The sequence below is a fragment of the Enhydra lutris genome, unplaced genomic scaffold (genome assembly GCF_002288905.1).
Source record: "Enhydra lutris kenyoni isolate GAN:26980312 unplaced genomic scaffold, ASM228890v2 scaffoldscaffold8, whole genome shotgun sequence".
NCBI lineage: Eukaryota > Metazoa > Chordata > Mammalia > Carnivora > Mustelidae > Enhydra > Enhydra lutris.
The window spans coordinates 5,462,245-5,585,224 of NW_019154092.1; the positions used below are offsets into that span (position 1 = coordinate 5,462,245).

Genomic DNA, 122,980 nt, shown 5'->3' on the forward strand with positions numbered 1-122,980 from the left:
ACAGGAAGTTGGATTTATTGGTGGGCATGAATATGACGGGAAGGGATAGTGCCAAGGTTCTCATGAGTGCAGAGCCCTCCATTTGTCCAAGGGACCACGGTTAGGGATGTATTTGACCCCACAGCCATCTGGGATAAGCTGCTTTTCAGCCACCATGTCTTCAAATTCATCTGCATTGAACTTAGTAAAGCCCCACTTCTTGGAGATGTGGATCTTCTGGCGGCCAGGGAACTTGAACTTGGTCCTGCGTAGGGCCTCAATCACATGCTCCTTGTTCTGCAGCTTGGTACGGATGGACATGATGACTTGGCCAATGTGGACCCTGGCTACTGTGCCCTGGGGCTTTCCAAAGGCACCCCGCATACCTGTCTGCAGCCTAAATTGGAGATAGCCATGAGGTCAGACCCCAGCATCCACCAAAAGGGCTGTCTCCAAGGTCCCTTAGGGCAACCCGTACAATCAACAGGCTGCATACACTACCGAGGAGCCTACTGTTTGCAGCCATGGCACACTGGGCCCCCATAGACAAAGAGCACAGTTGGCTTAATTGGCTGCAGAGGCTCTGTCCTTTCTAGGGGCATTTAGGTAGAGAGCCCACAGAGCAATGCTGTCTGTTTGATGGAGGGGCTGCCCAGCTGATGAGACCCGTGGTGGAACCGCTGAAGCAGGCGGCCAGGGGCAGGTTTTCCTCTGGGGCTTCATGGAGGGCTGAGCTGCCAACAGACCTCAGGTAGCCATATAGGACCGGACAGTGGGGTTTGCAGGATTCCCACTCACACCTGTGCTACATAATTACAATTATGATCAGGCCCATTGTGGAATACTTCCTATGTGCTCAGCACTAGGAATCTAGGTGCTGTTATTTTGGTTTTTAAAAAGCGTCATCATTTACAATCAGCATTTTCCACAAATGCATACGGACCGTGAGGCTTAAGGAATGGGGCCAGATGGTGAATTAGAACACATTGTAGGGGAGACAGCTCCTGCAGGTTGTTCCAGGTCTGAGAGGGATGAACTGCTGAGTTTGCATCTCACTGTGTGAGAAAGCTAAAACCCTAACCAGGTGAAACGTTGGTACAGAGACCTGCTGTGTAGTGATGAAGCTGGGTAACTGAGAAGAGGGGAGAAATGAGGACCACCTTCCATCCGGGACAGCGCTGCACAGCCTCACAGTCACCTGCCACGGCCCCGCCCTCAGGTCTCTGGGGGACGCACAGCTGTGGGTTCTCAGGCGGCCACGCCCAGCTCGGGTGATATCCCGTCTGTGCAGCTCCCTTCTTCTGATTACATCACAGCCTACGCACACCTCCCTCTGAGACTCACCATCACGTATAATGATCCTCTGTGGTTTACTGCCTCTCCCGCCAGGTCAAAAAACCTTTTGAGATCAGATATTAAGTTATCCTTATCCTTGGTATTTCCAGAGTCAGAAACATAGTAGGTACACAATGAATCAATAATTGTTGAGCAACCAACGAAAGTCACATCCCTGCTTGAAGCCCTATCCTGGTACCTCCCTTTTTGGTCAAGGACTACACTTTCCTTCCCTCTGTGAGCCGCAACTACAGGACCTGGGAGCCTCTTAGAGATGGAGACCCCGGGCCCCACCCTCAGCCCCACCATACCATAGCCGGGGGCCAATGGGGACAGGCATTTGCAGTTTAGCAAGTTCTCCCAGGGATTCTGACGCCAACGGAGACCAACAGCCTCAGAGCCTCCTTGCCCAATCTGCCAGCAGGATTGGGCAAAGTGCTTCCTTGTCATCACCAGACCTTCACTCATACTTTTTCTTCCAGCCAGAATGTGCCCCTCCATGCTTGTCCTGGAAGCATCTTCCAGATGAAGAGAGAAATAGATGCAAAAATCCAGAAGCCCGAGGGCGTACCACGCTCTTAGGAGGCTGCAAATTGCCTATAAGGCTGGATTGCAAGGTCCCTGGGGGAAGTGCAAGGGTTGAAGTTAGAAAGGTAGACAAGGAGCCTTATCACGAAGGCTGCATTTCTCTTATATTTCATTCCAAGACGCTGAGATTTTATTTTGAAGTTCTGACAGATTTTAGAGTTTGAGATTGCTGAGGCAAAACAGTTCAAAATATAAACAAGATCTAGGAAGTACACTTGGCTGGCTATGGTGGGGGCGTGCTTTCAGTGAAATGGAGATGAAGACGCTACATTTCGTCTTCCCCCAAGAGCCTCGCCTGTCCCAAGTCTGCATGCAGAGTCGCCCTGACGCTGGGGAGCCTGCCGGCCAGGAGGCTCCCACAAGTCTCTACCGTAGCAGTGTGTGTGCTCATATCCCCCGGTGGGCGTCTGGGGGAGAGGCAACCACGTGCTTCTCCTTTTTCTACTCCCAGTGCCTGGAGCATAGGGGCTTAATACATTCGTTCCACTGAGTGATTAGGAGGGCTCTGCTCCAACTGCCCTTTGAGATGATAAGGAGTCACAGTGTGAGAGGTAGAGTGGGGTCCCAACCACGGCTGTGTGTTGGAGGAATCTGAGAAGCTCTGAAAAGGACCAACACCTGGAACCCACCCACGGGCTTTTATTTCACTGGTCTATCATGTGGCCGGTCTAGAAGCTTCTGCCCCAACAGAGCGCTTGGGCCAGCTCAGCGGGGATCAGACTTGAAAACCCTTAAAGACCTTATATGCAGTTGGGTTTAGTGGAGAAGGAAAGGAAGGACGGCCCATCCTCCTTCCCTCTTGTCCCTCATCCTTGTCATTTATTGAGGAGCTGGCAGTTTGACTTGCGGGGGTCCCTCTCTCTACCCCCACTGCCTCACCCTCACCATCTATCACCTTAATTCTTTTTTTCCCCCAAATTTTATTATATTTTTAAGTAGGCTCCATGCCCAACATGGGGCTCGAACCCACGACCCTGAGATCAAAAGTCACCTGCTCTACTGAATGAGCCAGCCGGGCATCACTATTGCCTTCATTCTTGGCACCGTCAACATCAGTGTGTGTGATCCATGCAGACATCCCAGCTTCCGATTCCTTGACCTTCCTAACTTTAGACACCTCCATCCCTGCTAGATTTCAGCCACCCACTCCCCATCCGGCCTGCTGCCTGGATCTTGCTTATGTTTTGATTCCACCTTAAACATCCCAAGCTCCAATACCTGCCTATGAGGGACTCTGCCTCCCTAACAGGGCAAGGACGGGTTAGGGGGCACATGTCTCACATCTGCAAGTGTTCAGCGGAGGCAGATCCCACCCCACCTGCTTCAGGGCTGAGCCGAGATCTGAGGGTCTGAGAGCTGGCTCAGGAGCCCACCTGTGACCCAATGCTGGCCACGGAGCATGAGGGGGCCCCCTGCAATGTTGTGGGAGAAGGTTCCTTGCTCCAAAGAGCAAGTCATCAGAATCCATCACTTCCATTGCTTAACTCCTGGAACTCGTGGGACCCCATTGCTTCGAGCAGGAGGATGAAATCAGCCCCGAGAATGGAAATTGGTAGGAAAAAGACAGTCGTGAACACTTTCTCAGCCAGCCTGAAATGCCCTTAACTAGGAACTCACAACCATGCCACAATAAATGTTCTATTGTTTCATATCATTTGAATTCACATTTTAGCCTGAAGCTCCCAACTGATACACCCACCTTCTGAGCACAACCTGCAGTCCTTCTTACCCATGCAACAGTCCCTTCCCTCCCCTTCTGCCAGGGTCTCCTGACCTTCCTGCCTTAAGTACTCATCCTAGGCCACAGTTCACAGAGAACTGACCCCAGTTTCTCTCCCCTCCATGCTGGACAGGTGCTACAATCTGCCCTCTCTGGTCAGGGCCCAAAGGACTCTGTGCTACCAGTAAGAAGTCACAATCTTACAGATAATTGCATAGGAAACAACAGGTGCCCTGTTTCATCCAGGCCCTCTTAGGACATTTCTCCTTGTCTTTGGATAACATCATGCCCCAAGGGATTGCCAGCCATTACCCCTGTCTCCATACCTCCCCTTCTGTTGCTGTCCCTCTCACTCTGGGCAGATGACTTTACTTCTTGCTAAAGGGAGACGATGAAGCCAAGATCTCTTTCAACTTCAGGCCATTTGCTTAAAACCTGTTGGGCCATATAATGTATGGTGCTGCTAAGGGCACCATCCCCAGAGGGAGGCTGCCTGGATTCAACACGGGATAACCAATTACTAATCGTATGACCTTGAACAAGTTGCTTAACTTGTCTGAGCCCCATTCTCTTTGCCTGTAAAATGTCTGAATGGGCCCAATGGTTGTCAGTGCCCAGCAGTGTCAGATACGTAGCAAGTGCCCAGTATGTTGTGGTTCTTGTCATGATCTAGACCCAGGCCAAGCTCCCCTCCTGCCCTCCAGTCTCAGTGCCCCGCTCTTCTCCTGGGTCCCCTGTCCCCTAGGCACCTACTCCGCTAGTCATCGCTTCTGTGGCTCCCATTTCTTCCCCACACGGGACAATTCACTCCACATCCTCCCTGGATTATACATATGGTCAACTTTAAACTTGAACCACCCGCGCCCCCCAAAACCCTCCAAATCTCCCCCCTTGACTATGCACCTGTCTGTGGATTCTTAGAGGAGCCCAGGACCTGAGCTCTTTTACTTACCTGTACCCCTGCCCATCCCATACAAACCAGGTGGGTTGATTTTTCCTTGCTCGGTAAGCATCTGCCTTCAGCTCAGGTCATGATCATAGGGTCCTGGGATCCAAGCACTGTGTGGAGCTCCCTGGTTAGCGGGGAGTCTCCTTCTCTCTCTCCTTCTGCCCCTCCCCCACCTCACCCAGCTTGTGCGTGCTCTCTCTCTCTCAAATAAATAGAAACTTTAAAAAAATAAATAAATAAATGTGGAATGAAACAATGTTTTTGTTCCATAGGAATATTCGAGCAGAGATGGAGGCTAGCTTAGGAGGGTGCTGGGCAGACCCACTACGTCCCGAGGCAGTTCCTGGACACTTAGCAGGAGGAGGCCGGGAGCTCTATGAAGCAGCTAGGACAGACGCCGGCAGGTGTGGCGGGTGTGATCACACGGCCAGGTGACACATGAGTCTGATCCAGGGCCACCCAACAGCTCCTTGTTGTCCTTTTAGTTTTATGAGTTCTGTAGAACTGGAAAGATGCCAGTGAAAAGAGCGACTTGGCATGTGTTAGTGGGTTAAGCCAAGCACCAGTTGTTTCCCCAGGAATCATCAGGCAAAGATGGGATGACAGATTCCGCTGTTGACTGACCTCCCACAGCAACGCAAACCTGGATTGCTTGCTCTCACGGCAGCCGTGGGAACGCAGGAGAGATTCCCAAGGAATGGGGGATTTAGGGGCAAACGTCACCCCTCACCTTTATCTTTGGTTGAAATGTCTCTTCCACATTTTTTTGGCTTGGAAGCCAAGGTCACTTGTGTGTTTACTGAAGCAACAAGGGAAAGGATAAAGGACACGTGCCATCCTATAAGTTGATGGTGGTAAATGCCCAAGCTGCATGTGTAAAGCCCTTGAAACTTATCCTCCAGCTGCCACACTCCCCTGTAAGTAGCAGGAAATTGTTCTCCCCACTTCTCCTCTCAGTCTTTAAGATTCACGTTTGCTCTTTCTGCTTCGTAAGTGCTCATTATAATCCACATGCTGTGACGGGCTTTTCTCCTTAGGGTCACCAGAAGCCATCACATTTTCCAATGCACTGGCCATTGGTCAGCCCCCATCCTAGACCTGCCTAGTGCACTTGAACTATTGAGCAGTTTTCTCCTTGAAACTCTGCTACCCTGACTCCAGTGACATCTCATTGCTATGTCAAATTCCTTCTCAGTCTTTTTTTGCAGATTCCTCCTCCCCCTCTGGGTTCTTCTATTCTTCTCACTCTACACTTACTCCCTGAGTGTACTCACTGAGTTTCATGGTTTCTACTCACTCCCAAACCTGTATCTCGATCTCATTTCAACCCCAAGCCTCACGCCCATCTATCCAGTCACCCAGGCAATATTCTCTAGGTCCGTAGCTCAAACTCATCATAGCCCAAGCATCTTCCAACCATAGGCAAATTCCTTTCCAGAATTCACTGTCCTGGGTCATGGTGTCACCCGGGTGCCGCAAGCTAGAGTCATCCCTTACCCCCTACCTCCAACCAATCATCAGGTCCTTTAGAACTTTCCTCTTACAGATTGTGTTAATCCATTCATTATTCTATATGCTTTAAGAGCCAATGTGATTTAATAGTTGTAGTTGAAGGCATAGGTTTGCAGAGGAAGAAACCTAGGTGCCTGTTCTGGTGAATTGTATGACTTTTCCAAATGTCCATGTCGTGATCTATGAAATAGGGTTACTCGCAGTAGCTACACTGTAGGATTTGTGAGAATTAAATCAAACTATAGGGCAAGTCCTTTAGCACAGTGACTGGTGGGCGGTAACAAGTATCTGCTGTTCCAATTGCTGGTATTGGATTACCACCTGCCACCGCGGACCCAGCCCAGCCCTCATCACCTCTCTTCTGGATTATTCTACCGGCCCCCTGGCTGGTCTTACAGCTGCTCAGCCAGCCCCCTCAGAATGGTGCCATCCCCAAGCCCAAACGTCACTCTCATCACTCTTGTGTCGGGAGTCTATGTTGCACCCCCTCCAAAGCTATGTTTGATCTCCTCTCCCTCTGGGGCTCTCTGCACTCCCAAGCCCTCCCGTGACTGCCCCTGCACGCCTCCGCCATCACTCTCAACTCGCTGTTCCACGATGACTCTCCCTGTTTGTGTTTCTGCCTCTCCCACTGGATTGATGCTTATTAAGCTGGAAGATTTCTGGGCTCCACCTCTTACCTTTTCAATTGACATTTCCTGGGGGGAGACCTAGAAATAGGCATTTTTTGATGAGCAGCCCAGGCAGATATAAGGCTCCCCAAAGTGTGGAAAGGAGTCCTCCACGTGACTGTGAGCTCTTCAAGGATGAGGACGCAGCCTTACTCATTTCTGTGTATCCAAGATCTGTCCCAGGACCTGGCAAACAGTAAGCACTGGATAATTGCTTGTTCAGTGAGTCAGGGCAACTCAGAGGCAGTCATGAACCTGGGAGTGGCCTGGCCACGGGACGGGGCGGTGGCGGGGGGCCCACCTGCAGGAAGCACTGGAGGAGCCACGCAGTCCAGTGTTCCCAGAAGCCCTCCCGGCCCCTTTCTGAGAGGTTTTCAACTGCGAGACCTACCTTCCATTTCATCAGTTTGGATTCTATATATTGAGATCTTGTGTCAAAATTTCATTTTTACAAGAGTCTGAGGCTAAAAATAAGTAAGTTTGAAAACTCCTGTGGCAGAACAGTTTTTTAATGTGGAAAGAAAATCAATCTACCAGTAGCTAGGAAGTTTTGAAGAACTTTTGGAGCTGTTTCTCTTCCGTTTGCCATGGATATGGCTTCCTGATCCCAGGATAACAACAAAACCTAGGCTGTGATTTTTTTTTTTGTAAGTTTGTACCTTAATGACAGTTAGTTAACATATGGAGTTATATTAGTTTCAGGAGTATGATACGGTGAGTGGTTTAGCAGTTCCATACATCACCCACTGCTCATTAGGCTTGAATGTTTAATTGACACTCAAATACAGTGACAGTAAAGACTGGCTTTACAGAGATGTCACACTGCTATGTTGTCAGAACAAGATGGCAGAGGGCCAAGCCTCTAGATCTTCTAAGATCCTACGTATAGAATATTACTGGGATCCAAAGACATGTTCTCTAACTAAATTGAGAACTATCCCGAACCTCAACACAGTCGAGATATTCTAGCACATTCCTAACACAGAGTATATATCCATGACCTTTAAATTTCTATGGTATGTGCTTCTATTATATAATTAATTCCTCTTCCCAAAGCCCACATACAATTTCCGAAGTAAGTCCCTCCAATATATAGCTTAAATTGTGTTCCTTTTTCCTGCTCCTGGGCCCTTTATCCCACACAGCTTCCATGGTTTTTCACTAGAAACAGAAGATACTATTTCCTTCCCAGCATGCAAACTCCCTTCCCATTAAGCCTGCTGGCATTGCAAAAGATGGCTTATGACTAAGGGGGCAGTGTGCAAAACAGTTATCAGTTTTCTCACAAGAAGACATGACTGGGAAAATTCTGGGAACTTTAGATTTGCATATACTATAGTGGCCAACAGTTTTGGAAAAATACTTCATCATTATTGGGGCAACTGGCTGAATCAGTCCGTGGAACATGTGACTCTTGATCTCAGGGTGGTGAGTTCAAGCTCCACTTTGTTTTTGTTGTTGTTGTGTATTTGTTTGTTTTTTAAAGATTTTATGTATTTATTCGGCAGAGAGAGACACAGCGAGAGAAGGAACATAAGCAGGACAAGTGGGAGAGGGAGAAGCAGGCTTCCTGCCTAGCAAGGAGCCCGATGCGGGGTTCGATCTGAGAACCCTGGGATCATGACCAGAACTGAAGGCAGACGCTTAACGACTGAGCCACCCAGGAGTCGCTCAAGCCCCACTTTGGGCATGGAGTCTACTTTAAAAAAGAAAAACAAATCGGGGCGCCTGGGTGGCTCAGTGGGTTAAAGCCTCTGCCTTCGGCTCAGGTCATGATCCCAGGGTCCTGGGATTGAGCCCCACATCGGGCTCTCTGCTCAGCAGGGAGCCTGCTTCCTCCTTTCTCTCTCTTTGCCTGCCTCTCTGCCTACTTGTGATCTCTGTCTGTCAAATAAATAAATAAAATCTTAAAAAAAAAACAAAAAAGGAAAAATATTTCATCATTATCAAGTAAAGTGGTGATTAGAAAGATTCTAAATGTCCTGCTGTTATCATTCATGAAACTTGCACTGGTATAACTTAAGTAGAGGTCATGATTCCTTCTTTTATTCATTATCATCTAGGAGATATTATTATGTCTCTTAGGTTGTTTTACCAAGTTTTTGAAATGCACACTGCGCCCTCTTCTCAGAGATTAATAGACCTCTCCTGCCACTTAGTGGTAAAATATGCATACTGCTCTGCATGAACGGTCTCCAGGTCCTCGTCCCAAAACACTTGTAAATGATTTTTTAAAAAATAGTATTTACCAGGCAATCTCTCTGCTAGGAAATGATCTTCTGAATAGATACTGGCATATAGCTATATAGATATGGATATGGATTATAGATACATCAATAAGAATGTTCACTGTAGCATCTGCAGTACAAAATAATTGAGAGGAGTCTGAACAACTCTGTTAAAACCAGTTCTCCATTTACCACAGAATACAATGGAACTGATCCAAGAATGGGGTGGAACTGTATGTTATTAACATACAAAATACATGTTAAAAAACCAAGGTGCATAAAGTATGATCTTATTCATGTAAAAGAACATTTTATATGCTTGTAAATACATATAAAATATGTAGACAAATACACACAGGAAAAGAACTTTTAGAGAGTTAGCTTTAAGCAGTAAGAATAAGAAGTTCAGAGACATTTTATGGTTCATTTCGTGACTTTATATACTGATTGAAAAAAATTTTATCCTGAACTTTCTATATTTATGAGTTTTATTTGTTCTTTTTTTAAGATTTTATCTATTTATTTGACAGACAGAGATCACAAGTAGGCAGAGAGGCAGGCAGAGAGAGAGACGGAAGCAGGCTCCCCGCTGAGCAGAGAACCCGATGCGGGGCTCGATGCAGGCCTCGATCCCAGGACCCTGAGACCATGACCTGAGCCAAAGGCAGAGGCTTAACCCACTGAGCCACCCAGGTGCCCCTATCCGTTCATAAGTTGATGGACATTTAGGTTGCTTTCATTTTTGTCTACTATAAATAATGCAACTATGAACCAATGTCTATATGTTTTCATATAGACATATGTTTTCATTTCTCAAATGACATATGTTTTCATTTCTCTTGGGTTTACCCTTAAGTGTGGACATGCTGGGTTACATGGTAATTGTATGTTTAACCTTTTGAGAAACGAGCTTCCAAAGCAATTGTACACTTCTACTATCTCACCAGGATGAGGGCTCTGATTTCTCCATCCACTTATCAACACCCACTATCTCTTTTTATTGCAGACATCCTACAAGTGAATCGAAATCTCAGCTTGGTTCCGTTTTTACTTTCTCCAATGGCTAATGACGTTAAGCATTTTTTACAGTGCTTTTTGGCCATCCATCTATCTTCTTTGGAGGCATGTCTATCTAAATCGCTTGCCCAGTAAAAAGCTTTAACGAGATTTAATTAACATAACATATAATTCACTCATTTAAAGTGTATAAATCAATGGTTTCAGTCCATTTGCTGGGTGGTGACGCAAACATCACAACCATCTTAGGACATTTTTGTCACCCCAAAAAGAAACACATACCCTTGAGCTATCGCCCCCCATCTCTCTCCCTCCCCTCATCAGTCTTAGGTAACCACTAATCTGCTTCTGTTATTATAGATTTGCCCAGTCTGAACATTTCATATAAGTGGGTTCGTATACTATATGGTTTTCGGCGTCTGCCTTCTTTCACTTGGCATGATGTTTTCAAAGTTCATCCATGTTGGGGTATATATCAGAATTCTGTTACTGTTTATGGCTGAATAGGATTTCATCATCTGTATATTACCACATGTTGTTTATCCATAACACTTGGGTTATTTTCGCTTTGGGGCTATTGTGATAATGTTGCAATGAACATTGCTATACAAGTATGTTTGAATCCTTGTTTCAGTTCTGTTGGGTATATACCTAGGAAGGGAACTGCTGGGTTGTCTGGTAATTCTATGTTTAGCTTTTTGAGCAAATGCCAAACTTATCCACAACAAATGCACCATTTTACTTTCCTAGCAGCAATATACAAGGGTTCTGGTTTCTCCACATTCTCACTTTTTAAAAAAATTATTATAGCCATTCTAGTAGGAGTGAAGTAGTATTTCACTGTAGTTTTAATTTGCATTTTCCCAGTGACTAATGATGTTGAGCATCTTTTTGTGAGCTTAGTGGCTATTTGTGTATCTTCTTTCCAGGAGTATCTATTCAAATCCTTTGCCCAATTTTAAACTAGGTTATTTGTCTTTTTGCTACTGAGTTGTAAGAATTACCTATATATTCTGGATATTAAACCCTTATCAGATACATGATTTACAAATATTTTCTCCCATTCTGTAGGCTATACTTTCACTTTCTTGTTAATGACCTTTGATATACAGAAGTTTTTAGTGTTGATAAAGTTCAACTTATTTTGTCCTTGCTTGTGCTTTTGGTGTCATACCTAAGAATCCATTCCAAGTCAAAGGTAATAAGGATTTAATTTTATGTTTTCTTCTCAAAGGTTTATGGTTCTATTTGTCATCCTTAGGTCAGTGATCCATTTGAGTTAATTTCTGTAGATGGTGTGAGGTAGGGTTCCAACTCATTCTTTTGCCTGTGGATATCCAGTTGTCCCAGATTTGTTGAAGAGATTATTCTTTCTTTAATTGAATGGACTTGTCACCTTTGCCAAAATCAGCTGGCCATAGATGTGTAAGTTTATTTCTGGATTCTCAATTCTATCCCATGAGTCGATCTTTATGCTAGTTCCAAACGGTCCTTTTTTTTTTTAAGATTTTATTTATTTAGGGGTGCCTGGGTGGCTCAGTGGGTTAAGCCTCTGCCTTCGGCTTAGGTCATGATCCCAGGGTCCTGGGATCGAGCCCCACATTGGGCTCTCTCCTCAGCAGGGAGCCTGCTTCCCCCTCACTCTCTGCCTACTTGTGATCTCTCCCTCTCTCTGTCAAATAAATAAATAAAATCTTTAAAAAATACAATGATATTCGCTTTTACATTTTTCTATTTATTTACCTATATTAGAGATCTTCATTTCTTCATATAGTTTGAGTTTCTGTTTGGTGTCCTTTCATCTTAACCTGAAAGATTTCCTTTAGCAATTTTTGTAGGGTAGGTCTAGTGGAAATGAGCTCCCACAGATTTTGTTTTTCTGGAATGACTTAATTTTGCCTACATTTCTGAAGTTTTACTAGATATAGAATTCTTGGTTGACATAGTCATTTTTCTTCCAGTATTTCAAATATATTATTCCCCTGCCTTCTAGCCTCCATGGTTTCTGATGAGAAATTGACTGCTTATCTTATTGATGAGCTCTTGTATGGGATGAGTTGCTTCTCCCTTGTTGCTTTCAAGATTATCTTTTTGTTTTTGGTTTCAGTGGTTTGATTATAATGTATCTCATTATACACTAGAGTCTCTTAAAGTCTACTTGGAGTTTGTTGAGTTTTTGAATTTGTAGATTCATGACTTTCACCACATTTGGAAGTTTTTGGCTCTTGTTTCTTCAAATATTCTTCCTGTCCCTTTCTTTTTTCTCCTTCTGTGGCTCCAGTAATGCATTTTATCCACTTATGGTGTCGCACAGGTCCAGTAGACTCTATTCATTTTTCTCCATTCTTTTTCCTGTGGGTTCCTCAGATTGCAGAATTTCAATTGTCCTATATTCAAGTTCACAGATTCTTCCTTCTACTCAAATGTGATGTTGAACCACCCTAGTGAAAATTTCATTTCAGTTATTGTACTATTTATCTCCACAATTTCTATATAGTTACTTTTTATAATCTGTCTCTTTACTGATATACTACATTTGTTCATACACTGTTTGTCTGATTTTTTTCAATTCTTAGTACATGCTTTCCTTTAGCTCTTCAAGAGTATTTTGGTTTAGAGTCTTTGTCTGGGGAGGAGTTAAGATGGCAGAGGTGTAGGGGGGACCCTAAGCTTGTCTCATCCCTCAAACCCAGCTAGACAGTTATCAAATCATTCTGAACAGCCAAGATTTCAACCGGAGGTCTGAGAGAACAAAAACTACAAGTCTACAAGTTAGAAAAGTGATCACCTTTTGGAAGGTAGGAGGTGTGGAGGGTTGACTTGGAGGAGATAGAGCTGTGGATATGGCAGCAGGGAGAGAGCTTGCTTATGGAAGTTACCGCAAAGTATTATAAACAGCAGAGCACAAAATCTGAACTTTTAGAAATCCACTGTCATCAGGGTTTGCTTGGCTTAAAGGTGCTCAGGTGGCAAAGCAGGGTAGAATCCCCGGAGTCACAGCATGGTCTGAGGATTGCCTGGGTGGCAAGAAGAGTGGGTGGTGCCACCCTAGTGTGCTGTTTCCAGGCGTAGTAGTGGGGAAGCTGGCTGAAAGCATTGGGTCTTCATGCCAGCTTTCTGTTCTATTTTGCCCTAAACTGCCAACTGCTGTGCAGTCATGCAATTGCTTTCCTGTGGCTGGTCAGCAAATCACAGAAGTGTGGCCAGACGCTCCCACAGAACAGCATGGGTTTGTGCTGCAGGTGTCTCTAAAATTTGGAGTTTTGAAGTATGCCTGAGATTAAAAAAGCTTGAACACAGACTGGGTGAACACAGGGTTCAGATGAAAACTGGGGACACAAGGGGGGTGATTGATTGCTCTTCTGTGAGGGGTCACTGAAGAGTGGGGGCCACGAGCTTCCAACTGCCAGGCTAGAGAGTGTGTCACTGCCATATTCATCCTACCCATCAGCACTGAAAGCCTTCAGGGAGCCAAACATCATCACCTAGTGGAGGCCACAGTCAATTACACAAAGCCCCACCCCACCCCCCACCCCCCACCCCCCACCCCCCACCCTGGAGGTGTATTTCCACTGAAACAAGTCAGCCTGAGAATCAACACAGCAGGCCCCTCCCCTAGAAAATGAGCAGAAACACTTTGCTTATACCAAGTCTACTAATCATAGAGTGCAGCAAAGCTTCAGGTTTAGGCGAAATAGGATCTAGCTTCCTTTTTAGTTTTATTCTTTCTTTATTATTATTATGTTTTCATGTATTTTCTCATTTTTGTCAATTTCTTTAAAAAATTTTTATAATTTTTAAAAAAAATTTTAGTTTTATAAACATACTTTTAAAAAAAGATTTTATTTATTTATTTGACAGAGAGAGAGAGAACACAAGCAGGGGGAGCAGTGGAGGGAGAGGGAGAAGCAGGCTTCCCGCTGAACAGGGAAGCCCAATGCAGGGCTCAATCACAGGACCTTGGGATCTTGACCTGAGCCAAAGGCAGACGTTTAACCAATTAAGCCATTTAGGTGCCCCTATATAAATACTTTGTATATATATTTTTTGTTTATTTTCAGGTTTTTTCTTTTTTTTTTCTTTCTTTCTTTTAAATAATTTTGGGATATAGGTTCGTTGAATAAGCAGGTCAGTACACACCCATGAGCTAGTTTTTTTGTTTTGTTTTCCTTATTTTATGCGTTTTTTTCTTTCTTTCTTTCTTCTATTCTTTTCTGGACAAAATGATGAGATGGAGAAATTCACCCCAAAAGAAAGAACAGGAAGTAGAACTCATGGCCAGAGATTTAATCGATACAGATAGAAGTAAGATGTCTGAACTAGAATTTAAAAAAACAATTATAAGGATTCTAGCTAGGCTTGAAAAAAGCATAGAAGACATTGGAGAATCTGCTACTGTGGATATCAAAGAACTAAAATTTAGTGAGGTCAAAAATAAAAATGCTACAAACTGTGATGTAATCCCAAACTGAGGCCATAAAAATGAGGCTGGATGAAGCAGAATGGCAAATCAGTGATACAGAAGACAAAATTATGGAAAATAATACAGCTGGAAAGCAGAGGGAAAGAAAGGTAATGGGCCACGGAGGTAGACTTAGGGAACTCAGCAACTTATTAAAACATAATAACGTGGGGCGCCTGGGTGGCTCAGTGGGTTAAGCCTCTGCCTTCAGCTCAGGTCATGATCTCGGGGTCCTGGGATTGAGCCCTGCATAGGGCTCTCTGCTAGGCAAGGAGCCTGCTTCTCCCCCCCCCCCCGCCCGCCTCTCTGCCCACTTGTGATCTATCTCTGTAAAAAAAAAAAAAAAAAACTTTAAAAAAAAAACATAATAACGTTCATATCATAGGAGTCCCAAAAGATGAAGAGAGCAAAAAAGGGGCAGGTTTTTTGAACAAATTATAGCTGAAAACTTTCCTAATCTGGGAAAGGACATAGACATCAAAATACAAGAAGCACAGAGAACTCCATTTAATTCAACAAAAGCCAACCATTGCCAAAGCATATCAGAGTCAAATTTATAAAATACAGACAAGGAAAGAATCCTGGAATCAGCAAGGGAAAAAGTCCTTAACCTATAAGGGAAGACAGATCAGGTTCACAGCAGATCTGTCCACAAAAACATAGCAGGCTAGAAGAAAATGGCAAGAAATATTCAATGTGTTGAATAGGAAAACATATACAGCAAGAAGATTTTATCCAGTGAGGCTGACATTCAGAATAGGAGCAATAAAGAGTTTTCCAGACAAACAAAAACTAAAGAAGTCTGGGAGCACTAAACCAACCCCATAAGAAATATTTAGGGGGACTCTCTGAGTAGAGCAAAAAAGACCAAAATCAACAAAGTCTGGAAAGGAACACAGAAAATCTCCAGAAACAGTGACTTTACAAACAATACAATGGCACTACATTCTTAGCTATAAATAATTATTATGAATGTAAATGGACTAAGTGTCCCAATCAAAAGACATAAGGTATTAGAATGGATTAAAAAAAAAAAAAAGACCCATCTATATGCTGCTTACAAGAGACTCACTTTAGACCTAAAGACACCTGCAGATTTAAAGTGAGAGGATAGATAATGCTCTATCATGCTAATGGAAATCAAAAGAAAGCCAGGGTAGTCGTACTTAGACAAATCAGACAAATCAGATTTTTTAGAAAAGATTTTTATTTGTTTATTTGACAGACAGAGATCACAAGTAGGTGGGGGGGGGGGGGGGAAGCAGGCTCCCTGCCAAGCAGAGAGCCCAATGCGGGGCTCTATCCCAAGACCCTGGGATCATGACCAGAGCCAAAGGCAGAGACTTTAACCCACTGAGCCACCCAGATGCCCCCAGACAAGCCAGATTTTTTTTTAAAAAGACTATAATGAGAGATGAAGAAGGGCATCATATCATAATTAAGGGGTCTAGCCATCAAGAAGATCTAACAATTGTAAATATTTATGCCCCCAACTTGAAAGCCCAAATATATAAATCAATTAACAATAAACATAAAGAAATGCATTTATAATAATGCAATAATAGTAGGGGATTTGTACACCCCCCTTACAGCAATGGACAGATCACCTAAGCAGAAAATCAACATGGAAACAATGGCTTTGAATGACATACTTACTAGATATACTCAGAACTTTTCATCCTAAAGCAGCAGAATACACATTCTTTTCAAGTGCACATGGAACATTCTCCAGAATAGGTTACATACTGGGTCACAGGTCAGGCCTCAATAAGTACAAAAAGGTTGAAATCATACCATGCATATTTTCAGACCACAATACTATGAAACTTGAAGTCAACCACAAGAAAAAATTTGGAAAGACTTCAAATATATGCAGTTAAAGAACATAAAGAGCCCTACTAGGGGCGCCTGTGTGGCTCAGTTGGTTAAGCATCTGCCTTTGGCTCAAGTCATGATCCCAGAGTCCTGGGATGGAGCCCCACATCAGGCTCCCTGCTCAGTGGGAAGCCTGCTTTTCCCTCTCCCTCTGCCTGCTGCCCCCCATGCTTGTGCTCACTCTCTCTCTGTCAAATAAATAATTAAAATCTTCATATGATCTCCCTGATATGAGGAATTTGAGAGGTAGGGTAGGAGGTTTGGGTGGTAGGGTAGGGAAAAATGAAACAAGATGGGATCAGGAGGGAGAAAAACCATAAGAAACTCTTAATCTCACAAAACAAACTGAGAGTTGCTGGGGGTGGGGTAGGTATGGAGAAGATGGTTGGGTTATGGACATTGGGGAGGGTATGTGCTATGGTGAGTGCTGTGAAATGTGTAAGCCTAACGATTCACAGACCTATCCCCCTGGGGCAAATAATACAGTATAGGTTAATAAAAATAATTTTTTAAAAATCTTAAAAAAAAGAACATCCTACTCACGAATGAGTGGATTGGGGCGCCTGGGTGGCTCAGTGGGTTAAAGCCTCTGCCTTCGGCTCAGGTTGTGATCCCAGGGTTCTGGGATCGAGCCCCGCATCGGGCTCTCTGCTCAGCAGGGAGCCTGCTTCCTCCTCTCTCTCTCTGCCTGCTTCTCTGCCTACTTGTGATCTCTGTCTGTCGAATAAATAAATAAATAAATAAAATCTTAAAAAAAAAAGAATGAATGGATTAACCAGGAAATCAAAGAAGAAATTAAAAATCACATGGAAGCAAATGAAAATGAAAACATGACAGTTCAGGGACCCTGGGTGGCTCAGTCAGCTAAGCATCTGCTTTTGGCTCAGGTCGTGATCTCGGTGTCCTGGGATTGAATCCCACATCAGGCTCCTTGCTCAGCAGGGAGCCTGGTTCTCCTTCTGCCTGGTTCTGCCTCTGCCTGCCACTACCCCTGCTTGTGCACGCTCTCTCTCTGACAAATGAATAAAATCTTTAAAAAAAAACAAATAAAAATAAAAAATAGAAATACCATATGATCCAGCAATTCTACTTCTAGGTATTATCAAAAGAAAACAAAATACCAATTGGAAGAGATATACGCACCCATATATTCATTGCAGCATTATTTATAATAGTTAAGATATAGAAGCAAATTAAGTGTGCATTGATAGATGAATGGATAAAGATGTGCCAGATGTGTATTTATATATATAAATATATGTATTTTATATATAACATAAATATATATACATATATGCAAATATATGTATATATGTATATATACATATATTTTATGTATGTATACGCACATACATACATATATGTATGTGTATATATATACCTATGTATGTGTGTGTGTGTGTATATATATATATATATATATATATATATAAACCATTTGCAACAACATGGATGAACTTAGAGGGTATTATGCCAAGTAAAATAAGGCAGAGAAGATTTCACTTCTACGTGGAATCAAAAAAACAAACAAACAAAACAAAGCAGACAGAGACTCATAGGTGTAGGAAGCAAACTATTGGTTACCAGAGAGGGAAGGGTTGGGAGGGGTGGGTGAAATAGGTGAAGGGAATTAAGAGGTAAAAACTTCCAGTTATGAAATAAATAAGTCATGGAAACATAACGTACCGTATAGAGCATATAGTCAGTAATATTGTAATAACTTTTGTATGGTGATAGATGGTTATGAGATTAATGGGGATCATTTCATGATGTATAAAAATATCAATTCACTATCATGTACATTTGAAACTAATAGGATATTGTATGTTAATAACATTCAATAAAAAATTTTAATAATGGTATGAATTTACCATTGTTTTAAACAGTCCCCTATAGATGAATATTCTAGTTATTTCCAATAAATTGTGACTACAAACCATGCTGTAATTATTAACCTTGTGCTCACAGCATTTTATACGTGTGCAAGCTGTCTTTAGGGTTCATTTCTATAAATGGAATATCCGGGTTAAGGAACACATGCATTTGACATTTAGGCAGACATTGCCAAATTCCCTTCCACACGCTGTCATCATTCTTTGTGCCCACCAGTTATTTCTGAGAACGCCTGCCAGTAGAGTGAGTTGTCAATATATTGGATTTTGCCACTGTGATAGGTAAGAAATTTCATTACCATTTCAGTGTCGGTTCTTCCAGATTTTTCCTATGTGCATACGTTAATAAATTTCTGAGGCCACCTTCGTACTCCTCCTCAGCCTCATCTCCTGCCTTTCCTTTTCCTCCCCATAGGCAACATCATCTACCATTTATATCATACATACTACTGGCCGAGCTAATAGAAAACAGTGACATGTAAAACTTGGCTCCAAAGTCTTCTCTCTCCTCCACAGTCACGGTGTGTGAAACAGCGTGCAGTTCCATTGAGTTCATCTGAGAATCATTTCTCTTTCAAACGGTTCCCAATGGATCCAAGCCAGATGTCAGTCTCAACACTTTCATGATTGCATTTAGCTCACCGATTTGTGATTATTTGCATTGCTCTCCTAGGGTTAGGGATGTGTGTTAGCATCTCCAGACACTTGGGCGATGCCGCCACTGATTAGGAGCTCAATAAAATATTTCGCGAGTGACACACCGAGTGTGAATGCCCAAAATGTCGACAATGGCCTCGCGCCCAAACAGGGAAAGATCCGTTCGTCTTGGGCCGCAGCAGCCTTCGCGGCTCTCTCCTGACAGGTCCGAGCTGGCCCCGCCCCCCAGCCCTCGCCTCCGCTCTCTCTTCTGCCCTACGGCCACGCCTCCAGCCCCGCCTCCATCGTACCGCCCTCCGCCCCCGCCCACCATCCCTACGCTCCTCCCTCTAGGCCCACTTCCACGCCCGCCCTCCCCTCCACCCCGCCCACTGCCCGCTGTCGCCCTCCATGCTCTTCCTTCTTCGACCGCTCGGCTCGGGGAGCGAGGACGCTCCGGCGCCGAAGGAACGGCCCTAGACCTCTGCGCCCGCTTGCGGCTGACGTCAGTACGCCGAGAGGGGTGGAGCTGGGAGAAGACGCGCGCGTTGAGAGCGTGGGCTCGCCTGTGAGCCGGGGACCCGCAGCGCGGTTCGCTGGCTGTTCCGACCCGGTTCCCGCGACCCGAGTCCGTCCGTCGCCGCCTGTCTGGCCGCAGAGCCGCGCCTGCGCAGCGCCCCCGGCCCGAGCAGGCGGCGCCGGCGGCCATGGCGCACCGCTGCCTGCGGCTGTGGGGCCGGGGAGGCTGCTGGCCCCGCGGCCTGCCCCCACTGTTCGTGCCTGGAGGCCGCCTGGATCCCACCGAGCGGTCCTGCCTCCGAATGGTGAGTCCCGGGGGCCCAGCGCCCTCCGCCCCAGGCCCGGCTCGACCCTCGGGCCTGCTTCCGGCCCTGGAGAGCAGGGCGTCAAGGTCACCGGCCCCAGGGCGCGCTCGCGCCTGTCCGGGCGTCTGGGGCGGGTTCCTCGCGTGAATGAGGCCTCGTGCGCTGCGTGTTCCGTGCCAGGACGCCCAGCGTTTCAGATCGATTTTATCCCGTGGTTCCCGTAAGCACGCTGTGCGTCTCAAAGCCTGGGTATAGAATTGGATTTTTGAAAATAGAATCAAATACTTGTGCGTCAGGGAGCTTCGAAAAGATCATCCGGGAGGGTCCTCTTGACTTCATTCAGGACGAACCCATTTTACAGATAGAGCAAATGAGATCTGAAAACGTTAAGGCACTTGTCTGTCGTATCTCCAGTATAGGTTCCCTTTCTTTCACCTGCTCTCATGGTATTGGAAAGTAGCAGCTGTTGTGCGTGTGTTTAAGCGTTGGCAACGTGAGCATGATCTGAAAGCACAGGTTTTGGAGGTGAGCTACTCGGCCTCTCTCAGCCTCCATTTCTCCATCTGTAGAATGGGACTATTGCTGCCATTCTGGGTCTGGCACATAGTAGATAATACATATTAACTATGATTATTAATAACATCACCTCCTCAGAATAGAGAATGTGCTTTTTGTTGTATAAGAAGGCCTGTCTTCAGTTGGAGGCTGTTTTTCTGTTGGTTAGGAGCAGATAACAGGGCTCCCACGTGTGGGCTGCGGTAGTACGTTTTTCTGAAGTGATGATGGCCTGTTCTCACGGAACAGCGGCACAGCGGCAGTAATCTGTCAAGTAAAGGTTCATGTAATGGGTGGGTAGTCAGTATCATCTATTTCAGCCACGTGGTCTCTTGCTGTCTGCCGGTTTTCTAGAGACCAGCCTTGGCATTGGTTTACTTAGGGCCAAGGGGCAAATGAACACGGTGGTTAAGGCCCAGAGTCAGTCACAGGAACCTGTCACTTACTAGCCAGATGCCTTTGAGGAAATTATTTCAGCCTCTCCACTTAAAATGGAGCCTTCATGATTTTCTTTGAAAATCTTGCCAGTCTTGGAGTATCTTCATCTCTGTCTTACACGACTGCCCTGTGCTAGGCCTAACGTTTGCTTCACATCGTGTTGCCATCTTACCATGCCCTCTCCTTTTGTCCCTAGTGAATATTGGACTCGGACAAGTAAGAAGCAGATAGGGATCTGCCCTTTGATTTTGCAGTTATGATGTCAGGAATCTTACCTGAACACCCTTTCTCTTTTGAGTGGCACTGTTGTCCTGTGAGTCTTGGATGCTTAGGTCTAAGGAAGTCCCCTGTGCTGACAGCAGTAGCTGATTGATCAGAGGTCTGTGACACATCCCTGGTGTTGCTTAGAAGATCTCTATGGGGACATTAGGGCATTGCTAGGGAGTCTGAAAGAACAGATTTGCCTTTAGGTTTGTGCCACTGTTAAAGGTCAGACACAGAAGAAGTACGATTCTCACAATTTTTCCGGGGAAAAGATTTTGGTATGAGATGTCCATTCTCAGATTTTATGCTCAGAGGAATAAGGACTGATGAAAAAGTTGCTAAACGGTGCTCATATTGGCAAACCTAAAAGCTAATCCTCTAATATGAGGTGCTCTAAACTTAAATTTTGTGAGTTGATATTTTTTATCTTATCCTTTGAATGGGCTTGGGTTAGATAAGCAGAGAAAAGTTTCAGTGATGGTGCCCTTAGAGAAAATAGCCTCAGCGTTAAAAGCAGGTTCAGGATTATTGCTAGAGGTATTCCAGCTCAACACAATTTGAAAATAGAAGGGAGTTTATTGGTCAGTAAATGTTTATGGAGTATATGCCTTATGCCCGATTCTGTACTTTACAGTGACATAAAGACTTACTTTATATGGTGGTGGAAAGAACCCTTACTCTCCAGGGGCTTTCAAAATAATTGGAAATGGTAATTTAAATCGAGGTATCACCATACGATTTTAACAGTGCTATTACATACATAACTACATTTGATCCTCATGGTGGTATCCCTGGGAATTAGCTGTTTTCTCCCATTACAGATGTGTAGCTGAAGTTCTTAATAAGAGATGTGTTAAAGATGTCATTAAAAAATTGAGATTTCTGGCTTTAACAAAATTAAAAGTTCTGACACCGTCTGCCTGGTGATTACAGGTTCTTTGAATCCCAGGCCTAGATGTCGCTTTTCTTATGACATCCTTAGGTCCCTTGAACATGTAATCCCTTCCTCCTGTGCTACCTCCGTACTTGCATGTACTTGGAGGTTTTGTAGTGCTTGTGTATTATACCATCCTGTAATAGATCTGTCCCAGGACTCTCTCCCTTAAACTTCTGAGTTTCTTGGAGGTAGGGATCGGTTCTGACTTCCAGACCCCCAGCACTTAGCAGCGCGTGGCCTGGAATAGATGGTTCTGTGGATCAGTGCGACTTACTGTTGCCTTATCCACCTTGCCTAACAGGTCATCTTAATCTTAATGGATTTGGTATTGGAAAAGCTTTATTTACTTTCGATACATTCTTACTTATTGTTAGTGGTATTTTCTTAGGCCAAGTGCTCTCAGGGGTCAGGGAGGGCCTAACACAACAGAAGCTCCAAATTCTGTCAGACCAGCATTGCTGTCAACCAAGATCAGTGTCAGTGTTTCTGTCCTATTTTGCTGTGTAGAATTGTGTATTAATTTGAAGTTAAATCAGCTCATTCTTTATTTCTTACTGACTTTTTTATTCACACCCTATAAAACTAATCATTTTAAAGTGTACAATTCAGTGGTTTTTAGTATACTCACATGGTTATACAACCATACTACTATCTAATTCCAGAACATTTCATCACCCCCAGAAAGAAGCCTTGTAACCAAATTAGAGTCACTCCCCATTTGTCTGCAACCAGTCCTCTAGTCCTAGGCGACTGCCAGTCTACTGTCTTTGGATTTGTCTATTTTGGACATTTCATATGGGTGAAATTACATAATATGTGGCTTTTGTGTCTTGTTTCTTAAAGTTAACATAATGAGCATAATGTTTTTAAGGTTTATCCATGTGGTAGCGTGTATCAGTGCTTCGTTCATTTTTATGGCTGAGTAACATTCCATTGTTTAGTATACCACATATCAGCACTTGATGGACATTTGGGTTGTTTCCACTTTTTGGCTCTTGTGGATAATGCTGTTATGAGCATTCACGTACAAGGTTCTGTGTGGACATGTTTTCCATTTTCTTGGGTTGGAGTGGACTGACCGGATCACATCGTGACTCTGCATGTAACATTGAGAATGCTGAACTTTTTCAAAGTGGCTACACTGCTTCCCATTGTCACCAGTTCCCAGTGGCTCTGCTTTTCCACTTTCTCTACGTTCTCACCAGCACTTTTAATTGTCTTTTTGATTATAGTCACCCTGGCAGATGTGGTTTTGTGTTGTTCTGTTCCCCCCATCAGACCACAAATGAGGCAATGCTGGTGGAGACTAATACAGATGAACTTCTCTGTAAACATTCTATCTGTATTTAAAAGTTTGTTCTCCTCAAAAATGGTGATGAATTTTCACTTTGCCAGGGGATAGGATTTCTTGAAAATTTTCCACTGCCACATTTGGATGTATCCCCTCAATGCACCTTGCTTTTAATTGTGAACCTAAAAATTTAACAGGGAGTTTGTTCAGCTTGATTATGTTATACTTCCAACTTACCTAGACAGTATTTAAAAAATAACTTTATAGCCACGTATGTTATTTAAAGCAGAGATGTGTCTGTGACGGGACTTGCATAACCTGCATTCTCTCCAGGATGACAATGTATCAGGTATCTTTAGCAACTGTTAACTAGTGTAAGGATTATCAGTAATGTGGACCGTAACTTCCTCATCCTGGAATGAAGATGAATTTACAAGCAGTGCTGTCATGATTTCAGGTGAATAGTCTTGGTTTCAGGTGAATAGTCTTGCCGTTTTATAGACCCTGCAAGTGAGACAGCATGAAGGAGCAGATTTTCTGTATCAGTTTGTCTTTTGAGTGCTACAAATTGCATAAACAATGCCAAGGTGAATGTGCTGGTGAAGAATAGTAATTGGGCCACAGTTCTAACTCAGGCAGGATTTTGAAGTGTTCTTGTCTTCCGGATCATAACTTGCGTGTCCTGGTTCTGGTGGTGGAATAGAGAGGCACAGTCCCAGGCAACCAAAGTCCTCCCCTTCAAGGGGCGGAGTCCCCTATGCTAGTGTGTAAGCTAGTGTTTAACTTGCTGAAAAAAGCAAGTTTCTCCCCTGTTGAGGGGAGAAACATTTCATTCACTTTGAGATACTAGGAAAAGAAGTCCTTTCAAATGTTTTATCTTGATATAACTTTTATACTTTTATGTATATGTTATGTTGCAGCTTTATCGATATGCTACAACTCAAGCAACAACCAGCAGAAATTCTCTTTTGACAGATGTAATTGCTACTTATCAAAGATTCTGTTCTCGACCTCCAAAAGGTAAACACACACAGGTGTGATCATAATGTTCTATAGTCTGTTAAAAATGTGCCCAGGAGTGGGGTGCCTGGGTGGCTCAGTTGGTTGAGCATCTCACTTGGGCTCAGGTCATGGTCCTGGGGTCCTGGGATTGAGCCCCCATATCAGGTGTCAGGCTCCCTGCTCAGTGGGGAGTCTGCTTCTCCCTCTCTCCCTTTCTGCCTCTCCCCCCTACTAGTGCTCTCTCGCTCTCAAATAAATAAAATCTTAAAAAAAAAAAAAAAAAAGTGCCAGGAGCAGGTGTTTACTAATAGATGCATAGCTGTTTCAGGTTGACTCTTAGCTTCTGTCTCCTGTAAACCACCCCCTACCTACTTCTGTCTGATTGCAGTGATGAAAATGTATCCCATTCAATTATAACACTTTTGTAGGTAATGAAATTGGCATGCAAATGAGGCTTTTTTTCTTTATCACCTCAGGTTATTTAAGCATTGAATTACCTCTACACATGAAATGCTGTATTTTGAGCTTTAGCGTTTTAATGGTATATCAGCTTTAAAAATGAACAGGCATACATAAAACCTAATGAATTTCGTCTAAGGGTGTGTTTTGTTTTGTTTTTCTAACAGGGTTTGAGAAATACTTTCCTAATGGAAAAAATGGGAAAAAAGCTAGTGAATCTAAAGAAGTTACAGGAGAAAAAAAAGGTACCTTTTAAAAAGATTATGTTTAAACTTACTACTTTCCTCTAGTATATAATGTTGCCGATCATTTTCCCTGAAAAAAGGAAGTGTTCTCCTAAGGCAGTTGTGAAGTGGAAGGTTACAATACATGCAAAATTCTACAGACACTGTGTTTCATTTCACCTTACTTTTCTGTTCATTCTTGTCATTTTCAAATTGAATTAATTTAAGTTTACCTTAGAGATATTGATCAGTCAGTATCAGTCATATTTATTCCTTTTATTTTTAATGTTATGTTAGTCACCATACAGTATGTCATTCATTTTTCATGTAGTGTTCCAAGATTCATTGTTTACATATAACAACCAGTGCTCCATGCAGTACATGCCTTCCTTAATACCCATCACTGGGCCAACCCATCCTCCCACCCCCCTTCCCTCTAAAACTCTCAGTTTGTTTCTCAGAGTCCACGGTCTCTCATGATCCGTCTCCCACTCTGGTTCTCCCCGCTTAATTTTTCCCTACCTTCTCCCAATGTCCTCCATGCTATTCCTTATGCTCCACAGGTAAGTGAAACCATATGATAATTGACTCTCTCTGCTTGACTTCTTTCACTCAGCATAATCTCCTCCAGTCCCATCCATGTTCATGCAAAAGTTGGGTATTCATCCTTTCTGATGGAGGCATAATACTCCATAGTGTAAATGGACCACATCATTCTCATCCATTCATCTGTTGAAGGGCATCTTGGCTCTTTCCACAGTTTGGCTATTGTGGACATTGCTGCTATGAACATTGGGGTGCCTATGGCCCTTCTTTTCACTACATTGTATCTTTGGAGTAAATACCCAGTGGTGTAATTGCCAGGTAATAAGGTCGCTCTGTTTTTAACTTTGTGAGGAACCTCCACACTGTTTTTCAAAGTGGCTGTATCAAGTTGCATTCCCACCAACAGTGTAAAAGGGTTCTTCTTTCTCCACATCCTCTCCAACACTTGTTGTTTCTTGTCTTGTTATTTTTGCCATTCTCACTGGTGTTAGGTGGTATCTCAGTGTGGTTTTGATTTGAATTTCTCTGATGGCTAATGATGATGTGCACTTTTTCATGTGTCTTGTTAGCCATTTGTATGTCTTCTTTGGAGAAGTATCTGCTCATGTTGTCTGCCCATTTTTTTTTTTTTTTACTTGATTATTTGGTTTTTGGGTGTTGAGTTTGAGAAGTTCTTTATACCTCTTGAATATCAGCCCTTTGTCTGTAGTGTCATTTGCAAATATCTTCTCCCATTCCATGGGTTCTCTTTGTTTTGTTGGCTATTTCCTTTGCTGTGCAGAAGCTCTTTATCTTGATGAAGTCCTCAAAGTTCATTTTCGCTTTTGTTTCCTTTGCCTTTGGAGAAGTATCTTAAAAGAAGTTGCTGTGGCCGATGTCGAAGTATCAGTTGAATTTAACTGCAAATTTCGTCAATATATTTTACACATCTAAATCATTTTTTAAAAATTTAGAAACCCAGGGCGCCTGGGTGGCTCAGTGGATTAAAGCCTTTGCCTTCAGCTCAGGTCATGATCCCAGGGAGCCTGCTTACCTTTCTCTCTCTCTGCCTGCTTCTCTGCCTAATTGTGATCTCTGCCTGTCAAATAAATAAAATCTTTAAAAAAAAATTTTTTTCATTAAAAATTTAGAAACCTAATACATGCATATGAATCTGGCACATATTTTGATATAGTGTGGTGTTTTTCAGAGTTCCTCAGAATCTGTATGAGCTTGGGTTTCAGATAGGATTTCTTAGAGCTTGGTGGCTGGGAGAACTGTGTAGGCCCTGAGTCTCCTGTCCCCATTTCACATGTGTGATAACATTTAGCACAATGCCTGTCACATTTCAGTTGGCATCTTTGTTTTTAGGGAAATGTAAGGAAAATTACAATACAGTCTTTATTTTTTTGGGTCAGCCAATGGAAAAGTTTTATTTTAACAACCACATACAGAAGGTGGGTCTTATTTATTTATTTTTATTTTTTTATTAACATATAATGTATTATTTGTCTCAGGGGTACAGGTCTGTGATTGATCAGTCTTACACAATTCACAGCACTCACCATAGCACATACCCTCCCCAGTGTCCATCAGCCAGCCACCACATTCCTCCCACACCCCCCTCCGCTCCAGCAACCTCCAGTTTGTTTCCTGAGATTAAGAGTCTTTTATAGTTTGTCTCCCTCTGTGGTTTTGTCCCATTTCATTTTTTTTCCTCTTTTCCCCCATGATCTTCTGCCTTGTTTCTCAGATTCCAAATAACAGCAAGATCATATAATTGTCTTTCACTGATTGACTTATTTCGCTTAGTATAATATCCTCTAGTTCCATCCGTGTCATTATAAATGGCAAGATTTCGTTTTTGGAGGGGGGGGTTGGATGGCTGTATAGTATTCCATTGTATATTGTTCCATCAATATACATCTTTATCCATTTATCTGTTGATGGACATCTAGGCCCTTTCCATAGTTTGGCTATTGTGGACATTGCTGCTATAAACATTCGGGTGCATGTGCCCCTTTGGATCACTACGTTTGTATCTTTGGGGTAAATACCCAGTAGTGCAATTGCTGGGTTATAGGGTAGCTCTATTTTCAACTTTTTGAGGAACCTCAGTACTGTTTTCCAGAGTACAGCCCTTGTTTTTAAGTGAACTTGGTTCTAGTTCTAGTCGGAGAGACAAATAGATGCTCAGAGAATGCAGGGAGTGAAAACAAGGCCAGAGGCTAAGAGAAGGGAGCAGCGCTAGTGTGGCCTGACTGGAGACATGGGCAGTTTGTATGTATAGTGTTTCCTAGGGCCATGGTGGCTCGTCTTTTTATCTTGGTTTGGGGGTAGATTAAGGATAATAGGTCTGTTTTTAAAATAAAGCCTGTCGTGTTACATTTTCATGTTACACTCCTGTCCCAGTAGTAGGGAGTCTTGTCAAACAACTTTAGAAACGCACTGTACTCTTTCCCAGCCCTGTGCCTCATTACAGGTAGGGCCTGCCTCTCTCAGACCCTGCCTCACCTAAGACAGATGTGCAGAAGCCCCTTGTGTGCATGACGGTGGAGTGATCAGGTCAGGAACTCTGTGCTAGGTAGCTGCAGCCTCCCATCCTGCATAGTAGAGGAGTCACTGCATGGTAGTTGAAGATGTTAGAGTAGTATTTGTGATTCTATGAGAAGATAGAAAGTAGGGTGGGGGGATGTTAATTGGTATTGGTTTCCCAGGGCTGCTGTAACAAAGCTGCACAGCTGGGCATCCTGAGCAGCTCAAGTATGTGTCTCCCAGTTCTGGAGGCCGGAGGTCCAAGATCAGTATGTTAGCATGGCTGGTTTCATCTGAAGGTTATGGGGGAAGGATCTGTTTCAAACCTTTCTCCTTGGCTTATAGGTGACTGTCTTCTCCCTTGCTGCCTTCTCTCTGTGCATTTCTGTGTTTTTTTTTTAATAAGAATGACCACTATATTGGACTATGATCTACCCATATGACCTCATCTTAAACTTGATTATTTTTCTCTGAAGACCCTATTTCCAAATAAGACCACAGTGGGCTAAGACTCTCAACACATGAGTTTGGGAGAGGACACATTTTCATCCCGTAACAGAGACAAATTTCAAATTCTTGCAAACTAATTTTAGTGGGTAAGGTTTTTTGTTTGTTTGGGTAGTTATCAGAATCATGCCTCGCTTACAGAAGAAACTGTGACAGTATTCAGTTCATGGGAGTGGGAAAGGGGAGCACCTCCTTTCTACCTACAAGTGGGAATTCAGAAATTCGTTTACGTTCACCTCAAACACAACTCTGTCACTCTCTCAATGTCACTTAACACTACAACCAGTTATTTACCAAGTTTCTTAAGCTACACCTTTTTTATCTGCAAAATGGGTATAGTAGCATATTCCCCTGGTTGTTGGTGTATTGTGCAGGTGTCACGGGATAGTGTGTGTAAAGCGCTGGCAAGCTTCCTCAAATGCTAACACTCTGTCAGTCTCCTTTCTTACTTCAGACTCATCAGTTGCCATAAGCTATTTCACAGGAAGTCCTTTTTTTGGATTTGTATAAGGTTTTGATTTTTTTCAAAGACTGGAACTTCCCTCTCTTTTTTGATACTACCCTATAAAATAGGGATGACATTATTCACGTTACTGTTCCTATTTGACAGGAGCACGAAGAGATTAAGTAAAATCTCAAGGTGTCAAAGTGATTTGAAAACAAAACTGGATTCTAATCCCAGATATGCTTCTGATTCCTCAGTCAAGGTCAAAACGTGTTCTAAAGCCACAGTAACAACAGAATTAATGGTTCTGTCTCCCAGGAGTATAGCTCTTCGGTGCTCAATGATTTTTATACTTGGTTTAAATCTAGTTGAGGTATAGGATTGGATTGCCTTACAGAACTTTGATGTAACTATCAAGTAACGAAGCTAACATTTAGTGTGGCCTGATGAAACTCTGCCTCCTGTGTATCTGAGTTGCACAGAGTGAAACAGTATTTCCTTCACACTCATTCAGACTTTGAATACCAAGTGTTGTCACAACACCGTAACACACAGGCCGATTCCAGAAGTTGCTGGTTGATGAGTACCTAAGACAAGGGGTGCTGAAGGGTTTTCTATTCCTGATTCCCAGAAATAAAAGGCCTGCGTGTATTTCTAAGCATACAGTACAACACAGAGGTCACAGCTATTAATAGTTGGCTCTGGGTATATCTTAATGAAAAAAGATCAACAAGTTATTGTAAGAACTTTTGTAGTAAGTCTTTTATTAAACCATATTAATGGAAACTTTGTTGAGAGATATAAAATCTGCTGTGCTGGTATATGTGCTCTCTGTTCATGAACAGAATCAAAGCCAGCTGCTACCTCACGCCCTTCTGGAGGAGGAGTTGGTGGCGGTGGAAAACGAGGTGGCAAGAAAGACGATTCTCACTGGTGGTCCAGATTCCAGAAGGTGTGATTCCAAACTGGGTATTAATTTGGAGGGTCTGGGGTGGGTGCAGGAGAGGTTGGGAGGGATTTGCGGCCAGTATAGCCTAGATCATGTTGTGACATTTCAGTCTTGACAGAGATTGTCTCCTTCTTTGCCCAGGGTGACTTTCCATGGGATGACAAGGAATTCAGGATGTACTTTCTCTGGACTGCACTATTTTGGGGTGGAGTCATGTTTTACTTCCTGTTCAGGAGCTCCGGGAGAGAAATCACGTGGAAGGACTTTGTCAATAACTATCTTTCCAAAGGAGTAGTAAGTATTTTATGGGAGTGGTGGTTTTTAGTGATTTCAAAGGTGGATTCAGTAGATTGCACCAGTAAAGTAACAGTCGGCTAGTTATGCAGCTTGTCCATTGTAAAGTTGCTATTTTCATCTTGACTTCTTTCTTTCTTTCTTTTTTTTTTTTTTTTAATTCTGGAAAAAGTACTTGCAACCAAGAACCCTGTTTGTTTTGGCCCAGTAATCCCCACATATATCACAAAATCCTTTTCTTTTGCTTCTGCTAGAACCTAGCTTTTGTCTTGCTCCTGCAATCCTCCATCTACTTTTCCTGTGTGCTCCTCGGTCACCTCTTCCCCCTGCTATAGTGTGCCAGCCTCTCCTGGCTCCTTTATGCCTCCAGGGCTCTTAATCTCCTGTGGCTTTGGCATTGGGTAAATAAGGGGCAGCGGGTGTTAAAAGTGAGAACAGCTGGGCTCTAAGTCCAGGCAGGGCTGCTCAGGAGCCTTTGTCATACCAGCAGGTCTTTACCCAGTGAGACTATATTCCAGTATCTTTGAGATGCTGTGGACTGTAAGACATGTTATTTTATGTATTCCTGCGAAAAATTCAGTAAGCTGCCAATGAAACTATAAAATAATACGTGTCAAACATACCCTAATTTCTCAAGTTAAAATATGAAAAATGTCCACCTTAGAATTGATTAAATGAAGTGATAGTGAGAGAATCAGGCTGCTGTGTCACTGGGGAAATTTAACCTCTTGGTATTGGGCTTTTCATCAAGGAACATGGATAAAAATAAAGGTGAGATAGTGATACTGGTAGCATAAAGAATCAAAAGTTGTTTTTATTTTTTTAAAAGGTATTATTTATTTGAGAGAGAGAGAAAGTGTGCAGGGGGAGGAGCAGAGGGAGAGGGACAAGCAGACTCAGCACCGAGCACAGAGCCCAACTCAGGGCTGGATCCCAGGACCCTGAGATCACGACCTGAGCCTAAATCAAAAGTCAGAGAGGTTCAACTGACTAAGCCATCCAGGTGCCCCTCAAAAGTTATTTTTTCTTTAAGATTTTATTTATTTGACAGAGAGAGATCACGAGTAGGCAGAGAGGCAGGCGGGGGGCGGGGGCGGGGGGAAGCAGGCTCCCCGCCGAGCAGGGAGCCCGATGATGCGGGGCTCGATCCCAGGACCCTGAGATCATGACCTGAGCCAAAGGCAGAGGCTTAACCCACTGAGCCACCTAGGCACCCCTCAAGTTCTTTTTAAAGGTTGTACAGTAAGGTGAGTATGGAAAAAATGGAAACGATTATTTACTCAGATCTTTGAGGCAAATGTTTCTCGTGGAAGCCAAGATATTTATGTATATATCCCAGATGTTGGGAGAGCCTGCTTTCTAAGAAGTGAGTGAGTGAGTGAGTGTGTGTGTGTGTGTGTGTGTGTGTGTGTGTGTGTAGGGGGCTGTAGCCATCCTTCCGAGTGTGGTGACAGGGCTTTGGGGGAGATTGTCCAGAGAGGCATCTCCTTTTGACCCCCTGGTTCTTTGAAATCTGTCTGCTATTGTCCCAGAAGTAGTCACTCCTTTCCAGATGGCGTGCCTTTAGGAACAGATAGTCCCCTGTCCCAGCTCCTCCTGGAATTACCCAGGGCTCCCTCACTTTCCATTTTTGACTTGTACGTTTCAGACTTCTGCCAAAGTATGCTTAATGACAGCAGGAAGCAAGCCTCTTCCAGAGGGCTCATGCTCCAAGTCAACTCCGAACTTCAGAGTGAGGTTTTTAGTGTTCTTAAGGACCCTGTATAGTTAGGATGTTAGAGAAAAAAAAAGCTTATTTCATTTTATACCCATAGAATGGCAAAATGAAAGTCTTCTAATAGCAAGTGAGACTGAAGACCAATAGGAATATTTTGTTGTGCGTTGTGAACTGGAGAGCGGGTTCACAGTGTCTAGTAAAGTACATATATCACGTAGCCCAGCCTTACTGTATCCAGCTACAGGTACACGTCCAGAGATATTTTTGAAGATGTGCCCAAGAGTGTATATGCAGGACTGTTCGTAACAGTATTGTTAGTGGTAACAAATGTTTTGAGACAGCCTAAATGTCTATTAACAGGAGAATGGATAAATAACTTGGGGTGTGCACATAAAATGGAATACCGTGCCAAACTGACTGGTCAGCAAGGGTGATGAGAAGAAGGGGAAATAAAAATACGAGAAGAAGGGGGAAAAAAGGTTGCAGAAGAATATATATACCAAGCAGGACTGTTTTTAAAGTCCTAAAGACAGGCAACAGCAAGTGTATATTTAGGGTTACATCAATGCGTGGCACAAGTACCAGGACGTGCTTTGGGACAGTCAGCACCTAACGCGGAGAATGGCCACCTCTGGGAAGGGGACATGAAATGGGGGCTTCAACAGTGTTTGTGACATTTTTATTTTTCAGCTTGGAAGGGGAGCATGGGTCCTCCCTGTGTTTTTTGTCATGCTGCTTTGTGTGTCTAAAATAACTACCATGCGCGGTTTTAATGTGCTTGAGAGACCACCTCAAGTCTCTTCTGTAAATTTATGTCTGAATATTTAACTTTTTAAAATTCCAGGTAGACAGACTGGAAGTCGTCAACAAGCGTTTTGTTCGAGTGACTTTTACTCCAGGAAAAACTCCCGTTGATGGGGTAAATGATTTTATTAATTGATGTGGATTAGCTATAAATTAACTTCTCAGACCTAGAGTTGAAAAGCGAGCATTCTTCACATTGCAATAGTTCTGTGCACTGGAGATACCAGAATTAGGCAGCACAGCGCTTGCAAATTTCACTACCGTGGGTGAGGATGTGAACGCTGTGTATGTAGCTGGGTTACAAAAACTGGGTCAGTTTGGGTTTGGTTTTGGTAATTGTTAGGCTGTACATTTAGGAAACAGTGAAATCCCAGTTTTCAGTGTTCTGATATCATCTATGATTTTTCAAGACTGAGAAAACAATTGTTTGGTTAGGGAAAAACTGTTAAATCTGAATTGCTTATGTTTTGAGGTAGGTTTTTTCAGGTTGGTTTAAGAAGCATTCTGATCATATCTCTCCCAACTTTTATGTGATATTGGATTATTTTGACTTAAATTTTTTTCTGATTTCAAAAAGAATTTGTATATCTGGTCCAACCAGTTTGAACTCTACTCTAGACACCCTAGACCAGGTCGAGGGAATTGTGGGGGAGGGCAGCAGAGGGGCAAATGAGGTTCCCAGGGGTCCCCAGCCTTCCATGGCCTGCCTTCGAGGGCTGTCCCTAGTCCCTTGGTGTCCTGCTGTCTTACCACCCTCCCCCAGGACCGGATCTCTTTACCAGGTTGCATCCCTCCTTCCAGGTGATTTTGCTTGACCGTTCCCTAGTCATCCTGCTGGGTGGGGAGACACTTAAGGAAAACTAGAACTGATGGTGACCCTCTCTTTCTGAAGCACATCAGTAAATAGAGGAGTATTTGTAAAGCTGTATGGCTCTGGTATTTCGGTCACCTGTAGGAGTACTTTTAACTGCCTTCATTTCTGCCCCCCTCCCCATTCTCTTTCCCTTATGATGAAATGTGCATTAATAACCACCACTACTTTTTTTTTCCCCAGAACTATTCCTCAGAATTTTAGTCCTGGAAATTAAATTGGCACTCCCTTTCAAGAGGACAATTTGGCAGTGTATTTATCAGCGGTTTTGAAAGTACGCACACACTCAGTCATGTTGCTTCTAGGACTGTATCCTAGGGAAGTAAGGATGCATGTAAAGATGTTTATGCAAGGATGTCCTCCAGAACGTTGTTTCTAGAGCGGAAAATTGGAAATCGATAAATGTCCACAGTAGGCCCCTGGTTATTGTTAGGGGCTCCTCATTTCTCTTCAGTCTTGCCGCTAGAGCAGTGGCTATAAATATTTGTGTATTGAAATTCATACTATTTTATTATAAATTGCTTCCTTTTTGTCTCTCCTTTATATTGCAGTTAAGATTTTATATGAATTTCAGAATTGTGCATGTTTTAAGATCATAAAGGGGATATTATGAAATCTTGAAGGAATGGCATCAGAATTGCTAATAGTGTTTGTCTCTGAGTGTTGAGGTTACAGATGCTTCTTATTTTCTTGGTATTTCCTTAGTTTTCTACAGAGGGCATGTATTACCTGTTTTAGTTATTTATTTATTTATAAGATTTTATTTATTTATTTGACAGACAGAGAGAGATCACAAGTAGGCAGAGAGGCAGGCAGAGAGAGAGGGGGAAGCAGGCTCCCTGCTGAGCAGAGAGCCCAATGCGGGACTCGATCCCAGGACCCTGAGATCATGACCTGAGCTGAAGGCAAAGGCTTTAACCCACTGAGCCACCCACGTGCCCTTACCTGTTTTATTTAATAAAAGACTTTATTTTGAGCTTTCAGAGACAGAAGATTTTCAGTGTCCTGCTTCTAGAGTAGCAAAATCAGTTGCTCTGTTGTATAAGCACAGGCTTTGGAGTCTGACAAACCCAGCTGCACATTAGCTCTCCTCTTGACTAGCTCTCTGACCTAAGTCCCCTAAGCCTGGGTTTCTTTACTGCTAAGATCAGAACTGCAATAACAACTCTTTAGGGTTTAGTGCTAAATGAGATCATGGGCATCAGTGGCTTTTCGAACTTCAGTATCTGAAGAATCACGTGGAGGGCTAGGAGCCACCCTCAGAGTCCCTTAACTAGATCTGGTCTCCAGATCTGCTGCTGGTCTTTTATCTGCCCTGATTCTCTAATAGGAGTCATGTGTCTAGCACAGTGTCCAACTGGAAACAGGTGCTAAGTAAGGGAATGCTCAGTCACACGTGCTTAACCAGTTATGGGCTTGTTGGGGGCTTGTAACCACAGGAATTTTGTAGCTTTGAAGTGAACAGCTTAGCAAGGACCGTTGTTGTTTAATATAAAACTTAAGAAAGAAATATATGTATTACAAAACTTACTCTCCATCTTTTGTTCTTAGATACTTGGAGAGAAATACCAGAGTGATATCCTCCACTCAGTAGCACTGGTTGGTGGGAGGAATATGGGATGACATGTTACTCTCTTCTGTGAATTGTCTGAGTTTTATATCCTAGATTTATTATTTTGATGAACAAAAAAAACCACTCTTTAAAGTGATTATACGTTTAAGGAGGACCAGAGTCTTTTTGTGGTATAAAATGCAACTACTACTTGCTGAGTGCTTAGAGTGGGTTCTGGTGTATTAGAAACTCCGTAAGTGTGAGTTGTTGTGGTAAGTAGGTGTGTGGTTGTGGAAGGGGGCAGTGTGATGTGCCAGTTAGGGTCCGTGGCTCAGGAGCCAGACTGCTTGGGTTCGGATCCAGCCTCTTACTAGATTTGTAACAATGAGCAAGTGAAGTCACCCCTGTGTAGTTTTGTCATCTGTAAAATGGGGACAGGAAGAGGGCTGATCGTCATCCAGTAAACATTGAGCACAGCGGGGAATACTTATGTGCTGGTGCTGGTGGGTAAGTAGCTATTGCCTCAAAGCCTTTGGCTGTTCCTCCCTAGGGCCTCAGTAACTCGCCAGATCAGGTGAATAGGAGAGTAACATCTGGCACAGTGAGGTACACCTCTGTTGTCATAGGCTGGTGGGGGTGCCTCCTAATGTTCAGATTTTGAATGTGACTCCTGACGATAGAACCTACTTCTTAGGGGATTTCTGAAGATGGGAGGAGTTCATGTATCTAAGGGACTGAAAGGGATGCCTGACATTTAGTAAGTGCTCAGTAAACTTTAGCTGTTGTTACTATGTCCCATCAGTTCTTAGTTTGGAAATAGGCAGCCGAGAAATGTGTGGGAAATGAAGAAGAGGAAAAGAATACATATTTATGAAAAGGCTTGTCTTTTTTAAATAGATTTTTCATTCGTTTGAGTTTATAGTTGTAGAACCACTAAGGAATATTGCTTAAGAAATGCTTATTGGCAAGGATTGCCAAGTGTTCTCACTGAGTGAAACTTAATTGCTGCATCATTAAAACCAGTCTTTTATTATCGCTGGCTTTGTTTTTTTCAGTTTCTAAATTTTCAGTATTTCTGAGAAATCCTTTAAAAGTTGAACCTTCCAGTAAATTAAACTTTGCTTCCCTTTTGTTCTTAGGATATTTTGTTTTTGTGTTTTTATAGCAATACGTCTGGTTTAATATTGGCAGTGTGGACACCTTTGAGCGGAATCTGGAAACCTTACAGCAGGAATTGGGCATAGAAGGGGAGAATCGGGTTCCTGTAGTCTACATTGCCGAAAGTGATGGGTAAGAAGACTGTTGACCGGGCCTTGTGCAGCTCACTGTGTGTGTTCTCTTACCAGGCGGCAGGGTACAGACAGCATTCTGTCTGTACAACAGGCCTTTCTCAGTGTAGCCAGACTTCTTGTAAATCATTGGTAATTTACAGGTTTTTGCTCATGACTGATTTTCTACCCATTCATATTTATCTTTGATTAAGCAATAGATTGGGGTATGACCATCCTTTAGTAGGATTTTAGCATAAAAAGTCCTTTTGTGTGAAAGAGTGGCATCGCCATCTTTTAACCTTCATTTACATTTATGTTTCAGAGTTTCCCAAGAATTTTAAGTAACTTTTATTCCTTTCTTGTCAGAACTTGCTCCTTCTCTTAGGGGTTGTCTTTAATATAACCACTTACGAGTCTGAGTCTTTCAGGAAGGGCCCATTGATTTTAAGAGTCACTTGTCTTTCAGTTCTTTGGGGATTATATTGTCTTTGGGTACTCAGCCACATACTACACTGGGTAGATTTCCTCACGGTTGCTTCATTCGCGTTGAGGTGTACCTCATTATGGAGTTACCAGTTCAAGAGCAAAAGTAGAAATCTTAAATTTTCTGAATATGTAAAAGAGCAGAAAAACAAATTGCTAGTGTGCTAATGTTTACTCTGTTTTAGAGACTTTCTTACGTCTCAGTTTCTGTAGACCTAGTTTCCTTCCATTATTTAGATCCACATTGCTATTGGGGTGGTTTCACCAAGGCTGTGTCCCTCAGCCCCCAGGGCTGTCATATAATCAATTAACTTTGCTGCTGAAATGTTATGGAAGGTTTTTTTGCACCATTTTTTAAACTTTTACTGTCAGTGTGTATTTTTTTGCCCTCCAGAAATAAACCAAAGGTAAAGTTTTCACGGTTCTTACTGCCTGCTGTAGGGGCATTTAAACTAGTGTAAAAAATGAAAACTTAGAAAGGAGATCCTGGTTTTGGTTTTTGTTTTGTTTTTGAGCTAACTGGTCTACAAGGTTTTGACCCAAATTTCATTGGGTAAGTTCAGCTACATTGCTTATATTAACCGATACGAGTACATATCCTTACCCATGACTGTTTTGAAATTTACTAAGGCAAAAGGCATCCCTAAGCTTTACGTCCTCTCTGAGCAGAGTCATCCAGAGAAGGACAAATGATTGCTCCCCCAGGAGTTAGGCTATTAAGTCTGAACAAGCTGCACAGCACTCAGCAAGCGATAGCTGTCACCATTGTACACGGGACTTTGGAAGCTGCTCTGCTGTTAACTTGGCAAGGATTTGATGTTTGGAAGACATCTCTTTAGAATAAGTCAGTGTATTCCAATAAGAGAACTGGAATTTCTGCCCAAGCTAACACCAGATCATATTAAAAATGTTTAAAAAAATTTTTTTAAGATTTTATTTATTTATTTGACTGACAGAGATCACAAGTAGGCAGAGAGGCAGGCAGAGAGAGGAAGAAGCAGGCTCCCCGCGGAGCAGAGAGCCTGGGATCATGACCCGAGCCAAAGGCAGAGGTTTTAACCCACTGAGCCACCCAGGCACCCCTTAAAAATGTTAAAATTTTTAAGTAATTCAAAGAAGTGTCTTTGAGCTGTAGATATGATGAGAATACATTACAGTTAGGTCTGTATTATGTATAAATGGTGATTTTCAGGGTACAAAGAAAATCTCAGTAGACATCACATAAAGAACAGCTTTATCTTTGGTCTCATCTTCTGCAATTCTACGTCAGTGATACCAAGGCACTAAGGTTCTCTTCGTGCCTCAGACAAAATCTTAGAATATTCAGTTTTTCTAAAAATAGAAAATCTATACAGTTAATAATCCTAAGCAGTTATCAAAAAGTATATCTTGCAAAACATTTACAAAGCCAAAGGTTGACAGACTTAAAAACATGTCAGTGTTGTGTATGGTTTCCTTCAGCTCGTTTCTCCTGAGCATGTTGCCTACAGTGCTCATCATCGCTTTCTTACTCTACACCATCCGAAGAGGGCCTGCCGGGATTGGCCGGACAGGCCGGGGGATGGGTGGACTCTTCAGTGTTGGAGAAACCACTGCCAAAGTCTTGAAGGATGAAATAGATGTGAAGTTTAAAGATGTGGCTGGCTGCGAGGAGGCCAAGCTAGAGATAATGGAATTTGTGAATTTCTTGAAAAACCCAAAGCAATATCAAGATCTAGGAGCAAAAATCCCAAAGGTAAAGTGAACTTTCAGAAGATTATTTTCAACTGATTAACCCAAAAATCTTTTGAATTACTTCTTGATCTCTAAAGTTACAATTTTATGAAGTTTGATGACTTAGGATAAAGTGTCTGTTATTCTCCTTCTATCTTACCAGCCTTTGCTTGTTATTCCAGGCTTTTTTCAGGTCATTTATTCTGTGGAAATGTTTCTGTTTGCAATACAGTGTGTATATTCCTGGAAAGATTTGTGTTCTCTCCCCTTGGAAGCCTTCCCTGATTTGCCTTTTTTGTCCCTCCAGTCAGATGTAGATAACCCATCTCTTAGCGAGTGTGCATGAAAGCATATTGTCCCCTGCTGTCACCCAGTTATCTCTCTCTGAGCAACTCTGAGCACACTCTGCCTGTGCGTGGCACCTAGACTCAGACTCACACAGGATTTGATGGAGAAGAGATAGGCAACACTAATTCAAGTCTTCCCCCGGATCCGAGGACTGCTGACGATGGGCTGGGCTTACTGACCTTTTTACTCCAAGGGCGAGGCTCAGTCTTGAAGTAAAAGAATCCAAAATGCTTCATTATTTAAAAAAATCCATTAATAAAGTTTCCTTTAAGGAATCCTTTGTAAAGGAAATCATAATTTCCTTGATTTCCATGTCCTACCTATATGGATTAAAAAAATCATATTTGATAATTTTTATAATTGGTTGTTACTTTCTTAGTACCTGTGCGCATCATACCTAAGCATCTCCACAGCTTAAATAATTCTGCTGTTCGAGCAAGCACATTTTCTCTTTTTAACTATGTTCACAATTGGTCATTAGATTTTTACTTCATTTGTAAAATGTTAGAGGGAAGAAAGTAAGCAAAATGTAATTTGGGAGTGTGTTGTTTTGTGTCTCCTTGACTTACTTAAGTAAACCTTAGTTGGTTTATTAGTAGATATTCAGCCCAAGTCTAAAGGTCTGAAAAGCAACACTAAAAATCTGATAAAACAGGCGAAGAATTTAAGATTTCACATTCTTACTAAGTTTTTAAAACGTCTCTAAATAATCTTTTTCTTACTAATATAAAAATGTTTTGCCATGGTTCGGATGTTTTAAAGAACATTTAGTATATGTCAGTAGAGTTTATAGATGGATTTATATCTCAGAATTGCCTGCGGATATGCAATTTACTTTTCTGAAATTCTATTTAAAGATACTTTCGTTTTTATATCTGAAGGGTGCCATTCTCACCGGTCCTCCAGGCACTGGGAAGACACTGCTAGCTAAGGCCACAGCTGGAGAAGCCAACGTCCCCTTCATCACCGTTAGTGGATCTGAGTTTTTGGAGATGTTTGTTGGTGTGGGTCCAGCTAGAGTAAGTCTTTTGTTCCGTTTCAATGGCACAGCTTCCACACTCTTCCCCTGAGCTTCCCCCCAAATATGGAGTTGGTAAAGATGGCCCTGGCCCAAACTAGTGCCGTCTGTTAATTGGGTTGTCCTTTTGACATTGAGTTGTGAGAGTTCTTTGTATATTCTGGGTAGTAAATCCTAACCAGATACATTATTTGCAAATAATTTCTCCTGTGGTTTGCTTCTTCTCTTTCTTGATAGTGAAGCACAAAAGCATTTAATCTTGATGAAGACCAGTGTATCCATTCTTTAATTTTTTTTGTCATTGCTTGGACTTTAATATCATTTTTAAGAATCTGTCACCAAACTCAAGGTCATAAATACTTCTATGTTTTTGTCTAAGAGTTTTATAGTTTTAGCTCTTACATTTAGGTCTATGATCCATTTTGAATTAATGTGGCATAAGGTGCGAGGGTCCACTGTCACTCTTTTACATGTGTGTATCCACTTTCCCCAGCACCATTTGTTAAAAAGACGATTTCCCATTGAATGGACTTGGCATCCTTGACCATGGATAGATACATGGGTTTAACTCCTGTACTCTCAATTCTATCCTGTTGACCTGTATGTCTGTCTTTTTTTTTTTTTTATGTCTGTCTTTATACCAGTACCACAGTCTTGATTACTGTTGCTTTATAGTAAGTTTTGAAATCAGGAAGTGTGAGTATGTATTAACTTTTAAAGCAGCACTTAAATTTTTCCTCTTGTGTATTTCATTAAATGTTAACTTTTTTTTTTTAAATACCTAGGAGGGGTAAAGTGCTATCATAATTATCTTTCCAGATATCAGGATACAATGTATAATCAGGTGTTCTGTCATCAACTGGCAGCATTTAAAAAATTTTTTTTAATTTTAATTTTTTCAGTCAATGGCAAATGTGTTAATGATGCATCATACTGCTGATGGCATCTTCGGTAGAGTAGGTGGATTCATATGGGTCTTGTCAAGCAGTTCTAGGGGAGTCTGAAGGTGTTGTGTTGCTGATGTTGGACTGGCATCTGATATGGGCCAGAGCAGTGGGGGTGACTGAAGACAGGAGAGGAGCTGTGGGTGGTAGGAAAGCAGTGAATCTAATGCAGTGGAGACTGAAGAGGAGCTGGCGTCAGAAAGGCTTAAACCCATGAGCCGGCCAGACCGATGGGAGGGGGTCAGAGTAGACTGGGAAGCTGATTATATAGGAAAACCTTGGCAGTGCTGGCCATGGCAGAGTGGAACAGAAAGTGATTGAAATAGGTGCTTCAGGGGACCAACCAACCAGGAACCACTGAGAAAATAATGTCCAGTGGGAGTGGGGTGGAAAAGGGAGGAATCAGGCCCGGGGAGTACTATAACCAGGAGGGTAATGTCTCTGCCCCATATTGAGAACATCCATGAGCAGGGGTTTTCCAGCAGAATTATTTTGACAGTAGTCACAGCATATGAGGTAGACTTCAACTCCCATGGGCCTGGAAGGAAAGACAAAAACCCTTTCCAGTTGAGAGATTTGCAGTGTCAGCCAAATTAGAGTTCAGGCAAGAGGGTGAAGGAAGTATTTAGGGAAGAGTGTGAGATGGTTTATTGATCACAATCTGGAGTTGAGTGGGGGAGGGCCTAGGTAACATGAGTTACCCTAGAGGATGGGTTCAGAGAAGTATAGCAGTGAAAACCTGGAAGTCCAGGGAGGAAAGGGTGACAGGGAGAATTGGACTAAGGTGAGTGAAGGCAAGAGGGATGTGAAGCATAGGAGATTGTTTCTGAAACTCTGAACTCTTGGCTGGTGAAAAGTTGTGGGACACCCATTCCTTCAACCCACCTGAACTAGTAGCCTGAAAGGACATGTTTAGTAGGACAGAATATAAGTGCGGGGGCCTCACACCTGCTCTAGCAACAGCAGGGCTGAGGGCAGGACATGGGCTGTCTAAGCTGTGGGGTGATCCCTGTGGGGGCGTGGCTCAGTCACTGCCTTCACTGTGTGTATGTGTACTGCCTAGATCTGTTAGTGCATGTCTGCTTGTTAGCAGCTGCCTTGGGCATGAAATGCAAACCCCAGAGTAGTTTGAACTTTTAATCTGAATATAAAGTCTACAGTTCTACAGCATTATCTTTTTTTATTTTTTAAAGATTTTATTTATTTTATTTATTTGACAGAGCGAGCCAGAGAGCACAAGCAGAGGGAATGGCAGAGGAAGAGGGAGAAGCAAACTCCTTACTGAGCAGGGAGCCCGACGCAGGGCTCAATCCCAGGCCCCTGGGACCATGACCTGAGCTGAAGGCAGAGGCATAACCATCTGAGCCACCCAGGCACCCCTACAGTGTTACCTTTTTGTAGGGCAAAAATGTGTAGTATTAAGTTGCTATAAAAATAACAGATATTGTTAGTGCCTATGGTATATACAGTATCTTACGATACTGTAGAAATAATGTTTGCTCACCCTAAGACAGTTACCCACCAACTTTATTTGCCACTTCCTTGCTTATAAGTTCTTAAATATGTACTATACAGTATAGTATGTTAACAGAAAGATTTCCTATTAGATGGAAGCATGATGCTTAATTTTAATAGGAGGTAAATAATATTCACTTATCAAGTGACTCTAATGTTTATATTTTTATCCAGGTCCGAGACTTATTTGCCCTTGCTCGCAAGAATGCCCCCTGCATTCTCTTCATTGATGAAATAGATGCCGTGGGAAGGAAAAGAGGAAGAGGCAACTTTGGGGGGCAGAGTGAGCAGGAGAACACACTCAATCAGCTGCTCGTGGAGATGGACGGTGAATATTTAAGTCTTTCGTATTTTATTTTATTTTTCTTGGTGTAGAACATTTATTCCATGAAACACTCAAAGTGTAGGTCAGAGGGAAATAATTTTAATCAAAGCATTATATGTTTTCTTTCTACATATCTTGCTTTGTATTAGAAATTGACATTGTGGTCCATTTCACTAATGGATCACAAAAATATTTACAAGAAAATATTAAAATGACTCAAACACAGAAGGCGAGATTGGGTGCAATAAACTTTTTTTTTTTCAGAAATCTCTACCCCAGTGCCCACCGCACACAAGAAGAGAGTGAAAGAAATAACAAGGTTCCTCCAGTCACAAGTTTCCAAAGAATTGGAGAAGGGGAACAAACAGGATGAAAACGGTGTATGAGAGGGAGAGGATGTTAGCACTGCTTCAATAACCAGCCTGTTCTGAATGAAGTAGTCCTCTCGTAGGTGCAGTAAATTCTGAACACAGTTTAAACTTTAGGGCTTAAACTATCCTAAATTTTAATTTAAGAATACCTTAACAGTAGGGGCGCCTGGGTGGCTCAGTGAGTTAAAGCCTTTGCCTTCGGCTCAGGTCATGATCTCAGGGTCCTGGGATCGAGCCCCGCTTCGGGCTCTCTGCTCAGCTGGGAGCCTGCTTCCCCCCCCCTCTCTCTGCCTGCCTCTCTGCCTCCTTGTGATCTCTCTCTGTGTCAAATAAATAAATAAAATCTTAAAAAAAAATTTTTTTTTTTAAAGAATACCTTAACAGTCAAAGTCACTCTTTCATTAAGTGTAGTAAGATCCTCTTTCCCCAAACCACTGATGCATACAGAAACCTGCTCCGGCATTAAAAGCTGTCGCAGTAGCCCTTCCATCCCTTTCATGGAAGCTTCAGAAATATCATCCTTAGCCTGTGCTGAGACAGGAACGGGTGGACCAGATTTGGGAGCTGCTTTGGCCAGAGGCACATCCTCTGACTTTCTTTGAAGAGTAGCAAATTTTTTCTCCCAATGTACCCTTAACACAGTGGGCACAAATCAGATAATCTCTGCCTTGGAATTAATGATCTGTGGCTTGGCGCTAATGGTTGCCGTGGCTTTCTTCTCATTGGTGGCTGCACTTGTATCATCCACCTTGGGTCGCTGAATCAAGTTGGGGGGAGCCCAGCAAGGGAGCTGGCGGGACAACGTAGGGCAGGTCCAAGTGGAGGCACCAAAGGTGGGTGCTTCATGCCAGGACTTGGTGGACGGATACCTGGAGGTGCAGGGGGAGGTAGCCTTGATGAGGGTCCCTGAGGAGGTGGGCCTGGGAGAGGGCCAGTGGGCTGTCCTGATGGTGGGCCTGGAGGCAAAAGTCAGGGTAAAGATCCTGAGTCTCAGCATTCCAGGTGCTCTCAGGAATGGAGGAGCTCCCGGAAGCGGTCCAGGAGGTGGTCCTGGCATGGGAGGTGCTTGGGTCTGAGAAGGAGGGACAGACTAGAGGGAGGGCTGGCTGCAGTGATGTGCCATCAGAACACGAGATTCCTCTTTACGCTGTTTTTGTGATTGCTTTTCTGCTTCAGAATCCTCAGAATCCTCCTTGTCCTCATCCTTGGAAAATTCTTCTGCTTCTTGTCCCTCAGGGATTTCCTCTTCTGCCATTTGAAGCCTCATGGCTTGAAGAGGGGTCAGCTCCTTCGTGTTCTTTTTCTTCCTTGATTTTCCGGGCATATGTATAAATCTTAACTCAGACCTGACTTTTTTTTCTTCATTGTTGTGTCTGTCATCACCGGGGTGTGCAGTTTCACCCCCTGCACTCTCCCTGTCTGACCTCTCAGTGTCACAGTCATCAGTACAGCCCTCGCGCTTCTCTTGATCCGCGCCCTCGGGGTACTGGTCATCTTGACTGTTGTAGGAAACCTCATCATCATGACCCCGTTGAGCTAGTTTGGGGCTATTTGACATGTCTTCCTCCTGCCTACAGGGGGAAGATCTAGGGCAAAGCCCCCTTTATGGCCATACTTTGGGAAGACTCGAGGTGGTAGACTGCGGGGGGGCAGGAGGTTTTCTGCCAGGGGCAAACGTGGCACATCATGTCCGAGAAGAGGAGGTATAGAAACTGCCCATGTTGGAGGTCATTGGCTGAGGTATTTTTAAGGATGGAGGGTGGCTGGACACCAGGAAGTGGAATGTCCTGGATCAAGATGGTGGAAGGAGCCTGGGCCAGAGCTGGGAAGGGAATGTTCTCCACTTCACAGGCTGAGCATTCCAGACAGCATCAAAATACTGGCTAAATTGAGCCCTCTTCTGTTCATATTCTACTTCTAGCTTTCTCAATTCTTCGTAAACGTCTGAATTCTCATTTTCTTAGAGTCGTAGAATAGTATATCCAGTGGTCTTACGCAGCTCTTTACGCTTGTCTTTCAGCACCTTCGCATTTAACTGTGGTTGCTGCACATCCAGTTTCTCCATTTCCTGGATAACCCGTTTGGGATCCTTTGACTTCAAAGCTCTAGCTCTTACCGTCATGCACTGTTTCTGTTCTTTAATTCTCTCTTTGGGCTTCTTTTCAGGGTTGGTCTGTGGGGTTCATAAATTTTCCACTCTTGGTGGATTATGTAGATCTCCGTCCCATGCTGACAACTTGTATGGTTTACTTGTTCATTAAAACAAAACAAAAACAACACTTTTGCTGGGCTCCTGGGATTGCGAGAAGTGGGGAGGGGAGGATTCTCTGCCTCTTCTACCTCGTAGGGGCCTTCACCTCTGTCTGCCAGTCAGCCACCCAGCCACTGCCATCTTGAAGGTCTTCCATATTTTAAACTACACTTTTTAGTTGTTTTCCATGTATCTAAAGTGAGAGGATGCCTGGGTGGCTCAGTCCGTTGGGCGTCTGCCTTTGGCTCAGGTCGTGATCTCAGGGTCCTGAGATTTGACCCCTGCATTGGGCTTTCTGCTCAATGTGGAGTCTGCTTCTTCCTCTCCCTCTGCCTGCTGCTCCCCTGCTTGTGCTCTCTCTCTCTGTCAAATAAATAAAATCTAAAAAAATTAAGTGAGAATCCTTATGTTGATAGTATAGATTTTTTTTTTTTTTTTTTTTTTTTTTTTTTTTTTCGGAGAGAGAGAGAGAGCAAGCACAGGCAGACAGAGTGGCAGGCAGAGGCAGAGGGAGAAGCAGGCTCCCTGCCGAGCAAGGAGCCCGATGCGGGACTCGATCCCAGGACGCTGGGATCATGACCCGAGCTGAAGGCAGCTGCTTAACCAACTGAGCCACCCAGGCGTCCCGTAGATTTTTTTTTAAAAGATTGTATTTATTTATTTGACAGAGAGAGAGAGATCACAAATAGGCAGAGAAGCAGGCAGAGAAAAAAGGGGAAGCAGGCTCCTGGCTGAGTAGAGAGCCCGATGCAGGGCTGGATCCCAGGACCCTGAGACCATGACCTGAGCCGAAGGCAGAGGCCCAACCCACTGAGCCACCTGGACGCCCCCAAATAGCCCTTTTTTAAAAAAGTTCTGTACCAGTACAGATAATAGCAAAATATTCTTACCTAGCAGCCTGCCATAACTTAATATTGGCATTAAGATGGTGTTTGTACCTGGTGTTGAATAAGAGAAAAATTGGTGAAATGATCCACAAAAGAATCATAATTCCATTTTTTTTTTTAAGATTTTTTAAGATTTATTTGAGAGAGCAGGGGAGGGGCAGAAAAAAATCTCAAGCAGACTTTGAGTTGAGCAAAGTCCAAGATGGAGCTCAGTCATATGACCCTGAGATCATGACCCGAGTGGAAACCAAGAGTCAGATGCTTAACTGACTGAGCCACCCAGGTGCCCCTCTTTTTTTTTTTTTTTTTTTTTTTTTTTTTTTTTTTTTTTTTTTGTTAAAATGTATTTATTTTACAGAGTGAGCATGAAGTGGAGGGTAGGGGAAGGACAGAGGGAGATGGAGAGAGAATCTCGAGCAGGCTCCTTGTGAGTGGGGAGCCCAACGCTGGGCTTGATCTCACGACCCTGAATGACCTGAGCCGAAATCAAGAGTCAGATGCTTAACCAGATGAGCCGCCCAGGTGCCCTGATAGTCTCATTCTTAAAACCATTTATGATTCTGAAACATCAGGAAAACCCACGTATAACCAAGTGTAAATTGGGCAGATTTTGAATACTCCTCTTAAGAGAGTAGCAATCTTTCCACATTAGTTAGCTTTTTCTTTTATTAGGAAAGCTAGTTTGTAGGATGTAAGAATGCTCCCCGCTGTAAGATACATGAATGCTGTTGTGTGCTCAGAGAGGGCAGTACAGTACTGAGTATTGAACTGCTTTATGTGACTGAGCTGGCCATTGTTCAGGCACTCCTCAGAGATAACTGCGGGTTCAGTACCAGACCACCGCTGTAAAAAGTATTGTAATAAAGCGAGTTGAATGTTTTGGTTTCCCAGTGCATATAAAAGTTATGTTTACACTATATGTAGTCTAGCAAGTGCAGTAGGTGTCTAAAAAAATGTACCTTTTTTAATTAAAAAGTGCTTTACAGCTGAAAAATGCTGACCCTTATGTGACCTTGCAGTGATTTGTAATCTTTTTGCTGGTGGAGGATCTTGCCTCCATGTTGACAGCTGCTGACTGATTAGGGTGGTGGCTGCTGAAGGCTGGGTGGGTGTGGCAAGTTTTAAAGTTTATTAGAGAGAGAGAGCGCCCAAGTGGGGCAGGAGGAGGGACAGAGGGAGAAGCAGGCTCCGTGCTGAGCAGAGAACCCGATGCGGGCTCCATCCCAGGACCCTGAGATCATGACCTGATCTGAAGGCAGAGGCTTTAACCCACTGAGCCACCCAGGTGTCCCTCCCCCACTTTTTTTTTTTTTAAAGCTCTTACTTCTCAATAATCTCTGCACCCTTTGTGGGGCTCGAACTCGTAACCCCAATATCAGGAGTCACATGCTCCACCAGCTGAGCCTGCCAGTGCCTTACTTTACTGTAATTTCAACAGTCTTCACAGCACCTTTACCAGGAATAGTTTCTTCACTCATCCGTAAGAAGCAGCTCCTCGTCCATTAAAGGTTTATCATGAGATCACAGCAATTCATTACCTCTTCAGGTCCACTTCCAATTCTCGTTCTCTTGTTATTCCCACCACATCTGTAGTTACTACCCCCACTCAAGTCCTCAGCCCCTTAAAGTCATCCATGAGATTTAGAATCAGCTTCTTCCAAACTCTTGGCAATGTTGATATTTTGATCTCTTCCCATGAATCACAAATGGTTTTTTTTTTGTTTTTTAAGATTTTTTTTATTTGATAGATAGAGACCACAAGCAGGCAGAGAGGCAGGCAGAGAGAGCGAGAGGAGGAAGCAGGCTCCCCGCCGAGCAGAGAGCCCGACGCGGGGCTCGATCCCAGCACCCTGGGATCATGACCTGAGCCGAAGGCAGAGGCCCTAACCCATTGAGCCACCCAGGCGCCCCAAATCACAAATGTTCTTAATGGGGAATCCCTCCTTCCTTCCTGCTATCTACAGCAGCAATAGCCCACCAAAATGTATTTCTTAAAAAATAAGACTTAGGGGCCCCTGGGTGGCTCAGTGGGTTAAAGCCTCTCCCTTCGGCTCAGGTCATGATCCCAGGGTCCTGGGCTCAAGCCCCACATCAGGCTCTCTGCTCAGCGGGGAGCCTGCTTCCCCCTCTCTCTCTGCCTGCTTCCCCCTCTCTCTCTGCCTGCTTGTGATCTCTGTCTGTCAAATAGATAAATAAAATCTTAAAAAAAAAAAAAAGACTTAAATAAGTTCAAATTACTCTTTGATCCATGGGCTACAGAATGGCTGTTGTGTTTGCAGGTGTGAAACAACGTTAATCTCTACGTCCCCATCAGAGCTCTTGGGTGACCGGGGCATTGTCTGTGAGCAGTAGTATTTTGAAGGGAATCTTTTTCCAAGTTGCTTTCTCAACTGTGGGCTTAAAATATTCAGTAAACTGTGTTGTAAACAGATGTACTGTCCTTGGGCTTTGTTGTTCCATTTCTAGAGCACAAGCAGAGTTAGCATGATTCTTTAGGGCCTCAGGATTTTCAGAATGGTCAGTGAGCTCTGGCTTCAATGTAAAGTCACCAGCCGCATTAGCAGCGAACGAGAGAGTCAGCCTGTCCTTTGAGGCTTTGTAGGCAGGCATTGACTCCTCCTCTGTAGCTATGAAAGTCTTAGACGGCATCTTCTTCCAACATGAGGCCGCTTTGTCTACATCTAAAGGTGTTAATGTCGTCGCCCTCTTGCACTGTCTCAGTGAGACCTTCCGGATCACTTGGTGCAGCTTCCACATCGGCTTTTCCTTCTCATCTTGCCCTTTTATGTTACGCACCTTCTTTCCTTAAACCTCACGAACCACCCTGTGGCAGCTTCCATCTTTCCTCCTGCAGCTGCCTTACCTCTCTCTGCCTTCACAGAATTGAAGAAACTCAGGGCCTGGCTCTGGATTAGGCCTTGGTTCAAGGGAACCTTGTTGCTGGTTTGCTCTTCTATCCAGACCACTCAGACTTTCTCCATGTCAGCAACTAAAACTGTTTTGCTTTCTTGTCATTGTGTATCCACTGGAGTAGCGTTTTAATTTCCTTCAGGAACTTTCCCTTTGCGTTCACTTCTTGGCTAACTGCTTGGCACAAGAGGCCTAGCTTTCAGTCTGCAGTTTGTCTCAGCTTTCAACGTGCCTTCCTTACCGAGCTTAATCATTTCTAGCGTTTCGTGTAAAGTGAGAGACACATGACGCTTCCTTTCACTTCCACTTAGAGGCCTCTGTAGGGTAATTAATTGGCCTGATTTTAATATTGTTGTTTCAGGGAATAGGGATGCCCGAGGAGAGGGAGAGAGATAGGGAACACCCTGTCGCTGGAACAGTCAGAACACACGCAGTATTTATCAATAAAGTTCACTTATATGGGTGCAGTTTGTGGTGCCCTAAAACTGTCACTATAGTGACATTAAAGATTACTGATCATATGTCACCGCAGCAAATATAATCATGAAAATGCGGTGCCTGGGTGCTCAGTTGGTTAAGTGTCTGCCTTCAGCTCCTGGGCTCGAGCCCCAAGTCAGGCTTCCTGCTCAGCGGGGAGTCTGTTTCTCCCTCTGCCTCTCCCAGACTTGTTCTGTCTTTCTCTCAAATAAAATCTTTTAAATAATGATAACAATAATAATAATGAAAATGTTGAAGTACTGCAATTACCAAAATGTGATGGAGACACAAAGTGATCAAATACTGTTGGAAAAATGGCACTGATAGATTGCTGAAACTAGGGTTGCCACAGACCTTCAGTTTGTAAGAAACACAGTATGTAGGGCGCCTGGGTGGCTCAGTGGGTTAGAGCCTCTGCCTTCGGCTCAGATCACGGTCTCAGGGTCCTGGGATCAGGCTCCGCTTTGGGCTCTCTGCTCGGCGGGGAGCCTGCTTCCCTTCCTCTCTCTGTCTGCTTCTCTGCCTGCTTGTGATCTCTGTCTGTCACATAAATAAATAAAATCTTTTAAAAAAAAAAAAGGGCAGGCACCTGGGTGGCTCAGTGGGTTAAAGCCTCTGTCTTGGGCTCAGGTCATGATCCCAGGGTCCTGGGATCGAGCCCCACATCAGGCTCTTTGCTCAGCGGGGAGCCTGCTTCCCCCCCTCTCTCTCTGCCTGCCTCTCTCCCTGCTTGTGATATCTGTCAAATTACAAAAAAAAAAAGAAAAGAAAAGAAATACAGTACGTATAAAGTGCAGGAAAGCAGAGTGCAGTAAAACAAGGTCTGAGTGTATCCAGACAAAGAAGTAGAGCTCTTCCCTTGCTCTGTGGTGGTCAATCCATGTAGAGCCATGTTTTGGGGTACCAGTACCAGGGCTCTTTTGGGACCAGGGTCCTGAGGGTGAAGGCTCTATAGCCAAGGCATTGACATTTGCGAAGTGGCTGATAGAACCGAGTAAGGTGAACCTGGCTGAGAGGTTGGAGGTGGAGTTTCATACTTGTCATCAGATATTCATTGGGTTGTCCCGTGACCCAGGGAGGTTAGACAGATTGTTTGCAAATTTAATCGTATTGATTTTATTTTTATTTTTTTAAAGATTTTACTTACTAGTGAGAGAGAGCCAGCGAGCTTAAGCTGAAGAAGGGACAGAGGGAGAGAATCTCAAGCAGACTGCACTGAGCGCAGAGCCAAACATGGGTGGGGCTCGATCCCAGGACCCAGAGAGATCATGACCTGAGGTGAAATCAAAAGGCTGACACTCAACTGACTGAGCCAGCCAGTCACCTCTGATCTCACTGGTTTAAAAATATTTAAAAAATGATGAAGGTCCCTGGTAAGTATTGGCCTTCAGCTCAGGTCACGATCTCATGATTCTGGGATCAAGCCCATCCCGGGGCTCCCTGCTCAGTGGGGAGTCTGCTTCTCTCTCTCCCTCTGCCCCTTCTCCCACTCATGCACTCTCACTCTTGGGTGCACACACTGTCTCTCAAATAAAGAAAATGTATCTTTAAATTTTTTAAGCATTCAAAAAAATGGACAACATATTCTCAATTATAGTCATATAAATTAAAATCTTTCATATTTGTGTTTAGAAAAATGATGCTTTATTAAAGCTTTAAGTCTTGCATTTTTGTTATTGTCTCTTTAGGTTTTAACACAACAACAAACGTCGTCATTTTGGCAGGCACCAATCGACCAGATATTCTAGACCCAGCACTGTTGCGGCCAGGGCGCTTTGATAGGCAAATCTTTATTGGTGAGATGATCTTCATTGGGTTCAGTCCAGTTCTTTTGAGGAGAGATATGACTGTTTCACTGTGATTTTTTTTTCCCCTTAAAAATAATTTTTCAAGGACCACCTGACATAAAAGGAAGAGCCTCTATTTTCAAAGTTCACCTCAGACCACTAAAACTGGACAGCGCCCTGGAAAAGGAGAAATTGGCCAGAAAACTTGCATCCTTGACTCCAGGATTTTCGGGTGAGTGGAACAGAGCCTGCTGTGTGTTGAAGTCCTTTAGGTCAGAGACATTTGCCAGATACCAGTTTACTTTTACCTCTCACCTTGGGCTTCTTCAGTGTATAATTTTACCTTTTTATTGTGGGAAATTTCAAACATCTGCAGAAGTTGAGAAAATAGTGTGATGAACCCCTCTGCATGCATCACCTATTAGCTTTAGGAATAATTATTAATTCATGGTGAACCCCACCCTCTTCCTTCTGCCTCTGGGTTATTTGTATGTAGGTTTTGGGTTTTTTATAGTTGTTAAGATTCATTTATTTATTTGTTTGAGAGAGCGTGCACATGAGCCCTTGGTTGAGCGGGCGGGCAGAAGGAGGGAGAATCTCAGGCAGGTTCCCCAGTGAATAGGAGCCTGCCGTGGGGCTGGATCTCACCGCCCTGAGATCACAGCCGGAGCTGAAATCAAAGAGTCAGACACTCAGGGGCGCCTGGGTGGCTCATTGGGTTAAGCCTCTGCCTTCGGCTTGGGTCATGATCTCAGGGTCCTGGGATTGAGCCCTCCATCAGGCTCTCTGCTCAGTGGGGAGCCTGCTTCCCCTTCTCTGTCTGCCTGCCTCTCTGCCTACCTATGATCTCTCTCTGCCAAATAAATAAAATCTTCAAAAAAAAAAAAAAACAAGAGATACTCAACCAACTCAGCTACCCAGGTGCCTCATGAGGTTTTTTTAAACTCTGTTGAGACAAAATTCACATACCATAAAATTCATCTGTGAATTGTAAAGTGTACGATTCAGTGGTTTTTCGTGTATTTACAAGGTTTCACTGTAACTACTGTAGTCTCATTTTAGGTCATTTTCATCACCGCAGAAGAATCCATTAGCAATCACTCGCTCCACCCCCAGCCCTAGGCCACCCCTCACCTACTTTCTGTTTCTATTGATTTTCCTATTCTGGACATTTCATACAAAAAGAATTACACAACATGTGATCTTTTCTGCCTGGCTTCTTTCACTTGGTGTAGTGTTTTCAGAGTTCAGCCGTGTTGCAGAATGTGTCAGCACTCTGTTCCTTTTTCCGGCTGGATAATGTTCCATTGTGTGGCTAGACCACATCTTTATCCATCATTTGTTTCCATCGTTTGGCTCTTAGAGATAATACTGATTTGAACGTTGGTGTCTAGATTTTTGTGTGGATGTACGTTCCGTTCTTCTGGTTATATACCTAGGAATAGTGCTGCTGAATCACTTTTTGAGGAGCTACCAAACTGTTTTCCAAAGCGGCTGTGCCACATTCTCGCCAGCAGTGTCTGCGGATTCCAGTTTGCCACATTCTTGCCAGTGCTGGTCATTGCCTGTCTGTTTGATTGTAGCCACCCTGGTGGTGTCACCGTTTTGATTGGCATTTCTCTAATGACTAGTGATGTTGAGCATCTTGGCATGTGCTTATTCCAGAGTTTTTACATGTAAAATGTGAGCCTTTCTTAAAAAGGAACGTGTGGAAAGTCTGAGAGGGTTATATACGGAAGTGTATGGTTAGAAGGTAGGCATCTTAAATGTCCCAGGGTCCTAATCTTTTTACTTGTTTTTATTCTTTGGTCTTTGGAATTTATAACATTTCAGTGTTTATTGAGTACATACACATGTTATAACTTATTTGAGTTAACCATATACTTTATCTGAAACGTGAATTTTAAGAGACTCTGGGGGCACCTGGTGGCTCAGTTGGTTAAGTGTCTGCCTTCGGCTCAGGTCATGATCCCAGGGTCCTGGGATCCAGCCCCACATCCAGGGAGCCTGCTTCTCCCTCTTCAGCCCACCCCTCGACCCCCGGTCATGCACTCTTTCACTCTCACTCTCGCTCTCAAATTAAATAAATAAATATATATATATATATAAATAAATCTGTTAGAAAAAGACTTATGGATCTAGAAAGCATTTGGCAAGCTTCACATATTTAACTTTTGTTATTTAATTGAGTGCACTGCTTATGTTTTCATTATATTTCAGCTTGTTGCCTAATACTCACATTAGTCACTCTCCCAGCAGAGCTCATAGAACTAAGTTAATTAACGGGTATTTTTAAATAGGTAACTGTTGTATGAGCCATCTTGCCTATAAAAGTAGCTGCCCGTAATTATCTGCTGACTACTACTAATACTTGCACCTTAGTTCAAAGGGCCAGGATTGTACCACGTTATTCTGAATACTGCTAGAACAGCTTGGGGTTATGAATCAAACTGAATTATATTACATTAAACCCTTTTTCAAAAGTCTGTTGCTGGTTGAGAAACTGAATGTGGTCATCCATAATGTGTGACTAGTCAGTCCGAGTGTATTTGGTGGGTAAGCTGTTTTGCACATTTGTTTTGTAGGAGCTGATGTTGCTAATGTCTGTAACGAAGCGGCTCTGATAGCTGCGAGACACCTCTCAGATTCCATAAATCAGAAACACTTTGAACAAGCGATTGAGCGAGTGATTGGCGGTAAGCAAACTGAATGTACCTCAAGTCAAAAGGCTGATAAAATGAGTTTGAGGCCATGGGTTTCTTTGTTTTGGCAAGATCTAGAAGCAAAGTCTCTCCACCCAGCTTGGGGTTACCATGCCCCTGCTATGTTCCCTCAGTGATGTGAGGGTGGCCCCCCCCGCCCCCGCCACAGTCTGGTAGAGGTGGATGCTGTTGGTTTGGGGGAGTCTGAGACAGACAGCATCCCATACCATACCTGACCCACACCCAAGCAGCAAGGTGTCTACCCCGGAATTTTACTGGTCTAGTGTTTTGAAAATGCTTGCAACCTTTCTGTTTTAAATTGTACTGCATGATTTAAATGTGCTCTCTGTTATGGGGACATACATAACGTGTTTTCCCAGCTTTCTAGGGAGCTTATAATTTAAATACCTGTAAAAAGCTAACTAGCAATTCCAGAACTTGGGCATTCAAAGAAGTGAAGGGCACTGTGGTCAGGTAGGGCTCTGCAGAAGAGGCAGGATTTAAACCAGGCTCACCTGAAAGAAGAGGTTGGTGTCAGAGAGGCAAGAACAGAAGGCGGTTGGTAGCAGGGGTGGGAAAGTAAACCAGTCAGGCTTAAGTTCCTTTGAGAAGGAAGTAAAGCTGGAAATAGCTGCTTGGGTCTAGATTTTAGAAATCCTTCAATGTTAAGGTCAAGGGCTTTTTAAACTCTTGTTCTGTGTCCAGTATTGAACTAACATGGGATTTTTCTGGAGTCATTGAGTAGCATAATCGATGATATTTTAAATAAAAGGAGTCTGACATTGAAGAAGGGGGAAGCATCAGAAGGCAGAAAACCTTGTAGTCATTAACGTGAGATAGTGGATTTTAGCATAAGTGGTCCCAGTGGCAATAGGCCAAAAAAAAAAAAGACAGTCTCACTGGCCTTGGGAAGAATGGGGTGCTTCAAGAGGCAGCCAACTTGGCAGAAGATGAGATGGGCAGAATTGGAGATGGGGCAGGCTGTCCACGTGGAACTCTGCAGCACCCCAGCACCACAGTGTGTGGTTCCCATGGTGTGGAGGTGGGTGAGAGCACTCCAGGGGACGGGCCCACACAGTAAACACTGCCTGCATTTGGCGGCAGAGGGGAGAAAAGTGAGCCAGCGGAGTCACCAGAGCTTGTGTGCCACAGGCCCGGAGAGCGCATCAGGGAAAAAGACAAGGAGTAGATGCCATGAAAGGAAACCCAGGAGGTCAGAAGAAATGGAAGATAAGGGCAAAGACACGTTTATAAAGCACTTGTCATTGGAATCAGGTGATGTGAGAACATTGAGGAGGATGACCTTGGATTTGGCAATGAGATTCTTCTTGGTGATTTCTGTCATGACAGTTTCAATTGAGTGGATGCCAAACTAATAGAGATTCCAGCAATGATCTCTAGAGGCTAGTATAGCAGTGTGTCTGACCTGGATTAGGTGCTACCTAAATAACCCTTGAACGAATGAATGGACTACTTATTCTAGAAATTTGTTATTGAAAGGAAAAAATCTAAATTGACGGAGTTGTTAGTGGAATTAAAGCAGTTCACTGTAGAGGCAGGTGAGAGCCGCGTATGTGTCTGTGCCTTTTAGGTGGGGGGAAGAGTCAGTGCTCAGTGTGAAAGACATCAAGGTGGCACATCCAGGAGGGGCCTCGCTCTGAGGTACACAGACACCCGCTCCCAGCTCAGCTGCTGTAAACCAGCCACGAGCCATTGTTCTATAGTATGCCTCCTGGGAAAATGAAAACTTCAGGGATAAACCAGGGGGTGGGTCAGAGTTCTTGTTTTTCTCAGGTAAGCAAGAACTGCTTGTCTCTACTTAGTAACTCACCTTTTATCAATCTCTGCCCTTCCAGCTCTGTTATTGTCTTGGTTAGGTCATTGGGAACATAGCACTCTTTTTTTTTTTTTTAATCTTTCTGACTCAATATGTTATCATTTGAGAAATTCTCTCAGATGTGTTACTTGAACACAGCAAAGCTACTTTTGTCACAGTGTGACAATTTGTGTTAGTACAAATGGTGTAGTTCATTTCTGTGGTACAGAGGGCAAAAGGAGGTTTAGTATCCACCTTGATCCAGGCCAGAGAAGACTTGGACTTGGACTAGGGGGTCCGCCTGCTGTATAGTCAACACAGGGGGTGTCTCTTGGGTTTATTTTCTCAGGTCTCCCCTGCTGGAACCCCCTGGGCCAGTTGATTACTGTGGCAGGTGCCATAGCATTGGCCTGGCCAGCTTGCTGACTTGGTATTTTCCCATCTTCAGCCAGCTCCGTTCCTCCTCACTTGCATGCGTTACACCACGAACAGGCAGCAAGCAGTCTCCTGCATGTTTGTTTGCCCAGTGCTTGTTAATTCCAAGGACCTGGATTAAAAAGGAGATCATTCCAGACCTCTTTGTCTTCTCTGAATTTTAAGTTGACCTAAGTGCTGAATTTTATTTTGCATTTCTATTTCCCAAAACAAGTTAGATGGCTCAGAAGAGTGGGAGAGTTAGGAAAAAAGTGGGCCTTGGGGTCGTGAATGCATTTTGCAAGTGGCTGGGTGTATTTTGGAGTTGGTCCTTTAAGCCTGACCGTGGTGGGGAATTTACAAATTATCATAGTCGCTAAATCACCTTTTAGATAAGCCAGTGTGTAGATTGTATAACTGTCTTTTTATGTCGGTGCCACTGAGGCAGTGGTTTTTTGACGTTTCGGTGTTATTTTGTCAGGCTTAGAGAAAAAAACCCAGGTTCTGCAGCCCGAGGAGAAGAAGACCGTGGCATACCATGAGGCAGGTCATGCGGTTGCCGGGTGGTACCTGGAACATGCAGACCCACTTCTAAAGGTAAAGCGGTTTGTGCTGAACAGTAGGCCAGCCAGCTGATCCTGTGAGCAGTTACCTGAGGAGAAGATTGCATTCCCACTAAGGATAGGTACATAAAATTCGGCCAAGACTTCTGGTAATGATGGTGGGATGAAGGGGTTATATAAACCCTCCTGCAGAGAAGTTACAAAGTTTGGAAAGAAAATTGTTATTTAAAGGACCAAACAGTGTCCAAAGCAGACCAAAGCTGGAGGAGAGTTTCCTTTTGCAAACCAGTAGCTGCAGTGGGTTAGAATTGGGAGCTCGTGGCTTCCTTCCCTGAAGGGTTTTTTCTAGGGCCACAGCGATGGAAAAAGCTGGTCTTATCTATACATTGAGGTGGCAGAGGAAGGAATTCAGAATTTGAAGAATATTGGAAATTTAATAGGAAAATCCTGGAAGCAAGAAAGCTACAGAGGAGTTAGACCCAAGTCCAAGTAGAAACTGCCCAGCTCCCTGGCTCACCACTACACTGTGCTTGCACAGGAGAACCCAGAGAGCCTGGCAAAAAAAAAAAGAGAGCAGAGGCCAAAGGGAAATCTCCTGAAAGATGGGTGTACCAAGTGAGATTGGTAAATTTTTGCTTTTTCAACTGAGTGCGGTCCCCAGACTGGTGCAGCACAAGGAACAGGAAGCCATAATCTGACTTGTGATGTCAGGGGACTTCTGGAAATGGAGGGGGATCCCCCTGAAGCAAGGGGACCACAGAGAAGATAACATTAAAGTGTGTGGAATAGGGGTACCTGGCTGGCTCACTTGGTGGAGGGTACCACTCTTGTTGACCGTGGAGTCTTGCGTTCAGGCCCCATGTTGGGGTAGAGTTCACTTTAAAAAAAATAAATACATACATACATAAATAACCACCTTAGATAATCTGCAGAGAAGCGGCTAGAACCAGTAAGGGAAATTAACAAGTTGCAGAATTCAGGATCCATATACAAAAATCAGTTGTATTTCTGTATATTAGCCATGAACAATCAGAAAATGAAATTTTAAAAATTCAGTTTCATTTACAGCAGCATCTAAAAACATGAACATGGCCAGGCCAAATGTATGTAGGGATACGTTTATTGAGGTACTTGTAGGATCTGTACACTAAACGAAATAAGACCTAAATAAAAATAGAGATATAGGGACACCTGGGTGGCTCCGTCGGTTAAGTGTCTGCCTGTGGCTCAAGTCATGCCGGGATCAAGACCCACATTGGGCTTCCTGCTCAGCAGGGAGTCTGCTTCTCCCTCTGCCTCTCCTTCCACTCATTCTTTTGCTCGCTCTGTCAAACAAATAAAATCTTAAAAAAAGAAAGAGATATACTGTGTCCCTGCAATGTTATGATCACCGTTCTCCGCAGATTCATGTATAGTAACAGTGCAATCTCTGTTTTAAACGTAGCAGACTTTTTTGGAGAAATTGATAAGCAGATCTAAAATTTATACAGAAATCAGGTCAACTAGAATAGCCAAAACAATGGAGTTCGAAGGAGTTACATTGCCTATTTTAAGATCTTGTATATAGCTAAAGTAAAGAAGATTAGTATTGCAGAAGGGACTGAACAGATCAGTGGGTTGGAATAGAAATAGACCCAGAAATAGACCCTCACACATAATCGACTAATAGATTTTCAGCAGAGGTCCCAAAGTAATAATTGAAGGCGGGGAGGATTATCTTACCAACAAACGATTCTAGCAACTTAGTGTTCATGTGGGGGGAAAAAAGCTAACGTTGACTCTCAGATCATATGTAAAAAATTAATTTGAAATAGATTGTAATAGCTAAAACAATAAAGTTCTGGAGGAAAATGCAAGTTAAAATCTTTGTGACCTTAGATAGGCAAAAATGTCCTAGTACACAAAAAGCATGAACCACAAAAGAAAAAGTTGATAAATGGGATCTCAGCAAAACTGAAAATGTTTTGTCTTTGAGAGACACTATTAAGAAAATGAAGAGCAAGCCACATACTCTGGAAAAACGTGCAATATAGGTATATGACAAAGGACTTATACCTAGAATAAGTTAAAAAAAAAAAAACCTATTAAAACTCAAAAATAAGCAACCCAGTGAAATCATGGGCAAAAGATCTGAAGGTATACAAATGGACATTAAGCACATGAGGATACTCAGTTTCATTAGTTTTTGGGAAAGTGTAAATTAAACCACAGTGAAATACCACCACATACCCACTGGAATGGCTGAAGTAAAAAGTCAGTCTTAAGTGTTGGCGAATGTCAGTCTAGCTGGAGCTCTCATCCGTTGCTGATGGGAATGTGAAATGGTATAACCATGTTGAAAACAGTTTGACAGCTTCTTACAAAAGTAAACGCTTCTGGGGCGCCTGGGTGGCTCAGTGGGTTAAAGCCTCTGCCTTCAGCTCAGGTCATGATCCCAGGGTCCTGGGATCGAGCCCCACATCAGGCTTTCTGCTCGGCAGGGAGCCTGCTTCCCCCTCTCTATCTGCCTGCCTCTCTGCCTACTTGTGATCTCTGTCTGTCAAATAAATAAATAAAATCTTAAAAAAAAAAAAAAAAAGGTAAGTGCTTCTGTACAACCAGTCTCCTATATAATCACTCAAGAGAAATAAAAACATGTCCACACAAAGACTTTTACTGCTTGATCCATAATAGCACTAAACTGGAGACCGCCCTGATGTTCCTTGAGAATGAAACGGATGTTTGGTTTGTTTACACAATGGAATGCTACCCAGCAGTAAAAATGAATGAACTATTAATACACCTGGCAGTGTGGGCAAATCTCAGAAACAGTGAAGGAAACCAGACACAATAATGTACATACTGTAGGATTCCATTTATATGCAGTGCCGGAAATTGTGCCTAATCCATAGGGACTGGTCGCATATCTCCGGCGCCAGGGCTGGAGTTGGTGGGGTTGGGGGCGGGGGTGGGGGCTAGGTAAGACTGAGCAGAAAGAGGTACCAAAGAACTTTGCAGAGCAAAGAAAAGATTTTCTGTCTTTTTGTTGCGGAGGAGGTTGTGTTTGTCAAAACTCACTGGACTATAACCTAAAACGGATGTGTTTACTGAATATAAACTATCCCTTAGTAAAGCTGATTTTTTAAAAATTTAAGGAATTTACTCTGTTGCAAAAAGCACTAGGAGAGAAAATAAAGGCGCTGAGCATCTAGGTCTGCCTTCCTCTTCGTCCTGTAAAGGAGGATGTGGCTGGGGCTCCGTGAAGTTGAATGGCGCCTAGCCCGTATTTGAGCTGTCAGGAGTCCTCCCTCACCAACTGTCCTTCCATCAGGATCGAATCATTTCAAGTGTGTTTTATAAAAAGACAAGAAAGACTTTCTAGAGCTTCAAGGTGAAGTTCTCCTAAGAGAAAATATGCCCCCAAATAGTCAACAACTGCTGGATCTCGTCTTGCCAAGCCTGATGTGTTGCCCAGCTGCTGTGTTTGTGTTTCAGTAGCGAGCTTATTTATGTGCAGATAAACACCCTGGTCAGCATTTGGTGGTGGAATCCTCAGCATCTTGTGTGTTTTCTACTTGCCAGGTCTCCATCATCCCTCGGGGCAAAGGACTGGGTTATGCTCAGTACTTACCCAAAGAGCAGTACCTGTACACCAAGGAGCAGCTCTTGGACCGGATGTGCATGACCCTGGGGGGCCGGGTGGCGGAAGAAATCTTCTTCGGGAGAATTACAACCGGTGCTCAAGATGACTTGAGAAAAGTAACCCAGAGTGCCTATGCTCAAGTAAGTGGATGAAATGGGGGGGTTTCTTCCTTGCTCTTCCACATTTGCACAAGAAATGGACATTTGCGGTTGGCTCTAAAACAGTACTGTTGTGTTTAACTGGCTTAGGCTTTTCAGGCAAGAAAAAATTCCTTTTTTTTGGTAGTGTAACAATTAAAGTTTATGGATTTCTCCCGCTCTCTGAAAGTCAAGCCTTCCTTTGAAACCTTTTGGGAGCCGAAATGGCTCAAAGCAAAGAAGCACTTACTGTTAATTGATATGGGAAAATTTCTGAAAGTTCCCAGACTGCAAAACTAGCCTCTGGTGGACCGCCCTGCCTCAGGACTTAATTTCAGTGTGGTTCACTGCCCCAGGGGGGCGCGCCGCCTCTGTCGCAGCTGCTGCGGAACCTGTGTGGAGCACTGTTTTCACCTTTTTTCATCAAAGGGAAAGTCCTCTTTCTCCCGGTTAGCAAAAGCAGGTGCTGCTGGAGGCCATAAAAGCATAGTGGCCCAAATGAACTGTTGAAAGATGGGGGATACATGTGACCAAGAGTCTCTAAAGCATATGTGCAGAGTTCAGAGCTCTGTTATAGGCCTCTGTGATCCCACAGTGCAGCATTGCCTGTACCCTGGGCTGTCCCTAAGAGCATCCCTTCTTCGTGCCCTCCCTTCCTGCTGGATCAGCCACTCTCCTGACTTGTTATTGTCATGCACACATTTTCCTTACCTATCCCTGGTGCATACATCCCCAAACAATGTAGTTTTGCTGTTTCCGAACTTAAATGACTTTCTTTGGAAACTCCTGTTATCTGTATCTCAGCTCTTCTGGTCTGTCACTTTTTCAAGTCTTTTTTGAGAGTGAACAAGCAAGAGAGCGTCCCTTTAAAAAAAAAAAAAAAAAAAAACTGTTTTGAAAAAGATTTGAGGGGTCTGTGGGTGGCTCAGTCCATTGAGCGCCTGCCTTTGGCTCAGGTCATGATCCCAGGGTCCTGGGATCAAGCCCCATGACAGGCTCCCTGCTCAGCGGGGAGCCTGCTTCTCTCTCTGCCCCCCACCACCTTGTGTTCTCTAGCTCTCTCTCAAATAATAAAATCTTTAAAAAAAATAATAATAATAACAAATATGGCTTCCTGCTTTCTGAGTTCTCTTGGCTGTTTTCCTGTTCCTCACTTTCATCTGGGCCTTTTTTAGTCAATTTGGATTTTAGAATTAGAAACTTCTAAATGTGGGGCATTTTAGTTTTGGGGGCTCATAGGGTCCAGGCTTGACCTGGTGGCTTCAGGGAACAGGAAAATGCAAACTCCCTTCCAGGATCACTTGTTCTCAGGTTGACACACTGCCCTTTCCAGGAAGAGCCTGGAGGGCTTGCGTTTTAAATTCTTGAGTCTGTCAGAACCTTCTTGCTTCTTTACCTCCCCTCTTGCATGGAGAAGTATCTTGCAGGTTTCATAGATGTTGTCTGTGGGCTTCTTGTCTTGTGTCCCTAGTTGAGTAGTTTAAAATGCTATCCATTGCTGCACTGTCTGCATAGAATACCCCATCCAGTCAGCCAGCACAAGGCTGCCATGTAAACTTTGCCCAGTTAAAGAGTAGTATTACAGCGAAGTGTGTGGGGTTAAGGCCGGTATGAAGACATACTGCCATTTTATAAGTCAGTCTGTCAGCGAAACCAGATGCGCACCACTAATCATGTATTCTTTTTCAGATTGTTCAGTTTGGCATGAACGAGAAGGTTGGGCAGATCTCCTTTGATCTCCCACGTCAGGGCGATATGGTTTTAGAGAAGCCTTACAGCGAAGCCACCGCGAGACTGATAGATGACGAAGTACGAATACTTATTAATGAGGCTTATAAGAGAACAGTGGCTCTCCTCACAGAGAAGAAAGCTGATGTGGAGAAGGTGGGTACTAGTTGTAGGAATAATTTTCTTCGTGATTTTGCCAAAAAAAAAAAAAAAAGAAAAAGGTTAAAGTGATGGATGTGCTGTTTGGTTTGGTTTGTAGACATTAGCGTTTCCTGTGACTGTAACTCTTGGGTTCCTTTCTTCATTCTGGTTCTATGTCTGCTCTGTCTCTGTGAGGAGGTGGGAGCGCAGGATTAATGGAATCTGCTCATGGCCACAAAATACACAACTGAGGCATTCCCTCCCCGCCACCCTGTGTTTTAACCGTACTCCTCAGTAAGGAGCACAGTGGACTGACAGGAATTTACCGTTGTCTTTCACCTCTGGAGTAAACAGGTACTGATGAAAGTGCAAACAAAAGCCAGCCCACATGAAATTGGCACATGAAAATTACCTTTGTTTTAATTACAAGCTCTGCAAATAAAAATGCTCTGTGTTTTCTGTCCTACTTCATCATCTGACCCCACCTACCAAAGGGAGGGTTTCCTTCTGAATTCGGTGGATTTCTTGCATCCAGTAAACTCTTAATTATTCAGAATCCGTGCAACCAAAAGCAGAGTTTTTTTGTTCTTTGAACATTCCATACTCCTAAAGCACAAATGAGAAAGCTTTTAGGAGGGATTGATAACGGATAAAAGAATATTCCAAGATATGCTCTTCCATCAGTAAGGCAATCCAGAAGCATCTGTGATGTCTTCTCACAAAAGTGCCCAGTGCAGGCTGAGATTGCTGGCGCCCACCACACTGGAAAGTACCCACAGGACCTCAGAGAAAAGGAGATCCAAGTGGTCAGCAAAGGCTTCCTGTAGAAGATAGAACTTAGGTTGTATGTGGAAGGGTATGTATGTATAGATAGATATGTATAGATTGTATGTAGAAGGGTAGTCAAGTTACAGTGAATGAGTTGAGGGGAGCAGATGGCGGCGTGCAGGCCTGGGGAGCAGGAAGTGTGTGGGGAGCAGGGCAGGGCTGAGCGGAGAGTTGGAGGGAGGGAGCTGCAGTACCCAGGTTCTCAAAAGCTAGCTAGAAAGTTTAGAAACACAGTTTTAGAAATAAGAGTGACCTTCAAAATGATCTGATCCAGCCCCTTTGTTTTAGAGCAAGGAGTCCTTTAGGAGTGTTGAAATGATGAAGTCCATCATTTGCCGGAGTGTGGCAGCAGTGTGCCCGCCCAGGGAAGAGGCAGAGACTGCTGCTGTGGGCTCAGCCCTCCCACGGTGCTGGGACTAGCAGTGGAAGTAGGGCAAAGGCCCATCTGAAAAAAACTGGGATTTATTGGTTAAATGCACAGAGTGAACAAGAAGAAAGCCCTTGAGATGACTCCTAGTGGCAGACATGGGGTGGGGGTCAGTCTCGAACCCAGGAGAACACGGGCTGTGGGCATCTGCGAATGAAACATGGACAGCAGGTCCAGGCTGGAGATAGGATCTCTTGGTGGTCCCCCCCATAGCCAGTTGTGGAAAAGGAGGACCTGAGCTGTGGAAGATAGTGGAGGAGCTCCCTCAAGACCCCTGGCTGCAGGGGGACAGTGTGCATACACAGATTGAAGAGGAAGCTTCCATGTGCTCATCATAGATGCCAAACAGTTTCTCCCAGTTATCTGTCCTCCTCCTGCGTGTACAGTGTGTGTACTGACAGTGGTAACAAAGATGTGTGTGGGAAAGGGAAATTGGGTCAGCGGAGTGAGGATCTTGAAACACTGCAGAGCTCTGAAGTACTGTTTGGCCCATTTGAGAAATTTAAATCTGTGAAGGGCACTGTTGAGCCAGCCGGGAGATAAGGAGCTGTCAAGAGGAGAGGTGGCCGGAGACTTTGCTGTTAGGACTAGTGTCCTCCAAACTATGGGCCTCAGTTTAGTCCTCTGCTGGACAGGACAATACAGAAGGGCCGTGCTTTAGGAGAATAAGAGTAACCGGCTAGCGTCCACCCAGCATCTAAAGTGCACCAGGCACTGCTGGAGATGGCTGAACTTCTCGAAAGCTCCCTGCAACCTCAGGACATTGAAACATTATCATCCCATTTTATAGAAGAGGAAACTAGTACATGCAGAGGTTAAGTAACTTTGCTTAAGGTTATGCATTTGATAAGGAGCAAGACCAGGATTTGGACCCAATATCCTTCCTGCCTGCAGAGCCCTTGCGGTTAACCTCTGACCAAGCCTGTGCTGTTGAATGTGGCTGGTCCCAGTTGAAGTGTGCTCTGAGCACACTGGGTCTTGAAGACTTGCTATGAAAAAAAAAAAAAAGAATAGAAAATATCTCAATAATTGTTTATGTCATTATAGGTTAAAATGATACTGTGTTTGGGGGCATCTGGATAGCTCAGTCCTTTGAGTGTCTGACTCTTAATTTCAGCTCAGATCATGATCTCAGGGTCACGAGATCGGGCGCCACATTGGGCTCCGCGCTCAACTCAGAATCTGCTTGACACTCCCTCTCTCCTCTCCCTCTGCCACCCCCCCCACTTTCTCGCTCTCTAAAATAAATAAAATCTGTAAAAATTAAACTGCATTTGATATATCGGGTTAAATATTGGGTTAAATAAAATAAATAATATGTTATTGCCATATAAGTGGTTACCCACAACTGTGTAGTAGGCAAATTGAGAATTGATGGTGGTCTGAAAGACAACCTGGTTGTGTTTTTAAGAGTTTTTATTTCAGAAATAAAGACAAAAATATATATGGATAAAATATGACAGCTGAGATTTTCTTCAGAGTAATCTAGGGGGTAGAGGAGACAAAAACGGCTCTAAGTTGGGGACTGTCGCTAGTGGCTACACAGGGATTTGTTACCCATTTTCTGCTTTTGTGCATATTTGCAGTATTCTGTAGTAAGGATTTTAAAAGCTGACAAAACAGCATAAAATTGTTCTGTTATTTGGTATCTTTAAGTAATGGCATCTAGTATAAAAGTGCAGATAAGTCAGATTTCTAAGTAGGGAGTTACCTTGGGAAGTAAATCTGTTTTATGAGGTCAATTGATATTTTAACCCACTTTGCTGTTTTTTGTAGTGGTCAGATGCTCTGATAACCATTGTCCTGCCCCCGACACCCTCACTCACCTCCATACACACAGCTGGTCAGGTGTCCCGGTGACCTGTAAGATGTGTACTGTCAATTTGTGGTTTAAGCATAGAAATGACTAGAACTTCAAGATTCATGTTTTCTTATAAACCTTCCTGGCTTCCTTTTGTGTCTCTGCCCTTGTCTTTATTTTTCCCAACTAACTTTTTAAATTTCTTGCTTACCTATTTTTCCTCTTTCCCCTAACTTGCTCTCTCAGCCACTTTTGTAGGTGTATAATGTATCCTTCCAGAACTTTTCTTATGTACATATAAGCACATAAAAAGATACATATTTCTCTCCTTTTAAAGGCAAATGTAGCATACCATAAAAGATGTGCATCTTGCTTTCCTAACTGAATATGCCTCTCCAAGCCATATCTAGAACAGATTCTTCATTACAGGTGCATAATTGTTTATTGGGTGACTGTATCAAAATGCATTTAGCCCCTCACTTATTGGTGGACATTTGTTTTTCCAGTATTTCGTGTATTTTACTCTAAAATCATGGGACCTTGTCTATATCTTTTTCAGTGGTCTTAAATCCTGTTTTGGAGCAGGGTTAGCTAAAAATAAAATCATTAGCTTTGCAAAGACTTTACTAAGTTACTGTGTTTAATGGGAATTATTCATGTTTCAGGTTGCTCTTCTATTATTAGAAAAAGAAGTGTTAGATAAGAATGATATGGTTGAACTTTTGGGCCCCAGACCGTTTGCAGAAAAATCTACCTATGAAGAATTTGTAGAAGGCACTGGCAGCTTGGATGAGGACACTTCACTTCCAGAGGGCCTTAAAGACTGGAACAAAGAACGGGAAAAGGAGAAAGAGGAGCCCCGGGATGAGAAAGTCGCCAACCAGATCCAAGAAGGGAGACCATTTTAGCTTGTGCCTTTGTCAGGGTCGACTCTGGCTCTCTCAGAGGAATAAGGACACTGTGGGGTTGATCGTAACCATCTGCTGACCTGGTTGAGATGGTGGGAAAGAGGGGTCCTTAGTCCTCAGCCTCTGAAGTCACAGCCTGGGTGGCAGGGTGACTTTCTGAAGGCCCAGGAGAGTGTGTCCCAAGCCTGCCAGGCTCTCGGACAGTGGCTGGGAGCATGGAGAGGGCACCCAGCGCCGCTCCCTCCGCCATCCGTGGTGCCAGCTGGTGTGTGTCAGGCATCGACCGACCATCCGTGGAGGCTTGCCAGTGTGGGAGAGGTGTATTTTTCTCTTTCCATCACCCACTCTTCATTCCTGTTTCCCTTCAGAGTTTCCCTCTGTGGATGAGATGTGAAATTACATTGGAGTCCTGAATAAGAATATTTTAATTTGACTTAATACTTAAAAGATTGAATCCAGATCACATGTTGCTGTTTTAATGGAATGGTTTTCTACAGAGAGCTGTAACATATCTACAAATATGAATGTATTATGTAAATACAGCTTCTTTACATCAAAAATAAAGTGTACTGTACTTTTTTCCTTCTGAACTCAACAGCGGGTCACTGTTTCGTGCTTGGGGTGTTTTCTTTTAGAAAACCTAATGGGAAGGAATCAAGTGTTCTAACTTTGGAGAGAGGAATCCTTTAAAACCTTGGTCCTGCTGGTTCTTACCAGCTCCCCCAGGAGGCTTGGTAATCTCCAGAGTCCTACATTCTGGAATGATGAACTGTGGATATAAAGTACATTGAAAAAAAAAAAAAGGAAAGTACATTGACAAGAAGTCCGTGCAGCAATCTGTGGCGACAGCATCGGTTTAGAGCCTCACGAGGCCCGTGGGTCCTGCTGTCAGGGTCTGGAAGTCAGTGTGGCATCAGAGCAGGTCCCGCAGGCTGTCCCACGCCATCCTGTTGGATCGCGGTTACTTCAGCTTGCCTCGTGTGTTCTTGATGCAGTTAAGTATGTTGTGGGAGCAACAACTTCTCAACCTCAGACACAGATACAGGTGGCACCCCCAGGGCAGCACGGGACTGATGGGGAGGGCAGTGGCATGGGCAGGCTGCTCTGTCCCGGCACCACTCCGGGTGGCGCAGAGCAGCCGAGCTCCAGCTCACCGCACCACCGCACCATCTATGGACGCCAGCCGCTCTGTGTTCCGGGCGCACGGGAGCCCACCTCCGCTCACTGCAGTCGCCCAGCGCCTCTGCCCAGTGACCTGCAGATGTGAGAGACTTACTGCCTCCCTTCCTCAGAGGATGTCTGTGGGAGGTGATTCAGTGAAGAATTATCTGGAGATGGTTAGGATTCACCTAACCATCAGGGTGTCCGCGTGCTGTTCCCCCACACAATCCGGAGACGAGGAGACTACTTCCTCGCGCCACTGTGCGGAGAGGCACCTGCTAGTACAGAGGTCTGGTAGGCCTTGGCTCAAGTGAGGCCTCCTGAGTGGAATGACGCAGGATGTGCCACATGAGTCAGGTTTGATTTAGTGAGAAAAGGGACAAAGCCATGCATGAGATGGTTGGTCAGATGCTAACTCATCTGCATTTCGAATTCAAGCTTGCGGAGTCTTGAGAAAGCAACCGGAATGGCCTGAAGAACTACCACCGCCACCCTCGGGTTTTCTGATCTGCACAAGGAGGCCCGCAGCACTGTGGTGAGCAAGACCCATGTTGGTTCCCGCGTGGAGCCTGACTCACACCGGGGGCTCACAGCACGCATCCTTTCTCTCTGCCAAGGTCAGTCGCACCTGGCCTATTTCCAGGGTAGATGTGGTTAGTAAGATACTTAAGATCTCTGCAGAAATGGGGCCTGTTTTCACCACAGTTCAAGTCACGCTGCCATGTTTAGTGAGTCCCTTTCTGTGTGCCCAAGGTTGGGGCTCAGCCCAGTATAGTTAGTTATTGGGTGTAAGCCACGGCATCACAGAGCTCAGGCCTTCTGTCAGGTGGGGGAGCTAGGTTACACTGTGGGGTAAACCCCAGGCCAAAATGACTCCAAAGGACAGTCCTTTCTTTCTCACTCCTTGTTCAACAAAGGTCAGAGGGGGCTGTGCTCAGCAGTTCTTGGGACCCAGACTGATGGAGAAATCTGTCAGAGGCAGAATTGAGGGTTGAGCACTAGCATTTAGACCCTTCCACCTGGAAGAGACGTGCTACTCACATTCTCTTGGCCAAACCAAAGTCATGTTCATGGCTAACTTCAAAGGGGGCAGAAAGGAGAAATAAATCAGAAACTGGTGAACAGCAATGTCTGCTGATTATAATAGGACTAGCCTGGTCATGTCCTATGGAGTTTGGCTTTACAAGACCTTACAGAAGTTGTGTCAAGTTACCAAAACTGTAAAGTGGTGATTTGTTATATAGAAAATAGCCCTCAGCCTCCACACTGACCTGAGCACTTCTGAAGGAAGCACACAGCTCTCCGAGCTGGCCCTGCCAGGTGCCCCCTCACCCACCAAGAGCTTATGTGTCCCCCTGGCTCTGGCTGGAAGCCTGGAGGCCATTTTCTGTAGTTCCTCTGACAAATCTTAGCCCAACTGTTGGGGAAGGCTGGGACTAACTAGCCCAGGAGGTCGTGACCTGGGAAGATGAAAGATTCTGTGGGAGGGCTAAGTGTTAGTTGCAAAAGGGGACTACGGGCTTTTATTTACATGTGTGCTACTCAGATGCTCAGGAAAATTCTGGCTGCCACCTGTAAGGTCTGCAGTTCAAGGAAAACCTTTCCTCTGAGTTCATTCACTGAGTGGCAGGAGCAGTTCCCCCCAGAAAGAGACAAGGTACCCAAGTAACCATTATTTAACAACACAAAACGAATCTTTCAGGCAAACAGGCTGGAAGAGGCAAAGGAACGGTTTTAGTGTTTTATTATGAATAGGCTGTTGTAAAGTTCCATATTGCATTTTCAGTATAAGGCAACACTGCACAGCTTCAGGTTTCATCACAATGGATGAAAAACACTGTTTCTAACTTCCTTGCTAATTCTCAGCATGGTTGAACACTTGACAGAAGGTGAGGTCAATTCATTGCGCCCTCTGCTGATGGCCTCTTTATCTTTTCAAGTCCTCCAGTAGAAAATTGGGTAGGACTGCCAATTCTCTGCTATTCCGATGTACTTTCTTGGTTCCAGATGTCTGACGGTGCAATTTTGTTGCATTGGTGAGGGGCCTATGCCCACATATTTAGAGCAGAGCACCACGGGTGGCCATCAGGGTCACGATGCTCCGGAGTTAAAGAAACATCATCTGATTTGTGGTACGTGAGACTGGGATGCACCTCTATTCGTTGATCTCCTCTTCATCGTCCTCAAAAGCTTCCTCGCCATCGTTGGCCGTGGCTTCTTGATACTGCTGGTACTCGGACACCAGGTCATTCATGTTGCTCTCTGCTTCTGTGAACTCCATCTCGTCCATGCCCTCACCCGTGAACCAGTGCAGGAAGGCCTTGCGCCGGAACATGGCGGAAAACTGCTCCGAGATGCGCTTGAACAGCTCCTGGATGGCGGTGCTGTTGCCGATGAAGGTGGAGGCCATCTTGAGGCCGCGCGGCGGGATGTCGCACACGGCCACCTTGACGTTGTTGGGGATCCACTCGACGAAGTAGCTGCTGTTCTTGTTCTGGATGGCCAGCATCTGCTCGTCCACCTCCTTCATGGACATGGGGCCCCGGAAGACGGTGGCCACGGTCAGGTAGCGGCCGTGGCGCGGGTCGCAGGCGGCCATCATGTTCTTGGCGTCGAACATCTGCTGGGTGAGCTCGGGCACCGTGAGCGCGCGGTACTGCTGGCTGCCGCGGGCGGTGAGCGGTGCAAAGCCGGGCATGAAGAAGTGCAGGCGCGGGAAGGGCACCATGTTCACGGCCAGCTTGCGCAGGTCGGCGTTGAGCTGGCCCGGGAAGCGCAGAGAGGTGGTGACGCCGCTCATGGTGGCCGACACCAGGTGGTTGAGGTCTCCGTACGTGGGGGTGGTCAGTTTCAGGGTGCGGAAGCAGATGTCGTACAGGGCCTCGTTGTCGATGCAGTACGTCTCGTCGGTGTTCTCCACCAGCTGGTGCACCGACAACGTGGCATTGTAGGGCTCCACCACCGTGTCTGACACCTTGGGTGAGGGCATGACGCTGAAGGTGTTCATAATGCGGTCGGGGTACTCCTCGCGGATCTTGCTGATGAGCAGCGTGCCCATCCCGGACCCCGTGCCCCCACCCAGCGAGTGCGTGAGCTGGAAGCCTTGCAGGCAGTCGCAGTGCTCACACTCCTTCCTCACCACGTCGAGCACGGAATCCACCAGCTCGGCCCCTTCCGTGTAGTGGCCCTTGGCCCAGTTGTTGCCAGCGCCTGTTTGTCCTGGGACAAAGCACAAGAGAGGGGCACACGATTTCAGTAGGTCTGCACAGGGGTGGGGGCGAGAGCGAGAGGGGAAGCTCACTCCTATTCATGCTTATAAGAGGGTGATGAAAACAAACACATCTTTCAGCCCCAAACAACGGGATGGGAAGCAGCATTGGAAACAGCCTGAGTTGGCTCATTCTTCTCTTCTGTTTCTGGGAGAAATCAAAAGGCTTTGCCACCAGGACTTACCGAATGTTGCCTCCTTTTTTTTTTTTTTTTTTTTAAAGATTTTATTTATTTGACAGACAGAGATCACAAGTAGGCAGAGAAGCAGGCAGAGAGAGAGGAGGAAGCAGGTTCCCTGCTGAGCAGAGAGCCCAATGCGGGACTCGATCCCAGGATCCTGGGATCATGACCTGAGACAAAGGCAGAGGCTTTGAGCCACCCAGGTGCCCCCGAATGTTGCCTCTTATATGGAGAGGAACTTGTTTTAATCCAATAGACTTGGAAAGAGTTGGGGAAATGGAAATATTAATTCCAATACAATTTTGCCAATGTAATTTTTTAAAGATTTTATTTATTTATTTGACAGAGAGAGAGAGCACAGGCAGGGGGACCGGCAGGCAGAGGGAGAGGGAGATACGAAGCTCCATCCCATGACCCTGAGATTATGACCTGAGCCAAAGGCAGATGCTTAACAAACTGAGCCACCGAGACACCCCCACCAATATGATTTTTCACTTAAATGTTTTAAATAATTTTTACTGGAAAGAATTTTTAGGTTGAAGCTTAGCTTATCCCTGTTATAAAAAATGTAAGCCATATACTCTAATTGGCAAAGATAGTCCTAATCATCAGAGCAATCCTCCAAACTGGACTTTCTTTAAAAAAAAAAAAAAAAAAAAAAAAGATTGCATTTATTTATTTGACAGAGAGCGAGCACACAAGCAGGGGGAGCAGCAGATGGAGAGGGAGAAGCAGACTCCCCGCTGAGCAGGGAGCCCAATGTTGGGCTCTATCCCAGGACCCTGGGATCAAGACCCAAGCAGAAGGCAGACTCTGCCAACAGAGCCACCCAGGTGCCCCTGGGCTTTCTGTCAGAAAAACATGACTTTTTCAATCCAAATGAATACGTTAATACACATTTCAAGGATTATTAGAAACACCACTTAGAACTACATTCTAGAGCACACTGTAGGGTAAATGATGAAAAGCAGTGAAGTCAATGCACAGTGCTGACCTCCTCAAGCTCATGATGAACATGGTCCCTTTCCCCCACCTCCATGCCTGGCTTTGCCCCTCTGACACTGACATACAGTGTATCTATTTAGTAATGAACTATCAAACAAGGTGCTGCTGTTGCTCCTCATTTTAACTGGTAACAAGGCAATGTAATATACAGCCAAAATCACGAATTACTTAAGAAGCAAGGAAGATTATGAAAAGGCATTGTGTTTATTTAGTAAATTGGTGTATATCAAATCTAGTTCTTTAAAAAAAAAAGTATAAGCAATTAAAAAATAAATCCATTAGCATCTCTCTCAAACTTTCCCTGCTTATTGGATGAAAAGGATCAGGATGCACCACAGGAGCTAGAGAGTGACCTGATTGCATCAAGTGGACATAGAAAACAAGAGATCCCAGGGCTGTTTGTCCTTCCGATCTGAGTTAAGACAGGGCTGGAATCCTACTGGAGAGACTCCTCTCCACTTATTCCAAAGACGTTCACTCGATTTTTGTCTACACCCAGCTGGTGGCAAATCCACAACCACCATCCAGTGACCAGCTTCTCCGCTCTGGGCTGGCAGGTCCATACCTGACATGGGACACACCAGTGGGAAGCCGAGCCCGAGAGCTGTGACACCACTCGGGTTGCCTCCCAGAAGCGGCTCAGCACTACATCAGGTAAGACGAGCAAATGGGAGGCATTTGTGCACTTCGGGCTGGGGCCCTCTTACTGAGCTCTGCTGCTGGTCCCCTTCTGGATTCTGCCATGGACTATGGGTGTGGCCTTACACAAGGGCCTATTTTTGGAGGAACGGGTCTTATCTCAAATATCCTTGAGTCTTCTACAGCATTTATCAGTGCTAAGCACTGTGGGTGTTAAGTGGAAATCTGTAAAATAAGAAAAACCACCAAAATCCTGTGGTTCTTCAGTAAGTTTAAAATGTTGACTACTAGTACTTGTATCACATACAAAGGGATACGCTCCTTAAAGATCTATAGAAGTCCTTACAAATGAATAAGGAAAATAGTAACTTTTGGAAAAATGGGCAAAGGATATCAACAGTTTACAGGGAAGGAAATGCAAACAACTTAAATATTTGATGCATTCCTTATAAGAGAAACGTACATTAAAACAAAGAGATTCAACTTCTTCCCTATGAAACCGACAGATCAAAAAGCTGGCAAACCCTGTTGGCCAGAGCTGGGGAAAGGCCCCTCCATACACTGGGACTGTGGGGAAGGCATAACACAAGGACCAGCCTCTCTGGAGAACAGTCTAGCATATCTTTGAAAATTAGTCCCCTTGGGCTCAGCAATTTCACTTCTAGAAATTTGCCTAGACAGGTGTATGCGCACAGGTGGAAAATGGCATGCAGAGAAATACGTGCTGAGGAGCAGTTTGTAATCATAATAAAGAAAAAAGGTAACAGGGCACCTGGGTGGCTCAATGGGTTGAGCCTCTGCCTTCGGCTCAGGTCATGATCTCAGGGTCCTGGGATCGAGCCCCACATCGAGCTCTCTGCTCCTCAGGAAGCCTGCTTCCTCCTCTCTCTCTCTACCTGCTTCTCTGCCTACTTGTGATCTCTCTCTGTCGAATAAATAAAATCTTTAAAAAAAAAAAAAAGAAAAAAGAAAAAGGAAACCTAAATCTCTTTTAACAGAGGACTGGTTGAATCCGTGATGGTTTCTATGCAAAGGAACACAGCAGCCATCAGCCCTAGCACTGAGATGGTAAGGTTTTCAAAGTATATTGCTAAGGGGGGAGAAAAACCTCAAAGTTCTAAATGGTGTATGCAGTTGGCTGGCATTATATGCATGTTCCAGAATGACCACAGGAATCCTAGAGGGCTGCCTCTGGGAAGGAGCCTGGGTGGGCACCAACTTGGGGTTGGAATGAGACCACCTTTTCACTATACACTGTAACACTCCATTGTTCCCTCTGAGTCCCGGGCCAAGTGAATGTCTTGCCTAGCTAGCAAACTGAACAATTTAACCCTTATTAAAACACTGAAAATGTATTTAAGAAATGAACTGGAGAAACACACAGTGAACTTATGAATAACCATGGTTGTCTCCAAAAGATGGGATAAGAGGATAGTTAAGTTTCAACATGACATATTGCTTATAAAATGTTAACTCAACAAACATTTCTCTGATGATAATCAAGAGAAAATTAAAATATGAAAACATGCCTTTAAGGGAAGTTTTTATTTTTTTATTTTTTAAGATTTTATTTATTTATTTGACAGAGATCATAAGTAGGCAGAGAGGCAGGCAGAGAGAGAGAGAATGGAAGCAGGCTCCTGAGCAGAGAGCCCAACACGGGGCTCGATCCCAGGATCCTGAGATCATGACCCGAGCTGAAGGCAGAGGCTTAACCCACTGAGCCACCCAGGCACCCTAAGGGAAGTTTTTAAAATGTCAGTAAGTAGGGGCATTTCTCCATGAGGATAGCTGCTCGGCAGAAAGGCACTGTAACGGTCGCAGGAGACATCCCAGTTACTTTGACGAACTTTTCAAAAAGCCACAAAAGGGTATGTGTGGCATGATCCCTTTTTCTGAAAGCCAAGTCAAGTGCCTGCCTGTGTGTGTGCGCACAAATGCACGTGTACGTGGAAAGAGGCGGGCACCGTGTACAGCACTAGTTATGCCCAGGGAATAAGATCTCAGGGTCATCTGTGCAAGGGGTGAGGCGGTTCCATTTTTATACTCCATCCTCGCGTGTTTGAAAAACACACGTGCCATTTTAACTTTACGATCCAAACAATAAACACATTTTAATATTCAATAGCAACATGTCCAGGAGAGCAGAAGTGCCCATCAGAATGAGACACAGCGGGCCCCCTGCTCAGCTGTCTTAGCCCCTCCTCCCAAGGGAGCTCAGCCTCTCACTCCTGTTGTCTTTGTCCCATCAGCTCAAAGATCCCAAGATGATGGGCATGGCGGCACCATGGCTCCAGGAGGGGCCAGGCTGGGCAGGAGCAAGACCCTCCAGTTTTGCAGCACCCCATCCCCCAGAGGGCATCGGCCCCTTAGCCCTCTGGGTGGCTGCTTCCTTGTCTAGGAGGTGACTGTATTCTCTCTTATAAAGATTCAATTTTTCCCCAGCCCAATGGACTCGAATATGGCCATTGTCCTTCCTATGCCCCCCACTAACCTCTGTCTACCCCTCCCCACCCAACCCAGCGGAAGTGGCCCAGCCAAATGACCCAGAGGCATGGGGAGGAACAAAAGCAGGGCCAGCCTCGCATGCAGAGCTCAGTGTAGGACTAGCACACCTTCACAAAGGTAAGAATGCAAGTGCAATTGTCAAAAAGGGGCAAAGAGAGGAGAGGGGCGCCTGGGTGGCTCAGTCGGTTAAGCGGCTGCCTTTGGCTCAGGTCATGATCCCAGGGTCCTGGAATCAAGCCCCGCATTGGGCTCCCTGCTCCGCAGGAAGCCTGCTTCTCTCGCTCTTACTCCCCCGGCTTGTGTTCCCTCTCTTGCTGTGTCTCTGTCAAATAAATAATAAATTCTTTTAAAATAATAAATAAATAAATATTTATAAATAAAGTCTTTTAAATAAATAAAGTCTTTTTAAAAAATGTGAAGACTAGAGTAGAAACCAGCTACTGACAAGAAGGTAGCTTCGAAAGACGCGCAGCCACAGCAAGACAAGCTCAACTTGACTCTCCCCCGGCTCACACCGATCACTTGGCTGCCTATTTCAGCACGATTAACCATGAGGTTTTCTCTGCCTTTGACAAAAGGAAGAAGCTAGTGACTTCCGAAAATATTTTGCCACTGTCTCATAGCAACAGATGTTTCCAGTTAAATATTTGGGGGTCATGAGTTGAACACGTTCTGTAATGAGCTGTTGTGACATTAATCAGCGGCTCAGGCCCAGAGAACACAAGGCTGCATCTCCAAGCTTTGGCAGGCGGGTTGCAATAGGTCCCCAGGGTTTTCTCAGAATCCGGCCTCGGGTCTACCTCTTGCTCACATTGGATAAGGGATTAAGTGCTCCCTGACCCCTCTAGCCCCAAGTCTGGAAGGGAAAGTTACATGTGCAGAAAGAGGCTTTCTGGAGCTCCATTTTCTCCCACAAAACTCTCTCCCACTGTCTCTGGGCATAACTGCTATAAACCAGCAATTCAACCAGCAATTCGTTAAGAAAAAGGTTTTGGGTTTTTTTTTTAAGTATATTCATGTTCAAAACTTAAATGCAGATAACTTTCACTTTCGTTACTTCAAATCAGTGTTGTGTTTTTTTTTTTTAAAACCACGTCAAACCATACTTAGAGATGGAATGACACTGGTTTACTGTAATTGACCAACTCTGAAACAGGGAGCTCGGAAGCTCCTGGGGGATGAACCACCTCCCAGGCAATTCTGCCTCTTTTTTTTTTTTCTTTGCTTTTTAGAGAATGACTTATAAACAACTTTCCTCAAACAGTATACTGTGTTTATGCACTCTGGACACCTCCCCATTCCCTGTAACAAGCATGCTATTTTAACAAAATAAGTACATTCATTTAAACAATTCAGGGTTCTTAATTAAAAATAGTTTTGGCTTAAAAAAAATTTTTTTTTCAATAGTTTCCATTCCAATGTGGGGCTTGAAACCCACAACCCTGAGATCAAGAGTTGCATGCTCTACCAACTGTGCCAGCCAGGTACCCCAGTGTTGGCTTTAAAAATTACTATTAAGGGGTGCCTGGGTGGCTCAGTCTTTAGGCATCTGCCTTTGGCTCAGGTCATGATCCCAGGGTCCTAGGATTGAGCCCCATATTGGGCTCCCGGCCCAGCGGGGAGCCTGCTTCTCCCTCTCCCACTCCCCCGGCTTGTTTCCTCTCTCGCCGTCTCTCTCGGTCGTAAATAAAAAAAGATCTTTTAAAAAACAAGAAATAAAAACTACTATCAAAGCTATCTCACATCAGCACAATCTGCCAAAATTTAAAAATATTCCGAATCAAAAGTCGGGACGCATGTTCTAACAAAGAAGCAGATACAAGAAGCAATCCTAGAGACAGTTTAAAAGCCAGATGTTGTTTCTAACATTCTTGAAGGTTTACAAAAGCAGTGGATTCAATCATTAAATGGTCACTATGGGTCTGTGTCAGTTTCTTCTTAATCTTTTTTGTCCCACTTATTGACAGCTAGAAAGATGAGTCCAGACCTTTCTTAGTCTCTCTCATTTTCAGTTCAAATAAATTAAACCAAAGGAAACTTCCACCGTCACTTAAGTGGCTGCCATGAGAAATTAGCCTAGCACAACTTCAGTGGTTTGATCCAAATTCATCAGCCTCTTTTTATTTATGTATATTTCTTGTGTCATGAAGACTCTTTAAAAAGTTCCACATGGGGCGCCTGGGTGGCTCAGTGGGTTAAGCATCTGGCTTCGGCTCAGGTCATGACTCTGGGTTCCTGGGATCAAGTCCCATATCAGGTTCCTTGCTCAGTGGGGAGCCTGCCTCTCCCAGTCCCTCTGCTGCTCCCCGTGCTTGCACTCCTTCTCACTCTCTCTCAAATGAATAAGTAAAATATTTTCCAAAAAAAAAAAGCTGCACAGGTCCTCAGCTGCACAGGAGTGATGGCGGCTAAGGGAGGCCTGACCCTGAGCAGACGTCAGGGCTGGGTGAGAGACAAGTGAGGCAGAAAAGGCGCATGGCTTCCAAGGTCCTATCAGAAACCTTCTCTGGCAAGTGCATGGACGAGGCCTCGTCCATGCCGACATGTCTCCGGATGGACCGAACCGCAGGTAAAAAGCTATGAAACAGACTTAATATCTATACGCCTGCCATCCATTGTAAGAAATAAAACCCAACAGGGTTCCCATGAAGCTTCAGTGTAACAAGTAGGAGTCTTAACCTCTTAAATTTATACAATGTACAATTACGTAATGTTTTTCCATTCTCTCTCAAGAACCAATAAGGGCGCGCATGCGTGCATGTGTGTGTGTGTGTGTGTGTGTGTGTTTCAGCTAACCGCCCCTCCCCATGGGAACAGGGTTCACTGAGTTGTATTTTAATGATTGGGTCTTCAGGTTTCTCGATGAGTGAGTCCTATTTATGGGAGTGCAAGTTTCTCTTTTCTTATACTGACAATTTATACAGACTTGCCAAGTTCAGAGTTCTTCCATTTCCTCTAAAGTATTTTTTTTTAAGATTTTATTTATTTGACAGACAGAGATCACAAGCAGGCAGAGAGGCAGGCAGAGAGAGAGAGGAGGAAGCAGGCTCCCCACTGAGCAGAGAGCCTGATGCAGGGCTTGATCCCAGGACCCTGAGATCATGACCTGAGCCGAAGGCAGAGGCTTAACCCACGGAGCCACCCAGGCTCCCCTCCTCTAAAGTATTTCTTAAAAGCATTGTCAATTATAGTGCTCAAAGTCCCTCAGTTGATAAGTTTCTTTAAAAGTTTAATTTCAGGCAAAAACTGCGCTCTCAACGCTGCCGGTGGCATGAATTCAACAGAAAGATTACAGCAAAATGTATAATGGACCTAAATATGTTAACAGGCTCTGGCCCAGTCATTTTACTTTTGAGGATCTATTCTGTGATCAGAATTAGAAACCCAGACCAATTTATGTGAACCAAGATGGGAGCGTCTAGATTCTATGTTAGTACATTCTTTCTTTTTAATTAAGTAAGTTCTACACCTGAAGATCAAAAGTCGCACGCCCTGCCGAATGAGCCAGCCAGGCGTCCCTATATATTACATTCTTTCTTAGAGCAAAATCTGCTAAGAAATGACTCCCTGATTATTGGCCATTGTGAAGATTATAAATTTTAAAACTATAATTAACATGGAATATGGCTTAAGTATAATACTCAGTGGGGAAAAAAAGATCTAAGTGATAGTGTTTACAAATAAGGAAAATCAGCAAACAGAAAAGTTAGAAAAATACCTCAATGCCAATGATTATTAGGTGATGATGATCACACAGAATAATGCTTTTACCCCAGTTCTTAATTTTTAATGAGATTTGTTTAAAAAAGCAGTGTAAAAATCAAATAAATTAACACAAATAATGTAAAATGAAGGGGGCTCTCCCTTTTTAAGAGTGGTATAGTCCCTTTCATGACAACCGCCATGTCCTGGGCTTCCTATGCTGAATGTAATTGCCAGAAACCCAGAGCATAAATTAATTCTCACCTGCAACTGAATTAACTCTCAGTTCACTCTCTTTTAAACGGCCACGTTTGATGGCTGTCTTTACTGTACATTGTCTTATATCCTTCCTAGAAGCAGGAAAGCCATGTGTTTCACATAAATAGATCTCCACCATGTGTTCATATACTCAAACTCCCAGGGCTCCTGGGTGGCTCAGTCGGTTAAGCGTCTGCCTTCGGCTCAGGTCATGATCTCGGGGTCCTGGGATCGAGCCCCATGTCGGGCTCCTCGCTTGGTGGGGAGTCTGCTTTTCCCTCTGCCACTGTCCCTCCTCACCCCCTGCTCATGCTCGCTCTCACGCTTTCAAATAAATAAATAAATAAAAATCTTTAAAAAACAAACAACTCACAAGCTCATGTATTCGATTCTAACATGTATATGCCCCAGGAAGGCCTCCTTACAGGGTCAGCAACAGGACCTGGCCTGCTGGGAGAGGACTAACTGGACAGAGAAGGGAGGGGCCCACTTCCCACTGAACATGCCTTCAGCACTTCTGCGTTTCCTACCATGCGCTGTCCATCAAAAATCAAGTACAGTTGACCCTTGAACTATGGTGGGTGGGCTTAAACTACATGGGTCCACTTATGCACAGAATTTTGATAAATTAAGTACAGTACTGTAAGTGTATTTTCTCTTCCTTATGATCTTAGTACCATTTTCTTTTCTCTAGCTGACTTGATTATAAGAATACAGTACAGAATACACAGACTATACAAAATAGGTGTTAAACGATTTTTATGTTATTGGTAAGAATTCCAATCAACAGTAAGCTATTAGTAGTTAAGTTTTCGGGGAGTCAAAAACTGTAGTAAACTTTGGACTGTGCAGGGGTCAGCACGCCTAAACCTGTGCGTTGTTCAAGGGTCAACTGTATACTTTTCTTAATGACGAAATCTATTAATTTTGTTTGGTAAAATTTACTAAGTCTGAGGCAGATTCCGCCAACTGTAATCCAGGTTCACGAAACTTTAGTTATCCTCTCAGACTCTCACCAAAAGTCAATTAAACCTCCAAGGGAAGGCACCTGGGTGGCTCAGATGGTTAAGTGTCTGCCTTTGGCTCAGGTCATGATCTCGGGGTCCTGGGATTGAGCCCTGCATTGGGCTGTCTGCTCAGCAGGGAGCCTGCTACTCCCTCTGCTGCTCCCCCTTTTTGTGCTCTTTTGCTCTCTCTCAAATAAATAATTAAAATCTTAAAAGACAAACAAAAAAAAAAAACCTTCAAGGGAAGAAACTGAGCCGAATTCTACGTGCAGGTGTATTTCTAAGCGTGTGGGGGAGACAGGCAGTTGCTTCCTTCAGATTCTTACAGAGGCCTGGATGCTTGGGGCCCCTCATTCCTCAGACCGTCAAGCCAAAGGAGCCCCAAGAACATAAACTGATAACACCAGAGGTGGTAGAGCTGAAATTAGCTGCCAAGTCTCCCTTCTCCCCATTCAGTTCTCTCTTTTTGGTGCCCTGAACTCAGTAACCTAGCCAAGCGGTTCATCCAGGAAGATTCTACAGCTGCTAAGAAGCTATACCCCTTAGTAAGAGAAAGATGGCGTTGATCTGTGTCAAGACCAGTGCCCAGGGGAGGTCGTCCTTTTTTCCTTTTGGGCATACAGACTCTGAATGTTCTCCCAGTCAAGGCTGCATCACAGGTGCTGAGGGAGCAGTCCACGGAACCGACCGAGACGGACGCCAGCCAGTGCTAAGAGTGAGAGGGCGGGGGACGGCAAAGGGGTCCAGCTCTTCTAGAAACCAGTACACAATGTCCATTCTGCATGTGCAAGCATTTCTTCCGGACAGATTCCTTGAACTGAAACTGTTGAATCGAGATTCCTGAGTTGCTGAATCCATTAAGCTCCTCTCTGACAAGGTTCACAACTCAGTCTCCCCAGACAACCTAGCTAGCTGTTGGTTTTTAAAGTACTACCCAGTCTGTTGGGAGAAAAATGTCTTGTTTGACAAATGTCTTGTCTCCTCCTCATTCCCAATTACTGGTAAATTTTGTCCCTAGGTATTTATAACTTTCACTGCTACTGTGAATAAGATATTTTCCCATTATATTTTATAATTGATTATTGCCTTGAAGGAGATCAATTTGTCCCAGTTTGCCTGGGAGTTGACCAGTTTCAGCACTGAGCAGGCAGTGTCCTGAGAAGCCCCCCAGTCCCAAGCAAATCAGGACAGTTGGTCACCCGATAGCAATAATGTCTATCTTGTGTCTAGCTGCCTTATCGAGGTCTTTTAAGTGCCAGTCACTGTTCATTGGACAGCCTATCTGGAAAATCCCAAAGAATCAGTCTACCTTCAAATAACAATTTTGTCTTTTCCTTTAAATGATCCTTATCTCCTTTCCTTCTCTGGTCTTCGTGTACCAGCTAGAACCTTCAAAACATGGACTAATAGTAGAGGCAATGATATCTCTTTCTCATATGTGACTTTGCGTGGAATTCTTCTAATGTTTCCCTAGGGAGTGTGACGTTGCTATGGGTTTGGTAGATAATTGTTAAACAGAGAAAGTATCTGTCTAATTCCAGCTTACACATAAGGGTTTTTGTCCTGAACAAGTCAGGAATACATACTGAATTTTATCAAATATTTTGGGTTACCTATTAAGATGCTGTCTCTCTTAATCTATTAGCAGACTTCTCCAAGTTGAATCATCCTTGCCTTCCTAGGATGTTGCTAATATTTATCAAGCACTTATTTTTTTTTTAAAGATTTTATTTATTTGACAGACAGAGATCACAAGTAGGCAGAGAGGCAGGCAGAGAGAGAGGAAAGGAAGCAGGCTCCCTGCTGAGCAGAGAGCCCGATGCGGGTCTCCATCCCAGGACCCTGGGATCATGATCTGAGCCGAAGGCAGAGGCTTAACCCACTGAGCCACCCAGGTGCCTCTATCGAGCACTTACTGTGTACGAGATAATCTAGATATATAGGATTTAAATAGGATTACCTGTTACCCTCAATGAAATCGTCTCTATCTGGTGCCTTTTGAGGAAGGGGTTGGAAAGCAGATCTTTGATAGATTTAATTTCTATATCATGGTAACTTGAAGCCCTGAATCAGCCTTAAGAGTCTCTCATTTCAGGGCGCCTGGGTGACTCAGTCGTTAAGCACCTGCTTTCAGCTCAGGTCATGATCCCAGGGTCCTGGGATGGAGCCCTGCATCGGGCTCTCTGCTCAGCGGGGAGTCTCCTCCCTCTCCCACTCCCCCTGCTTGTATTCCCTCTCTTGTTGTCTCTCTGTGTGTCAAATAAATAAATAAAATATTAAAAAAAAAAAAAAAGATTCTCTCATTTCCATGTAAGACACTTTGCCTTTTACAGACACTGAAACTGTGCTTGGTTGATTGAGGTACTTCTGTTAATTAAGTAGTATTTTTCTCTCTGGGCACATTTCTTACTCAATTACACTAGTAATTTTTGAGAAAGAACATCAGTGAATCTAATTGACACGGTATATAACATTGAAATAGGCCACTGCCTGACTCTGCTACAGAGTCATCAGTTTGTGTACCAATAAAATCTTTCAGGATTCTGTCTCTACTTGCAGATTTTGAATATTCGTCTTTCAGTATCTGTCAAGTAATCTTGATTCTAAAAACCATGTCTATAGGGTGATGGAGGCCAGAAGCACCAACAGTGTCACTTCATTTAACATTAATTTTCTTTGGGGGACACCTGGGTGGCTTAGTCATTAAGCGTCTGCCTTTGGCTCAGGTCATGATCTCAGGGTCCTGGGATCGAGCCCCGCATTGGGCTCCCTGATCGGTGGGAAGCCTGTTTCTCCCTCTCCCACTTCCCCCGGTGGTGTTCCCTTTCCTCTCTCGCTGGGTTTCTCTGTCAAATAAATAAAATCTTAAATTTTTTTTTTCCTTTTGGAGTTTGCAGAGGGACAGGTGTTTTATCATGTCTTAGGTAGAAGAAAGGAGGGAAGGATTTACCCAGTTTTAACAAAACAAAATTCACACGGTGCCGACCTTTGGGAAGAAAGGAGAGTAACTGCCTTGAGGTAATGAAAAAGAAACATAGGTATAAACACATCACAATTGAAAGATGAGCAACACAAGAACCAACAAATGATTATCATCATATTATGATCATTTATAAGGGGAAGAAAGAAGTTAATGTCTAAAAAAACCTGTTAAACCAAGAACTATCAATACAAGAATTTCCTTTAGCGATACAGAGATTACTTTCCTACAGAAAAGTAGAGAATTAAAAGGCACAGCACGTTGGCATGACACTGGGGACTGCTGATTTCCATCCTAAGCTTTTCTTTGTCTTTTAATCTCGCACATATATCAGTCTGATGTATGGGGGGGGGGGGGGGGAGGCAGAAGGAAGCAGGAGAGAGGGAACCCACCGAAGATGAAGTTGTCGGGCCGGAAGAGGTGCCCGAAAGGCCCAGACCGCACACTGTCCATGGTGCCCGGCTCCAAGTCCACCAGGGCAGCCCTGGGGACGTATTTCTGAGCTGGAAGAGAACAAAGCCCACGCCCAAGGTCACTTTCTGGTATCCAGGGTCATGGGCTGCCCCACAGTGAGTCCCCCCAGCTGCCCAGATGGTAGGAAGCAGGGTCTCTTCAGTGACAGAACCTTAGTGCTGGGAGGGGACCCGGGGAACACCGTGCCAGCTGATGTTGTCCCGATGAGGAAACCAGCCCAAGCATGAATGGGCAGAGGAAGTACCAGGAATAAGCAGGATGAGAAATCAGGTCTCCTGACTTCCTGCCTTCTGTATTTTCCACTTCACCCTGACACCTCTTTCCTGTTGGGAAGCTTTACTTTTTGAGCTCCATGGAAATAAACTGTCTCTGTTGCAGCAAACCGCTGTGTGGCTCTGACATTCTTTCCACTTTTTGGCACCTCCCTCATGCACACACATGCATGAACCCAAGATGTAGTGTGAGCGCCTGGTTATGGGGCCGTTTCTGGGATGCACTCTCATTCATGAACGAGTGCCTATTGGGCAGGAACTTGGGATTGCACACAGGATTTGCCCTATAACTCCTGTCCCGCTACACATACACACTCAGACTGAAGAAAGCAAGTTAACAAGCAGGACCTAACTGGAATTTTCCTGAGGACTATTTTGAAATTTCATATTCTATGCCCTGCTGGTCCAGATCTTTCCTTCTAGCTGCTGGATGGATAAAACCCAGTGACTTACGTATCCTGCTCTTCACAGCTCCTGTGTGGACAAACAGCAAGTGACTCCAAAAACGGGAGTAATTCTTTCTGGGGACATATGTCATGTGTCTGTCATTTTCTGGGTGTCCTTTCAAAGTCTTAGTGTGGTGTTGTTTAGTGAAGGGCACTTATCACTTTTATAATAAAAACTGTAACAAATAACATATACATGTAGCCACAATATATACCTAGGTACCCAGAGCAGACGTGAGATTATTCCCAAACTCGGATATGCCACAGCTTGGAATTTTTACTGCACTCCACCAATGATCCAGAATTGAGAGCATAGAACGCTTTTTGGACGTTGGTAAAAGGTCAGATAAGTCATTTAACGGGGGTGCTTTTCAGATTTTTAGCCAAGAATCTCCATTAGGAGATATATTTTAAACCGAAAAACAAAACAAAACAGAAAGTCGTACGTGACCCAGTAAGTGATTTCACAACACTAACGGGTTGTCTGGTTCAAGAGTTCAGACTCCGTGATAGGTCAAATTCGGTTGTTTGAAAGAAACTGACGGCGGATTTCCCGCCCCAGGGCTCGAGAGGAAGGAGTCGGGCATCCTGCTATATCCTGAGAAAACTTCCGAGGGCAAACTACCCTCGAGCGAGGGCGTTATCCTGAGAGCTAACCTTGGATCGATTGGCGAAGACTCGGGAAGGCCGGGGTCCCAGAGGGGGAAGGCCGGGTCCGGGAAGGGAATGGCCCAGGTCCAAGCAGGGCATGGCCAGGGTCCAGGCGGGGATGGCCAGGGTCCAGGCGGGGATGGCCAGGGTCCAGGCGGGGATGGCCGAGGGCCCCGGGAGGAATGGCTAGGGTTCCTGAGGGGTGGCCAGAAACCGAGGTGGGGACCGCCAGGGTCTGGGCGGGGACCGCCGAGGGTTTGGGAGGGGGACGGCGGGGTCCGACGGGGAAGGGCGGAGTCCCGGCGGCGCCGCGCTACTCACAGGATGACTCATTGTAGTAGACGTTGATTCTCTCCAGTTGCAGCGCCGAGTCACCCACGTAGCCTCCGGCTGGGTCGATACCGTGTTCATCGCTGATCACTTCCCAAAACTTGAGAAGGGCAAGGCGGGGGAACAGACGGTGAGAACCCGGAGCCTAGGGCGCCCTCCCCCGCGGCTCACGCCACCGCTGGCCCGGCGGGGCGGGGTGCGCGGGGCCGGGCTGCCGAATTCCAGGCGCGCCTGAGCCGCCGGCCGCCGCTCCCAGCTGGGGTGTGGGTAGGATGAGGGGCGGCGGGGGTGTCCCTCGCTGTGACGCCCCCTCCTCGGTCGCGCCACTCCTCCAAGCACTTCCCGGGTGCAGCGAAGGGCAGGACAGGGCTCCGAGGACCGAGGCGCATAGACGGTGCGCACCGGGGCGCCCGCACCGAGGGGTCAAGCCCCGACACCCTAGGCCTGATCGCTGCCCACCCTCAGGGAGCCCGGTGCCCGGCCCACCTTAGTGCCGATCTGGTTCCCGCACTGGCCCGCCTGGATGTGCACAATCTCCCTCATGGCGGGCGCCGGCTCTGCGCTCAGGGCACTGGCTCTTCGAACCGCTGCGGCGACTGCAGGCCCGCGGCGCGCTCCCCGGGACTCGACCCTCTGCCTGCTCTCCACCCCCGATCCTGGCCGCCCGACCAATGGCCGCGGGCCTCGCCCTCCCCGGCCGCGCCCCCTCCGCCCCCGCTCCCCTCAGCGCCTCCGGAGCCCCCACCCCCGGGCCTCGCCCTCCCGGGCCGCGCCTCCTCCGGTCCTGGCGGGCCTTGGGCCTCCCTTCTCTCCCGTCCTCCGCTCCTCCTCCCCGCCCCAGGCCTCGCGCCCCGGGCACCCCGCTGCCGGCGCCCCACCTCGGCTCGCCTCCCCCTGGGCCATCTTCCCGGGGCCGCTTCCACGCGGTTCTGTCCCAGGAGGGAGAACGGAAAGAGGAACTGAGGACCCTTTGCTGGGGAAGTCAGGCGGGGAAAAGAGCCTACTGAAGCGGGTTTAGGGTTAGACGTTGGGGACTTTCAAAGTGGGGAGGCGGACGGGAAGGACACGGTTCTGGCCTGTCGCCGTCCCCATTTTGCAGCTCACACCCCTGTTGCTGACCCTCCCGGGAGGGAGACCCTTCCCGCTGAGCCGTCGTGGGCAGGCGGGGGCCCACCCGGAGCCCGGCGGGGCCAGGCCGGGGCGCTTGGCAGCCATGGGTATTCACAGTCCCCCCGCGCCCCCCGACCCGGCTCCCCGCCCGCGCTGCGGGGCAAACCCTGCAGGGAGACGGGCTTTGGGACACGAAAGTGGAGTGTTCGGCGTGACTCTGACACTCGTCCTCCTCACTGAACCTAGGGCATTGGCTCTTAAGGCCTTGCTTTCCTGCCTGTGCGTCTCGGAATACAAGTACCATTCGGTTCCGAATGACCCGGAATCTTTTGTAGTGGGATTTAGTTAAAGTGAATCCCTGGCTGGATCCGACAGCGAACACACACGCGCGCGCGCACACACGCACGCACACCCCTTCACAGTTGTCTACGCAGCCTCTCCATCGGGAGTCAGGGATGAAAAAGCTCTTTGGCCCCAGGAGGGGCAGAGGGCTGCCTTCGACCTCTGCTGGCCCCTTCACCTTCCCTACTCCTGGGTGCGGGGGGTGAGGGGGGTGTCCCTTTTGCTCTTCCGAGCGAGGTGTACCTGTGTGCCCCTTCTTTAAATGCAGGACGAGTGAGGACGCTAGAGGGAAAGTTTAATCACAGGGGCCTCTCTCTCCTCCAGGGGCCACGGAAAAGCAGGCCAATTCAGCAGAACGAACTAAGCCCTCTCTGGGGACTTGGAGACAACTCTGCCTATGCAAATCATGGCTCCGTATTTCTTTTATAACGTGGTACAGCCCTGACCTCTCTCTGAACTCCAGTCCTCCCACTTCCCCATGTTTGCTGGACAGTCCCTCCTGGGCACCTGCTCCCTTCTCACCCTCCAGCAGGTAACACAGTCCTCATTTTAGGGGCTGGCATCTGGGCTCTCTGGGCTCTGGCCCCCTACCCGTCCCTCTTCCGTTGCCCTCATTCTGCCCCCACCCCCTTTGTTTGCCCCACCCAGCCTGGGCCCCTCTGCTGTCAGCCCTCTCCATAGGCATGCCCACCAGGGACACCCACACACCCAGAACTCTCTCCAGTTCACTCCTATGGACGCTTCTAGCTGGCAGGGCTCGCTCACTCCTGTACCCGTATGGCAGACACTTAAGGCATGCCAGGGGTAATCAAGGTTACTTCTGGGCATGAATTAGGCCCTTGGGGAGTGACAGTCCCTCTTCCAGGCCGTGTTGTGTGGTAGAAAGGAATGACCACTGGGTGGTCAGTCAGGGTGACTCGGAATTCAATTCCAGTTCTGTTTCCAATTAGCTTTGTGTTCACTCCAGTTCTCGGGGCTTCAGTTTATTCATGTGTAAAGCGAAAGGATTATCCTAGGGGCTCTGGTTCTGTGGCACCTTCGTTTGGAATGTACATCCACCAAAGACTTCTGCATGAGTTTCCCTGGGTGAGCACTTTAGGTGGGGAGACTCTGGAAAGGCCGGACTGCGCCCCCTCCCTGGCCAAATGGAAATGCTACACAAAGAGGAAGGGACAACGCTCCGTCACCTGCACCAGCAGTTTCTTTTTAGATACAAGGAAACCTTGGGGAAGTCCTCACGAGTGTGTGGTTGGAAAGAGGCAGAGAACTTAAAAGGTTTTTTTCGTTTGGAGTTTTCCAAATGTTTCCGATGTTAAGGATTATTTTCTTTAACCTTTGCGCCCCTGGCCCTGGTCCCCTCCTGCACCTTCTCAATGCCCACATGCCACCATCAAACTTTCAGCCTGAGGTGACCTGGCTGTCCTCTTCCGAGTAGCTGGCACCCTTGCTTAGGCTCTTTGTGGCCACTGTTCCATTTAATTATTGACTCCAAGCACATGTTCCCCTTCCGTCTCCTGGGACTGAGTCCAGTGTCGGGAGGTGGGGGAGTGGAAGGCCTCGGGTTCCTGGGGGAGTCTTTGCTCAGCTCTGGTCCCACAGCCCCTGCGGAATCAAGCCACTAAGTAGCTTAAAGAAAAGTGTCTTCTTCCGCAGCTTTGGTGGTTTGTGGCAGTAACGGTGTTTTCAATGCTAGTCCTTGGGTGGGGATTTGCATCCAAGATATTTGAAGGAACCAAAAAGTAGGTGTCAGTGGCTTCAGGAACACGGCTGGTAACAGGATTCGATGGGGGAAAGTTGATTTGGTGGAGTTTCTGATGGACACTCCTTGTAGACCAGCCTACCGGCCTACACGTCTACCGACGTGTCAGGAGGGCGAGTAACTAAGGTGACTTGGGCTCACATCCACACGCTTTTCCACAGAATTTATAGAATCATCACAACATCCCTCCAAGGCAGATGTTAGTGCCGATGAGAAAACCGACGCTCAGAGTGGGCATCACCTTGCTGGCAGTGGGTGACAGGATCCCAGCCCCCATGGCTAAGGCCCTCACCATGATGGGGCTGGAGCAATAGGACACCTGTGCCTGACGTAGGAGTTATAAATTAAGCCTACAAAAGTTTTAAAGAGTTTAAAGTGTTCATTCTGTCCTGCCTTTTCCTGTCTGGCAAGCCAGGTTCCAACGTAGGATTCTCAGACGCCTCGGGGATGCGCATCAGGAGGGGCAGTGGAGTGGGGAGGGCCCCAGCCTCCAGCCCCAGCTCTCAGCTTGCCCCCCATCTCTCCCGCTCCAACTGCATCCCACGCTGGGACAGGCCTCCTGTGTTCCTGTGAGCACCCCAGCACCCCCTCCCGCCCCCACACAGCCATCCCTTTGTGCACATCAGTGTCACCGTCCACCATGGGATGGGGAGGTGGCCCTGGAAGCAGGTTGGGACGTTTGCTCAGGGGCCTTCTCCCGTCCTGGCTGCTGAAACAGTGGTGTGGGCCCATCCCAGCAGCCATGCCTAGAGCGGTACCGCCCAAGGCAGAGACCGTCTTGTCTGTGGCAACATGTTTGGTAATAGGTGTTCATTTGATTATTGTATTGGCCTTTCTACTTTTCTATAGGTTTGTAAACTTCTCAAATGAAGGGATGGGGGTGGGGAAGTACCAATGCATGAAGGAGCCCTGTGAACGGAGGGCACAGACAGCCTGACCACAGTCTCAGTATCTGCTGGTAAAAAGCTGCCTCCTAGAGTATGGTGGTGGCTGTTGTCCCTTCCCCGGGGCACAGAGATGGGATGGATGAGCAGAGAGTTCCACGCGACTGAGAAACAGGGCCTGTAAGGGAGGAAAAGGACCTCCAAGAAGGGCTTCCAAAGGCGGGAGGTCTTTGAAATCAGGGCACCGTCTCTCTCCCTTCTGCGTCAAGCAAGAAGAGAGAGGGAGGAGGCGAATCACCATTCACTCTAGAGCCCCTGTGATGTTGGCGGGGTAGCTGGGGGCGCAGCTCCTTTGGCTCTAACCCCAGCTCCCCAACAGTAACTCAAGGGCCATGTGTGCAGGAGCCCTGCTGGTTTGGGAGCCAGGAACCTACAGACGCTGCCCCGTGAAGGTAGAGGGATGGCTAAGAGAAGCGCCAAAGGACAGGTGGCTGGGCCCAGCCCACGCACGCACGCACACACACGTACGCATGCGCGCACACAGCCCCCAGCCCACCCCACTCGGAATTTCCATGATCGGGTTCACGGGGGCAGTGGGGATGGGGATGGTCACGTGACGTGATGGCACCCATCCATGGTTCTCCCTCTCCAGACGCTTTTGATTTGGCTTGGGAACAAAAATAAAGGTCCAGTTTTATAGGTCATTGCTAGACAAGACCAGTTTGGGATGTGTGATTGGAGAATATCTTTGTTTTTATGGAATGCCGTACACCCTGGAGTGCCACGGGGAGCCCCTATGGGGTGGGGCTGCCGGCAGCCTGTCCTGGTCTAGGTGGGAAATGAATCGGAAAGTTAACTGTGCCTCCTAACCCTGCATCCTGGAGGTTCTGGGTTTAAATAAAGTCCGTTTCCTCATCAGCCAGAGTTAACCAGGTCATCTTAAAATTCCCTTGCAGGGGGCACCTGGGTGGCTCAGTGGGTTAAAGCCTCTGCCTTCAGCTCAGGTCATGATCCCAGGGTCCTGGGATCTAGCCCAGCAATGGGCTCTCTGCTCAGCAGGGAGACCGCTTCCTCCTCTCTCCCTGCCTGCCTCTCTGACTACTTGCATTCTCCGTCAAATAAATAAACAAAATCTTAAAAAAAAAAAAAAAAATTCCCTTGCAGCTCTCATATCCTGTGACTGATCAGCACCTTTCCTAACTTAAACAAGAGCCAGCTGATCTAAAATGTGACCTGGTTGTCCCATTTCACCTCCTTCTAGGGAAGTAATGAGCAGGGAGACTGGGTGGCTCGGAAGGTTGGGAGTCTGCCCTCGGCTCAGGTCCCGATCTCTGGGTCCTGGGATTGAGCCCCACAGTCAGGCTCCCAGCTCGATGGAGAGCCTCTTTGTCCCTCTGCCTCTCCCCCTGTTTTTTCTCATTCTCTCTCTAAAATGAAAAAATGAAATCTTAAAAAAAAACAAAACAAAACAGTGAGCATATATCCATAAAGTACACAATGAAGAATAAACATTCATGCATTAGAACTGAGTGTAGCAAATCAACTTTGTAACAAATATAACCTGACAGCCAGCTGCTGGTAATGGAAGTGTTGCCCTGTTGTGTGGCAATGTGGCAAAAATGGCAGCATGTCTTGCTGTGGTCAGATAGCTTTACCCAGCCCAACCTAACTTTGTATTTTCCCAGTCATGGAATCAGCTCCAACGCTGACCATTTTCTCTGATACCGTGCCTACTATAACAGTCTTCAGTCTGTTCTAGAAGGAAGGGCTCTGTGTGAGATGACAGAATCCTGGGCTCCGATCCCCGATATGACCTTCAAGTCTCAGCTTCTTCCTCAGCAACATGAGGGGGTTGAGTGACCAGATGCAAAGGCCTGGAGTCCAAACATCCAGGGGTCCCCTGGCACCCCGAGAACACACTCAGGGGACCTTTCCCTCATTCTCTCTCCCCCTGACCCCTTATCTTGACCACACACACTGCAGGGTTTGTGGGGTGAGGGGCCGAGGCCCCAGCACACACAGGTGCTATGGAGGAGAGGAGAGAACTGCTGAGAGGGGCAGAGGCCCTGATGGGGAGCTGCCCCGGGGAGAAGGGGCTCCGGAATGTTCCAGCCAGGTGACTTAGGTTGGAGGCCAGAGACAGGTAGGAAAGGCGCCTTCATCCTGGGATTTGTAAAACCAGCTGAATCAGGACAACATTCAAGGCTAGCCTTGCGTACTTTATATTTTTAAAAATAATCGTTATATTATTTTCCCATTAAACACTAGTAGATGAGTTTCGCAAGTTGAACATTCTGGAGATCTGTTGCACAACACTGTGAATATACTGAATGCTCCTGAACTGTATGCTTTAAAATAGTGAAGATGGTACATTTTATGTTGTGCCGTTTTTTTAAACCACAATTTTAAAAAGGGGTGGGGTGGTAATAGACAAGCTTCACAAAAGTTGGAAAAAACTGAAAAAACAAAATCTAACCCCCAAAACACCATTAATTAATTAATTAACATTTGGATGCATTTCCTGGCAGTCTTTTTTTTTTTAATTAACGTATAGTGTAATTTTAGTATCAGGTGTAGGATTTAATGATTTCTCACCTCATACAACAGCCAACGCTCATCACAAGTGCCCTCCTTAATCCCCATCACCCACCTCCTCCCTTCCAGGAACCTGTCCTGGCAGTCTTATTCTACAACCAGTTTTCTTAAACTTAATTAGGTTCGTGTGGCCCATGGGCTTTGAAACACTGAACTTTGAAAGCGTATCTTTTTCACATTTGTATGGTGCTCCATAAGAACCATCCTTTTTTTTTTTTTTTTGAGATTTTATTTATTTATTTGACAGAGACAGAGACAGCGAGAGCAAGGGGAGTGGGAGAGGGAGAAGCAGGCTTCCGACTAAGTAGGGAGCCCAATGATGGGCTCGATCCCAGGACTCTGGGACCATGACCTGAGCGGGAGGCAGACACTTAACGACTGAGCCACCCAGGCGCCTCCATAAAGACCATCCTTAACGACTGCACAGCATTTTATAGAATATTGTAATTATTCCCTTCTGTTTGGCTATCCACATTGTTTCCAGTTTCCAGCTACTGTCAATAATGCTTCAACAAATATCTTTGTGCATGAAATGTTTTTGAACTTAGAACTGAAGATTCGTCCCTAAAAGTGGAATCACTGGAGCAAATGTTATGATTCAAAGGATTGTTAGCCCTCTTTCCAGAAGAGAGGCAGAGAGGAGCAGTGCAGGAAAGAGCTCCTTGCAATCTGAGGCTGAGAATCTTTTTGAAGAGGGAGATCCTCACCAACCCCCAGACCTCCTCTCCTGGTCTCTGGATGCCTGGAATTCTTTGAGAGAGAGACAAAGCCTGTGCTTTTCCCTTAAAGAAGAAATACCTTAGAGGCTCAGCTGGCAGGGGCTTGAGGTCTGGTGTGTGTGTGTGAATGAAGATATGGGGCCCTGCCCTGATTAGTTGGAAGTGGCCCCTGGGAGGCCGCCAGCCTGTCCCTGAGAAAGGGAAGGACACTTCTGCCACCTCTACCTGGAGTTAGCCCTAACGTGATGGGAGTCACTCCAATAAAAGTCTGTGTACCCCACCGGGCCACTTTACTCACACCCATCCTATGGGGACCACCCCTGACAGTTTCATGTGCAAAGTGTTCTCTGTCCCTTTCTACGTGACTTCTGCAGTATCCTCTCCTTGGGAATGTTAGAGCAGAAAACTGTCCCGCTAATAAAGTGTGATAGCTAGGAATGGTGCCTTGTGGAGCTTTGAGATTGGACAGAATAAATTTAGTTTCCACTCTGCCACCTGGGGAAATGGGGGGTATAACTCTAGGCTTATCCGATTGTTGGGCAGATTATGTACTGGGGATGTAAAGGTCTTTACTTTTGATGAGAAGGTTGCCCAAGAGCAGGCACTCAGCACATTTGTCTTCAAGTACGTACCATATAAACACATTAATCTCTCAGTTCTAGAACTGCAGATAACAACTTCGTTTTGTTGCAGTCATAGGGCTGTAAAAATTTTATGTTAAATGAAACGGAAATCGATTTAAGTGATTGTGTGATTTACAAGGTTGTGTGTGTGAGAGAGAAAGAGAAATACTTAATTGCCTATTTATTTTTAAAATTTAAATTCAATTAATTAACATATAGTGCATAATTAGTTTCAGAGGTAGAGTGCAGTGATTCATCTGTCATATATAACACCCAGTGCTCATTACATCACGTGCCCTCCTTAAGGCCCATCACCCAGTCACCCCCGCCCCTCCAGCAACCCTCAGTTTGTTTCCTATGATTAAGAGTCTCTTAGGATTTGTCTCCCTCTCTGATTTCATCTTGTTTTATTTTTCCCTCCCTTTCCCTACGATCCTGTTTTGTTTCTTAAATTCCACATATGAGTGAGATCATATAATTGTCTTTCTCTGACTTATTTCGCTGGGCTTAATACCGTCTAGTTCCATCCACATCATTGCAAATGGCAAGATTTCATTTTGTGATGGCTGAGTAATATTCCATGATGCGTGTGTGTGTGTGTGTGTGTGTGTGTGTGTGTGTATTATCCATTCATCTATCAATGGACATCTGGACATCTGGGCTCTTTCCATAGTTTGGCTCTTGTGGACATTGCTGCTATAAACACTGGGGTGCAGGTACCCCTTCAGATCACTACATTTGTATCTCTGCGGTAAATACCCAGTAGTGCGATTGCTGGGTCATAGGGTAGCTCTATTTTTCAACTTTTTGAGGAAGCTCCATGCTGTTTTCCAGAGTGGCTGCACCACCTTGAATTCCCACCAACAGTGTAGGAGGGTTCCCCTTTCTCCACATTCTCGGCAACATCTGTTATTTCCTGACTTGTTAATTTTAGCCATTCTGACTGGTGTGAGGTGGAATCTCATTGTGGTTTTGATTTGTATTTCCCTGATGCTGAGTGATGTGGAGCACTTTTTCATGTGTCTGTTGGCCATCTGGATGTCTTCTTTGCAGAAATGTCTATTCATGTCCTCTCCCATTTCTTGATTGGATTATTTGTTCTTTGGGTGTTGAGTTTGAGAAGTTCTTTATAGATCTTGGATACTAGCCCTTTATCTCATATGTCATCTACAAATATCTTTTCCTATTCTGTCGGTTCTCTTCTGGTTTTGTTGACTGTTTCTCTTGCTGTAATATTCCTCTTGATGAAGATTCTTCATTCTTCTTGATGAAGTCCCAATAGTTCACTTTTGCCTTTGTTTCCCTTGCCTTTAGAGACGAGTCTAGCAAGAAGTTGCTGTGGCCAAGTTCATAGAAGTTGCTGCCTATGTTCTCCTCTAGGATTTTTTTTTTTTTTTTAAGATTTTATGTATTTGTTAGAGAGAGCACAGCAGGGAGTGCGGCAGGCAGAGGGAGAAGCAGGCTCCCCGCTGGGCAAGGAGCCTGATGCAGGACTTGATCCCAGGACCCTGGGATCGTGGCCCAAGCCGAAGGCAGACGCTCAACCAACTGAGCCACCCAGGTGCCCCTCTCCTCTAGGATTTTGATAGATTCCTGTCATCAAACAAATATTTACCTCATTGATGAACAGTAAGTGTTCAGTTCTGTTAGGGAAGAGAAAGGAGAAGGCAGGAAGATGACAAAAAGGAAGAGAGAGACCTCCATGCATAAAAGGAAAAGGAGAAATATAGAGAAGACCCGCCATGTGTTCCCACAGACGGATCTGCCCCTGGGGTTAGTGCCCATGCCTGTCTCTCCGGCACTCTCCCTCTGCCTTGCTGGATCAGCTCCCTGGCAGGGCCTGGGGGATCAAAGCTCCAAGGTCGGAGCCACATCAGTTGTTCGTCTGGTTCTGTTGTAGGATGCTATTTTGAGTGTTGATGATTCATTGATGTATTCATCCTTTTCTTCAACAAATGCTGAGTGTTTACTGCATCCAAAACACTGGGCTACGACTGATTATAATTGTCATGAAATTTCAGTAACCTCTGCAACAAATAAGAAAAAGAAACAATTATAATAACTTGATATGCTGGGAATAAACAGTGATTGCCATCATTCTTACTATTAAATGACTTGGAAACATTTTTTTTTTCATATTAATATTAAGGAAGAAAGTGATGGAAGTTGAATGAATGAGTCTGCCCGTAAGTGTGCGAGGAAGGGCAGTTATATGGGAACCATCACGGAAGGAGAATTTCAGTAGGACTTATTTGCACAGGCAGAGCAGACCCCCTCCCCACACCCTCCCCGTGCTGCCCCAGGAAAGCGCAAGAATAATCGACTAGATGCCTAGGACCCAAAGGGACCGTGTTAATAAGATTTGGGGTCTCCCAACAACGCTGGAAGCCCCAGCAGTGAGGGTGACCACATGATGCTTCCAACCCTCCGGGCACCACATCCCAGTTAATGTGCACCACATCCCAGGAACCGGGGTTTCCTGGGGACCTCCTGCGACCCCTGCCTTCTCCTCCTGAGGTCTACCAGAGTTGCTAGCATCTTGTTCGTGATGAATCCAATGAGCGTTTGCATGCCTGCCAGGATACATTTTTTTTGTGACAACAATCTTACAGGTCTGAACTTGTGTCCATTGACTCCTAGAAAGAAGATCTAATTTAATTTATTGCTGCCCTGAATTTTGACCCTTGGTTCCTGCCATGGAACTTTATCTCCCTGTGACTTGGACTCTGCTGTGGGTCCCCCAGCCCAAGCCTCCTGAGGACCTGGAGACTCTCCCCGTGCAGCTTCCTGGTCCTTCTTGCTTCCTGCTCCTCTCAGCATCACCTCTACCTGTATCTTCTGCTTGGAACTCTGGCAATCTGCTCCGTCCACCTTTGGGACTTCTTTTTTCCTTTTTTTTTTTATTTGACAGAGAGACACACAGCAAGAGAGGGAACATAAGCAGGGGGAATGGAAGAGGGAGAAGCAGGCTTCCTTCTGAGCAGGGAGCCTGATGCGGGGCTAGATCCCAGGACCCTGGGATCATGACCTGAGCCAAAAGCAGACACTTAATGACTAAGCCACCCAGGCGTTCCCACCTTTGGGACTTCTGCCTGTTGCCTCTGTCAGAGCCCCTCAGGCCACATCCCTCGCCTCCTCCTGGCATGTGTCAGCTGGCCTCTCCCTGCCCTGGGACGTGTCCAGGACATTTGGACCTGTTCATCCCTTCTCCAGCCCTTCCTATCACTCACTGAGCTGTTATGTAATGAAACAGTGCCAGGAAAAATAGTTAAAGCTCTGCTACACTTTCCCAACTAAAAGCACAAATGGGACTGTTGGGGTTTTTGCTATTAACTGCTGTGGCTTGGATTAAATTAAGTTAATGTGCATCACCCCCACCCCCGGGTTGGAATAATTAGATGATGTGCTCTTTTTCTGGTCCTAGATTCCCATTGGACATGACATCGCCACACAGGTAAGTCAGCATTGAACTTCCAGTCTGCCCCAACTCCAGTATCATGCACTCGGTCTCCATGATCATATTCTCCAGGTGTCCCACATCTAGAATTCTTCCCTCTGGACCAGACTGTAAATTCCCAAGGTTAGAGACTAGATGTCCTGTATGCAGCACTCAGCACACAGCTCATTAGGCACCTGCATCCAGTAAATGATTGGAAACGAAGTAGAATGCAAGAAAATTTGCAGTGCAGAGGGCTTCCCCTTCCTAAAGGGAGGGCCCAGAATATCATAATGGGAAATGAGGAAAAATTTAGCCTTGCCTTCCTGAACAAAGATGTGTCCACCAGGGTTTTCTGAGAATTAAGTATAAATTCAGATGGCGTTTTAAAAGCAGAGTCAGAATGGTTTACAACTGATTATAATCAACTGTGCCTAGTTCTCTGCCCCACCCCACCCCCGGGCTAGTTAGGGACTGAGTTTTCATCTTAGCTGTGGACGTGGCCCTGGGTGCTTCTGCAGGTGTGCGGGGAGGGCATCTGGGAAGGTAGGGAACGAGCCCCGCAGCCGCTGCTCTGGGGCTCTGGAGTGGGGTGGGTCTTTCCACCTGGCAGGCTTGCTGGGAGCACCTGACGTAACAGACCTGAAGATGCCCGCAGACCTGAAAGTGCCAGACCACAGCAATGTGACGTTCTTATCCTTCCTCCTCTGTAGTAAGAGACTGCTTTGGAGAGTTCAGCTCAGTTCAGACTGGGGGCCACCCGCTCCCAGCTGTCTCAGCTGTCTTCAGGAATTTCGTGGCAGCCCCTCCCTCGCTTCTCAGCTGGCCTGGTGATTCAGAAAGCATCGCTCTCCACCCACCCTGACAGCTTATCTCCCAGTTCTTCAGCTTATCCCTCCTGAAATGTCTCTGTGACTCACTGCCCAATATAGGCTATAGGGCTCACTCACTTGATCAGGAAAGATGAAGCCATGTCTGGGGCCGTGTCCACAGTACTCCGAAGAGGGAGCATCGTGCTTTAAGCAACGTATCTTGTTTAAGGCCATCCTTCCCAAGACAGGTCTTATTCGCTCTGCTAGAGAGGAGGAAACCAAGACCGAGAGAGGCCAAGTAACTTGTCGTGCCCTGTGACTCCTTCTTCAACTCTAACTGCTGCTTTTTCATTTTGTTGTATAATAAGAGCCCTTAAAGTGAGATCTACTCTCTTAGCAAGAGCATGCACTCTATCATTATTTTTTTTAAGATTTTTATTTATTTATTTGACAGACAGAGATCACAAGTAGGCAGAGAGGCAGGCAGAGAGATTGGAGGAAGCAGGTTCCCCGCTGAGCAAAGCCCGATGTGGGGCTCCATCCCAGAACCCTGGGATCACGACATGAGCTGAAGGCAGAGGCTTAACCCACTGAGCCACCCAGGCACCTCTGCACTCTATCATTATTGACTATAGATACAAGGTTGCACAGCAGATGTCTAGAACTTCCTCATCTTGCTCAACTGAAACTTTATGTCTGCTGATGAGTAACTCCCGCATTGCCTAGATCCTAGCTTCTTAAACAAGAAATGGGGCTGGGAGCTCAGGGTCTGGATCTCTGCTGGCATGATGCAACAGTGTTTCAGCTACAATGGAATTGGTTGGAAACTGATGAAACAGGAAGACCTCTTTTGTCTGGTGTTTATTCCAGGGAGAGCTGGGGGTCACAAGGCTTTCCTGGAGAGTGAGATCGTCTCTCTGCCCTTCCTGTTCATCCTCCCTGGGCGAGAGGCTGCACTCACCCACCAGACAGACACACTGAGCGCCAGCCTCTGCTTCAAACAGAGGCCATGCCTTGTCCCCTCTCTCATCTGGCTTCCACTCAACAGAGCAGCTGGAGAAGTGGCACCTCAAGGGCTCCCCGACTATTTTTATGTGGCCATCTGCCTTCTCGACAGGGCCTGGCAGGCAGCAACCCTCCCGAGGAATGCCACAGCAGGTGGGTGACGCCCAGACAGCTGCGGATGCCCAGCCCTGCCCTTGACTGTTGTTCTGGGGATGCTGGAATTGTGGTGCAAGGATACCAGGAGGAAAAAGGAAGCCTTTTTCATGTCGTGGCTGGGGCGTGATGTGGGTGCCCTTCTGTTCTTTTTCCGTTTCTAGAACAAGCTAAGAGCAGTTCTGCCCTGCCATCGCCGGGACCCGGGTGGCAAGGCTGAGTGGGGAGCACAGTGTGGGGGGCAGCAACACGGGCCACCTGCGGACCTCAGTGCCGTCAGAGGAGACAGCACAGCAAGGAGGCTCTGCAGAGGGGAACGTACTCAGTATAAGCCTCAGGCTTCAGCTGTAAGAAGACCCTGGGGTGTCCCTGCAGCCCACCCTGCCTGAAAGCTGAATTTGGGGCCACATGGGGGCAGGTGGGGATTTTCTCCAGAAATGTGGACTGGCCGGGGACCATGGTCAGATCTGTGGTTAGGGAAGGGCTTCCTCACTCATAGTTCCCGGGAATGGAGGAAGCATTAAAAATCAATCAATAGGGGCGCCTGGGTGGGTCAGTCGTTAAACATCTGCCTTTGGCTTGGGTCATGATCCCCCGGTCCTGGAATCAACTCCCGCATCAGGCTCCCTGCTCTGCAGAAAGCCTGCTTCTCCCTCTGCCCACGCCCCCTGCTTGTGTTCTCTCTCTCTCGCTGTGTCTCTCTCTGTCAAATAAATAAATAAAATCTTTTTTTAATCAATCAATAAAAACCCTTTTGGCAATACAGAAACTTTTAAAATATGCAAATTATACATAAGATCCTGAACCCAAGTTCACGTGGAAGCATTTCTTAAAGAAACCTTGACCGTCCACTTCTTTCCTGAGAAAAGAAAGAAAAGGCTGTGTTCCTGGCAGATTTATAGTAAAGGCTTAATTTGCCTTTTCCAGGACGAAATGGGAAAATAAATGGGTCAGTATATTGAATTTCTGTAATGTCTTTCTTTCTCCTCAATGTAAAAGATGTTTCCTTCCCAGGCTGCATGATGCCTGCTACCTGCCAAACCCCATTCCAGGTCCATGTGCTCCACCAATTGCAACAGCAATTGGGCTCCCGGGGTGCAGAAAGAGGTGGATCAAGGCCTCTGGGCTGATGCTGGTGGGACTTTGAGAAAGGGACTGAAATTCTAGATTTTAGGCTTCCTCATCTGCAAGGTAATCATGATAATGAGCATCTTAATCACTATTTCGTAATGATAAAAACATTAAGAAATTTGTAGAATGTGGCGCGTGGGTGGCTCAGTCATTAATCGTCTGCCTTCGGCTCAGGTCATGATCCCAGGGTCCTGGGATCCAGCCCCACGTAGGGCTCCCTGCTCCACAGGAAACCTGTTCTTCCTCACCCTCTCCCCCTGCTTGTGTTTCCTCTCTCTGTGTGTCTCTCTCTATCAAATAAATAAATAAAATCTTTTAAAAAAATTTAAAGAAGGTATTTGGGGGGCACCTGGTTGGCTCAGTGGGTTAAGCTCCTGCCTTCAGCTCAGGTCATGCTCTCAGGGTTCTGGGATCGAGCCCCATATTGGGCTCTCTGCTCAGCGGTGAGCCTGCTTCTCCATCTCTCTCTTTGCCTGCCTTTCTGCCTACTTGTGATCTCTTTCTCTGTCAAATAAATAAATAAAATCTTTTTAAAAAAGTTATTTGGGGGGGCACCTGGGTGGCTCAATTGGTTGGGTGACTGCCTTCAGCTTGGGTCATCTTCCCAGGGTCCTCGGTTCAAGTCCCACATCTGGTTCCTTGCTCAGCAGGGAGCCTGCTTCTCTCTCTGCCTGCTACTCTGCCTGCTTGTGCATGCTCTCTCTCTCAAATAAACAAATAAAAATTCTTAAAAAAAAAAAAAAAAGAAGTTATTTGGAACATGACTGACCCAACAAGGGGATCAGAATCCTTGTGGGTGTCTAAAACTCCCCTCCTTTCAAGAGAGGTTGGACAATTGAACTGAATTTTTGCCCTCCCTGCGGCAAGGACTCTGGTTGCAAATGGCACATGGCCAGCGAGATGCTGGGGCGAGGTGGGGGCACTGGTTTGGAAGCAGAACTCTTCGTCTTGCTCCTGCTGCCCTGCAGCACCCAGCAGACCCACTCGGACCCAGTGGGTGTGTTGAGGATCAGGGGCACCAGAGCTCAGGCAGCCCTGACTCCAGCCCCCCGCTGATGTGAGCACCTAATTCCCTGTGCGAGACCCTTCCATGCTGGAGCTGCCCAGGATGGCTGTTGTTCCTGCTTTGAACCCTGTTCACAATGGCGACTCAGAATGAAGGGGGGGCGGGGGGGACAGTCAGGAGCGACTACGGGAGCAGTGAGGGCCCCAACCCCACTACCCCTGTGCTCGTCCTCTTGTTTCCATGAGGCTTGGTCTCTTGGGCTTTTTAGATGGTAGGGACCACGGATGCTGCTAGACCAGCCTGGGCCGGGTGACACACGGGTGGTTTTGGGTTTGGCAGCTCCATCCAGACATCGGAGAGCTGAGCACCAGCTGTTCCTCAAAGAACGATGTGTGTGTCTCACCCGAAGAGCAGGAAGGGGCGCTGTGCAGAGGGAAGGGGCCCCCGCCATGGCCAAGACAACCAAGAGGAGCACGGACTCCGGCACCTGGGGGTGCCATTTGCTGTTGCTGAGAGATGTCCACCATCAATTGCCCCAAAACACAGTGGCTTGAACAACAGGCATTTTTTTCTTTTTCTTGTCGCTCCACTCTGCCCCCAACCTGGCTGACAGCTCTGCGTGTGGCTCTAGGCTGGGGGACAAGGGGAGCCCTGGGCCACAGGCCTCACTCTGGGGCCCTGCCGAAGGGGTCGTGGTTACCTGGTCGTGTTTTCATCTTGATCACCCTGAGAGGGCCCAGGGCAGGCCAGGCACACACACTGAAGGCTTGGTGTGAAAATACCAAACCCGCCATCATGGGACCTCCCGAACCCAGCAAGACCCTTTGCCTCAGCAGGGAGGAAAATCTCGTCTCCCCAGGAGCCTAAGAGACGAGTCAACTTTGAGAGGAGCATTGAGGGAATTGTTGCTCATGTCTGATGAATTGAGTTCATTTGAGTGTCTGTTTTTACTTTGTTTTTGTTTTTAAAGATTTTATTTATTTATTTGACAGAGAGAGATCACAAGCAGGTGGAGAGGCAGGCGGGAGGGGGGGGGAACAGGCTCCCTGCTGAGCAGAGAGCCCAATGTGGGGCTCGATCCCAGGACCCTGAGATCATGACCTGAGCCGAAGGCAGAGGCTTTAACCCACTGAGCCACCCAGGTGCCCCTGAGTGTCTGTTTTTATAAACTATTTTGCTCATTTGTGACCCGCCTTTGATATTTTTATTAGTATTTTTGTTATTTTTTCATACTCTCAGGAACTATGTGTCTTCCTGCCATTATTTAATAGAACCTTACTGTTTGTGTTTATATTAATATTTTCAGTCTGTTTTAGCCTTGTCTTATTCTTATAACATTGCTCTTGGGAAGGAAAAGTAACATTATACCCATTTTACAGATGAAGAAATGAAATCTGAGCAAGATCAGTTAACTCCGCCAAAGTCACCACAGCTGGTAAAATAAAAGAACTTGGAACTAGCGCCTGCATTTTGTAGGCGTCTTCAAGAAAACATGTCTGTTTTGCAATATACATGTCTCCCATGTCCCCTCCTCTACCCTCCCACCTGTTTTTGGACACAGCTTTGGCATCCCTTGTATATTAGTCAGCTCTGTTGCAGTAACAAACAACCACACGCTCAAAACCAAACCAAACCGAACCAAAACATGTTTGTCTGGCAAACACAGGGTGATATTAAAAAATGGCAGGCAGGGGCACCTGGGTGGCTCAGTGGGTTAAAGCCTCTGCCTTCAGCTCAGGTCATGGTCCCAGGGTCCTGGAATCGAGCCCCACATTGGGCTTTCTGCTCAGCGGGGAGCCTGCTTCCACCTCTCTCTCTCTCTGCCTGCCTCTTTGCCTACTTGTGATCTCTCACTGTCAAATAAATAAATAAAATCTTTAAAAAAATGGCAGCACTGGTACCATAAAAATTGACTCAATCAATCAAAATACAAAATGAAGGGCACCTGGGTGGCTCAGTAGGTTAAGCTTCCGACTTGATTTCAGCTCCGGTCATGATCTCAGGGTCATGAGACTGTGCACCAAGTCCAGCTCAAGCTTAGCACAGAGTCTGCTTAAGATCTTCTCCCTCTGCCTCCCCCCTCCCTCATGTACGTGCACACTCTATGTCTCTCAAAGATAAAATTAAAAAAAATACAAAATGACATATTTTTATTCCTAGTTAAACGAAACTATATTATAAGGGGTGCCTGGGTGACTCAGTTAAGCGTCTGCCTTTGGCTCAGGTCATTATCTCAGGGTCCTGGGATCGAGCCCCACTTCGGTTCCCTGCTCAGTGGGAAGACTGCTTCCCCCACTCTCTCTGCCTGTCACTCCCCCTGCTTGTGTTCGCTCTCTGTCAAATAAATAAATAAAATCTTTTTAAAAAACCTATGTATTACAAAACTCCCAATCATGTGATATAAATTGTAGCATAATTTGTTTAAATCATTTTAGTAATTTTCAATCACTTTTTGGTTTTTAGGAAATGTTCATGTGACCTCCCTGTATGACTTGGTGACTGCTAGCTAAATGATGCCATTGTCTGAGCCATGGTCTGACACGGAATGACATCGATAGACATTGGGTGTCTTGTATCGAGAACTGCTCTTCGCCTCAGTGGCATTTGCTCTTCATGCTCATGAGTGCTACGAAACCAACAGTAATTCCATTCAAAGGACTTCTAGACTTCTCTAACACGGCCAGAGATTTTATACAGTATCTCCGTCATTAGCCAACCTGTGAAAAAACTCTAGATTTTTTCTAGATTCTATCAGAATGCCATTATTTAGTAAGTGCCTTCCTCTTGTTGGTTTTTCATTTTCAAGCCATGGAACATAATGCAATAACTTGAAATAATGTAAAACATTGTTCTGTTTTTCACTTTTGTCATCAAACCGCAAGTGTGTTGTAATATAATTGGTTAGACATAATCAATGGGAAAAAAATAGTTTTCTCCTAGAGTTGGTGTTTCATTGTGTGTATCCACAAATGGTGTTTCCTGTGCCTCCATTTCAATAGTGTCTTCTCCTTCAAGCTTGGTTTATTTTAAATATTTGATCAATTTTATAATTTGTGGAATTAACTTATTATTTTTTTAAGGTTTTTATTTATTTGACAGAGAGATAGAGAGCATGAGTAGGCAGAACGGCAGGGATACAGAGAGGGAGAAGCAAGCTCTCCACTGAGCATGGAGCCCAAGGTGGGGCTTGATCCTAAGACCCTGGGATCATGACCTGAGCTGAAGGCAGACGCTTAACCAACTGAGCCATCCAGGTGTCCTAATCTGTTATTTTTAATAACAGAAGATGTTCTTTCTGATAAAATCAAAAGTATTGGTGCTTCTCCTAGACTATAATTTATAATTTTCAAATCTCTCTTTTAGATATATTTTTAAAAGATTTTATTTTTTCATTTGACAGACAGAGATCACAAGTAGGCAGAGAGGCAGGCAGGCAAAGAGAGAGGAAGGGAAGCAGGCTCCCCGCTGAGCAGAAAGCCCGATGTGGGGCTCGATCCCAGGACCCTGGGATCATAACCTTAGCCGAAGGCATAGGCTTAACCCATTGAGCCACCCAGGCACCCCTATTTCTTTATTTTAAATAACAAATTTATTGAACTGTAATTCACATTCTTGTGGCTCACCCATTTAAAGTGCAACATTCAGTGATTTTATTTATTTGAGAGAGAGAGAGAGAGCAGGTGTACAAGCACACAACCGGAGGGGAGTGGCAGGCCGAGGGAGAAGGAGAAGCAGGCTCCCCGCTGAACAGGGAACCCCACGTGGGGCTCAATCCCAGGACCCTGGGATCATGACCAGAGCCGAAGGCAGAGTCTTTAACCCACTGAGACACCCAGGCACCCCTAGATATTTTTTAATGTTTTTCTTTTCTAAAATGTTAAAGACTTCCATTCCAGTTGTGTATGACAGTGAATATACACAGCGGGATGCATTTTCACTCTGCTTTTCTGGCTCGAGCCCCACAGGCTGCCCATCGAGGCTCATCATGTCTTCTTACTTCAGTTTCCAGCTTGTCAGGCACATTAGATATTTTACTTTATTTTATTTTATTATTTTTAAAAGATTTTATTATTATTTTTTTAAAGATTTTATTTATTTGACAGAGAGAGATCACAAGTAGGCAGAGAGGCAGGCAGAGAGAGAGAGGTAAAGCAGGCTCCCTGCTGAGCAGAGAGCCCGATGCGGGGCTCGATACCAGAACCCTGAGACCATGACCTGAGCCGAAGGCAGAAGCTTTAACCCACTGAGCCACCCAGGCACCCCAAGATTTTATTTCTTTATTGAGAGAGGGAGAGGGAGAAGCAGGCTCCCTGCCCTTTGTGGGACTCGATCCCAGGACCCTGGGATCATGACCTGAGCTGTAACCAGACCTTTAACCAACTGAGCCACCCAAGCACCTGGAAAATGCCTGATTTTAAAACACTTTTCATTATGGAAAATATTAAACATAAAGAGAAAATAGCATAATGAACCCCTCTGGACCCATGAAGAATGGTCAATTCATGAGCACTTTTGTTTCAGCTATATTCTCATTTACTTCCTGCCCCACTCCAAAGTATCTTGAAGCATATCGCAAATATCATTTACTCCATCTGTGAATAGTTCTGTTTGTAGTTCTAAAAGGTAGGGAGTTCTTTTGGGGACATAACCATTATCACGCCTAAAAATTAATTTTTAAATCTGTTTGTTATTTTAACCATATAATGGACAACCCTAAGAAGTTTGGCGTCCTCTAAATGTTTTTCATTTGCTTTATCAATTTCCCTTGATTACGTTTTTGAAAGTTTTCATTATTATAAATGGCTTGAAGTATGAATGGTTTTCCTAGCAACAATTACCTATTTTCTTTTAATTCAGAGCTTTGCCATACCATGATTGCCATTCTGATAGATACATATGTTTTTAGTATTTTCAACTTGAATGAATCAAAACTTATGTCACTATCAGTAATAAGCCACATTTTGTTGTTGTTGAAATGACTATTTTTCATCCCAAAAGTTAAATTGAAGGGAATAGGAAAAAATGCACTTGGCACTGACTTCTGCCTTTCTTTCTTTCTTTCTTTCTTTCTTTCTTTCTTTCTTTCTTTCTTTCTTTCTTTCTTTCTCTTTCTCTCTTTCTCCCTTTCTTTCTTTCTTTTTAAGATTATCTGTTTATTTATTTATTTGACAGAGGAAGCACACAAGTAAGGAGAGCGGCAGGCAGAGGGAGAGGGAGAAGCAGGCTTTCTGTTAAGCAGGGCGCCCAACATGGGGCTGGATCCCAGGGTCCTGGGATCAAGACCTGACCCAAGGCAAAGCTTAACCTTAACCGACTGAGCCACCCAGGGACCCCTGTCTTTCTTTCTTCTTAAATTCACTCTTCAGCAAGATGGGAAGAAGCTTCATTCATCTTCAGGAAGCTGAGTCATTCACGACTGAATAGCTCCCATTACTTTAAAAAAAAAAAAAAAATTCTCACATTCTTTGTGAAGTTTCACCCTTGCCTGAGGTCTGAGATCTGATTCAGAGTGAGTGGTATTTTATTCTAATTATACAGATTCATAATGTTGCTCAGGGAAGCTGTGCCCTGAGTCAGGCAGAATGGCAGGTGGGCAGGGGCGCTTGGGTGGCTCAGTTGGTTGGACATCTGCCTTCAGCTTGGTTCATGGTCCTAGGGTCCTGGGATCAACCCCGCATCGGGCTCCTTGCTGGGCAGGGAACATGCTTCTCCCTCTCCCTCTGCCTGCTGCTACCCCTGCTTGTGTTTTCTCTCTCTCTCTCTGACAAATAAATAAAATTAAAAAAAAAAAAAAAAAAAGAATGGAGTCGGGCAGCCAGGTAGAGGGGAGAACAACAGTTTCCCCCAAAGCCAAGCTTCTAAGTGGGCATTGGATTCTCACTCTGGGAAGTTTTATATCAAATTTCAATTTAGATGATCATGTTATGCATCGTATGTGCATTTCTGTGTTCTGTGTATTTTTGTGCTTATTATTGTAGTGTGCCAAATAATTCTCCTAAAGAAAAGAGTAGAGGAGGACTTTCTTCCTTTACTTATTTATTCCATTAATTAACAAACATTTATTGAGCACTTTCTATGGGAAGATGCTGCAGGAGGTGCCGGCAGGTGGTGGGACGGTGTCTGGTGAAGGGAAGCTTTGCAGGAATCCGAGCAAGCCCAGAGTTCTCATCCAGCAAGTCAGCATTCCACTGCAAGCCCCAGTTTAACTTAAGCAAGCATCATCTACATTATATTAAAGCTGTGAACCGGGATTTAGTGTTTTTTTCCAGTTTTGTTTATATTTGTTATGTAAAAAACAGTTGAATGGAAGCAATCAGAATAGAGGATTCATATCTGATTTTGTTTGTACATATTTAAATAACGTTACAATGAAAATAATAGACCTTCTTTGGGCTCTCCCTCCCCTCCTGCCTTTCACACAAACTCTTCAGCAGTTTCAGGTCTCCCCCTTAACCACACAGGTGCACGCAGGCACACAGCACGGGCACACAGCCGTGCAAACAGCGTGCACACGCACACACCATGCACACGGCATGCACTCACACACCTGCATTAGCATACGCGCTCCAGAGGCCCTGCTGGAAACCTCAGGAACCTGGCAGGGGATCTTCTCTCCCTCCCAGAGGTTTACAAGTCGCGCTGGGAGGGATCCTAGAGCTATCCTTCCTGCACTTGCTGCTCAGAACGCCCCCAAGAGGCCCCGCCCCCTGCCCAAGGTCCCGTCGCCTGCAGAACGCCCCCTCCTCGCCCTGCCAAGCGGAGCACTGGCCCCAGATCCCTCCCGGGCTGTGCACTCTGAGCGGAACCCCCAAGTCAGCAACACCATCTGCTTTCGTTCTGCTCCTTCCGAAAGCTTGTACTTTTACTAGCTTTTACCAGCCACCCTGGCAGGCCACGTCCAAGTTGATGAAAGGAGGCTGAGCTCCCCGGAGCGCTGCCTTCCGGCCTGGGGCGTGAGGCGGAGGAGTCGGTGCCCTGTTGAGAGAGCCAAGCGGCCGGGGGAGGGGCGGGGGAGGGCTAGGAGGAACTACAGCCCGGCATCCCGGGGAGATGAAAGGCACTGGGTGTCAAAGTAGGTAGGATTTGTTTTTTATAACTCAAGAGGACAGAAGCAAAACCTGTGAGCGCAAGTCTTAGGGACCCAGATATTTGACAAAAAAAAAAAAAAAAAAGACATTAAAAAAAAAAAAAAAGAAAAGAAAAAAACGAACAAAACTGTCCACAAATAGAATGAGCTGTCTTGGTAGGGGATGCGACCCATGAAAGTGTTCATACCAAGGATGAGGGCAGAGCACCAACATCCTGGGTCGCTGCTGCCCTGCCCCCCACAGGGGACATCTGTGACTCATGTTGAGACAACAGCTTGGCCCTCAGGGGCCATCCTCCTGACCCAAGCGCCCTCATCTGCGCATGATTCAGCCCTTGCCCAGAGAGGTGATCATTTCTAAAGCAAAATGCCATTTGGAGTGGTAATTCACCCTGGTGCATTGGGAGCAGGAACCAGTGGTAGCCGCATCCTTTTAGATTTCAAATTGTTTCTATGTTTGAGGTCTAACTAAATACCAACGAGACAGGTGTTGGCAGGCTTGAGTGTCATCCCATCTGAAGTGTCCCCTCACTGAGTTCCCATGAATCATGTCCAGGTGGACAAGGAGAACGTGTGGCTCAGCCTCAGTGACCAGGCTAGCGATTTCAGCGCCTGGCTGCTTTTTCTTTTTCCTTTTTAAAAAGATTTTATTTATTTATTTGACAAATCTTTTTAAAGATTTTATTTATTTATTTATTTGAGTATTTGTGATCAGAGAGATCACAAGTAGGCAGAGAGGCAGGCAGAGAGAGAGGGGGAAGCAGGCTCCCTGCTGAGCAGAGAGCCCAATGCGGGGCTCGATCCCAGGACCCTGGGATCATGTCCTGAGCCAAAGGCAGAGGCTTTAACCCACTGAACCACCCAGGTGCCCCCTGGCTGCTTTTTCTGCATGCACCCTCCCCGAGCCTTCCAGGGAGGGGGCTGAGTTTGTACCCTGGCCTTTGCGCTTGCTAAGGGGGTAATAGAAGTAGAAGCTACACTTAGAAAAGATGGAATCCTTTTAGGAAGGGTCAGATCCTGGATCCTGGAACCCAGATCCTGGAGTCAGGAACCTGGGGAGCTGACATGGGCGTAGACCTGTATACTCCCTCTCCTGGTGGAGCCTGGAAGCCAGCACACCTTGGAATTGTCCACGCCTGGCACAGCTGGGGAGCCCCAACATCACAGCTGTAGTACGGTGGTGGCGGGGACTGCTCAGGTCCTGGCCAAGCCTGGGAGGATCTGGTTTCGAGCAGGGGAGGCGCGAGGACTCCGTGCAGGTGGGGCGGGGAAGATGCAGGATGACCTTCAGAGGCTGAGCTCCAAAGCCAGTGGGCATCTTGGGGGAGGCCTGGGTGAGACACGGGTCCTGAGGGCGCCTTGATGTATTAGCCCCAAAGCACCTGGCACGAACTCCTGGGGTGTGAGGTGAGGGTACCACTCAGCGGAACAGAGGTTTGAAGCAAAAAGCAGTGAACTGACGATTTGGTTTAAAAAGCCGTATTTCTTTAAATGTCGTGTGTGTTTTCTCTCCCCAGTTTGCCATCCCTACAAAGCTGAGGGGGAAATCTCCTCTCCTTGTCCAATCATCTGTGTCCCGGGACTTAAACCTGCTCCAAGAGTTTGGGGCATCAGTTGTGCAGTTGGGAGGCTGTCTGTGGCGCGTTTTGACCTTGGCCTCTCTCTGAGGCTGGGGAAGGAGCCCCCTCGGAGCTGGGCTTTTCTCAGGGTGTGACAAACACAAGGAACCCCAGAACAAGCCTCGTGTTCGCAGTTGTTCACGTGAGGGTGTTTCCAACTCCCTTGTAGAAGCTAAGATAACGGTAGCAAGGAAAGGAAGAGGGAACAAGAGAAAGGAGAGGGAACGAGGCAGGACCCCCTGAGTGGAAACAGCACTCCTCAGATGTGGGGGCAGATCACTGTCTGTGGCTCGTCCCTGGGCCATGAGCATGCCGGGTGTGGCTGCCTGGAGAAAGGGCACACTCTCCTAGGCCTGGGCACCAAGGGAAAGCAACCCTGTGTCCCCAGGCAGGCCAGGCGCGGCCAGACTGCAGCCCTCTCGGTGAGGGGGGCAGCTCTGACGGGCGGCCATGCACACCTCCACTGTGTAAGAAGGAAAGCATACAGCTGCCATGCTGTGTGAGGAGAAAGAGAACTTGTCTTGGAGGAACTGATTCTGGTTTTAAGATCCTTGTCTGACAAAGCCTACAGCAGGGTCCCTGACTTGGGGTCCTGGAGCCAGCAGGCAACAGACACTTTCCTGGGGTGGGGGGGTGCTGGGCAGAAGAGTAGAAATGTGGGGAATTGGAAAGTGCCAGGCTGACAGAAGACGCTCTGTTAACATTTTTTAAACCCATGCCGAGAACACCTGTCTGGGAATGGAATTCCCGGACCACCTCGTTTTAATCTTCATTGTACAGATGCAAAGTCCTGTGACAGGAAGTCTGCTCACAGCCGGGTGATCCTAACCAGAGTCTATCTTTGACCAGGGCAATGCTCTCAGTCCATGCCTGGCTCCGTCACCCAGTGGAGATGGCAGGACGTGTGGGGACGTGGAGCTGTGTATGTGTGACTGAGAAAAGGGGCACACTAATAAACATTGGGGTGCACACCGAAATGGGAGGTCACGGACTCGGAGGGCCTAGGCATGATTTCCCATTTCTGAATTGTGCTTCTAGAAGTCAGTAAATCAAGGGCACAAGGAGAGACCCTGAGCCCTTGAGAAGGACACATGACACTGGAGCAGCTTCGGCCAGTGACTTCGTTATTGGTGACATCTCAAACCTTATATTTTGCTCTTTCTCTGCAAGGTCTACACTGGGGGGAGCTCCAGGGAGCAGCCACGGCAACCCCACCTTTTTCCCAGTCAGTGGACTAAATGTGGGGTGTGGAGATACTAAGATTAGAACAAGAAAGTGTCACGTTTGGAATGCGTGTCGCCTAACTCAAACCGGGGACAAGAGGGGGGTGCACCTGTTGGGACTCGTCCCAGACATGAAGCAGGTTTTAATTCTGCTAGTTCTCTCCCATCAAAAGCCTCATGAAGGGTCCTCGGGAGCCTTTGATGTTTGCTAAATCAGCCTTTGCCTCCCCTCTCCGCAGGCCTTGAGCATTACAGCCTCGAGGCTGGAACCCCGAGGCCCGGATTTAGCCTTCCCTGAGAGCTCTGTCAGGGCTGCTCCAACCCAGGCCGTCCCAGTAAAGCACCACACAGCATCAGGGGAAGAGAAAAGCCCCCAGACTCTAAGTAGTCCTTCTGAAGGGATCCCCTTTTTTGATGATGAGGCATCATTTCCCCATTTTCCCCTTTTGCTTAACTCCCCTACCCCCCAAACAGGCCAGGGTGCCCTGTGGACACGGTGAGGAAAGGGACACACCAAGGGAGGGCGCCGGCTGAGTCAACAGGATCAGACACATCAGGGAAAATTCCTTTTTTGGAAGCCGGGCTGTCTCTTTCCAGGACTGCAGAATCCTGGGGAAGTGACGCAAGCCCTCAGTCAGGGAGAGGCAGGGCCAGTGCTCGGCTCCTCTGAAGGTGCTGGAAAGACGGCTTAGCGAGTGAGATGTGAGCAGTTTCTGGGGCCTTCTCCTTCCTCCTGGAGCACCCGGCCCAGCCCCAGCCCCAGCCCGCAGAGGGCAGGCTTCTCAGCAGAGCTCCTTATATAGGAAACCTTCACCAGGAGGCTTTTATGGTCCCTCAAAGGCACTGTTTCTGAGCCTTTCCTGCCAAACAGCCTCTATGTCCCTGCAGCGTCCTATTCTAGAAGGAGAATGACACAGAAGGGGGCAGGGGGTGCTCCAAGTGCCTCTTTTGTCACGATGCTAAAAGCAGAGGCTGTGTTTTGAGGAATGCTGCCATTCCTCATCTCCATGCCAGGGAAAGCCTTTCCAAGTGGGCAGCTCAGGACTGGAGAGACCCCGGGACAGAGCAGACCTGCCCACCAGGAATGTGGGAGGATCTCTGGACTGTGCGTCAAGGGCAGCAAGGCGGAGACCCCTGGGAAAAGGCTGGGCCTGGGGCAAGAGCCACAGAAACCATACGGGACATTCTTTGCTGGGGTTTCTTCTCACTGAACTGTCGGCCAGGAAAGGAGAAAGGCCTCCAGGGTGATGTTTCCTAAGAGGAAAATCACAAATCTGAGTAGGAGAACAGTTGTCTCCTAGTATCTTAGGAGACAAATCGTGTTCCCCCTTATTCTAGTAGTGGCACCCTCATTTCCTCTGGGGAGTGGCATTGCCCCGACCCCATCTGTGTGGTTGGGTTTATCCTTCTGAGCCTGCCAGAGCCGGTGTGTGGCCCCACATGTCACACCCTCGCCCCTGGGTCCTGGAGACCACGTATCCCCAGGATTTCCTGCTCAGGGGAGCTGGCATCTCACTTTCATGTAGGGAGGGCCCCCTAAGAGGATGCTAACTCAGAGGGAAGCAGGACCGAGAGCGAGGAGTACAGATTCCTGTCTACCTCACTTGAGGGCCTGACGCCAGCAGTGCCTGCAGTGAGAGCCACCCCCTTGGCTCCCAGCCACCTGGGTCAGGGGTCCCTCCTGATAACCCTGGTGACATTAGGAACCAAAGACGTAGTCCACTAGCGCCATGTATCATCAGGTCTGGGTTTCAAGTAGTTTTGTGGGGTTTTGTGTGATTTTTTTTTTTTTTTTAAGCTATAAGCATGGGTTGAAGACCTCCAGAACTTCAGGTTCTTAAAGTTTTGGGTCCCTCTGGGCTCATTCAGGACCTATAACTTAAACAAAACAAAACAAAACATGGGGACGTCTGGGTGGCTCAGTAGGTTAAGTGTCTGTCATCATCTCAGGTCATGATCTCAGGGTCCTGGGATCGAGCCCATTAGTTAAACAAAGACTTAAAAGTGATTATATCTGTTAGCAGAGCACTTCTGGCTGAGTTTTGCTTATATATAGAAGTTTTGCTTGTTTGGAACACGAAAGAGGCACAAGGATGCATTACCCGTATGAAAAGTAGCTCTTGGGATTGGTTTATTGCAGGAGGAGAGGAGCTAAAAGACCCAATGTGTGTGTGTGTTGCTCGCCTCCGAGGCCCCTCCACCTCTCCTGCCTTCAGGAAATCCCACTGGGCAGCCCCCATCTCATGGGCCGTCAGCTCCTTCTTCCACCCTGGGTGCCACACCCGAGCACAGGTGCCCGCGGTGTCCAAGTGTGTGTGGTTTAGAACAGAAGCATCTTCAAAATCATCATTCGAGAGGGAATGTTTGGGTCAAGAGCCAGCTGGGTCCCTGCAGATGGCCTCCCTAACCACACGTGGACCCCCGTCTGGAGTGTGACCTGCGATGAGCCGGCCCTTCCGTGTCACCCAGCAGCTGGAGCATGTATGAGCTGGTGTAGATGAGCAGCTGTCCAGTCACCTGGGCGGCATGGGACATGAGTCGCAGCAGGCTCCTGCAACGAAGGGGACAAGGGCGCACATCAGGCCGGGCGTTCTGGGCCAGCCAGGGGCAGACACTCTGGACTCCTCACCACTCCCCAAACATGGGTTCAGAGCAGACCCTGCTCGCATGTGGATGCTTTAGGGAATCACCCCCGGCCCCCCAGGGCTGGCTAACGGGCAGATGCTGACGCAGGAGGCCTGGGACCACCTTTCCTCCAGCCACTTCCAAATGTGGCCTGTTGTGCAGTAATTAGGAAGCACGGGGAAGGCGCACGGTATGTCCTGTCCTTTGACTGCGTGCTTACTCTGGCCACCTTGGGTGGGTATGGGGGGCTTGCTATTAAAATCAGGCAAGTCAGGTGTGAAAGGAAAACCAGGCTGGAGGAGAGTGACCCTGTGACCCAGATTGCTTAGGGGAGCTGGGACACCCCACCTGGACCCTGTTCTGGCATCTAAGCCCTAAGGCTGAGCCTGGCCTTCCTATTTTTCCAGGCTAAAAAAGCGGCTTTAACTCAAATTCTTATTCTCTACCGAGTCTAAAGCAAAAGGATTTCCTTCCAGTGTTAAAGGTCTGTCCTTTCGCAAGGCCTGGGCATCAGCTGTGCTGGTTGGGAGAGCCCCAGCCCCTGGGGTCCCATGACAGGACCTTGGTGTGATGCTTTCAATGTGGGGAACTTGATGACTTCTGTGGCTCCTTGTGGGGCCATCAGATCTCAGATGGTAAGAATTAGGGATAAGAAGGCCTCTCAAGAAAGATTTTGCTGAGGCAGGATTTGGGGTGAGTTTTACTTTCCTCATTATACTTTTCTAAGTTGGTATTAACTCTCCTGTCTCACTTTAGAAAAATCAAACAATCAAGCTCTTTTCTCCCATCTCAGGAGGGAGGAGGAAGTTCTCCTGGGAGTCAAGATTTCAACATGGGGACAGCCAAAGTTGTCTGGGGTTTGGCCCCTGATGGATCTGAGTGGGAAACAGAGGCCACCCAGAAGCCATTGCGGAGCCAACTCTGTGCTCATCAGGGGAGACCAGCCTCATTTCCAGAGCATTTCCTGCCCTGCACTACGGCTCAGGGATGACGGGGCCTGTGGAGAGAAGGGGCCCATGCCCTTGGAGAAGCAGGGGCCCCTGCCCTGAGCGGCTGTGCCAGGACTTTTTAGACTAGCTTCAGAGACCTTCTGCCACTGTCAGTCTGTTCCCTCCATCCATCCCTCCACAGGAATTAGGTATTTACAGGATCAATCCGACTTTACTAGAAGACAGAAGGAGGTGTGTTTAGAGCCAATGCAATCATAAAGAACTTGGAAGCAGCCTTGTCATTTTAAAGACGTTAGAACTAAGGCTCAGAGAGGTTAAGCTGCGTGTTAAAGGTCCCACAGCCGGCGGCTCAGAGGCAAGGCTGGGAGGGAGGGCAGGGGGTCCTCCGTTCAGGGCTTGGGGGGCCGGGCTGTCTGGTCACAACCACAGAGCATTCCTGGGGAATACACAGAACGTGTTCAGACCAACCCCTCGTTTTTTAAAGACATTTGGTTCTTCTCTATACTTATTATTTAGTTTCTGTTTCCATGTTGTATTTAGTGGTCTCTGAAGGACCAAAAAAAAAAAAAAATATTTTGGCTCAAGGCTTTCTGTCCCCTGACTTAAGTCTGTGGCATGAACTACCAGAGGGCAACATGAATTAGTGAAGGTCAGGTCAGGGCCTCCACGGGGCTGGGCATGGCAGGGCAGAGCAGCGAGCTGGGGACGGGTCTCTCCACACCCACCCCCAGGCAGCGCCCATGCAGCTCCCAGACCCCTAGCTGCCCCCCGAAGTGTTACCTCAGCAGGGCCTTGACTCCCGTACACCGGATGTCGTAGGACACCGAGTACATCTCATACATAGTGGCCTTCACATTGAGGCAGCCAATGATATCCTTGGGGTTCAGCTTGTACAAGTCGAAGGTGACCCTTGCTATCCCGGCTTTCTTTGGCTGCTGGCGAGCTGAGACGTAGTTGCCACCCTAGAACCCAGGAGGGAGGGAGGGACTTCAGGAACATCGCCGGCTGTGACGTGTGCATCCCATAATTCTAGGTTTTTGCCCGTCTTGACTCTGCTGGCTTCAAATCTGTTTGTGACTGAGCGGCTAATGACTTGAGGCATGTTTCTGGCAGATCAGTATGCTCCCACTGCTCCCGGGTCCTAACCGTAAGAAACGATCCTTCCCTAAGCTACTTTCACAGTTTAGTGACTCGGGGTCAGTGTGGTTTGGCTCCGGGGCCCAGACTGTAGGATGACTGCACTATTGACATGAGGTACAGAGCACATGCAGCCTAGTCCCTTAGGCTCCCCCGTGGTGACTTGATCAATGGGGACAATCTCATGAGTATAGCACGGTCTGCTCAAAGAGGAGTGGACAGCTATTTCCATTTCACAAGAGGCTGCCAGGCAGGAAGTGACTAAAGCACGGGGCATGGCGTCTGGGGAGCTCAGTCCATGAAGCCTCTGCCTTCAGCTCAGCTCATGATCCCGGGGTCCTGGGATCAAGCCCCGCATCGGGCCCCTTGCTCGGCAGGAAACCTGCTTCTCCCTCTCCCACTCCCCACTTGTGTTCCCTCTCTCGCTGTGTCTCTGTGTCAAACTAATAAATAAGGGGCGCCTGGGTGGCTCAGTGGGTTAAAGCCTCTGCCTTCAGCTCAGGTCATGATCCCAGGGTCCTGGGATCAAATTCCGCATCGGGCTCTCTGCTCGGCGGGGAGCCTGCTTACCCCTCCCCTCTCTATCTGCCTGCCTCTCTGCCTACTTGTGATTGCTGTCTGTCAAATAAATAAATAAAATCTTAAAAAAAAACTAACTAATAAATAAAATCTTTAAAAAAAATAAATTAAGCAAGGGGCAGGGCGAGAACTTCCCAGGGCTTCCTCTGCTTTCTAGTCACCGCCCGGATGAACACGGACCTCCTGGGGACACAGAAAGCTGTCTGGTTCCAATTGCCATGGAGGTCATCGTGAAACATCAGTAGACCCTTCAGGTCAGGGGAGAAAGCCAGAGACCACTGTCAGTCCCCAGGTTTACAAAGAGCCCTGGAACGTCTTCCACACAGAAAGCTTTGCAAACAGCAAGAACGGATGGACGCTGTGCCAGGGGCGACTCTCCCCAGGGCTGGCTCCACGCAGGGATCCTGCAGGATCCAAGATTCAAAAGTACACAATCAATCCAGTTCGTATGTCTCAGGAACCTTGGGGGTTGGGAGGAGTTGAGGCTGGAAATGTTAAATTCACCAATGACAACAATGACTCTAGGTAAAACATAAATTTCCCAGAAGTACCCACTTCTTGGTGGAACCACTCTTCTCTCCTCCACACAGGACATACACAACAAGTTGTTTAATGCACAAGGGGTCCAGCTGCCTCTTTAGGGGATACTAACTGTCCAGCATTTAGGAAATGTTATTATTTCTTAAGTAATGTGGAGCCCAATGGGGACTTGAACTCATGACCCCGAGATCAAGACCTGAGCTGAGATCAAGAGTGGGACTCTTAACTAACTAAGCTACCCAGGCACTCCTAGGAAACATATTTTTAAAAAATTAAGATTATAGAATGAGGGGTACACAGGTGGCTCAGTGGGTTAAGCATTTCCCTTCAGCTCAGGTCATGATCCTAGGGTCCTAGGATCGAGTCCCACATGGGGCTTCTTGATCATTTTGGAAACTGCTTCTCCCTCTGCCTCTGCCTGCTGCTCCCCCCGCTTGTGCTTGCTCTCTGTCAAATAAATAAATAAAATCTTAAAAAAAAAAAAAAAAAGATTACGGAATGAGAAGGAGGGTTTTACCTAAAATCTGCCCACTGTTCTTTCTCACTGCTTCATGTTCCTTTCCAATATATAGAAGTTTGTATCTTATTCCCCCTAAACGTCTTCCTTGAGTTTTGGTCTTAAATCAAAATCAGCCCTCACAAGCTCCACGGTGGCAAGGATTTCTCTGACCTGCTGGCTAAGGAAGAAGAAAGGATCACCAGGCAGCCTGGTCCTTCCGCTCCCTCCCAGACCTCCCCGCGCTCAGACTGAAGACGGGCGACCCCTGGTGGCTATTTCTTGGAGTGGTCGTTCTCGTTTGAGTTAAATACAATTGGCTTCACTAATTTGAGAAAAAAAAATACGCACCTACAAGGCGGTTATAAAAAAATACGCACCTAAAAGGCTCTTATAATCACCTTGGAGGTGCCCATTTCCACTAGAGGGAAGAAGATTGAAAGGCCTAAGTCAAGAGACGACATGGCTCCCAAGTCACTTGTCAAGCAGGCTGTTGGGAGCTGCGAGGCCTCCTGCCCCCTTGGACACACCGCCCCACAGGATTATTTGCACCCACAGCCTCTCAGCGCCCTGCTCTCCGGCTCAGTCTCCCGGCACCCACCCAAGCTGAAGGCCCACTCCCCAGTATCTGTTATAAAAACAAACAGAAAAACCGCCCTTCCCTTCTGAGCTAGTTTCCTGTTGCTCTTGTAACAAATGACCACAAACTCAGTGGCTCGAAACAACGGAGATTTAGACCAGAACAATCTGGAGGTCAGCAGTCCAGTGAGCTGGCAGAGCTGTTCCTTCTGTAGGCTTCCAGGGGAGACAGGGGCCCCCTCTCCTTCTCCAGGTTCTGGATGTGTTCCTCGGCTGCTAACGTCTCCCCTCCTCTTTCCCTGTGTCCGGCCCTCACTCTGACCCTTCTGTCCCTCTGTGAGGACCCCGTGATGACACTGGTGCTTAGGTTACCCAGGCCCATCTCCCCAGCTCAAGATCCTTAACTTATCCATACCTGCTAGGTCCATTTGCCAAGTAAAGTAACACCTTCACGGACTCCAGGGGTTAGGCTGTGGGCATCTCGGGAGGCTGTTATTCTGCCCACAACATCTTTCTCCAACAAAAAGGCCCAAGATGGCCTTTTAAAAGATTTGTCTAATTCACCCTATGCTCTTCCAATCCTGCAGTAACCCTCCCACCCCAGTTGTGGCCACAAAAATGTCTTCGGATACTACCAAATGCCTCTCAAGGGGTAAGACTGCCCCCCGGTTGAGAACCTCTGCTTGATGGAGATCTTCAGGTCTACTGAAATCCACATAAACAAAAGCTATTGGGGGTCATCATTCATTCTGAAGAGTGTAAAGGGGTCCTGAGGTCAAAAACCTTTAAGATCCCTTGCTTAATGGATTATTCTGATATTTTCACTGAACAGAGGTGTTGAGATTTATCCGTTAAGATGCCTGGAGCTGTACGTCCTGCATTGTCACAGCTGAAGACAATTCCATTCAATGAAGAGACCCTAGAGTATTAATTTGTGTGTACTGACATAGAAGCCCATGGCGGGGGGTCTGCGGGCAGGGTGTATGTCTAGGAGAGGACTGCCGGGGTCGTAGGTTGCTTCAGTTGTATGGGATAGAAGCACATCATTTTAGACAGTTGCTGGTGGGTGTGGGAAGGGTTCATTGCTCCATAGCTTAAAAAATTGGAAAAGCCTCAGAATACCTAATCTAATGGTATAAAACAGTATCCTATTATGGTCTTAACTTATGTTTTCCTAATCACCAGTGAGGTTCAAGATTTTTTTCCTAGATTTTATTGTCCATTCTGCAGATACCGGTCCCTGTTTTTTGCCCATTTTTCTACCAGATCATTCATTGTTTCCATAACTGATTTCTGGGACATTCCCAAATTTATCAAATACTAATCCTTTGTTGGATTATGTCGAAAACACATTCTGCCCACTTGGGGCTTATTGTTTTACATACTTTATAGTATCTTTTGATGAACAAAATTCTTAATGAAATGTATCATTTGAAAAGTGATTGATGCATTGTCTTGTTAAAAAAAAATATCCTAACAATGTCAAACATCTCTGAAACCCTCTCAGTCCTGTCTCCAACTTCCTTAATGGTTTTCACCTCTACCTTCTTGTGCTGCATCACAGAACCTTCTTAAGTGGTCTCTTCAGTGCTGCCTATCTCAATGGACTTTAATCGCATTTCCAGAAATTCTATTTGAGTCTTTCAAGTCTACCTAGTCCTGATTACCTCTTGTCCCTTCTTACTTTTGATTAGCTTTGGATGTTTTAAATACACTTATTTTATTTATTGATTTATTTATTCATTTTTTATTTATTTATTTGACCGAGAGAGAGAGGGGAGCGTGTACAAGCAGGGGGAGCAGCGGGCAGTGGGAGAGGGAAAAGCAGGCTCCCTGATGAGCAGGGAGTCTGACACAGGACTCAATCCCAGGGCTCTGGGATCACAACCAGAGCCAAAGGCAGATGGTTAACTGACTGAGCTACCCAGGAGCCCAAAATACACTTATTTTACACTCTGCCTGGTGATTCCAACATCTGAGGTCTTTGGAGGTCTGACTTCATTATTTCTGCTTACTCTCACATAAGTGCCTTAAGTCCTTACATTCTATGATTTGACTGTGAACTCACATTTGTTGGGATTTTAGAAATGGAAACTCTCTGATACCCAGATCAATGCTCATTCTGAGCCCATTTGCTCCTACTGGTTACATGGGGACCCAGTCAACCCCAGGACTCTGGGGCTGGATGGAGGGACCAGATGAGCAAAGAAAACTCAATGAATATGCTCCTTTTATTGATGCTCCCTTCCCCGGGGCTCTGGAAACTAAACTCTTGGCTTGGATGTTTTTGGAATCAAGAGTCCTTAAAACCTCATGAGGGCAGCTTGTGTCCACGGATGCTTAGGAGAGACTAAGATTCTGTGCTTTATGTGGGCATCTCTAATCTGGCCCCTTACCCTGTGTCAGCCCAAAGCTTTGTCTCCTGTCCTGCCGGCACCTGTCAAGATTGTAGCCCTCAGTCACTGCAGCGAGTGGATGGGTACAGGTGAGACGCTCACAGGTAAGCTGCTTCTCTAGATTCTGGCTCCCATAAAAGTTTTGGCCTCTGAGGATTTTCCTTTGTTGAAGGTCAGTAAGCATATAAAATATGTTTTAATATTTTGCTTTATACTTTTGGGTGTTTTATAGTAGGATCCAAGAGATCTATAATCTGTAGTTTTCCTGGATATGGAAACCTTTATTCAACTTTTTTACCTTTCTAACTCACCGTACATTCACACACACACACACACACACACACACACACACACACACATCCCTACTCAACTGCATTGGCTAAAGGAATGGTCACCGGGTCACATCTGTGTACTTTAACAGGATCTGTAGCTACTTATTGGCCTAAACCTGTTCCTCAGAATTATTTGCTTTAAAGCTGGTGCAGCCACTCTGGAGAACAGTATGGAGGTTCCTCAAAAAGTTGAAAATAGAGCTACCCTGCAACCCAGCAATTGCACTACTGGGTATTTACACCAAAGATACAAACGCAGTAATCGGAAGGGGCACCTCACCCCAATGTTTATAACAGCAATGTCCACAAGAGCCAAACTATGGAAAGAGCCTAGGTATCCCTCAACAGATGAATGAATAAAGATGTGCTAGAGATATACAGTAATACTATGCAGCTATCAAAAATGAAATCTTGCCATTTGCAACGATGTGGACAGAACTAGAGGGTATTATGCTGAGTGAAATAAGTTAGTCAGAGAAAGACAATTATCATATGATCTTGCTCATATGTGAAATTTAAGAAACAAAACAGAGGATCATAGGAGAAGGGAGGGAAAATAAGACAAAATCAGTGAGGGAGACAAATCCTAAGAGACTCTTAATCATAGGAAACAAACGGAGGGCTGCTGGAGTGGCGGTGGGCGGGGGGTGGGGTAACTGGGTGATGGGCTTGGAGGAGGGCACCTGATGTAATGAGCACGGGGTGTTTATACGACTGATGAATCACTGAACTCTGCCTCTGAAACTAATAATACACTATATGTTAATTAACTGAACTTAAAAAAAATGTTTTGCTTCAAATCATATAGCTTAGGCTCACTAAGATGCTAAATTTCCTAGAAATACTTTGAAGCAACTGGTTGAGGGTTGCAGATCTTGTTATTAGGGGAAACAAAGTATATATTTAGAAAGAGGGCAAGTCAACACCAAACCAGGGAATGCATTTTGTGGGTAAAAAGTCTACCCAGTAGCTGTTTGGATAATTGTTTTACTTACCGGTGTCCACTTCTGCCCTTTCTCCAGGATCATGAAATGCGTGTTGTCTTCTAAGGTCTGAAAGAACTCTTCCGTATCCACCACGGTCCCGTCTTCCTCCAGCACCAAACTGACCAGTCCGCTGGTGATCACCAAGGCTTCCAGGGTCTGCACTGGCAATGCATCAGAGACATGGAAGAAAGCAGGAGATTCTGTTTTGAGCCCTCAGAGCCACTCTTTAAGTTATAGTTTCCAAAGTCTTGTCTGATCTTGCTAAAATTTCAGTGGCAAAGATCTACCTTAACTGGGGTGTAGGACTTAGTCTTTGCTGGAAAATGAGAATTTCAGATTTCTTTTTTTTTAATTTTTTAAAATTAAATTAAATTATTTTTTATTAACATATAATGTATTATTAGCCCTAGGCGTACAGGTCTATGAATCGCCAGAATTTCAGATTTCTTTTTTTTTTTATTTTTATTTATTTATTTGACAGAGAGAGAGATCACAAGCAGACAGAGAGGCAGGCAGAGAGAAAGGAGAAGTAGGCCCCCTGCCGAGCAGAGAGCCCGATGTGGGGCTCGATCCCAGGACCCTGAGTTCATGACCTGAGCTGAAGGCAGAGGCTTAACCCACTGAGCCACCCAGGCGCCCTCAGAATTTCAGATTTCTAATGGATCTCTCTTTTTCAGAGATTTCAATGACATGAGACAAATTAAGACATTCAGCTTCTATAATTACTGATTTTGGCAAATAAAATGAATAAGGCAACAATACAATAGAGAGCCATCTTTCTTGCTATAAGGTCTGCATGTGGGATGCTCATTTATTTCCATGGGTGTCTTTGTCTGGGTTATGCCTCCATAACCCAACTCCACAGACTCCGGATTCTTCCTTTTTTGGTGATCTAGGACACTGTTTTAGATTAAAGACTATTCTTTCCCGGGACTTATAACCAAAAACAGATTTCCAAAGCCCGCTGCTTCCCTGGATTCTCCCTTGTCAACGAAGTCAGGCTACGTTATCAGTTTTAAGGCCTTTGTTTCTGCAGCTAAATCTTTTATGGTCCAGAGAAGTACTAATGTTCCCCTTCATTCTATTCTTCTCCCCGTAGGGTCTCTGAGGCCATGACATTTCTGTCTTGGCACTGGCTTAGTACCCAAGATCAGAGCCCCGTGTGCAGTCAGGGGCCCTCCTGTGAGCAGTGGGGAGGCACTGTGCCTCCTTGCACCTTGCTGAGAAGGTCCTTCAGACTGGTGGCCATCACCCCTCGCCGGCTGCTTCTGTCGTGGTTGGAGAAATCTTTTATGGTCCAGAGAAGTACTAATGTTCCCCTTCATTCTATTCTTCTCCCCGTAGGGTCTCTGAGGCCATGACATTTCTGTCTTGGCACTGGCTTAGTACCCAAGATCAGAGCCCCGTGTGCAGTCAGGGGCCCTCCTGTGAGCAGTGGGGAGGCACTGTGCCTCCTTGCACCTTGCTGAGAAGGTCCTTCAGACTGGTGGCCATCACCCCTCGCCGGCTGCTTCTGTCGTGGTTGGAGA

General features: G+C 45.8%; 4 protein-coding genes and 1 pseudogene across 5 annotated transcripts in view; 1 reads left to right on the top strand and 4 right to left on the bottom strand.

The window, feature by feature from the left end:
- Positions 1 to 391, bottom strand: LOC111142731 (60S ribosomal protein L10-like). Its single transcript, XM_022496012.1, has one exon. It carries the CDS (start codon positions 361 to 363, stop codon positions 61 to 63), a length of 303 nt encoding a protein of 100 aa, XP_022351720.1. The 5' UTR covers positions 364 to 391; the 3' UTR covers positions 1 to 60.
- Positions 392 to 19,416: 19,025 nt separating this feature from the next.
- Positions 19,417 to 67,036, top strand: LOC111142403 (AFG3 like matrix AAA peptidase subunit 2). Its single transcript, XM_022495467.1, has 17 exons — positions 19,417 to 19,688; positions 24,094 to 24,193; positions 24,802 to 24,879; positions 29,716 to 29,822; positions 29,961 to 30,113; positions 32,675 to 32,749; positions 36,223 to 36,347; positions 38,273 to 38,546; positions 39,754 to 39,891; positions 42,524 to 42,677; positions 51,259 to 51,366; positions 51,464 to 51,589; positions 53,943 to 54,053; positions 56,771 to 56,886; positions 60,414 to 60,614; positions 62,301 to 62,495; positions 66,202 to 67,036. The coding sequence occupies exons 1-17, from the start codon at positions 19,572 to 19,574 to the stop codon at positions 66,442 to 66,444; spliced, it is 2,421 nt and encodes an 806-aa protein (XP_022351175.1). The 5' UTR covers positions 19,417 to 19,571; the 3' UTR covers positions 66,445 to 67,036.
- On the bottom strand, positions 43,074 to 45,273 carry LOC111142455 (annotated as a pseudogene).
- Positions 67,037 to 69,338: 2,302 nt separating the features above from the next.
- LOC111142513 (tubulin beta 6 class V) lies at positions 69,339 to 85,972 on the bottom strand. Of its 2 annotated transcripts, XM_022495747.1 has the most exons (4): positions 85,814 to 85,972; positions 85,319 to 85,427; positions 83,547 to 83,657; positions 69,339 to 70,824 (listed from the first exon to the last, which is right to left on the bottom strand). In XM_022495747.1, the coding sequence occupies exons 1-4, from the start codon at positions 85,868 to 85,870 to the stop codon at positions 69,761 to 69,763; spliced, it is 1,341 nt and encodes a 446-aa protein (XP_022351455.1). In that variant the 5' UTR covers positions 85,871 to 85,972; the 3' UTR covers positions 69,339 to 69,760. The 2 variants fall into 2 exon arrangements, with proteins under 2 accessions (XP_022351455.1, XP_022351456.1); XM_022495748.1 differs by lacking the exon at positions 85,319 to 85,427 and having other exon boundaries at positions 83,547 to 83,652; positions 85,814 to 85,912.
- Positions 85,973 to 112,945: 26,973 nt separating this feature from the next.
- The window catches only part of LOC111142600 (cell death-inducing DFFA-like effector a), a 20,017-nt gene continuing 9,982 nt past the window's right edge, over positions 112,946 to 122,980 (bottom strand). The window contains exons 3-6 of the mRNA XM_022495900.1: positions 122,668 to 122,735; positions 121,461 to 121,607; positions 115,187 to 115,368; positions 112,946 to 113,382 (exon numbers count right to left, since the gene is read on the bottom strand). Coding sequence (XP_022351608.1) covers positions 113,235 to 113,382; positions 115,187 to 115,368; positions 121,461 to 121,607; positions 122,668 to 122,735 — 545 coding nt within the window. The 3' untranslated portion in view covers positions 112,946 to 113,234. The remainder of the gene's footprint in view (positions 113,383 to 115,186; positions 115,369 to 121,460; positions 121,608 to 122,667; positions 122,736 to 122,980) is intronic.

Excerpts from the sequence above, each read along its gene's own strand:
- LOC111142731 (XM_022496012.1), bottom strand. The coding sequence starts at position 363 with ATGCGGGGTGCCTTTGGAAAGCCCCAGGGCACAGTAGCCAGGGTCCAC.
- LOC111142403 (XM_022495467.1), top strand. The coding sequence starts at position 19,572 with ATGGCGCACCGCTGCCTGCGGCTGTGGGGCCGGGGAGGCTGCTGGCCC. Across the intron at positions 39,892-42,523 it reads TTGGTGTGGGTCCAGCTAGA|GTCCGAGACTTATTTGCCCT; the intron begins GTAAGTCTTTTG and ends ATTTTTATCCAG. Across the intron at positions 62,496-66,201 it reads AGAAAGCTGATGTGGAGAAG|GTTGCTCTTCTATTATTAGA; the intron begins GTGGGTACTAGT and ends TTCATGTTTCAG.
- LOC111142513 (XM_022495747.1), bottom strand. The coding sequence starts at position 85,870 with ATGAGGGAGATTGTGCACATCCAGGCGGGCCAGTGCGGGAACCAGATC. Across the intron at positions 85,428-85,813 it reads GGAACCAGATCGGCACTAAG|TTTTGGGAAGTGATCAGCGA; the intron begins GTGGGCCGGGCA and ends GCCCTTCTCAAG. Across the intron at positions 83,658-85,318 it reads CTACTACAATGAGTCATCCT|CTCAGAAATACGTCCCCAGG; the intron begins GTGAGTAGCGCG and ends GTTCTCTTCCAG.